Here is a 142,881-nt window from a genome sequence, read left to right as displayed (position 1 = left end):
AGCCATAAGAAAAAGAATGAACATGAAGAGTGGAGGGTTTATTCCACTGTCCCCCTAGCGGGTAGGCAGTGGTCTATTACTACCTCGACTCAAAAAGAAAAGAAAAAAATATATAAAGAGTGGGGTCCGAGAGCAATTCGAAGGTTTAGTCCACTGTCCGCCTAGCGGGTAGGCAGTGGTCTATTCCTACCTCGACTCAAGAAAAGGTGAGCTTAAAGCCACCAAGCACAAAAGTGGGGTCCGAAGGGTAGTCCCCTGCTGGCTTAGAGAGCGGGCAGTGGTCTATACCTACCTCATGTGCTTAAAAATGCTCACAAAAAATGGCTAGTGAGAGAGAGAGAGAGGAGGCGGTGAGTTTCAAGTACCACTGGACGTAAAGTGATAAATATAAGAAATATTTTACGGTAAACCTTGAATTTACAAACTATTGTGGGTTCAGAGTTTATTTTTCAACAGTTTGCTGTTTCCAAGCTGGTAGTAGGGTAAAAACTATCCTATCTGAGATTTGGGCTCAGTTTTATTGACTAAGAAGACAAAGTTAAAACCATGGTTAAAAATTTTCCCAGGGATTATTTTAATGTTCCACAACTATGAAACCCATCCCTGAAGATTTGTTGTCATTTGCTTCATGAATCATTCACTTGTTAAAATGTGACACACATTCAAAATATTGTTACTGATTTATCATTGTTTTGATGGTGTCTTGATATTCAATATCTTCCAGGTATCATCTCCTAGTATTTCATGGAACGGAGGAGTAGTTTGAGTGAATGGGAGGCATGGAGAGATAGGACTAAAATATCTAACTTGTTTTAGCTTTAGTTTGAGATCATCTGATTGATTTTAGTCTATAATTCTTTATGTCTGTTGTTCCTATAGATTTTATCTCAAATGAATCACATTCATAGCTTATTCCAGATCATCTGATTCTAGTGGTATTTACATCCTCGACTACTTTGCAACTAGTAGTTCATTATAGGCCTTAGACGTCACATCCATAGCTCCTTCCACTACTCGTGAATGTACAATCCAATCCTATCCAATGATGCTGTTTATGATGGAATCTGTCAAAGTAGATGTCGATATATTTTCATCCTCAGGTAAATCTTGAAAATCTGGCTGATTTCAATCGAAAGCCAGTAATTATTATCTTATTTCAAAATGTGAATAGCTGTAAGGAATAAGGGATTGATTTGAAAGGATTAGAGACATTGAGATGTCTAAAGGGAAGCACTACTATCACTCATCGTACCTCAACTGTCCTAGCCCCACCCCAACATCTGTGCAGATATCTGAACAATTCTACCAAAATCATCCTCACCTCAACAACACCAAAATACCCTTCCTCACATTACCCACACTTTTCCTCTCCCATCACTCCACCCATGCATTACCCTATCCTTAACCCTGTACACCAGCCCCTACCCTACATAAACCAAACCAGTGTCACTACTGTACCGCCCTCTACCAGTAACCTTTCAATCCGTTATACATCCTCCTGAACATACACACCGTACACTACCACATACATCACTTACCCCAAAACAGTTCTATATTAAACTGATCATCGAATCCAACCACATCAAATAACCCAGCATCATTCAACCTGACCTTACCTCATCACAATGTCCTATCCTCCCCTAACATGTCAACCACACCATATCCTGCCCCATTCCATACCCAAACGCCATAGTACTCATTCCCTCTACGAGTGAATAAGTAGAAATGTTACGATGTTTTAGTTACACCGATGAGAATGATTCTTATTGCTAATGAAGATGAGAGAACAAACATTCTTCAAACTGAGGAGGAATAAGTGAATAAATGACTGCAGTGTTACACAGTCAATGTTACATGTACATCAGTTATATCTCTATTAGACTGAAACAATGAGTGAAACTTCTACAGTTATAACCTGACACAAATCAGACTGTGTCAGAAAACATTTTTACATTAATAGCCAAAAAATATTTTCTAATGCAGCATGAGTGCTGAGTGCAGGATAGAAATCATCTTTAAATCTTGATAAATACATGTATTAGAATTTAAGCAATGTCTGTTTTCACATTTCAGTGGTTGATATTGCCTGAACTAGTCGCTAATCCACAGCCAAGACCAATTAGCTGACTCCAGATCTGGTGAGTATGTATGCAGGGAAATTGGATAAAATCATGAGATTTTCTAGATATTTCAATCGTGGAATTTTACCTTTACAGCCTTCAGCCCAAGGTTAAACTATCCAAGTGCTGCAGAATCTACCCCCAGTGAGACACTGTCTGGTGAACTCAACATCCAAGTGCTACAGAATCTACCCCCAGTGAGACACTGTCTGGTGAACTCAACATCCAAGTGCTACAGAATCTACCCCCAGTGAGACACTGTCTGGTGAACTCAACATCCAAGTGCTGCTGAATCTACCCCCAGTGAGACACTGTCTGGTGAACTCAACATCCAAGTGCTACAGAATCTACCCCCAGTGAGACACTGTCTGGTGAACTCAACATCCAAGTGCTGCAGAATCTACCCCCAGTGAGACACTGTCTGGTGAACTCAACATCCAAGTGCTACAGAATCTACCCCCAGTGAGACACTGTCTGGTGAACTCAACATCCAAGTGCTGCAGAATCTACCTCCAGTGAGACACTGTCTGGTGAACTCAACATCCAAGTGCTGCAGAATCTACCTCCAGTGAGACACTGTCTGGTGAACTCAACATCCAAGTGCTGCAGAATCTACCTCCAGTGAGACACTGTCTGGTGAACTCAACATCCAAGTGCTGCAGAATCTATCCCCAGTGAGACACTGTCTGGTGAACTCAACATCCAAGTGCTGCAGAATCTACCCCCAGTGAGACACTGTCTGGTGAACTCAACATCCAAGTGCTGCAGAATCTACCCCCAGTGAGACACTGTCTGGTGAACTCAACATCCAAGTGCTGCAGAATCTACCCCCAGTGTGACACTGTCTGGTGAACTCAACATCCAAGTGCTACAGAATCTACCCCCAGTGTGACACTGTCTGGTGAACTCAACATCCAAGTGCTACAGAATCTACCCCCAGTGAGACACTGTCTGGTGAACTCAACATCCAAGTGCTACAGAATCTACCCCCAGTGAGACACTGTCTGGTGAACTCAACATCCAAGTGCTACAGAATCTACCCCCAGTGAGACACTGTCTGGTGAACTCAACATCCTAGAATCTACCCCCAGTGTGACACTGTCTGGTGAACTCAACATCCTAGAATCTACCCCCAGTGTGACACTGTCTGGTGAACTCAACATCCAAGTGCTACAGAATCTACCCCCAGTGAGACACTGTCTGGTGAACTCAACATCCTAGAATCTACCCCCAGTGTGACACTGTCTGGTGAACTCAACATCCTAGAATCTACCCCCAGTGAGACGCTGTCTGGTGAACTGATAAATTTAACATCCACGCGCTACAGAAGGTGAGTAATAATTACACCTAAAAATTGCTGATATGAATTTTTTCTGAGGTTTGAATTCTCCTTGATTTTGAAAATCTAAAGATGCTAAAGATATAAGATATGCTGTGTAAAGATAACAATTTGACCAGTTGTCGATGAGAACTTTTGACTGTTTTGAGTGATTTCTGATTAAATACATGATTCAATGTGTGGTTGTCAAATGGCTCAATATTTCTAAACCTTTTTCTTATGTAATTACTGTCAAAATTCAAAATTCATTTGTTCAATCACGAGGTCTAGAATTGGTTTTCATTGGATTCATGAAATCCAGATATTTTATTTGTTGATTTCTAAATTATTTGAAATCGCTGATTTATTTCTAATCTCACTTTGAGAATTTATTCTGAATCAGCGACGGAAGGTGACAAACTGGTCACATTGAAATACGCTGTGCTCGGTGCCTCGGGATCCGAACCCAAACCTGACCACACGTATAAATCCAATTGAATCCATTCGGGTTCTTCCTTTTCCGAGTTAAACTTGTTTCTGTGGTTGCGAGACGGCGGGAAGAAAAATAGTGGTGGCGGTAAGGGGGGTGGTAGCCCTTAAAGTGAATATGCTCGGTGACAGGGATGGCGAAATGCCGCCCGGGGAGGACGATAGCATGAGGGCATCGGACGCTCCTTTACTGAACCGCGGACTCCGAGGCCCGAGAGTCAATTACTCGATTGGGTAGTCATGTGCGTCATGAGATACAGGTATTTCTATCCTAGCCTCAGTTGTCTGCGGGGACGCACCTTAAAACAGTTTGAAAAAATCACCTCGAACATGTTTAAGCATAATTCACGGGCACAAAAAGAGAAAGAAAGAAAGAAAGAAAGAAAGAACGAAAGAAAGAAAGAAAGAGGTGTCAGTCGTTTTTATAAACCACTAGGGGCGAGTTTAGTTTACACGAGGAATTTAGAATCTTAAAAATATATTCGAAATTCTTAGGTTTGAATGGACAAATCAGCTGGTGAAATATTTGAGTATTTTATGTGATTCAATTTTAATTCAATTGCAGCCTCATCATGTAATGTATTTCATGGGAATGAACTCAAAGTGCGCTGGAATGTCACACTTTGAAATACATGTATCATTTGACACAAGAGATTCAGGAACATTGACAATTCCTGATTTGAAGCACATGTTTTTACCACGAGTCAAAGCAGTTAAACCTTACTCTGTCTACTGTATGATTATATTCTAACATGTATTTCTTTTCATTATTTTTCTATCATTCATGCTGAGATCATCTACTCCCAGTGAGATGCTGTCTGGTGAACTCAACATCCAAGTGTTGCAGAATCTACTCCCAGTGAGAAACTGTCTGGTGAACTCAACATCCAAGTGCTGCAGAATCTACCCCCAGTGAGACACTGTCTGGTGAACTCAACATCCTAGAATCTACCCCAAGTGAGACACTGTCTGGTGAACTCAACATCCAAGTGCTGCAGGATCTACCCCAAGTGAGACACTGTCTGGTGAACTCAAGATCCAAGAATCTACCCCCAGTGATACTGTCTGGTGAACTCAACATCCTAGAATCTACCCCCAGTGATACTGTCTGGTGAACTCAACATCCTAGAATCTACCCCCAGTGATACTGTCTGGTGAACTCAACATCCTAGAATCTACTCCCAGTGAGACACTGTCTGGTGAACTCAACATCCAAGAATCTACCCCCAGTGAGATGCTGTCTGGTGAACTCAACATCCTAGAATCTACCCCCAGTGATACTGTCTGGTGAACTCAACGGACTGCAAATGACATTGAAATGAGAATATTCTATTAAACTGTCATTGTGTCAATTTGTTTATGTAATGACTCAACCATCTTGCATTTATCCCCTCTCCCTCTCCCCACCTCAACTCATCCCCCTCCCCACCTCAACTCATCCCCCTCCCCACCTCAACTCATCCCCCTCCCCACCTCAACTCATCCCCCTCCCCACCTCAACTCATCCCCCTCCCCACCTCAACTCATCCCCCTCCCCACCTCAACTCATCCCCCTCCCCACCTCAACTCATCCCCCTCCCCACCTCAACTCATCCCCTTTCCCCCTCAACCCCATCCCCCAATCCAAACTTCTCATGTATTCTTGTCTTTAATCATCCGCCACATGTCTTCAATCCTATCAATTACAGCCACCTTTTGATTTCTTCTAAACCTAACATAAATAAGTACTAATTATCCTTTAACCTAACTAAACCTTAACAGTTAAAAGGTGGTTGTTATAGATAGTTATTTTGGACAATAGACGTAATCAACCCGAACTTCACGGGACCGTGAAAATCTCTTAGTTATAACCGATATAAATGTGAAATTAATCAAATTGTTTTACTTGGGACAAAATTCTATATATTTGTTGAAATCCGATGAATCGTTGTATCTGAGTTTGTATTTATTTGTATAAATGTTATATATGTATTATTTGTAGTAATCTGTGATGCTGCTAAACCTGTTTGAATAATTCCACAAGATGATGAAATTCTTGTATCAATTTGATGTACATCAATAAATATATGTATTATCGTGTTGTTTGTTTATCGCGGGATCCTCGGTGAGTTTCAACCACTGTGATTCCCAGCCGCAGACTCTGATTTCAAACCCGTTCAAACTCTTCCATCGCAAACAAAACCCGTTCAAGTTTTAGTTTTGGACAGTTTTAGAACACGATGAAAAGGGTTTGCACGTGTTTTCTGTAAGTCCCAACCCTCGGTTAATGCTGTCGTTTGTTCCGGTGCCGCGTCTAAACTATCCAATGTCAGATGGATTGGTTCCGGAATATTGGTAGCGAACTGCGGGTTCGGACTACGTAGACAACAGATTCTGTTTCTACTTCACGGTCATCCTCGCTTGCCAGAGTTCCTTACTCGCTTCCGCAAACCCTAAAGCGAGCGCTGATTGGTCGGACACTTAATGTCATTTGTTACAAGTGCTGTGATTGGTACTACCGGATTCAGGTCGGTAACGACTCGCGGTGTCATGGGCAACGCCGGCGCTTGCAAAGTGAGTTCGAATCACCGGTGAATGAAAATGCTTCACGGTTTCGGGCCAGGTGGAAACGGATGTCCGTTAGTCGGACCTATACGTGAAAACTCCTACTATCCAGAATAAAACAGTTAACTATTTTTGTCTTAACGTTCTATCATGGGAACAAAACAATGAGAAAGACACAATATAAAATTGAAAAATATCGAACACGCATCGTGTAGCTTTCGCTATTAGTACAAAGCAGCTACATCGGAGTAATGGAGCTGTACTTATGAGACAAGTAGTCAAATCTACCACTATCCACCGTAAATCAGTTAACTATTTTTGTCTTAACATTCTATCATAGGAATAAAACAATGTTAAAGACACGATGAAAAATTGACAAATATCAAAAACGCACTAAAAACTTCAAACAGTAATTACCGTGTTTATAACAACTGACTGAATCGTATTTATAGGAGAAAACTTCAAACGGTTATTACCGTGTTTATAACAACTGACTGAATTGTATTTAGGAGAAAACTGAACTATTGTCTTTACGTATCATAGAAATAAAACCAACATATATGTCAAACCCTTAATGTAAAACTGAATGTTCGGAGTAATTTAGACTTTTGTTTCCTTGTTTTATTTCGGGTTTGACACGGGACGCATGATCGCGAAGTCATCGAAATATTGGTTTTTATTTAAAAGTTTTATTCATAGTTTGATTTATCAGTTTATATCAATATCCCGGAACAGAAATCAGAGAGATAATTAAGGAAAATTAAACTATCATAAAAAATGCAGTTTTGTTTAGTTCAAAGTTTTGATTATTCATCGTCTTTTAGTTTTATCAGTTTATATCAATATCCCGCAGCACCAGTGTCTGTGTTTCCTTATGGGCAGATAATTATCCTGGTGATTATACTATAAATCAGAGAGATAATTAAGGAAATTAAACTATCATCAAAAATGCAGTTCTTTGATTCAAAGTTTTTATTATTTATCGTATACTAATTTTATCAAATGTACATAAGGAAGATCCTGTTTATGTGGTTTTTGGCTTTATCTATTTGTGTTACACTGAGTGTGATGATGGAGAGACAATTTAATCCTTAATAATTCTCTAAATAGTGATATTTACATGAACATAGAATGGTGATAAATGATGATGATGCTGGCGGAGTGACAACAGCGATTCTTATCGTTTCTAGATTGAAACAAGGAAATAAAATTACTATTTAAAGACCAACTCAGTTTTCTGATTTATAAAGTTGATCATATCGGTCTCTGTGAAAAGGCGCAGTTTTTTGGTAGTAGTTCAAAGTTAGTTGTTTTGTATTTATCGAGGGTATCTGTTTGAATATGGAGTTGATGATGAAGAGTTTGTTTGTGGTCGCTGTAATTTTATTCGTCGAGAATTCTCAAGGTAAGTGAACAATATCACTTAATACTGATTAAATTTGTTGATTAAGAATTTTAGAGTTAAATTATTGAGATCAGTGCCGTCACATAGGTTAGAACTGTTTGATCAGTGCTGCTGTGCAGGTGCCGATCTGGGAAACTCTCTAAACTAATGGTCTCAAACCGTCATTTTATTACCTCACTGAACGGCCAGTATGACGCGTTGTTCCGGGACTCGTTTCAAGGACAGTTGTTTATTTAAAAAAAAGGAATGAATTTTCTCAAAACAGCAACTACCTATTGGTAGAATAGCGCCGGTCAAACTAGACAGTAGGTTTTAAAACCACAATATACATAATTTAAAAGATTAATAACATATTTAATTAATCAAAATCAAATGATATTTCTAACGCGGGAACTTATCATCAGCACTTAGCGGGAGGAGTTTATCCTCAGCCTCGAACCCGGGACCTCCACTGTGGCAGGCGATCACGCTAACCACTAGACCATAAAGTTTGATGTAGTTTGTCCGGTCATGGTCTGACCAATTAGTTGTGGTGACTGATGACTAGTCAGCTGTGGTGACCTGGTGACAAGTCCAGTGACTGGTGACTAGTCAGGTGTGGTGTCCTGGTGATCAATGTGGTGTGGTAACTGATGACCAGTCCTCATTTAAAGACTGGTATTAACTTCGACCCGAAGGCTAACTAAATTCATAATCAGTTGAGTTAGTCCTACTAACTACCGCTTTATAAGTTCATAGATACGGGTATTTTTCTATACAGTTTGGGCAGATAACATCGACTCGAGTTGTAGCGGCGAGTGGCCAGGTAGAAAACAGAACGGAACTTCTGGCGTCATAACCAGTCCTAACTACCCGGGTAACTATGGCGACAATCTGTCTTGTAGATGGTTGATTCGAACACCACAAAACATGGTAAATATAAAACACAGGAAATTGTGAAATATATTCGCGGTTAGAAAAACTAGAAAAATAATCAAAAATGTTTTTGTCAGTAATATTTGGACAAGTGTAGAACGGAACTTGGATCCAGCACCAAATCGGGCGCTGAACTGATTAACTATTACATCACGTTATGCATTATCAATAGGGGTAACCCTTAATCATTACTACCAGTTAGAATGTAGTGAAAATATTTCAGAAATAATAAAACAATCAAATTAATTTTATTTCAGAGTTTGCAGAGTTCAAAGTTGAATTTGATTTGATCCTAAATTCTACGGGAAACCCTTAGATAACCACGTGACTGATTCTATTTTTAGGTGTCAAGAATATCGTTTGATCCTATTTTCGAAGTGGAACGCAATACGACAAGTGGTCATTGCCGTGACAAAGTATCCATATATAACAACTGTAAGAATCGAACAATTTAATCTTAAACTCGATGTGAAATGAATAAATGAAGAAATATCTGCGATTTCTTCAGTTTACAGATTTCAAATCCAGCTAAAAATCTATCATTGATTTGTGTGTTTATTTTTACGGCAGATGTATATTGTGGCAATACAGCGCCACCTACACGCTACTATTCCGGTGTTGTACTCATCCTGTTTACATCAGACAGGTCTTATAACTACAAAGGGTTTAAACTGTTCTGGCGGTTTGTGAAAGGTAGGTCATTAGTGAGAAGTTTCTCTTGGAATCAGTAAATCACATATAAAACAATTCAATTCAATATTTATTTGTAGTTGATTCATGTAGTAAAACACCTATAATACAGAATGGTACATCAGGCGTCATAACCAGCCCTAACCATCCGGGCAACTACTACCGCAGACTGGACTGTAGATGGTTAATCCAAACACCTGAAAATACGGTAAATATTTGGTCAAAACAGTTTTAACTTTAATCCGGGGTTAAGTTCTGAACTGATACGTAACTCCGGGTTCAAGTTTAAACTGATCTATATGAACGGGTCCTATATTTTACGATTGCTCACTTTTTGAATGATATTTAAATTCTAAATTCTTATATTGTTTTTAAGGTGGTTGAAATATCATTCGCCTCGAATTTTAGCATACAGCCCAAAAGTTACGGTCGGTGCTGGGACGTGTTGACGATACAAAGTGAAACCGGTAAAAATTCACAACGTGAATGATTTTTATGATTCATAAAGTTTTATCAGATTTATTTCATCATCAGGAAGTATTGAATATTGCGGTGTGGCTGCTACTGATAGATTTGTGTTTTCAAATCCAGATAGAAAATGTATCATTGATTTGTGTGTTTATTTTTACAGCAGAAAATGATGAATATTGCGGCAATACAGCGCCACCTACACGTAACTATACCGGTCGTGTTATCATCAAGTTTACATCAGACAACTCTATCAGCTACAAAGGGTTTAAACTGTTGTGGTGGTTTGCGAAAGGTAGCTGCTCATAATGAGAAGTTTATCATTGAATCAGTAAATCACATATAAAACAATTCAATTCAATATTTATTTGTAGTTGATTCATGTAGTAAAACACCTATAATACAGAATGGTACATCAGGCGTCATATCCAGCCCTAACCATCCGGGCAACTACTACCGCAGACTGGACTGTAGATGGTTAATCCAAACACCTGAAAACAGGGTAAATATTTGGTCTATAAGAAAAATGATGTCGGGTTTACTGAACTCGTAGGAGCTCAATGGCGGCTGAATTCAGTTTTAACTTTAACCCGAGGTTTAGTTCAATTGATAACTATAGGGTAAAGTTAAAACTGATATACAGGGCGTCTCAAAAATGTGTTACCGTAGCTTAAAAAATGGTTGGAGTTGAACCAATATAAGAAATAAGGATTAATGCATGCATTGTTTGTGTGTATTGTTAAATGATCTGCTGCCATATGACATGATTTGAGACATGACATAAATTAACAAAGACAAATTTCTCCTGAATAAAATTGTTGGTCCTCTTTACAAATTAAGCTGCTCCAGATTTGTTCAATATGGTAACTGTTTTCACACTTGAGATCGACGTTTTATCGTAGAATTTTGACTCATCAGATTCAGTATTTCTCAAAATCTGTTACTTTCCGAAGACTAAAGTTTTCGATTCCTGCTAGATATGTTTTGAATACCTCAGTTTTTACACAGAAGAATACCCACCCAACAAGTGAAATCCAGTGATTTAGTGATCAATATCTCAACAGGCAGAAGCTGGTCATTTAACAATAAACGTACACAATGGAACAATATGCAGTTTTTGGTTTGACTCTAGGGCCAATCGATCCTCTTGCAAACATCCAGGTCTACCAACCTTACCCCCTCCCCTCTCCAAGAAAATAGCTAAAATTACATGTAATAGTTAATGAATTGTGTATCACATTTTCTGAGACACTCTGTATATATCGGGTCCTACATTCTGTAAACAATACATACCCTTCACTGTTAAACTATAATTAAATGCTGAATTCATATATTTTTGCAGATGGTTGAAATATCATTCGACTCGAAATTTCGTGTAGGACTCAGACTGAACAGTGGTTGCTATGACGAGTTGACGATAAAAAGTGGAACCGGTAAAAATCTAAACACTCTTCACAACGTGAATGATTTTTATGATTCATAAAGTTTTATCAGATTTATTTTTTCATCAGGGAAATTTGGTTTTTAAATCCTGCTGGAAAATATTAATTTGTGTGTTTATATTTACAGCAGAAAATGGTGATGTATATTGCGGCTATACAGCGCCACCTACACGTTACTATTCCGGTCGTGTAATCATCCGGTTTACATCAGACAGGTCTTATGGCTACAAAGGTTTTAAACTGTTTTGGCGGTTTTTGAAAGGTAGCTCATAATGAGAAGTTTATCATGGAATCAGTAAATCATAGAGGGCATCCCCCTTCAGGTACAGCTCTTACGGCTCGGGGATGTCCTCCTCAAACAAGTAAAATTTCAATTCATATGCAGCAGTAATCAAACAAAATTATTATCATGGAATCAGTAAATAACATATGATAATAAATTTAATATTTGTAGTTGACTCGACATGTAGCAGGCAGTCTAGAGTACAGAGCGGTAGAACAGGCGTAATAACCAGTCCTAACTACCCGGGTAACTATGGCGACAATCTGCGCTGTAGATGGTTGATTCGAACACCACAAAACATGGTAAATATAAAACACAGGAAATGGTGAAATATATTCGCGGTTAGAAAAACTAGAAATATAATCAAAAATGTTTTTGTCAGTAATATTTGGACTAGTGTAGGACGTAGCTTGGAACCAACACCAAATCGGCTGCTGAACTGTTTAACTATAACATCACATAACGGGTAACCCCTAATGACAGTCAGAATGGTGTGAAAATATTTGATCATTGATAAATTCAATAATTCTTATTTCAAAAAGTTGAATCATGTTTGATCCTAAATTCTACCTGTAGCCCTTAAATAACCGTGTAACAAGTAATAGAGGGTTTGAACGCATTTGAATAATAATGAATCATGATTATTTCTATTCCCAGAAAGTAGAAATATCGTTTGATCCTATCTTCCAAGTGGATTCCAATACGAACAGTGATACTCGTAATTGCAGCCGCGACAAATTATCCATAAACTTCTTCAGTAAGAATCGAATCATTCTATTTCAGACTCGATGTCAAATGAATAAATTAAGGAATATATTTGATTTATTCAGTTAATTGTTTTCAGATCCAGCTAAAAATCTATCATTGATTTGTGTGTTTATTTTTACAGCAGAAAATGGTGATGTATATTGCGGCAATACAGCGCCACCTACACGTAACTATTCCGGTGAGGTAGACATCCAGTTTAGATCAGACAATTCTAGTAGCTATCATAAAGGGTTTGAACTCCATTGGAAATTTGTGAAAGGTAGCTGAGCATAATGAGAAGTTTCTCTTGGAATCAGTAAATCACATATAAAACAATTCAATTCAATATTTATTTGTAGTTGATTCATGTAGTAAAACACCTATAATACAGAATAGTAGATCAGGCGTCATATCCAGCCCTAACCACCCGAACAAGTACTACAACAGACTGGACTGTAGATGGTTAATCCAAACACCTGAAAACACGGTAAATATTTGGTCAAAACAGTTTCAACTTTAATCCGGGGTTAAGTTCTGAACTGATACGTAACTCCGGGTTAAAGTTTAAACTGATCTATATGAACGGGTCCTACACTTTACGATAACTAACTTTTAGAATGATATTTAAATTCTAAATTCTTATATTGTTTTTAAGGTGGTTGAAATATCATTCGCCTCGAATTTTCGCATAGAGGCCAGAACTAGCGGTCGTTGCCTAGACGCGTTGACGATACAAAGTGAAACCGGTAAAACTTCATAACATGAATGATTTTTATGATTCATAAAGTTTTATCAGATTTATTTCATCATCAGGGAGTATTGAATATTGCGGTGTGGCTGCTACTGATAGATTTGTGTTTTCAAATCCAGATAGAAAATGTATCATTGATTTGTGTGTTTATTTTTACATCAGAAAATGGTGATGTATATTGCGGCAATACAGCGCCACCTACACGTAACTATACCGGTCGTGTAATCATCCGGTTTACATCAGGCAGCTATCGTAGCTACAGTGGGTTTAAACTCCATTGGAAATTTGTGAAAGGTAGCTGAGCATAATGAGAAGTTTATCATGGATTCAGTTAATTACATATAAAACAATTCAATTCAATATTTATTTGTAGTTGATTCATGTAGTAAAACACCTATAATACAGAATGGTACATCAGGCGTCATATCCAGCCCTAACTACCCGAACAGCTACTACCGCAGACTGGACTGTAGATGGTTAATCCAAACACCTGAAAATACGGTAAATATTTGGTCTATGAGAAAAATGATGTCGGGTTTACTGAACTAGTTGGAGCTCAATGGCGGCTGAATTCAGTTTTAACTTTAACCCGAGGTTTAGTTTTGAACTGATAACTCTGGATTAAAGTTAAAACTGATCCATACAAACGGGTCCTGCACTCTGCAAACAATACGACGGTTCACTTTGAATTATAATCAACAACTATTAATCTTAATTCTTATATTTTTACAGATTGTTGAAATATCATTCGACTCGTATTTTCGTATAGAATACAGAACTAGCGGTGGTTGCTATGACGCGTTGACGATAAAAAGTGGAACCGGTAAAAATCTAAACACTCTTCACATCGTGAATGATTTTTATGATTCATAAAGTTTTATCAGATTTATTTCATCATCAGGGAGTATTGAATATTGCGGTGTGGCTGCTACTGATAGATTTGTGTTTTCAAATCCAGATAGAAAATGTATCATTAATTTGTGTGTTTATTTTTACAGCAGAAAATGGTGATGTATATTGCGGTAGTACAGCGCCACCTACACGTGTATATTCCGGTGAGGTAGACATCCAGTTTAGATCAGACAATTCTAGTAGCTACCATAAAGGGTTTAAACTCCATTGGAAATTTGTGAAAGGTAGCTGAGCATAATGAGAAGTTTATCATGGATTCAGTAAATTACATATAAAACAATTCAATTCAATATTTATTTGTAGTTGATTCATGTAGTAAAACACCTATAATACAGAATGGTACATCAGGCGTCATATCCAGCCCTAACTACCCGAACGGCTACTACCTCAGACTGGACTGTAGCTGGTTAATCCAAACACCTGAAAACAGGGTAAATATATAAATAATTGTTAGGAAAAAATGAATTCGTCAGATTTTGAGCACGAGGTTCATTGGGATTAGAATCAGTTTTAACTTTATTCCGGGGTTTAGTTCAACTGATAACTCCGGGTTAAAGTTAAAACTGAACTACAGGAACGGGTCCTACATTCTGCAGACAATACAATTTTTGAATTTTTGAAATTCACTTTTGAATTACATTTATATTTTTGCAGATTGTTGAAATATCGTTTGACTTGAAGTTTCATATACAGACAAGTAAAGGTCGTTGCCGGGACGCGTTGACGATAAAAAGTGAAACCGGTAAAAATCTTAACACTCTTCACAACGTGAATGATTCTTATGGTTCGTAAAGTTTTATCAAATTTATTTCCTCATCAGGGAGTAATCAGTGTTGCGGGTCGGCTGCTCCAGATAATCGATCCCACACTGGAAATATTACAATACAGTTTACATCAGACAACTCGGGAAGCGGTGCTGGGTTTAAACTTCTATGGCGGATTAAAGGTAGCTATACGATGAAAATAGTAAAATTTAAATATGTAAACTTAAGTCTGTAATTTGAACCTGTTTGATATAGATGAGTTTCATAATCTGTATTTCAGATACAGATACAGATACAGATACGGATACAGATAGAATCAGTTATTTGACAGTTGTTTTCGGGATCGGTTTTCTGATTCTAGTAATAATGGCTGCTATAGCTATCGCCGTGTTGATCAGACAGCGGAGGAACGTGAGAAACAGAAATACAGGTTTGTTATTTATCATTTTACTTTAAACGGGGTTGAGTGGAAGCGTGTTTGGGGTATTTACGTCAAATTAGAAATGATAACAATGAAACTGAGTCCTCCAGAATATAATCTGACTGTTGATTTCGGGAACAGGAAGTTCTTTGAATAAGAATAAATACATGTAATATTTCATCTAACATTCTATTATTGTTTATAGGTAACAACACGACCGATCCAGGGGCAATGTACTATCAGGTTCGTTAATATAGATACATTAACATTGGTTTTTAAATTTTATTTTATTTGTGAATATTTTGTAAATTGTTTAACCGATTTATTTTCAGCCTTCGTCTTCTGGAGTTGGTGGTAGGATCTACACAACACAGGACGGTATCTACGAAGACATAGATGACGGTGAAATCTACGATGATGTAGATATTGTAGATGTCGTTGTCGCAGGTGTCAGGAACGTTACAGATGATGACGTAGATGTACGGAACGCTACAGATGATGACGTAGATGTACGGAACGCTACAGATGATGACGTAGATGCATGGAACTCTACAGATGATGACGTAGATGTATGGAACTCTACAGATGATGACGTAGATGACAACCTTGTCGCGGGTGTCAGAAACCCTCCAGAAGATGACTACGTTGGCCCAGATGTCATGAACCCTCCAGAAGATACCTACATTGTCGCAGGTGTCAGGAACCCTCCAGAAGATACCTACATTGTCGCAGGTGTCCGGAACCCTCCAGAAGATGACTACGTTGGCCCAGATGTCATGAACCCTCCAGAAGATACCTACATTTTCACAGGTGTCCGGAACCCTCCAGAAGATACCTACATTGTTGCACTTAAGGTTTGTCAATATAAATAATACATTTCTATTGTTTTCAATTTTTTTAATTTGCGAATATATTATTAGGCCTAATTGTTTACCGATTTATTTTCAGCCAACAACTACTTCAGCTGACGACAGGATCTCTCCAGAAGATGACTACGTTGGCCCAGATGTTAGGTACTCTACAGAAGATACCTACGTTGTCGCAGGTGTCAGGAATCCCCCTGAAGATACCTACATTGTTCCAGATGCAAGAAACTCAACAGAAGATGACTACGTCGTTGTCGCAGGTGTCAGGAATCCTCCAGAAGATGACTACGTCGTTGTCGCAGGTGTCAGGAACACTCCTGAAGATACCTACATTGTTCCAGATGCAAGAAACTCTACAGAAGATGACTACGTCGTTGTCGCAGGTGTCAGTAATCCTCCAGAAGATGACTACGTCGTTGTCGCAGGTGTCAGGAACACTCCTGAAGATACCTACATTGTTCCAGATGCAAGAAACTCTTCAGAAGATGATTTCGTCGTTGACGCAGGTGTCAGAAACCCCCCAGAAGATACCTACGTTGTCCCAGATATCAGAAACACTCCAGAAGATACCTACATTGTTCCAGATGTCAGGAACCCTCCAGAAGATACCTACGTTGTTGCAGATGGCATAAGACCACAATTAGGTTAGTAGATGCGTAGGGCACGACACAAAAATAATGTAGTACCAAAAGAGAAAGTGAGGTCCCCCATAAACATCGCCGGTTACATGTATGTAAGCCGTGGGCTCAGAGAGACAGGTTGATGGTGTGGGTCGGACCCAACCTTTCAAAAGTTTTCAGTATAGGGAAAAGTAAGGTTGGGTTTCAGGGGCGGATACTAACCTAGGTTGTCATAAGCAACCTTTCCTGGATTCACGCGCTTATATTATGAACTCAACGCTCGAATTTATTTTTTATCTTTTCTTTATGTTATATAGATGATAATGGAACAATGGACTAAGCTCAGATGTCAGGAATGCTACAAGAAGATGACTACACTGTCACAGAAACTCTATAAGATGACGACTTTGTCACAGATATCAGAAACTCTTCAGATGATAACTACATTGTAGTAGAGGTCAGGAATCTACAGTGGCTGCTGTGTTGTATAAATGTAACTTTACGAAATGTAATGAATTTCAAGAACTCTGATATAAACGAAAATATAGTTTGAATTTTGGAATTCCTCGACTGCCAGAGCACCATATAGTGTGTATATATCTATTTTCACAGTATTTTCAAGTATTTGTATATTGTTATATTGTATAAGCAAAGACTAACAAATGAAAAGAATCATATTTACTTGACCTCAGAATTTGAATATAACAATAACAGTCGTTTTGTTTGATATATATTTGTGTCGTTTTGGAGCCAGTTGTTCAAACATTGTTTTAGAATTAACGGGTCGACAATAATAGTAACAATTCAATTTCAATTGTCACTTAATGAACTGTCCACCGCTAAACTTTGACCATGGACTCCAGAATCCATTGTTCAATCAATGTTTGGGCAATTGGTCACTGGGGCCAGTTTCACAGTCGTGACTTAAGTCCGTGGTTTTAAATCTTTAAGACCGATCTTAAGTTGTTTGATTTTCTACAGAACTAACTTTTGGTCTTTGTCTTAGACTTATATGACCAGTCTAAGACCAACTTAGTTCTATAGCCAATCTAACAACTTAAGACCAGTTTTAAGATTTAAGGGTACGTTTGGAACTGGCCTCTGGTGTTTGATGTACTGGGCACTGGCTAAGGATTTTTTTAAACCCCTTCTTACTGGATACTGGTCAAGTCAATCAATGACAATCCCCATCCCAAGCCCTGGTAAGTGAGTTATCTCTGAAATCTTAAGACTTCAACTTACGTCTTTCGTAGGAGGTCCACGTTAAGGAATAGCCGTCGGATTCATCCCAAATCGAGGAACACATTTCACATTTACAATTCTCTTGATCTTCGCTCGTTTCTGAATCTGTTTCATCTCTCGATATTCTCATCAATGTACGGCACACGTAGTTCTTCAAATCACATTCACTCAACTGAGACTGAAACAAGAACGGATACACAGATCACTCATCGACTAGTTCGCCATCTATCGGATCGATAGTTCAGACAGCTGTCGTGGTTGTTATTGCAACAAAAGAGGAAAATGAAATATTTACAAATAATTAGTTCGTATTCAAATAATTAATTAGTTATTACAAACTTGTCTTTTCTTGAAATGTAGCACTTGTAATCTGACAGAGTAGCGTCTTGTACGTAGTTAAAATATTCCTTTGATCTAAGATAAAATCCCACTATTTACAGATTAAAAGAATTTAAAAACCAGAATTTATTTATTCAATCAAAAATATATAAAAGATACGACGTTTCGATCTCACCCTAGAGATCATCGTCAGGTCCTGAAATTAAATTCTTTTAATCTGTAAATAGTGGGATTTTATCTTATTATCCGTTCACCACGTTTGAGTGTGGTTATAGTTCTATTCCTTTGATTTGCCACCTGTAGAGGGCGATATGATCCGAAAACGTCGAGTGCACCGTTTTTACTAATTAGAAAATTCGGAACCTACTAATTAACCAATTCTACTCATTAGAAAATGTGGTTTGATATCACAAGGGCTCGTATCAGAGGTGCTGTTACTGCAAGCATGATAATCTGTTAAATCCAGGCTGTACCCAGACACGAGCCCCTGTGGTTTATGGATTTTCGGTTACCATGGCAGAGTTCGAATAAACAAATTCAACAATGGTTCTTTTCACTTACATCTTCGTCGGCAATCGGATTCTCGTAGTCACCGGCAACAACGGTCGCGCAACAGACGAGCAAGTACGCCGCAGACGACGTCAACAATAACAACTTCAGCTACGTGACGTAGCTCATTAGTTCGTCGATTATTCGTGAATGTTTGAAATTTATAAAACTAAAAAATGGACTCATTACAGTAAAACACGTGAGATCTTTGACGGTTCTTGGCGACTGCAGCAAAATCGACTTATTCAAATGTAAAGAGTAAAACGGTTCTTTGAGTGAAAGTCGTAGGAATCTGTTTTTACAAATGACGATTTACATTTAGTATTAGAAATATAAATTGGGACTCAAAAATAGAAATGACTTCAGTCATGTGACGACTTTATCCAAATGATGATTTACACTTTAAAATGATATGAATTAGAAATACCGAATACCGAAGACGAAAGAGTTATCTGTTATTTGAAACAGTTTTATATAGATGAGTTTCAAAACAGAAAGAAAGAAAGAAAGAAAGAAAGAAAGAAAGAAAGAAGAGGTGTCAGTCGTCTTTATAAACCACTAGGGGCGAGTTTAGTTTAGACGAGGAATTTGGTATCTTAAAAATATATTCGAAATTCCTAGGTTTTTATGGACAAATCAGGTCTATTCTAATTCAATTACTGGGTTCGTACCCGGGACACCCCTGTACATCCTCTATTCAGCATCAGGACCAGTGTCAGTAATAACGTTATTAAGATATTAACATTTCACCGTACGGTGCTGCCGCTATGCTCATTGTTAGCGTGATTTTCATACACTAACGTTAGTCAACTCTGGCAAGCAAGGGTTACGGAGTATTACTGGAGAGCACGTCGATTGCCAGAGTTGACTTACGTTAGTGTATGAAAAACCCGCTAACGATGAGCATAGCGGCAGCACCGTACGGTCGAGACACCCGTGTACATCCTTTAATCAGCATCATAACCGCTAAGAAACAGTGTCAATAGACCGGGTTCGAACCCCTGTACATGTCCTATTCGGCATCAGGTCCTGATGCTGTATGGAGGATGTACAGGGGTGTCCCGGGCTCGAACCCAGTAATTACTGATACTAATTAAGAGTTTGCTGATGCTGAATAGACGATGTAAAGGCGAGGAGGGTAGTGAGGGAGGTTGAGAGGTTGAGAGGTTGTCTGGATGCTGAGACTAACGCAAGATGGTTTAACTGAAACAATGAATATAACTGTACCGCGCTATACAGGAGTAACACTACAATCGCTCACCCGGTAATCATGTCTAATGCTGTGGCTTTTTGACAATAAGCCGCGACCCCCCGCGACGCCTGCCTGTGACTGTCACCGGCTGCTGTTATTACGGTGTGTGATCGATCGTCCAATTATAAACAGCGATCAATGATGAAATATTAAATCTCTGTTTCCTGTTTTTCACGGTCTGGTTTTCTTCTCACGTGTTTTTATTTCCGGGCGCGGTCCGGTTCGTGATCGGGATCTAGGCCCAATTTCGTTGTTTTTGGACCGAATTTTTCAATTCTGCATCAGATACAGCAGTTTTGGACCAAGGACTGTAGTTTTGGGCACATTTTTACATTTCTGGGTCCAATTTGGCAGTTGTGACCCAGAAACGCAGTTGAACAGTTCTATTCCGGTTAATTTCAAATATTCTTACTTAATTAAAATGCGGGGGCTTTTGTGTCATCCTGATCAAAAGATTTCTAAACTAATGGATATCATCAGTAGATCGTGGCACAAAGACCCCCTCCCCCCTCTCCCCCCTCTCCGACAGGGGGCGGCTAATGACCATTAGCAGACAAACCGTGTATGAATAAGAGACATATTATAAATACATTCATTCAATCGATTTCATTTATAACTTTGATTGTTTCAGCTTGGATGAGATTGGACGTGTGGACGGACGTGTGGACGGACGCGTGGACGGACGTCGGTCAGTCGTGTGACATAGCGGTCAGACTAGCACGTGCAGCACGTGTCTCACAGCACGTGCACGTGCTGTACCACACGGAGACACACGCGCTGACTGAAACAGTGAAACCAGATTTGAGGTCTAGAATCACTTATAATATTTAGGAGAGAGAAGGGGAGAGAGAGAGGAGAGAGAGGAGGGAGAGGGGGAGAGAGGAGGAAGAGGTAGAGAGAGGAGGGAGAGAGGAGGTAGAGGGGAGAGAGAGAGGAGAGAGAGGAGGGAGAGGAGAGAGAGGAGGTAGAGAGAGAGGAGGGAGAGGGGGAGGGGAGAGAGGGGAGAGAGAGGAGGGAGAGGAGAGAGGAGGGAGAGGGGGAGAGAGGAGGGAGAGAGGGAGAGGGGGAGAGAGGAGGGAGAGAGAGGGGGAGAGGAGGGAGAGGGGGAGAGAAAGGAGGGAGGGGAAGAGAGAGAGGAGGGAGAGGGAGAGAGAGGAGGTAGAGAGAGGAGGGAGAGGGGGAGAGTGGAGGGAGAGGTAGAGAGAGGAGAGAGAGGAGGTAGAGAGAGAGGGGGAGAGAGGAGGGAGAGAGAGGGGGAGAGGGAGGGGTAGAGAGAGGAGGGAGAGGTAGAGAGAGGAGGTAGAGAGAGAGGAGGCCAATGTGAGAATCTCACTGCTGTCCGCGCGCTCTCAGTGAAAGTGTTCAATTCACTGCAGCTAATAATTAACGATGTTCACTTGACTGTGGATCGTATTCTAATGACCTGCGGGGTCGGTAGTTAGTTACGCCCCCTGGTGAGCGCTATATGTTTCACAGACGGTTCGGGTCGCAGACGAGATGTTGTGGGTTTCGGGCTTTAACGCACTGTCCATTCCCCACGCATTCTTGGGTTCGATTGGCCTCTTAGAAATACTAGATAAATAACAGGGTTAATCCCTATTTAGAAAACAGCCTCCTAGTGGTATGTAGGTGAACTACATAATCTCAAAAATCATCTAATATCTCGACCCATCAGTGGTCATGATATAGTGATAACGCGTAAACCGGAGGTTCAAAGTGCCCTCTGGTGATCTTTGGGTGAATCACATTAGTTTCTGTGAAATCTTGTAATGTCAGTTATGAGGGATTTCATGAAATTTGATATCTCACTAGTAATATCAGATTTGTAGATTTTCTAGAAATGTGATATCTCACTAATAATATCAGATTTGTAGATTTCATGAAATACTGAACTGTCTATAAGGGATTAGTGTAGTTATCTAATATGGCGCCAGGAAGGTCGATACTGTCACGTGATACTACTATATTAGTGAAAGGCGCCGCGATTCAGGGGAAGGTGAACAATTATATCAAAGTAATCGTTAGATCAGGGGAAGGTGGACAACAATAGCAATTATAGAGCAAACAGCTGTGGAGCTGCCCGCGCACTGGTCATCATTGATATTAATTAATAGCTATACCTCAGTCGGGTCTGATTAATTCCCCTTTGATGAACGCAGTCTAAACCTGTTATTGAATTAACTATAGTCAGTTCATTGCGGTCGAGTTGAGATTTCGATCGCGGTCGAGTTGAGATTTCGATCGCGGTCGAGTTGAGATTTCGATCGCGATTAAGAAAAGAAAGAACAGAAATACCTTGGTCCATAATCAATAATTATATAGACTCCATTTGCCCTTGAAAATGTGACAACGGTTTCTGAAGCCGTCTGCGCAGCTCCCGCCGGTAATTATCGATCCATAATTCAAACACAATGCGCGCACACAGCAGGGAGGTTCATCGAGATTAAGATCTAACCCTTACCCAGTGAGTTGTGTCTCATGTTGCCGGAATTTGGGGCAACTGTGGTGCTATATTGGGTATCGGGTTTAGGGCAGATACCTGGGTTTAGGGCAACTCAGGTGTTATATCAGATACCGGGGCTTAGGGCAGCTCCGGTGTTATATCAGATACCGGGGTTTAGGGCAGCTCCGGTGCTATATCAGATACCGTGGTTTAGGGCAGCTCCAGTGGGACAACTTGTCGCGGATAATAATGAAACGCTTATTAAACTAAATATCATCGATTAACGTCGGGTAAATACAGGATTATCTCACGTAGAAGGATTATCTCTCTCTCTTACGTCACACTGACCGTCGATTAAACTAAACCCATACAATCACTAATCCTGTCTTTAATTTACTACACGACTATTATTAACAATTCATTTTACTCTTCTCAACAATTCGAGGATTACAGACATTGTTTACAGGTAGATTAGTGAACGATACAGTTTGTTTGCGGCGCATTGTAACAATTTACAATGCGTGAGATTCGCGTCAAATCGATATTTTGTGACCGTATTGAAATTCCGCTCAAATATTGATCGTGAACCAATAAACGACGTCTGCGCCGGCGCACCTGCTCGCATCCGGAGGGACTGTATGACGCAATAAACGATTACCTTTCTCCCATCCATAATTTGCGTAAAATTTAGATAAAATAAATTTAGGTAACTTTTTGTTGTCAATTTCTCGTTACTTTCTTCAACGAAACAGCGGGTTCGAACCCGGTTATTACTGACACTATACGCTCCTGATGCTGAACAGAGAATAACATGTGCCCCGGGTTCGAACCCAGTAATTACCGATTCTGATTACTCCTGATGTTGTATAGATGATGAGAGGGATGTCCCGGGTTCGAACCATTTATATTTAACTGGACTGACCCTATCTACATTGTCAGATACAGTGAAAGTTGGGTAGAATTCTTCAAGGATGGACCTAATAATACATCACTCCCTGACTGGATTTTACTCGTCAATGCATCAGCCCTGGGGCTGTCTGGGCCTCACCCATCTCTCTGGGCTATTTTGATTGCGATGCCGCTGACAAACCCATGTTTGAATTCGGTTTAAAATCCGGTCCTCGATAAATATTTACAGCAAACAGATTAGTGCTGGTTTGAATCACGTGCCACGACAGTCAGTTCCATATGCGCGGCTTTTAATCAATTTAGTCTTTTGTTAAAACTCTCTCAACAAATTCTAGTAATTTGAATACAATGATCGGTTTCCTTGGATATGTGATATTCGTTTATTCTATTTTACCTACTTTAAAACCTCAGCGTCAAATCATGAACTTTTACGAGTCCAAAACTCAACACCGTATGGCCACCGAGTCTCGGTATGCCTGACTATTTCTGGACGGACTGGCATCGCGCAAACCCAATAGTATCCAACTATCCCGCTAGGGGGCAGCAGATGTCTCTGTACCGTCTGGCTTATCTCATTTTACGCAAGATTGATAAATGACTGAAGACAGCGCCGGATATCCGGGGGTTGAATCGCCCGGTGGCCTTCTGATGCTCGTGGGCAGAAATCGAGACGGGAAAATGAAACCCTTATCTCTCGTCGTTTCGCCGTCCGATCCGATCGTTAGAGTTAACCGTACCGGAAGGAGACAAAAGCCGATTGACGAAACGTTGAATGCAACAATGCGGTGGTCAGCCGGTGAAAAGACAACATCTTTCTCGCGGACTTTACAAAGCAAACAAGACGCAATCTAGACGACAATAGGATGGGACCTGTGGTTAATGGACATTGCCCTAGGGCAAGTCGGTAATGAATGAGGGTTTGGGCCGCAGGGGTTTGTGCTCGAGGGTTTATGGTCAGTGTGAACAGCTGAATGAAGCCCCGGGGCCCCCAGACCAAATCCACTCTGTATACAAGCCATCATACATAAAAACATATTCATCAGTTTGATCGTCTGCCTGGTAAACAACATCCATTAAAACCTGCGATAATTGGATTTACTTATTAACATTTTCATATTTGAGTCGATAATTTAAACCAGTGACTGATGGGAAATAATTCAACAATAACGACCGGTATTTCATTCAAAATAACGCATCCGTTATTGCTATGGTTTCATGAATCGAATTACCCACTATTAGGAGTTTCGAACTGGACCTGTTAAACAGAAAATCCATTCTGTTGACTTCAGGAGTTGGGTAAATCCAAAGATTTGACAAGACGTCAACGGGTGAAGATTATGGAAACCCTTCGAGCACTGGCCGTTAATTAATCATTCTCTGACGTAATAGTGGACGTCACGCTGTTTAGAACGAACGCAGCGATCAATTGACTTTGATTGTTAAGTGGTTTCTTGGTTACTAATCATCCATTAGGTCCCGTTTAATCGTTACGTAACGATAACGACGACTTACGACCGTTACATTATCAGAAAAACATTTATAGAAACATGTCTCATTGTTGTAGATAGTTTTATAAACTATGTTCCATTGTTGTTGTAAATCGGGTTCAACCCATCACAATGAATCAACAGACTGAAATCATCATGCTAACACTCCCCACCCCTTCCTCAAGAGCAGACGATCAGTTTTCGAATTGTAATGATGATAATACAATGTCCGAAAGCATAAGCTAATGGTGCAAGCTGAGGCGATTACAGAGTTCCAAAGTCGAGCGTTCAGTAGGATGGAACCAGTCCCGGGGGGAGGGGTAAATTGCTCCCTGTAATTCTGACCAATAGTTTGACAATAGGTAGAATGCGAATAGACCTAGAATTGATGATTTATTTTCGTGCTTTTTGATAAATAAAACTGAATCATCGTCGTTTTGTACGGTTCGGTAAATTTGAAAGCGACTATAATCACGAGACTCTATTGAGCGTTAATTTGAAAATTGCGCAGTTCGAAATACGACTTCCGTCTAGTAACGAACAGTTGGAGGAAACGGATTGTTGTTTGTTTGTCGAAGCGACGCTAAATCCGGGAATCAGTTTTTTGACGACTTTCGCAACGCGTTTGACCGGGGGACAATGAACACACGTTAGAAAACCACATATTTCTATAAACGGTTGCGTCTCCAGTCAAAATATGAGAATACACGCGAGCGAGCTTTTGACTTCTTAGGAAAAAATATCACCGTGAATTGTGTTATCTGTGGGCGTTTTTTTCTACCGAGCTCACTCCCGTTGTATCGCCCACGTGAGTAACCCGTGGTATTGTCACTCGTTAAACTATAGGTCATGGGAAATAACAGTTATTACGCGTTAGGAGTCAGAGTTGAGTCAGAGAGTCCTTTGTGAAGAGTCAGAGAGTCCTTTGTGAAGAGTCAGAGAGTCCTTTGTGAAGAGTCAGAGAGTCCTTTGTGAAGTTTGTTTGAGTATCTAATCAGAAATCCTTCATCTCTGATGATGCATCCAGCCCGATCTTACCATAGATACAAAAATACAGAATTCATATTCGAATGTGAAAAGGTGTCACTTAACCTTAGACCCATAAACTCAAGATCCGGTTTTAATTCGTAATTTGTGTAATATGGTCGATTTAAAATGGTTCTAATATATAGGTATTAGTTAAAATCAATGACCTATTTAAATTTGGTTCATTTATCAGAGTCGAGATATCTTAGATTTATCGGTCTTACCTAAAGCCGCCTTAACATAAGACCTAACGGTCTTAGGTTCAGGCAGGGGCTTTTAAGGTTTAGTGACACCCAGTGAATCAGAAATCCTTCCTCAAATTCCAACCTCCACAGAGACGAGCCACTCGAGGTGAGACAGAACCAAAAAGAACCAAGAAAATTCATGGTTTTTTTTTCAATTTTATATATTTTTAATAGAAATTCATGTTGTAAAATAGCTTTATATACAAAAATTTGTTTTTATTTACAAATCTTAAAAAAGGCACAAAAGTGAACTATATTTGTACGTTATATTTGTTTGTTCGTCGTAGAAAAAATAATCGTAGTAAAAAAACACATTCTTCAAGTTCAAGGTCATGTATGATAAATGCAAAATTATACCCCGAACATCAGAGGTGCAAATACGTCCCCTTGAGCAACACCCGATTTATAAACACAACCCCATGTTAGGAAGACCTATCGAAACGTCCGGGGCAGATCGGCTTTAAAGGTTATGATTAAATAACCGGAAGCTTAGTAACTTGACGTGAGTAGCGACAATAGTCGAGTGGGTTCGAATCCCTAATTTTTGACAGTTCATGGAAGCACATTACACACGCACCTGTCTACACACAGTGTGTGCTTTATACCTTATATGGAATTGTCACAGTATTTTTTAAATTATACAAACAAAATGTTTCATTTTAAACACAATATTTGATATAAATGCATTTAATTATATAATGTGTGATATCAGTAATTGCATAGTTGTAAGTGAGTAAGGCACATAGTTATCCGCGCACTGACGGTATGTTAATTTCTGTCATTGAGGTTACAATTATACCGGTAGGTGGCAGCAGCAGCAGCTACTTTCCAACCCTATTCTATTCAGAGTATAATACGATGAAAATAAATTAAAATAAGATTTTCAATAATTTAAGCGTAAAGATTATGTATAGGGAAGTTGAGTTGTTGAAAGGAGAGCGGCAATATCCTCTGCTGCTGGGATTCGAACCCAGGCGATCGGGTTCGAGTCCCAGCGAGAAAAAAATCATAAAATGTCATTAACGTTAAATGACAGGGACCGCAGTTACTTAAAGATTGGTTCAAGATAATCCGACGGATAAATACCATAGTAACAACGAACTTATCTTCAACTATCCAATTGTTAACCTCTGAGCAACTGCAGCGCCCCCTGAACTATTAGAAAATGATTCAAACATAATCAATATTCATGACGGGTTATGTATTCGTGACGTCATACAGCGGAACCTCGTTACAACTAACTTCAGGAGACCTGGAAATCTGTTATCGGTTATGTGAGAATTGTTCACGTTTGGGATGTAATTCTATTTTTGTAATAAGCGATAAATCGCCATTACTGCCGAGTTCATCATAACGAGGCTTCACCGTCACAGGAAATACGTTTCATTCAAGGCGCGGAATTGAGCAATTTCTACCGATTGTTTTTATCCGAGCACATCGAGTATAATAAATAAATAAATGCAGGGTCCACTACGCGCGCGCGCCATCTATCGGCCGAATATTCATATATCTCTTTCTCTCTGTGTATAAAGACTAGTTTCGGTTAGATTTCGGCGACGGAGTCACGTGATAGCTCTCTCAGTTCTAATCACCACCACTACGCGGCGTCGAGTAGACTAGTAACGAAAATGTCCGGCAGGGGGCGCATAAGTCGGTTCGAATCCGTGGCGCTGGAAATATAAATATCGAAATAATATTTTATAGATAAACTGCCTTTTCTTAGCCGGTAATAAAATGAATTTGTATTGAGATCGGTGTTAGTAAGCTAGCTCGGCCCCCCACGGCCGATAAGGTTTTAAACCCCCCTGAGAATGCGGGTGCATGCTAATATTCCCGTAGGGGGAGCCACTATCTGATGAATTAAGCATGCTCGTCATAGACGCGCTGTTTATGCCGAGCGAAGCCGGATATTGCGTATGTACCTGTGGAATTGTGGGTAGTCCTAGACCGGACATCTGCGCACCGGAAGAGGAAACGCTCGGTACTTGTGGAGCTATACTTCCGGTCGTAGGAATTCTCATGTGATTGGTCAGATTTGACGTCATAGTGTCCAGTGGCTGCGTACGCGCTTCAGTGCAGGACATTGACGTCAGAGGAGTTCCGGTATGCGTGGCCATACTAAGCTGGTCGTTCTGCGCGTTGTGTTGGCTGATTATGGAAGTGGTCGAAGGTTGTGTGGAGCCGTACGGTTGTGAATTCAGTCCGATATGAGCAGACGACATGGCGGAATTCCAGGCGGCGGCGGGAGTTTGAATGTTCGTTTTTGTATGATGCATCTCTCGTTGCGTGGAGAAACATTGTAAATGACTCATTAGTCGTAATCGTAACGGATCCTGGATATCGAGGCCTTCGACTGTGACCAGATAGCGAGCGATTTCAGCGGCCGCTTCTCTGAATCCTACACTTCTGTAATCCATCGCTAACGTGTGCGGGTCCGGGTAATAGTTACTGTTCAAACCTGTAATTATAGAACATTATATATACATTTAGTTACATTGATAACATAACCGAGTTCTAGTGGGTACCGAGCCCCAGGTCCAGGGGTCCCGGGCCCCAGGTCCAGGGGTACCGAGCCCCAGGTTCAGGGGTACCGAGCCCCAGGTTCAGGGGTACCGAGCCCCAGGTCCAGGGGTCCCGAGCCCCAGGTCCAGGGGTCCCGAGCCCCAGGTTTAGTAGTGTCCAGCTGATATTGAAGGGTATTTGGCCCGTTGCCTCATGGCAATAGTAAATAGTTTGACTGGTCTGAAACTGGTTCGTTTTGTAGAACAACTAAATGAATACACTTTTTTAAAAATAGTTACACTTTCTGAGTAAATACCTACAGGGCCAGAACCCGCGAGCCCGCCCGGCATAACGCCAATATCGCGCTAACCTCGCCTGCCTATAGTTTGTTTAACGACTGGCAGGTGAGTATATATAGGACAGGTGTCCGCTACTCTATAGAGAGACTACGTGATGATCGGGTCGACTCTCACGAACAAGCGGCGTGGGAACCGCTCTCCAGATAGCGACATGAATAATGGAAGCATAGATAACATCTAACCGCTCTTTCTATACATCAACATCAACAACATAGTCGTCGCTTTTATTTGTTTAATGGCTCGACCTGTTCCCGCCCGCCCGCCCGCCCTACTATATCTTCCATTATAATAAACTCAAGTTTTATTCCATTTCTGATGCGTAATTGAACTGGGCATAGCGATGATCATGTTTATGGTGCCCGAAACACTGGATTCCCCGTATCGACGACTACCGGGGCCCTGTCTGTTCAACAGCTCCACGATAAGATTTCGCAGTGTGGAGTCGAGTGGGACTCGAAAAACGATTCATATTTTTATGCGCAAATAAACATTGATTCGGTCGCGAGGCGCTAAACGACCACAGCAGACGGCGCGAGATCATATTTCACATAGACTGGTCTTAGGTTGTTAGATTGGTTATAGAACCAAAATGAATTTAGACTGGTCTTAAGTTGTTAGATTGGTTATAGAACTAAAATGAGCATAAACTGGTCTTAAGTTGCCTTAAATTGGCTAAAGAACTAAAATGAGTTTAGACTGGTCTTAAGTTGTTAGATTGGTTATAGAACCAAAATGAGTTTAGACTGGTCTTAAGTTGCCTTAAATTGGCTAAAAAACTAAATGAGTTTAGACTGGTCTTAAGTTGATAGATTGATTATAGAACCAAAATGAGTTTATAACTAGTCTTAAGTTGTTAGAAGCCGATGAAAGCCTGTCTCACATCTAAATTTCTCTCTAAACTGAGTGGTTTATTTAGCTGAGGAATATTCCCACGGTCGCTCCCGATCAGCCCTGTCCACTGGCGGCTCGACTAGTGAATTATAATGGTCACCGTTTTTCAAATAAAGATGTATCATTCTGATTGTAAAGGATTTTGTTTAGTACGATCTGCTCTCATGGACACTGTGTGTGATAAATTGGAATCATCTATTGTATGGACTCAGGTTAGTAGCATCACCGCCAGCACCGCGCTGGGAACGACCGTCACACTAATCGATTTCATCAGGTTATGATGCGGGCTTTTTCAATATCGCAAATTGCGGCACCTTTGAGTCGTGACTTCGATTTAGCCAGGCTGAGTACAATTTGGATCCAGTCCTAATTACGACCCCTATTTGAGACAATGGATCTTGGTTCTGGTCCAGGTTTAACAGATCTCAATTAGAATTTTGAAATTTGAGAATCTAGTGGTTTTTAAAGACAACTTGTTTACAGCCAGAACTGTGGAACTGTGGAATCTTCCACACCTGACCCACGCTTTCCTAATGGCATTGCTGTTATCAGTTTTTTTTTCATGAAGAAAAATTATGAAAATTACCTTTTTGATGTAACATTTTCAGGTGATCGACGGTCATCTGAAGTATTTCGGCTTTTTCCAGTTTCGCTGAACCCTAAAAATCCAGAAATAATACATTTTCAAGGTCAGGAACACGCGTCATCTTAATGATTACAAACTGCATATTTTCAGGTTGTAGTTGTTGGTGGAGTAACAGGTGCGCGAACAGGTGCGCGCTGGCAGACGACACCGATGTACACACGGAGCGCATGCGCACGCGCGCACGTGTTGGTACTGATTTTTATCGCTAGTTACAGCGCAGCACATCTGGAGTAACTCAACTCGCTGAGAGTGTGCGTGATTACTGTACCACGCGTGGGAAACTGTGTCTGTTGTGCGCAGTGTTTACTGGCACTGTTGACCTGACGAGAAACGAGCTTTCATCAGCGACCCGCCGGTGCCCGTTTCGTGCCATCGCACTAATTACTAATTAACAGCAGATATGTTAATTACTGAAATCATCATTTAGGATAAGTCGTCACATTGCTCAAGTCATTTTTGAGTCTCAATTTATATTTCTAATTCAATTTACTAAGTGTAAGTCATCATTCGGATAAGCAGTTACATTACTGAAGTCATCTCGATTTTTGAGTCTCAATTCGTATTTCTAAATTCATTTACAATCAAAAGTAACGTATTTTGATATTTGAGATGATAATCAGTCGACTCCTCAATATCCTAGAGGCGGGGAGGGGGTAGGGGTAGGGGGTTAGGGGTGGTCGGGGGGGGGGGGTGTGTAAAGCAGCAAACAATAACATGTACATACCTGTTTTTCGAAGGCAGTTGGTACAAGTCGACGCAGTTCGGACAGACTGTTGTTTATTCGATCTCGACGCCTTTTTTCAATAATCTGCGAAATTTAAAAAATAGAAAAATCAAATAAGAACATTTTCTAAAACCATCACATTCAAATATCTATATCCGGTTCATTTTAAACAAATGAGTTTATTGATGATGATTGTTTAGAATTACGAGAGGATCTATATTGGGGATCTGGGGATTATCAGTCTGCTTATGTTTACACGGATTAGCGGTCGTTAATCCTAAATCCCGAATGAGATTATTTGCGTGTCTATTACCTGTTCCTATTATTATTGATTGATGGTCGCTTTGAGTGACTGGCTGCACCGCGACAGATAACACTACCTCATTTGCATATTAAAGCAATATTTGCATACGCATTGTTGGGGCGCAGAGTCGCGCTCGCATGCCGCAGTTCGTGTTGTCAGGCTGATTGCGGTTTCGAATGTGAAGATTTAGGAAAGGGTTTTATTTATAATCTACGAGTTAATTTCCTGTTTAACAGTATTGTACTAATCACGGGGGGCTTTATCAGAAGACCATGGACACTATCAGACCATATCAGAGGAGCCCACTGAAGTACAGACCAACTGACCAGCGCAGCCCACTGAAGTACTGACCAGAGGAGCTCGCTGAATTTCTGACCAGTAATCTATAGTCTAACCCATTACCTGATTACTGTGCTACCGAAAGATATTTCTGTCAATTATATTGGTCCCATTTTGTGTCCGTGATTTTGAAAAAGGTATGATATGAAACCTCGCAACAGGAATTAGAAAATTAAAAATGTTCCCTAAAGCTAAAACCGGTAACACTTTATTCGACGTTTCGAATAGTCATACTCAGGAATACTAGTGTTATCACCTAGAAAACTGAAGGAAGATGTTTTTATCTAAGTATCTGTGTAGCACAAATAGGCCATTGCTAGAGTTTGTACTGCTATAGTTACATATAGTTATTATAGATTTGTATCCTAGAGTCAGAATGAATATGAGGCGAGGTTTGTTATTTCACAAGCTTGAAGCTTTTCCAGCTTTTCCCCACTGTTTTATTACAACATATTATGCTAAAATATATTATCACTGTTGCATCATTTTATATATTGTCATTATTTTACCAGAAAATGGATAATAACAATAATTATGATAATGATAATGATGATAATGATAATATGATAGTATGACTTACCCCTCGTCGTTTTTTACGGTCCGATACATTACAACTTTGAGATGGTGATCTAAAAAAAAATTTAAAAAAAATCTTAGAATACGTGACAGAAAACATTGACCTATTCATCGAGTTTTCATAAATAAAAGATAATTAGTTTTTACCAAAAAGTTTTTAATAACTGTACTAAAAGAAAGATAAGATAGTGAGATTTGAGAGATTAGCTTTTTAACGAAGTTACTAAACTACAAATTCATAACTCAATTTCAGAAGTGAATAGTGATCTTAGTTTAAATAGTTATCCCCATTGGAAAAAATGAAGTAAACAATATGAGGTATGAGTTTAACTTTTTATGATAAAAACTCGATCTTGATAAAATATAAGACAATTTACCCCCCCCCCCCAAAAAAAAAAAAAATTAACTTGTCAAAACATACCCCGATTTCATGCGTTCGTCAAAGACATCGTCTCCTTCTAGGCTACTTTCAGACAAACTGCGTTTCATTCTAACAACCATCAAAAACACGTCACAGTAGAATTAATCAATTCAAATAAATAACAATACCGGGCGTTAATTCTCTACTGGTGTGTGTCGTAGCAACAGCAACAATCGCAGCCGCGTGACGAGATAATCGTAATAATCCTAAATTTTCAAAAAGAAACACCGATCGATAAAATAACGGTCGTGTCTGTTGTCGTTTGTTGCTTAGTTATTATTCGAATAAATCCAAGTATAAATTCGTGTTTATTTCCGGATAAGACTGCAGCTACTGAGTGTGTGTAAGCCTGACGCCGGCGCGATGTCAACTAATCACACTTCCCACGCTCGGCAACATAAATTCACCTCCAAGCGCTCCGTATCTGTTACACATTGATTGGCAGCCGATTGGTGGTGTGTGTAGGCGCTGATTGGCTGTTGTGCGATGTGAGGTGGGCGTGTCAGGTGCGCGCGTGACGCTTGTGCCGCGCAGACGACTCGATTCTACACGACGTCTGCCGCGACATCCGAGCGCTAAACCGCCGATACCCGGCGTAACAAAGGATCGCGGCGGCGGCTCTTGTGGAAATTACGTTAAAGTGAAGGAACAAGAAATTGAATGTTTGTTCCTTCAAGTTTTACTTCCTTCCTCGAGTAAATCGACCAAGGAACCACTGACATGGCAGACGGCGATACCTCGACTGGTCACATCCCCGACCCCCGGGTGTAGTCACCGGACAACACGAATTTTTTAAAGATGATTATCATGAAATCAAAAAATTCTAGAACAAAATATTTATTTCCAGACCCGAGATCAGTACCTCAGTTATGTACTGTTGGTTAAATTTGAACCTCAAGAATTAAGATCGTTGACATGTATTTGAAGACAGATGTTTTGAATCGCGGCGATACTGTCACGTGTCAGATTGGCCTGATTTAGCCAGTTAGAACTGGTCGGGAACGGCTTCTCACAATATTTATAAACGTCCGTTTAAAAACAGTCGAAATGATTTTTCATACTCAATACGGCAGTAATTGACACTCCCGTGTGGTGATGTGGGGAGTGGGTTGTGGGGGTACGGGGAGTAATGTGGGACACTCCAGTGTGGTGATGAGGGGAGGTGGTTGCGGGGATACGGAGAGTGGAGTGGAACTTTGGGACCCAATTCCAGTCATGACTAGAAAAGACTAATGACCCTTATTGTGCTGTATCTACCACTCTTCCACCAGGGGGCGACCACGAGGACACGGACCTGTGTTACTCGCCGCTAGGGGGCGACCACGAGGACCCGGACCTATGTTACTCGTCGCTAGGGGGCGACCACGAGGACCCGGACCTGTGCTACTCGCCATCAGGGGCGACTACGAGGACCCGGACCTGTGTTACTCGCCGCCGCTAGAGGGCGACCACGAGGACCCGAACCTGTGTTACTCGCCACCAGGGGGCGACCACGAGGACCCGGACCTGTGTTACTCGCCACCAGGGGGCGACCACGAGGACCCGGACCTGTGTTACTCGCCACCAGGGGGCGACCACGAGGACCCGGACCTGTGTTACTCGCCACCAGGGGGCGACCACGAGGACCCGGACCTGTGTTACTCGCCACCAGGGGGCGACCACGAGGACCCGGACCTGTGTTACTCGCCACCAGGGGGCGACCACGAGGACCCGGACCTGTGTTACTCGCCACCAGGGGGCGACCACGAGGACCCGGACCTGTGTTACTCGCCACCAGGGGGCGACCACGAGGACCCGGACCTGTGTTACTCGCCACCAGGGGGCGACCACGAGGACCCGGACCTGTGCTGTTGTTATCTCGTTGTAGTTTTTTTTCTGATCACGGAAGTGAGAACCTGCTGTGGAATGTGAGTGTCGTCTGTTCGCCACATGTAACCACTAATCGTCTGCACCGCGCGTTTGTTTGTTTTCACTTGCAGCAGCAGCAGCAGCAGCGGCCGTGAGAACGCCGTACAGCCAGGCACTGGGAGGTGAGGGTGAAAGACAGGCACTGGGAGGTGAGAGTGAAAGACAGGCACTGGGAGGTGAGGGCGAAAGACAGGCACTGGGAGGTGAGAGTGAAAGACAGGCACTGGGAGGTGAGGGCGAAAGACATGCACTGGGAGGTGAGAGTGAAAGACAGGCACTGGGAGGTGAGGGTGAAAGACGGGCACTGGGAGGTGAGGGTGAAAGACAGGCACTGGGAGGTGAGGGTGAAAGACGGGCACTGGGAGGTGAGGGTGAAAGACAGGCACTGGGAGGTGAGGGTGAAAGACGGGCACTGGGAGGTGAGGGTGAAAGACGGGCACTGGGAGGTGAGGGTGAAAGACAGGCACTGGGAGGTGAGGGTGAAAGACGGGCACTGGGAGGTGAGGGTGAAAGACAGGCACTGGGAGGTGAGGGTGAAAGACGGGCACTGGGAGGTGAGGGTGAAAGACGGGCACTGGGAGGTGAGGGTGAAAGACAGGCACTGGGAGGTGAGGGTGAAGGACAGGCACTGGGAGGTGAGGGTGAAAGACAGGCACTGGGAGGTGAGGGTGAAAGACAGGCACTGGGAGGTGAGGGTGAAAGACGGGCACTGGGAGGTGAGGGTGAAAGACAGGCACTGGGAGGTGAGGGTGAAAGACAGGCACTGGGAGGTGAGGGTGAAAGACGGGCACTGGGAGGTGAGGGTGAAAGACAGGCACTGGGAGGTGAGGGTGAAAGACAGGCACTGGGAGGTGAGGGTGAAAGACAGGCACTGGGAGGTGAGGGTGAAAGACAGGCACTGGGAGGTGAGGGTGAAAGACGGGCACTGGGAGGTGAGGGTGAAAGACGGGCACTGGGAGGTGAGGGTGAAAGACAGGCACTGGGAGGTGAGGGTGAAAGACGGGCACTGGGAGGTGAGGGTGAAAGACAGGCACTGGGAGGTGAGGGTGAAGGACAGGCATTGGGAGGTGAGGGTGAAAGACAGGCACTGGGAGGTGAGGGTGAAAGACGGGCACTGGGAGGTGAGGGTGAAAGACGGGCACTGGGAGGTGAGGGTGAAAGACAGGCACTGGGAGGTGAGGGTGAAAGACGGGCACTGGGAGGTGAGGGTGAAAGACGGGCACTGGGAGGTGAGGGTGAAAGACAGGCACTGGGAGGTGAGGGTGAAAGACAGGCACTGGGAGGTGAGGGTGAAAGACAGGCACTGGGAGGTGAGGGTGAAGGACAGGCACTGGGAGGTGAGGGTGAAAGACAGGCACTGGGAGGTGAGGGTGAAAGACAGGCACTGGGAGGTGAGGGTGAAAGACGGGCACTGGGAGGTGAGGGTGAAAGACGGGCACTGGGAGGTGAGGGTGAAAGACGGGCACTGGGAGGTGAGGGTGAAAGACGGGCACTGGGAGGTGAGGGTGAAAGACGGGCACTGGGAGGTGAGGGTGAAAGACAGGCACTGGGAGGTGAGGGTGAAAGACGGGCACTGGGAGGTGAGGGTGAAAGACGGGCACTGGGAGGTGAGGGTGATAGACAGGCACTGGGAGGTGAGGGTGAAAGACGGGCACTGGGAGCGGGTTCAGCCAAACCCTAAATCTTTATTGTTGCTAAAATATTGGTTTAGAGTCATATTTTCCATCAACGACCTGCACAATCCTTGACCTACTCTTACTATAGATGCAGTCAGCATCCCGTATAGATAAGGGTTCTGATGCACAGCACTGCTGCTGCAGGCCACCATCACCAGACCGTTCACAGCGCTACTGCTGCAGGCCACCATCACCAGAACCATGTTCCACCAAATTCCTGATAGATTTGCGTCGTTTTACGTCATCTATTACGTCATAATGATGCTTCCTTCTCGCGGCTCGGCGTTGATTGATGGAACGCAGTGCACCGCGTGCGCGCTCGTCAGGACTCTGAACGGCTCTGTTGAAAGATACAATCCACCAAGCCGCACTGTGGGACCCAAGCAGAAGAGAAAGATGCCTAGGCTTCGATATATCCACCTGAATGACATTATCAAACTACATGCACAAATCAAATATATAAGTCAATTTGCCAAGCAAGAATTCATTGTTGACATTTAAAAAGTTACGGTTGCATGAAATACCGTTGCTAACCCTCTTGACCCCAAGACTGTCGCTAACCCTCTCTAAAACAAAAACTATACTACGGACTGGATAGGGTAGGGGCCGAATGGGTAAACCTTGTACCGACTGCGATGAAAGATGAATAGTTTAATGGTGACAATGAATAGTTGACGGATTGTGCGTGTTTTACGAGGAGGCTCTGTCCTCGCTTTCTCGGCTGCTGCCGGGCGCATAGCAGCACAAACGGCTCCCATTGTTCAACAATTACCATCACGACACGTATAGACACTCCGCTCCATTCGCAGTGGTAGATCAATCATCAAACATGACTAGAAATATGTTCGTTTATTTCAGTGGGAAGACCAGGACCTAGGACGATATATTTATCTTCTATACACAGTTTGTGCGTTCCATTTGCGGAACTAAAAAGAAATGATAATTTGGTGAATATTGCTCTGTAGCATTGCTGAACTCTGTTGAACTCCCAGCCGCATCGACCTTCAAATTCCCTTCCCAATAAATTTCAAGAAATAACTAAATGTTTTTAAGCTATTTGAGTAACGTAAAATCATAATTGAATTGGATTTTCTGCGGTATGAAATTCAAAAGAGATTCAAATAATTCAACAACGGTCGTGTCTGTTGCGCGTTTGAAAAATCCGTTGCATCAAAGAGCGCGGATCGTGGGGCACGATTTTCAAATTCGTTTCATCTGAACCTTTAAGTGAAATTAGCCTCGAAATCGTTTGGCGTGGAGTAACCTCTTGAGCAACTTAGTAAGAATGTTAAGTATCGCGCTATAGGGAATTGAGTTTTTGAATTTTTGATTTTTCAGCCTATCATAATCAAGAATCCGACGGTATCGTCTGCGTGTTATTGTGTCTAAAGTGTAAACAGTGCGTGCTGGGAGCGTGCGCAGTTCTATACAATAAAAGTGTCAATAACTTTCACTTTCCGCCGTATATAGGGTAGAACATACGTTTAATTGTCATAGTCAAAAACACTTCCGCCGTTCGGACCTAACGCTACCGTTTGACTTGTATATATAGGGACCACACCCCGCACGGTGGCCGTCAAATGCTCGACGGTTGCCGGGCAGAAAAGCTGCCCAGCGCCCCAACAATGCGCGTCGTTATTTGAATTGTTTGCCGGTGCTCAAGGCTGGATCCATTGTTCGCCGGTTTGTGTAGTTTATCCTCGCCCGATACGAAACCGATCTGAGATGAATGCCAGTCGCAGACGACAATTACCAGTTTCCGAGCACTCGGCGACGGCGTTCAATGCGCGTGCGCGACATCCGGCTAGCGTCGGTTGAAAGCGCAAACTGGCCACTCGAAACGTCGGTCGGAAATCTAGCGCGACTCCTAATCCATATCAATGGTGGAATGTTTACATTTTAATCGCTGTCAACAACTGTTGCGCACGCGCGACAAGCCACATACACAAAAAATTATACGTATTCTGAGTGGAACTATAACTCGTGTGGTTCTGGGGCTTCTAAGTTTCATTTATTGTCATAGGCAGCTCACCAGGCTCAACCAGTACACCCTCAACTCCATAACACTCAACCCCCCTCCTCCTCCAAGCGTACAGAACATCCACTCACTCCATATTTAACCTTTCTCCAAACCAGGGTTTGGCTAGGGGTAGATAGCACGGGATACCCTTCCAAACCAGGGTTTGGTTCATCTCTCAGCCCCTCAACACTGACAGCTATGGACCCAGCTGTCAACCCCTAAACACTGACAGCTATGGACCCAACTGTCAACCTCTAAACACTGACAGCTATGGACCCAACTGTCAACCTCTAAACACTGACAGCTATGGACCCAACTGTCAACCCCTAAACACTGACAGCTATGGACCCAACTGTCAACCTCTAAACACTGACAGCTATGGACCCAACTGTCAACCCCTAAACACTGACAGCTATGGACCCAACTGTCAACCTCTAAACACTGACAGCTATGGACCCAACTGTCAACCCCTAAACACTGACAGCTATGGACCCAACTGTCAACCTCTAAACACTGACAGCTATGGACCCAACTGTCAACCTCTAAACACTGACAGCTATGGACCCAACTGTCAACCTCTAAACACTGACAGCTATGGAGGAGGTTAAGGGATAAGTTAGAGATCTCGGGTTGAACCGTACCTGTCCTCGCAGCAGTAGCAGCAGCTGGTTATAAGGAGCCTATTGGTTTTACCGAGTTCTCACACAAAGACTAGAAACCTATAGAGTCAGTGATATAAAAATGAGACAATGAGACTAGGATTTTTTATATGTGTTCCTTTAGAAATTGTCTACTGTCAAAGGAAAATCTGAAAACAATAGCTACGCGCCATAGTCTGTTTAAAGTCCAGTAAGTTATCCAGAGAGGGAGAGATACATCTGCCGTGTGACACGTGACCTGTCAGTCGAATCGGGAGATTCACAAACCATATTGTACGATTCTATAGTAACGACGTAACTATGCGTAATGCGGTAGACAATGGCCAGGTAGAGTTGAACGTTGGTCGTCCACGCGACGGGAACAACAATCGACTCTGATCCGGGACGTGGGTCGCGCGACCACCGCGTATTTTTATCGGTATTGCATAAAATGGACACGTGCTGGTAAAAAAACCCGGTCTTATTCTATAGGTTGTATATAGGGTAACCTTTCACGCAGGTGCGAGTTGTAGAATCTGTAGGCGATAGGGAAATATAGTGGGGAGGGGAGAGGGAGGGGGAGAGGGGAGGGGGAGGAATGGAGAATGCACCAAAGATAGTTTTAAAAAGACTAAATTCAAATAAGTCCTGTTAAGGGCAATAAAAGCCCAGTTTGATGTCCTAAATTCCCTGTAAGAGAGTCACAGGACATTCGCAAATGCTTGCGCCCCTTCAGAAAATCCTAGATCAGCCATTGTAAAGCCGTCCACGGACTCAAAGGGCCGCCATTTTTACCTGTATAGAGATTAAAACCTACGTGCCGTCACAAAGCTGGTAAATTTGTATTTACTTCATGTTTGGTTAAAAAAGACTCAAATTCGAACGTCAGCCTTCAGATATAAGACTGTCACATCGGTTATAAGATGCCACGACAATATACGATATAGAGTTTGGCCATATTAGATATAAGACACACTACCTTGCGACACAAGATATACGACACATTGGCTCCGGGCCTGTAGAGATACCAGGCTCCGGGCCTGTAGAGATACCAGGCTCCTGGCCTGTTGAGATACCAGGCTCCTGGCCTGTAGAGATGCCAGGCCCCGGGCCTGTTGAGATACCAGGCTCCGGGCCTGTAGAGATACCAGGCTCCGGGCCTGTAGAGATACCAGGCTCCTGGCCTGTAGAGATACCAGGCTCCGGGCCTGTAGAGATACCAGGCCCCGGGCTGTAGAGATACCAGGCTCCGGGCCTGTAGAGATACCAGGCCCCGGGCCTGTAGAGATACCAGGCCCCGGGCCTGTAGAGATACCAGGCCCCGGGCCTGTAGAGATACCAGGCTCCGGGCCTGTTGAGATGCCAGGCCCCGGGCTGTAGAGGACTTTGTATGATATCTGGATGGATTTTATTAGGCAGAGCTGGTTCGTGTGACCAGTAGACACTGACCAGGCTCTCGCTGTATAGCCCGAGGATGTAACACAACTGGTCGCAACTGTTTCAAAATTTCATTAAGGTTATTACACAATTAACGATACGTAATAACGTTACGCATGCGTATAATTAGATATAGTGATAGCAGCAGCAGGCAGCAGCAGCAGCAGCAGCAGCAGCAGTAGCGGCGCCTGGACAGCAGACCGACCTGTCTCTACTAGTGGTCATCAATCATTATACTGCGCCGCCGTACACGTGGACTGGTTCACACCGGTTCACCAGCGCGGACTGGTCACCGGTTCACACCTTGCATTAGCGTGGACTGGTCACCAGTTCACACCGGTTCACCAGCGTGGACTGGTCACCGGTTGACACTTTACAGAAGCGGGGACTGGTCGCCGGTTCACACTTTACAGCAGCGGGGACTGGACACCTGGAATTGGCCCCAGGACAAGGGCCTAACCCTCAGTTTGTTTCATGTGTATTAAGATTCTACAGGTTTAGGAGCGGGCACCAGGAAAAAACATTTCATCCAAGATTCCAAGAGTCGTCCAAATGTCATGTGTTAAAGGGTGAGGTGCCCCATTGTGTCCAAAGGGCACGGTCAGGTGCCCTATTGTGTCCACAGGGCGCATCACCAGTTACCAGCTCAAACAGGTGAAACTAAAGATACGGGAATTAGATTTTAACGAGCAACCAATAGCGAGAGGGTATTATAAAAATCGATAATTCTGGAGTAGTTTGCAGACGATACGGTTGTCGCCTGTGGCATGTGTTGGCCGTACGCGAGGCCAATAATCCCAACAATAGTGCGTCGTTGTTACACGGGGTAACAATTATTTAAAAAAAACACCTTTTAAACCGTAATCAAGTTAAACAAAGTTTAGATAGACTAAATGTAGGAAGACTTTGTAGTGAAACTCAAAAATAGAGATGACTTCAGTATTATGACGACTTTTATCCAAATGATGACTTACACTTAGTGAATTGGATTAGAAATACAAATTGAGACTCAAAAATAGAGATGACTTCAGTAATGTGACGACTTATCCAAATGATGACAGTAAACTGAATTAGAAATAGAAATTGAGGCTGGAAGATTTGACTTCAGTTTATTTAGTCAGGTTTTATAAATTGTGTACAATGAATCGATATCGTGACGGATGAATGAACCTAGGACCACGTGACTCATGAACTACTAAAATCGGGTTTTGATATGAAATTATCTCTTTCTCAGAGCGCGATGTATTTATTGAACGTGAAACAATGTCTGTGCTATTGTAAGAGGCAGCGACCCTGGTCTGTTCTGAGAGCACGGTCGCGGCCGGTAACCGTGCGCATGGATTCTTCACAAATGCAAAATACCCCCTCCCCCTCTCTCCCCCTCCCCCCCCTCTCTCTCTCTCTCTCTCTCTCTCTTCTCTCTCTCTCTCTATCTTTCTCTCTCTCTCTCTCTCTCTCTCTCTCTCTCTCTCTCTCTCTCTCTCTCTCCTCTCTCTCTCTCTCTCTCTCTCTCTTCTCTCTCTCTCTCTCTCTCCTCTCTCCCTTTCTCTCTCTCTCTCTCTCTCTCTCTCTCTCCTCTCTCTCTCTCTCTCTCTCTCTCTCTCTCTCTCTCTCTCTCTCTCTCTCTCTCTCCCTCTCTCTCTCTCTCTCTCTCTCTCTCTCTCTTCCCTTCCTCATCAACAATCGTGGTAAAACAATTTTATTGTTACCCAATAAAAAACGCTTCGAATAATGGAAATTATACCCGGGTTTTGTGTGTTAAACCTCGAGTAGAATTACATACATGTTGCACCTGGTGGACAACATTAATCAGTCAGTAATCCTATTAAATAGGCAGATAATATGAGTCGGTAATACCTGAGGTTGACTCCCGCTGGCGGGTGTAAGGGGAGAGGGGTGGAGGGTGAGGGGGGAGTTCTGAGGGAAACTGTGATACTTTCTAAAAAAATCCAGGAATTAAAATAACTTATAATTGATAAACTATTATCGGATATTGATTGTCTTATATCTTATGAAGTTGTTAAGTTAAGACGACAGACACGTGACGCACACGGTGTGCTAACTGACTGCACACCGTATTGAGTCGTCTGTCACGCGTGTCCGCTCCACCGTCCTGTATTATCGAGCACCTGTCTGACCGGTGCGCGCACGCACCAGCCTGGCCGTCAACCACTTAATCTATCGGATTGACATCAAAACGGTTTTGATCGACCCCAAACGGCTTTAGGTTTGTGGTTTTGTGCTTGTGTATCATCTAGACACATGACTCCACAGACATTGGACCCCGCACATCTAAATCCAAGACTCATACACTTAAACACCTGGATTCAGAATCCCAGAGTTGTGAGTTAGAGTTAACTTTGAATTGAAACTTTGATGGGTTAACTTTGACCCTAAATACCCCTAGATCTCAGACCTTGCACCTACAGGCCCCTAGATCTCAGACCTTGCACCTACAGGCCCCTAGATCTCAGACCTTGCACCTACAGGCCCCTAGATCTCAGACCTTGCACCTACAGGCCCCTAGATCTCAGACCTTGCACACAGTATAAGTTTGTGCAATACAAGTGTCGACCTTCTGAACTCGAATTTGTAATAAAACCACAGTCTATTGAACTCGGGTATACAGAGTACCTGAGGGATGAGGAGAGGAGGAGGGTGACGAGGAGAATAAAGACAACGTAACAATCGTGAAAAAATGCGAGACGTCGACGTTGTTTCTATAGTTGCCCGCGGTATCAGGAATAACTCACTCTGTTGTCTCTCAAAATATAATACAAAACGCGGAAATATGTCGAGTTAAACAAGGCGATCTATTAAACCCCTCACAGATTCCTCGTCGAGAGAATAACTATTAAACCCGGGATTAACCGTCGATTCATCGAGTAAATAAAACCGACGAAAGACATTTTCAGCTACAATGGACGCCGTTAGTAAAGTTGCAGCGTCGTTTGCGGATCAGTAAGCCACGTGACCGGGCACGTGTTTTACTGGAACACGTGCCCGCGTGTCCTCAGTCACTTTAACATCGGGACAGAAAGAAGAATTATTCTACAATCGCAGTAGATCTTCACCAAACAGCCGAACAGTTCACCGACTAATTAAGCTCAAGACGCCTCCAACAACGAATTAACATCGCATAAATTTACATCCCGACACGGGTTGCTATGGACCTGACGCACGCGTCACAGAACGCTGATGATATTGTTGTCGCCTGCTGCAGGTGTGAGTCGACTCGAGAGAGATTCTAGATCGAGTACTAGTGACACTCTCCTAATACTTGATCAGTCGAATATTTAAATAAATAGATGTGTGTGTGTGTATAATTATAAATTGACAGTGATTTCCGTTGGTGTTTCTACGCGACAACACGAGAGAGACTATGTTATTGATTTATTTGAAACGAACGCGTGAATTTCTCTATCACTGTCGTCACGCAACGGCAACAATTAACATCGATCAATTTTTCAACAATACATCGATAATTAGTTCGAAACCAAGGAAACAATTACACAAATTAATTCTATCAGCAGGAATTGAAAGTATAATTCGCTAGAAAGAACAGGCTAGGGTTCTACGAGGGAGGATTTGGCTTCTATGAGAGTGGCTCCGGTAGGGTTCTAGGAGAGTGGCTCCGGTAGGGTTCTACGTGGGAGGATCTGGCCCCGGTTGGGTCCTAGGAGAGTCTGGCTCCGGTTGGCTTCTACGTGGGAGGATCTGGCCCCGGTTGGGTCCTAGGAGAGTCTGACTCCGGTTGGATTCTAGGAGAGTATGGCTCCGGTAGGGTTCTAGGAGAGTGGCTCCGGTAGGTTTCTAGGAGAGTATGGCTCCGGTACGGTTAAGAAGGAGGAACTGAACTCCTATTTGCTCCTGTTTCCGAGGAGTCCTGTCGTTACGTCTGTCATTTAATTGAGTGATGATAAAATCACTCGAATTTTTGTCACCGAGTCCGGTGATATTTTAATTAACTTTCATCGCGTTTCGTTTTTTTATTGATACTCGAGAAGCGGTCGCCACGAGGCTGAGAAACGTGACCGCCACGAGTCTGAGTACCGTGCCGAGTAGATTGAAGTGAGCTCTCAATTCACGTTCGTCTCGTAATAGCTGATTACTGAAGTGAGTCCTCGATTCGTAAGATTTCATCTTTGCCCTGAAATTAAATTTCATCGTGAGACCAAAAACGTGGGTGTGAACCAGGTTGGTAGAGTTGGAGGACGATCCTCCCCCTGTGAGGGGTGGGGTGGGGGCGGGTGGGGGTGTGTGGGGGTGGGTGGTGTGGAGGTGAAATGCGTCCAGACCCGTAAGAAAGAACGAAAAAATATTTGTAAAAAAGTAGTAAGAGAAAATTTCGAATCCCGAAAGCAGGATTCGATATGAGAGGGGACAAGTAATTTTAGACCTCTCAGAGAAAAATTGATGCGTTCGTGTAGAACCCATTATGACGTCACGAACTATTGACATACAAAAAATAATAAAATGTTTCTTCAACATCATCGTTTTCTAGCACGTCATCCAACAATCACGGATCTGTAGAGAGTAGATCAACGTTAGATCAACGTTTACATTTCGACAATCACGGCTCAGTAGAGAGTAGTAGATCAACGTTAAGTTGATCAACGTTAACTTTCGAAAATCACGGATCAGAAGAGAGTAGTAGATCAACGTTAGATCAACGTTAACATTTCGGTTTGAAAGAAAACCTAATTTCATAAGAAACCTTTCAAGACAATGGAAACAGAAGAATAAAGTGATGAGAACGACTGATAATAGCTGCGGGACAGGAAGGTCAGATGTCGCTCAATTACTGGCTCGTTATTACCCTAGTAGACTCTGGGAAACCAGTAGCGGTTTTTACCTGCAGCGCGTTCAGAATGAGCTCGGAATAAAATTACCACCATAAGGTGCTGTTCGAGTTCCCCCTGTCCCCCGGCGCCCTCTCTCCCAACGGCGGTTATAATGACGTGTGTTGTCGCGTACGTTCGGTCATGTGACGCGCACGCGCAAGACACCTGTTCGAGATTCTCGCATGACGCAACAATGAAAGCCGTTTTCCACGACGACCGATTCGGAAATTTTTTATTGTGATGTCGCGTTTGTTAGATTGGTGACCACAACAACGAGCCTTTTGAATAATTCACCAGCCGCTCCACCGCGGTGCAGGCCGCCAGCCAGCCAGCCAGTCAGGCCGGCCCGCGGGGCAAGTCTATACTGGGGCCGGTTGCATTGTCATGGCTTAGACTTAAGACCAGTCTAAGACCAACTTAGTTCCATAGCCAATCTGACAACTTAAGACCAGTCTTAAGATTTAAGACCACTCTTTTGGACTTAAGCCATGAGTGAACAATACTGGCCCCAGTAGATTATTTTCATCCTGTCTGTATTACGTCAATTCAGAATATCAGAAAAAAAATCCAACAATCGAAATATTGACGTATCGATCACGAGGTATCCGACCACGTGACGCCGTTGTATCTACCCGAAGTTTCTGCCTTTGTTGAATTGGTTTTAAAATGATTTTAAAATCGAAATGTAATAATGCTCAATGCTCGGAGACTAAGAGTTGTAACGTAAACTGTTGCTTCACGTGAAATATGAAAACTGCTATTATATCGATTGTTTGCTGCAGCTATGGGCGGAGAGTAGATATTATGCTCGTCTTGGCGGGGGCCCTGGGGCGTCCTGGACGGTCTGACTATAGATACACCTGCCCGCGAGATGGACTCAAGCCCATGGACTACGCTCGGATTGGTTTACGACCATCTGATCGGCTATTTCTAACCGCTCCAGGAGTTTCATACCGGACAAACATTATACATATTGCATTTGATAAATGCGATCTCGAAGAGCTATTGTTAAACCGTTTCAAATCGTTCGGGATAATTCTAAACGCTTCGGTGAGCGTTTTGTCGTTAAATTCGAATAGGTTTTAGTTTTAATTGTCGGTGAGATAGAGAGATGATGGGGGGGGGGAGATGGACCTCAGTGCTGGAATGGTCGATCACCCGTGTTACTACAATATGCCTGGAAATTTAAGATTAGAATTTTAATCAAATTTTAATGACATTTAAAATATAAATTTCGTTACGCGAATTTTATAAACGTTTGATTATTGCGTTTTATTATGGATTTTGCTGGAATTTTTCTATACAATTTGATGTACATTTTCTAGTACAGTTTGGGCCAAGTTGCTGTACATTCGGCGGGTCACGTGTACATGCTGTACATTTCGCAGTAGAATTTTATGTTTATTATGCAGCAATTTTGCTGAATATTTTGATGATCCACGGATAAAAAGAAACTCATATGAAATGCGCGAAAAATAATAAAGTCAATGTTATGATGAAATGTTGTAGTCAGACACATTAGACCGCGAGTCAACTCGACTTGAGAGCACATCAGGTGCCCTAACTCAGTCAGTTTTGGTGGTAAATTCCTGGTAGAAGTCTTATTAGGACCAGAAAGGACTGGCAGTGGACATAAAACATTGATTTTTAATCCATTCATCACTTTATTGAAGGATATCCAAAAAGTTCTCAAGTAAAGTTGGAATAGATATTAGTCAGCGCCTAAGTCTCCAGGTCGCAAATCCATTTTGAAAATACTTTTTCCATATCTTTAAGAATTAGATTTTTCTCTGAAATAACAAACTCTAACAATATTGTTTCTTCTGTTATTCACATTATGCCGTTGACCGCGTGTTGTACATAATTTCGAAAATAACGGTTATTTTCCCGTAACTGAGGACTGCGCGTAGTAATTACCAATAATGTCAAACTGCTTGACTCCGGTATCGATTATCTATTGTTTAGTGGCTGACCACTTAATTACCTCAAGCAGCCCAAATACTACCCACTTATACTCCGGCGCAGATACCCATCTAAATCCATTGTCTGGCGTAAATCAACCATATTTAAGTCCACCCAATTTAGGTTTATTAGTTATGTAACATATTTGCCGACGGTTAGGATTTCTAGGCGCTGAGGAACTATCGGACAGATTGGACCGGTTTGGGCATCTAGCAGACGGTCTCTATCTAACCAGGGCGTGAATAGGGGCGCCGACATCAAAGCGAGGTCCGAACTAAACTTTAGGCAATATACTGTTTTAAATGAATATAATCTCGAATTGTGTATAATTGCCAATGTGGTTCCCCTCAGCACTAGTTCTAACCCTCGAAAACCCGACGCGGATTAATTGCTGTAATTTTGTGTGTAGATAATGTTTTAAAGTGGAAATTATATCCTTTCTCATTATTGTTGTTAGAATCTTGAAGAAAAGATAAGACCCAAGTTTCCCCCGTTTGTCCGCGCCCGCGAGAGAGAGAGAGCCAATTTCATAGTCCGGGTGCAGTCAACGGTCAATATAGAATTGTCATTTTTACTCAGTAATTGTCCTTCAGTAAATAAAACTATCGTCTTTCAGTATCACAAAATTTATATATCATATGAATATTGTAACATCACTTTTAGCAATATGGGCTGCAGTTGCTGACAATTGCTGGTTAACAATATCTGACGGATAAATACCATAGTAACAACGTAATTTAAATTGTCACTATGTCAACTATCCACTAAAGTTAACTGTAACTAACTTTTTTCAGCAACTACTGCGCCCCCTGTTTGGATATTCTCTCGTAGTTTGTTTATTTTTAATTCTCCAGAACTCTACATAAAGCCATCATTATTTGAACAGCCCTACTTACAGAATCATCTTCAAAATGATCTGCTTTTTGTAATTAAACAGTTATTTATTTTACGCTAACAGATTAACGCCAATACCGGTTCATCAACTCCCATTACTAATCCTTGGATTCAGTTTTATTTTTAATCCCATATCGATGATAGATTACATAATGTGATAATCCACTGTCGTATTGAAACCACTTCAGCCGAGTAACGCGTCCCGAACATCGACAACAATCATAACGGTTTTAATCACTAAGCGACTCGCAGAGAAGAAATAATGCATAATTTATTACATAATTAAATTTGATTTTAAACGCAGTGAAACTGCTCAACCCCGTCCCCACAATCTGCATAATTATACCTGTATCGGGTAATAATCGTCTGCTACGCCGCACCCGATCGGTCATCGCTTCCACAATGGTCAACAATGCCGAATAGAGTTAATAACGGTAGGCATTGTTGAGTTGCTAGGGCTGTTTCAAATTTCGGCCGACGAAAACGCGTAATGATAATGTTTATTGTTATCAGTATTATTATTATTATTGTCAATGATTCAATGGTGATTTATTGTCGATGCCACCCGAATATTTGAAACCGACCGTAGGAGGGTAGCTAGGAACTTCTTTATTGGATATGGAAATTTAAATTACTAAGAAACAGCCTTTAGTGAAACACTTTGAAACCGACTAAAGAAGGGTAGTAACAAGGTCCGTGTAGTTGTTAAGATGATATACCAACCCTGCTGTAAACTAGGAATGAAAATAATCAGTTCAATGTTTTATTCGACGTTTCGATTTTATCGAAAATAGCCGTTATATTATATTCGGAAATTCTCATAGTCGAAACGTCGAGAAAAATATTGCGCTTAAAGAAAACATTTCGGACTTGTTTATTTTCCTTCTCATTTGATGATTTTATTATCATGATAATTAGAGAGATATCCCGTTTGCTTGAAAATCTCAATTGGAGTTCTCAAACTTGATCGTCTGCGACAGCAACAAGTGCCCGCGCGATCGATAATTAAACATGTTTAACAATCGAGTCCGTTATTTGTATTTATTTGAATTTCGTGTTTATTCGATTGACACGTGATCAGTTAGCCCCCCGGTATCGGCGGCGGTGTCACGTGCCGGCTCGAGCCTGGACCGTCGTCCAGTCGGCCGTTCATACCCCAAACTCTGAATGCCATCTGAAATTACATCCGGGCAATCTAGTACAAGTGGTTGTTCGGTGGTTTTCGGTATTGTTCGGTATTGTTCGGATCCCATTGCAAAGTAAACTGTGAAATAAATAGAATTAGAGACTTGTTGACAATGAACAAATGGAAGGAATATGATTACTATTTGTAGAGTTGTAAAAGTCCATATTGCAGTTTTCTATTATTTGCACTTTGGGGGTCGCGCACGTTACTGGTACCGCTTAAAGTGCACGTTACTGGTACCGCATATAGTTACTGGTAGAACTTCGGGAAAATTTTGCTGTCAGCTGGTGCTGCTGGTGCTGGTGCTGCTGGTGTTGGTGGTGCTGGTGTTGGTGCTGGTGGTGCTGGTGCTGCTGGTGTTGGTACTGGTGTTGGTGCCGCTGGTGCTGGTGCTGGTGGTGCTGGTGTTGGTGCTGGTGGTGCTGGTGCCGCTGGTGGTGCTGGTGTTGGTGCTGGTGGTGCTGGTGCCGCTGGTGTTGGTGCTGGTCCCGCTGGTGCACGATTATTTTGAACGTGTGAAATTTATCAATTTCAAATCAAAATCTCATCAAAATCCACGATGATAATCTCAGTTTTAGTTATAACGAATGATGGCCCTGGTTGACTTCACCTTGACTGGTGACAATGCGAACCTCTTCAGTGGCCGACGGCAAGACTCGGCTCAGCTGGGGGTACATTCAACCGCATTTCAAGGTCGTCACGAATTCAATAATGAAAAAAAGAAGAGAAAATCGTGACCGGGTGTGACTAAAAGAGGACGGCTCCTGTGCGCAGACAACGTGACAATAGACGATTACAAATCGTCTGTCCATTTATCATCTGATATTCGGTTCGTTCAGCAGCACTTGAGGAGAAATTCACCGTCCAATACGTTTTAACTTCAAAAGGCTCCCGTTAGAATTAGAAACAAGAGCGCGAGAGAGATCGTGAAATGGTTCCTGATCAAAGAGCAGACGATATGAGGCCGGTTAATGAGTTACCTTTACATAAACTCATCACAGTTAATGGAGCGTATGAATCAAGAGATATTAAAATTGATTGAAGGTGGTTCGCCCACCTTTATGTATTAACAGAAAATGGCGCTTATTATAAACGGATCCTAATTAAAAATCACTTTTTCAACTCTTGTCACGTGTTCTCAACGCCCCTCGTTTTGACTTTTAACTGATTGAGTTGATTTTCTATAAAAAAAAAACGATGTTTCTAATGATAAAGGACATTGTTACCTGGGCACAGAGTCCTTTCACTCTGTCCAAGGTCACAAACAGCAGCAGCAGACATCTGTGGATATTTGAATAATAAATCTGTAACACGGGGTGATAACTGCCTTAATTGTTTTCAATTTGAATCTGATGTAGAATCTATAACGCGAGGGGTAACGCCGGGTGATAACTGCCCCGATTGTTTTCAATTTGAATCGGGTCGTTGGAACAGAGGCGCCTTGGGCATAGGCGGCGGAATCTTTCGATTTTCACGAAAGATGATTTTAAAACCTTTTATCAGATTCTGAATCTGAGTGTGAAAATTCGGGTCGTTCAGTTTCTCCGATCAGGCGCAAGTTGAAGGATCGAGTACAACTTTGAAATCGAGGAGTCTAATTTGTCATCGATGCTGCCGCCTCGTGACCTTGAATCATATGGACGACGTTCGGTGATGACGGAACATCTGGACGGAGAAAATATTCACAATTAGATTAAAATCAAAAACAACTTTCAAAATATTGACTAAAAACACGTCTCATTATTTGATAGTAATTGGACTTGAAATGAAATTCGTACATAGAGATTAAATAGTTCAATAAGTTCAATAAAAAATAAAATATGACACGACATTTCGATCTCACACTAGAGATCATCGTCACATGACAACCACACTTGGTCATTTAGATTATTGATTGATTTTAAATTGATTTTAAAACCTTTAAATCTGTAAACATTTATCTGATGATGTAGCGGGATTCATTATTCCGTATTACTCTGTTAACAAAGGATGAATAATTCTAATCCTGTTCAAAAGCCCCCCACACTCCCCACCCCCTCCTTGCAACCCCTCCCAGTGTCTGAAGTCTAAAATCTATTCGACATCTCAGATCAAGTCGTTTATGGTTCCGTAAAGATCATCATTTGTTTAAAAGAAAAAAAAACAGGTTCCGCCCACGAGACGGATTTTTTAAGTAAAGGTAAATTATTTAACTCGGTGATGCGGTAAATCTGTTTGGACATGGGCCTCAATTCCATCGAGTCGTCTGCCCTTACTCGGGGCCCTAAGTCACCCCCGTAAACCGGACCCTTATAATCTATAATCTATAACAATAAACCAACACAACTTTCAATTAGTCCGATCCTTTTTTCAAAGCTCGTCATTTCGCAGCTCAAGTTTTCAATTTAGATCTACTTATCGTATCGCGTTTCGGTTAGAAGTTTGACTGTTGTGTCCGAATCGAGTGTAAATCAGCAGCAGACGACAGCGCGTCCGTCTGCACCGACCACAGTAAAGGTGTGGATCACAATACCTTGCATCCAACACGGTCATTCAATCCCATTTTCACATCGTTTTAAGTCGTATTAACTTTCATTTTGCACAATCTGTTCGCCTATTTTGACAATTGAATATTTTGCGATTGATCTCAACACACAGTCCTTCAACGCGTTCGAGAATTGCTCGTCACAGAATGGATTTTATAATATTCTTCTCGACGGGGTCGCTCCGGCGGGTGGGGCTGCTCCCCAGGGGGTTTGTCTTGATGATTATCATTCTCAATCGGATCTGTTCAAAAAATATATTCATAGTTTTTGGTGAAGCAATGACAGCGCCCCCTGCTTAGTTGGAAATCAAATCCATGTGCATGGAACTTATTATTATACTCCACTGAAACGTGTAACTAGAACTGTGGAACTAAATCCAGTGGCACTGGATCCAGAACTACGATACTAGGAGGTCCTGAACTGCGGAATTGGATCTGCTGGTGGAACTGTGTCCTATGATGAATCCATACTCGCTGATCAATAAAGCTATATCTATTTCACGCAAATCAAATTCAACCTCCTTTATTGACGTTGTCGAAAATGATTTGATAGAATTTTCAAGGATAATGTTGTATTTTTGCTGCCGGGAACGCGCTGTTTGATTTCCTCGATTCATTCTCCGTCGCTAAACAAAATATTATTTGTTTTTAAGGTCCTCGCATGCCACAGGCGGTGATTCTACACGCTCCGGGATACACTTACCCCGAGTAGTGACATTGAACCCTCACCGACACGGGGTCGCGCGTTATGAGTCTATGAATTAAAACGCGGCTGATGATGCTTTTCAAATTTCTAAAGTCTGTTACGAATTTTAGCGGCGAATATTTACGCGGGTCAAGGTGAATCAGTTTCATTAGCATTTTCATGATTATTCGAATAAGAATATGAATAAATTATGGTAACTTATGTTTAGAGGCGCTTTTTAAAATATAAATTCAAGCCGTATGAATCTCGTGGAGCATATAGCACGGCTGTAGACTAGTGGGGCGGGGAGGGGGGAGGGGGGGGGGGCTGAGGTAACACGGGGGTCGTTATCTAATTTCTATCCTTACAACGAGAAGAGAGAAAAGACATTTCATGTGTAAGGTTGAAATATTTCTCAAGAGTCTCAGGGACGTGTGAGTTTAAATTCAGAGAAATTCGCAAAAAATCTTATTTTGAATATAACGATATACGGGTAAGCGGGGTTTGAACCAACAAACCCTGGATTGACGAGACCAGTCCGGCGACTTAAATCACTCGGCCACTGCGCCTCTCCACGTGTGACACAATACGTCACTCTTAGTGACTAGTACAGAGAGCAAGGATCAACCTGCCTGCCTTCAACCCCAGGCAGAGTGTCACCCTTCATCCCACAGGGAGTCACCCGTCACCCCCAGGGGTCGACATTTCGAGGACGCTCGACCGGTGAGTGGTACTCCGCTCTGCTCGCGAGAACTTCAAAAAGAAAATAAAAAACTTCAAAAAATTTAAAATATCGTTTTAATGTCGCAATTAGAATTTGTCGAGTACCAGTTCAGCGCATTCACGCCGAGACTCGTAGAGTTCAAAATGCATTTCATAATTTTCAAAGGAAGCTTTTAAGAAAATAGCTTTTAATCGTGATTGAGAACGCGATGATGGCCTTTGAATCGGTGCTTCATTGCTTCACAGGTCCGCGATCAAAATAAAATATTAATTATCTAGTCACTGTAGGGCACGGTTACAATTAGAGCCTATTGCCAGTGATTGTTTTCACTGGCTGAAACAGTCACCTTGAACTTGACCATATGATGCCGATTTTTAAATTGATATTCGAGACTTTGTGGTGCTATTACCTGGCAATGCTTGCTAGAAACATTCAAATGCAGTTCTTTATTTCTAAAAGAACAATGATTTTCACAAGATGGACGTTTCATAATTAAATCGGCAATATGAATAACCTAAACCTTAGCAGCCCGATAACCCGAAGCCTAGCTCTGTGGAAGGTGTTGAATGGATTTTATAGGATGGGTTAGAAAACACAGAGGGGGAGGGGAGGGAGGGAGGGAGGGAGGATAGGTTCAAGCGTTTATTGAGTTTCCATTCAACTCCAAACGATCGCGCATTAATACAAAATGCATCTATATATCTATATAAACCTATACAATTATAATGTGATTTTTTCGAGTGGTTGTTTTTGTGTGTTTGGTTTCTTTCATCTCTCTGATCCGTTATCAGATTTAATCGATATTTTGTCACGCGCTCGCCGTCTGCTGCTGTCGTACGGTGTGTGAACACGTGACGACATACCAAACCGGAAATGGGAGTGACTCCTACGAACTTGAGTTGTCCATTGATAAGATATTGAAAATAAAATTTAAAAAAATTCCATTATTTTGATACCTATGAAATTGACGCTACATTCGCCATTACGACCCAAAGGTCACAACAAAATCGACGTTACATCACGAATGTTACTCCAGGGGTTTAGTTCCATAGTCCAGGCGTAAATCTAAAAGCGGTTTTAAAAATGTTAGCTTTAGAACTAAAATGGTTTAGACTGATCTTCAATTAGAAGACCTGACTATGGACCCGGCTTGTGCAGTTGGTCTTATTTCGTATCAATTTGAAAAAAAACTTATAACAACAAATAAATTAAAAAACGATCTATAACAACCTTTATTTTCTAATAAAAACCGACGGATAACCGCGCCATCTGGCGATGAACGAGCTAACTACAGGCAGGTGGTTGTGACCCGAGAAACTAAAGGTTAATATCCGGGGTATATGGGCAGGTGCTTGTGAAACTACTATACAACTGGTTGTGGTTCTTTCTCTAACGGAGCTATTGTTCATCAGACGTGACCTGACATTGCGCCGGTCTGCCTTTGTGTTGTCGCACAACTATAGGCGCGCTCCTTTTTTTTTCGAAATTACGAAAAATGCTCAGATAAAAGCGGGCAGCGTGAAAGAGGTAGCGGCGTGACAGCGACGGGATTGACTGCGCAGGCCACGTGGGTAGTAGTTAGAGTGACTGAGTGTATTAGATATTGATCTAATTGATAACACAAAACGTGTGTCACACAGACTAACTACAATCACAATCGAATATCATTATATTCTATATACAAAAAAAACATACGTTGTCCCCTGATCGACCCCTGATTAACACCCCTCCCCTTCCCTAGAACCATAGGGCCTTACAAGATTTCTTGAATGTGTAGTTTTGAGGTTTTTTGTAACTCAGTAATTATGCAGTCTGATTTCTGACAGTTTTAGATAGAATTGACATATTTCGAATGACCTTGGGTTTGTAATATCAAAAGCTTTAAGCTTTTTCTAGCCGTTTCCTGCTGTATATCATTACAATACTCAACACTAATATATTGTTACTGTTGTATCTACGTTTCACTATAACTATATATGTTACAACTTTTTTTGTAATTCTATCAGAGAATATATAATAATAATAATAATAATAATGATATTGATAATAATATTAATAATAATAATCGTATCAAATGATAATTTCCGTGATTTCCATCGCATTTTTAACCAAAGCCACGTGAATTCCTCGTAGACCCCGGTACTGAGACCCGGCACGGCGCGGAACGGGCTGGAGGTCGGACCTGAAGGAGACCCGGCACGGCGCGGAACGGGCTAGAGGTCGGACCTGAAGGAGACCCGGCACGGCGCGGAACGGGCTAGAGGTCGGACCTGAAGGAGACCCGGCACGGCGCGGAACGGGCTGGAGGTCGGACCAGTGCGTTTAGGGCACACTCACCGCGGGATACAAAACCGCAGGCGATGGAATAACACGATAAGCTATTATTTCTTTTAAGATGAATATCTTCATAATATTCTTTCATTGCGGAGACAATACGCAAAGGGTCCCCGCGCCGTTCAGTGTCATAACATATTGAATATATGTTTCATTCACAGGCAGCATTTATACTCATATCTGTCTGGTTTCACGGTTCAGCGCTTCGCCTTTTTTTAAATACCCCAGCCGCTAATTGGGGTCTCTGAAGATTCGTGCGACTAAACGCGTACAATAACATCAAGGGCTATGGGCGGTTTTTACGGCTTTCAACAAAACCGGAGCGATCCTTTTCGGCAACCGCACCCACACGTGTCAGTCACGTGGCAGGTTTGGTATTTCTATTGATCCAGAGGAATGCAGGGAAGTAATGTTTGATGATTATATTGTTGTAATTTATAAGATTTTTTTTTCTGTTGTGAAGATGAAATAACAAATATCTAGAAAAACGATGCGATCAACAATGGCCTCGTTCACCAGGTAAAATACCTTCAAATCCACACACGCACCTGCTGCAGCGGGAGACATGGAAACCACAGCATCCAGTTTACAACAGTGTTGACGGTTCAGATTTGAATTCTAAAACGTTGACGCTAAAATGAAATGATTTTAACTGTTTATATTTAATAGCGAAAGTAAGAATGAGTCCTGGGGCTTCAGGGACAGCCGCCATTTGAGAATAAAATAGTCCTATATGTGATTTAAAATTGGTCTGAATTTTTTTTATCGGACATTAAATAAGAATGGTGGTGTACTGGTTTTGCAGCCTGACCCTCTGGGGGCCCGGAACCTCAACAGCAACAATCTCAGCAGTGCACGTGAGTGGCGACGCATGCGCACGCGTCACACCCACCCCCTAATCAAAACAGTTTAGTCGTTTAATCTGGGGTTTGAACGCAGTTCGGGCGTTTGTCGAGACAAGTGCTACAGAATGGTTGAACATGATCGGACGTGGGTCGCAACCGCGCCGTGACAAGTTTAGACGTCGGCCCGACCATGTGCCGGAATGTCGACAGAGCAGACAGGCCGACGTACAGACCGACACACTCATATTGTCTAAACGTGTAAATTAACAAGTAGCAATGAATTCGGCTGCTGAGGAGGTGTCGTCGTTTTGACAACCGACCTTCCTCGTGTAACAGTATCCATTGTTGTCTTTTCAAATAAAGTGTAAACGAGGCCGACGTTTCTTTTTGACCTTTACAAAATAAAGTCACATGTCAGGCACTTAAGAAATGCCCTTAAAGACTGGTGTCGAGCCCCAAATATCGCCCCATCCGGACACAGGGACCTCACTACGTTCTACTCACTATTGGGATGGATCCCCGCCGCCACTGGGCCAGACTTTCACAAATTAACTTTTGTTTTTGTTGAGTGCATTGAAAATAAGAAAGTTTCAACATTTAGTCGACAATGGTAACTTCTTAACTTCATTGATCGGCACCGTGAAATAAACTCAGAATTATTATTTGGATGAAATGTTGAACTTAATCAGTGAGGGCTAACAAGGCCCATACGAGGGCTATATTATCCAAGGGCTATAGCCGATGGCAAGGGAAGATTTCTCGTCACAGTATCGTCAACCTGCGCGACCGTGTGATATTTCAAAAGTTCTCTCCAGAGAGAAAGCGTTAATTATTGAAGTGATGCGTTATGAACGTTTAATTCGGTAATTAGTGTGGATTTTACTGGGCGACAGAATTTAGAATCAGTACAGTCGCGACGGTCGAGGTCTGGCGCGGTCTGTACGCAGAGAGAGAGAGAGAGAGAGAGAGAGAGAGAGAGAGAGAGAGAGAGAGAGAGAGAGAGAGAGAGAGAGAGAGAGAGAGAGAGAGAGAGAGAGAGAGAGAGAGAGAGAGAGAGAGAGGAATGTCGGTGATGTGAGAACGCCTGCTCTAAACGGCTCCCACGCTGTATGCCAACTGGCAGGCAATTACCATGACAATAACCGTCCAATGATCCAACCTCGATGTATAGAACCATCTCTAAACGTTTTCAATACGATGCGCGCACATGAAAGGAATTCAAAGAAATGCGGGTTTTTCTTATGGTTACAATTTTGCGGGCGTGTTTATGAGGGGAATTATAATCAAAGGACGATCTATCGAAAATATGAAAACCACAATAGTTTCTAAACTCCTCGTCGGAAAAAAATGTGATCATTTTTTGCGATCGTATTTTTAGATTGAAACGACAAGCGATGTTTTAGAGGGATTACGACTCAGTGATTAATGCTCGATGGAGATTGTGGCAGTTAGATTTATTTCGGAACCAGGACCCAGTTAAAAGTCACAATTACTGTGGAACTGGATCCTGAGTTCACAGTTAACTCTAACTCACAACTGTGGAACTGAATCCCGAGAGTTCAGAGTTAACTCTAACTTACAACTGTGGAACTGTATCCTGAGTTCAGAGTTGACTCTAACTCACAACTGTGGAACTGGATCCTGAGTTCACAGTTAACTCTAACTCACAACTGTAGAACTGGGTTTGCAGAGTAACTCTGTGGAACTGGATCATAAGTTCCAATTCTAACTCACAAAAAATCTATGCCAACTGGGGGTTATGAATTTAAAGATTAACTTTGATTCCGGAAGTTCACTATAACCCAGGAACTCGGGTCCATACTGAAAGCAGGTCTAATGATCCCAAACTTGCGTAAAAATATGCGCTCCATTTCCACCTAGTATCTGGCTATAGTTCCCACGATCTATACAAACTCTGCTACCTCGCTTTAAACCACGGTAAAAAACCCGTCCCTCCCGCTACAAATTCGATAAATTTCATTCATTCGTGATGCATTTTATGCGCGTCGCGGTTTCGCCGTTTCGTGTTCAATGTATGAAAGAGTCTCGGTTTTATTTCAATAATGATCGCCGTTGATATTTTTGTACTTTGTTGCCTATGTGTTCTAATCGTGTTGCTAGGCGGATGTAGTCGCGTATTGTCCGTTCGCGCGTGTCTCCCTCCTTTCAAAATAATGACACCGAGGTTTTGCGAATAAAACTACCCTCTCTACCCTCTCTTCGGCCTCTCTACCCTCTCTTCGGCCTCTCTACCCTCTCTTCGGCCTCTCTACCCTCTCTTCGGCCTCTCTACCCTCTCTTCGGCCTCTCTACCCTCTCTTCGGCCTCTCTACCCTCTCTTCGGCCTCTCTACCCTCTCTTCGGCCTCTCTACCCTCTCCTAGTCGGTGCCCTCCTGCTAGTCTGACCTTCCTGCTAGTCGGTACCTTCCTGCTAGTTTGTACCTTCCTGCTAGCTCCTCATTCTCTCCTCTTTCCTGCTAGCTCCTCTTTCCTGCTAGCTCTTCCCTCCACTTTCCTGCTAGCTCCTCTTTCCTGCTAGCTCCTCTTTCCTGCTAGCTCTTCCCTCCTCTGTCCTGCTAGCTCCTCTCTCCTCTCCGGCTAGCTCCTCTCTCCTGCTAGCTCCTTAGTCTCTCCTCTTTCCTGCTAGCTCCTCAGTATCTCCTCTTTCCTGCTAGCTTCTCCTCTCTCCTCAGTCGCTCCTCTATTCGGAATGCGATGACAGGTTACAAAAAATTCTCGCTGCTCTTGAAAATTCCAATCAAGCTAAAATAACACGACATCAGCTGAGGAGAGCATGTTTTAATGGAGAACATTAATCTAACAAATTTGGCCAATTTCTGGGCCAGGTGGGGCCGGTCAATTAGGCGAGGCCATTGTCCGTGTGGTCGCGTCTTGCGCGTGTGACTGACCAAACACAGGCCTCTCTCGTCTGCGGTAACATAAAACCGCGGGAAAGTGTCATAATAGATCATCACAGGGCTGAATACTCTCGAGTTATTATCAGCGGTGCAGGAACGGGGGTCGTGGGGCGGTGCAGGAACGGGGGTCGTGGGGCGAGTGTCACCGCACTGCTGGCTGCTTGACGCCCTCAAATACTGGTCCTGTTTGCCATTTTACACTTAAGAATTTGTGACTTTATTAAAATAAACACTAGACGATAAAATGTTGTGCTCTGATTTTCCGATCAAATACAGCAACAGTTTGTGGAATAATTGATTCTGGTGCAGACGATTTCTCGAGTACGCGTGGAGAGTACTTACGTGGTCAATAGGTGCCAGAACGGAACAATTCATCTCCCGTAGCGACCGAGCTAACGGTCGTCTATTGTTGCTCACTCGCAAAATAACGCAATGTTAAAACGAGGAATGTTTTGAGTAGCGGTTCGAGTGAGGTTTGACCGGTCCGGGTGACCTTATTATAAAAACATGCGCGTGAACAGATCCTAAGAAACGGGAGAGTCTTGTGGGTGCAATCGGGCGGATGAGATGGATGGGGCTCTGCGGTGTCATCAGTGGCCGCCGAAACCTGAAAACAAGGCGACAAACAATGGACACCCGACCACGGCGCACGTGGACCAAAAAATACCCGACCAATCTGAGCAAACACGACAAAAAATGCAATGATGGCAAAATGATAGAGTTATTAATAAAGATATTAAGTGTCCCCGTGGTTTAACAGGCGGGTAACAATAGGTCCACTTGACCGTTCGGACAATGGCCGCTGCGGACACAAATTACCGCTCGTTGACAGGCTCCAGATAGCGCGAATAGTTTCATCACCCGAGCAACAAAAAAATCAACTCACAACAGTTTCGATTGTTACTAAATTTAAACTAACTCTTCTCGCACCTGTTTCACAACACGGACTGAAAAAGAGTTTATTTAACAAATTCAGTAATAATTGATGAATTGATGAAAGTTGATTGTGGGTAATATTTGTTTCCCAGGTGTATCGTCTGTCGCACTATTGAAATTACCTGAGAGAATTTATACATCATATAAAATGTATGAAAGCCTGACGTTCGCGCGCCGCGGTGAACTGTTATTTAATGTATGCAGATTTCACCAAAACGTTCGAAACGCAATCAGCAAAAATGCTAGATTGTCATCAGAAGCTATATAACCTTCTAGACTTGGACCCTCAATATAAACCTAGCTTGTCCGTAACCCTAACCCTAGCAGGACTCGAACCCGACACCTCGGGCATACCAGCAGAGCACGCTAACCACTGGACCATAGACCAGTAGTGATTTTCATGGTTTGTCGGTTTGTCTGGTCAGTGTGGCGACTGGTGCAAGTCAGGCGTGGTGACTGGTGACCGGTCAGGTGTGGTGACTGGTGACCGGTCAGGTGTGGTGACTGGTGACCGGTCAGGTGTGGTGACTGGTGACCGGTCAGGTGTGGTGACCGGTCTAAGACGGTGGTTTCTACCCCGTAGTTACACAAATATCTCAAAGTGCAAAGTGCTTTTGTAATGTTTTGTAAAAGTTATGTAGAAAATGATAATTCTTGCTTCTGTGAAATCGAGTGCTAATAGAGTTCGGGGATATTTCGGGGCGATCGCTACACATCGATACGTAGAGATCACAGTTTGGGTTCGAATCTTTCCGGTACGACAAGTCATGATTGTCGTCTGTCGCTGGAACACTTTATCGTGGGAATCGCTTCCGTTTGAAAATTACACGATTTTGATATCTTTTGTTCTTTGGAAGACGCGCTATTTAAATTCAGGCCTCCTCGCTTCGAGTGCGTGCTGCTGCTGCTGCTGCTGCTGCTGCTGCTGCTGCTGCTGCTGCTGCTGCTGCTGCTGCTGCTGCTGCTGCTGCTGCTGCTGCTGCTGCTGCTGCTGCTGCTGCTGCTGCTGCTGCTGCTGCTGCTGCTGCTGGAAATATTTCAGTAAAAACATCTCCAATTATAATTGAAGTGAAAAAAAATTCCTCTGATTTTTTCCTCCGAAGGCTTTTTCCCGATTGCGACATTTTGTGTAATTTAACTCATCTGTTGGTGCTGCTGCTGCTGCTGCTGCTACTGCTGCTGCTGCTGCTGGTGGTGTAGAGTGTCCCAAGGGTGTTCAAATAATTGCTTTAAAATCAACGTTTTGAATAAATTTCTACACGCTACGATGTCATCGATGGAGCGCCCCCGAGGTCAGGTCAATGTGTGTCTGTGGCTGTTTATACTCCTGTGTGAACCGCTAACAATCGCGTGAGTACGTTAAACTCTGTACCGCACAATATTCACCGGATTGTTGCAACAATTAGAATTCATTAAAACTGCTGCAACAATACGCGCAATAATGGTTTTAATAAATCAATCGTTTTCATAACAACATGTAAATTTTCTACTAAATTGACTTATATATGGTACAATTTCTATCCTTAAAAAGTGTAATAACTATTTTTGCCGGGATTGAAGATATTTGCTTTGGTTTTATTGATACTTCTGTTGGCCCAGTTTCACATAAGGGATTAAGGCCTAAATCGATTTAAGATAGATTGAATTAACGGATATACTAAACCGATTTAAGAGTGAAACCTTTTTTTGATTCTGGGCTCTGGTACTTGCTTTTACCTTAGATTCAGTGGTTTTCAGTTCATGGACATGTCGTATTTACCTTGTAACTGAATAGGACCAGGTCCTCTGAACATGTCGAAATAACCGGCGAAGATACAACACCGAGTAAACGTCTGATGTCCCCCTCGGCAGATGAAACTAAGACTGAGATATCAAATCTACACTTTCACTGCTGTCTATAAAACCGCCACTGGCAAGCATGTCACGGATAAAATCGGAAGATTTAATCATTTCTCGGGGGCAGTTGATCGTTTTTTTGGTTCTCCCTTCACTAGTTTTATGATTAAAAACATCTTGTAACAATGTCCATCTCACGTGGTTGTCATCGTAACGTCTGTTGCGGTCAACGTGTTACATTGTTAGTTAGTGGTGTTATAATAGTGGCTTTAGACACCAGATTGTAGAATCCCACAGCCCACAGCCCACTGCCCACAGCTAGGGTATCCCACAACCTGACTGCCCATAACTAGGGTATCCCACGGACTCACTGCCCACAGCTAGGGTAGGTGTCCCACAGACATTTTTGGACTTACGTCGTAACTATGGAGCCAGCCTCTGGTGACAATAAAAAATGTCCTACATAAAAATCTAGGCAAAGGAATTTGTCTTTTCTTGTAAACATGATGATAATTAATGGAACAGATTTTAACGATATTTTCTACATTTTTCATCAAAAGTTCTCAACATCGTCTATTTCAAAGGATACACACGCGATACACGTGACCCTAGTGGCATTGACACGCGATACGCGTGCGCAGTATCTGATGACTTTAACCACGCGACCGTTAAAAGTCTCCTTAACGATGAACCGCGCTTAGAGATAGTATTTATATGAAATTTGAACTTATGAATTATCTGGTACTCGAATCCTTTCAGGCGAGGCTTTTATCAAATTCGACTCGACCGCACACAAAAAATATGCTAATTATTTTGCGTCAGGGAATTCAAAACTAAAATCAGCCGCGTCCGGACTGCGACCAACAGCAGACGGACCACTAACACTCTGTCATTATAGAGTATCCGCTTTTTAAATTCTACCCTAAACAATGAATGCGGTAGCGATACTTATAAAGCCATTAGAATCGCTTCGAGGAGGTTATCAGCGTTAAAATGCGCACCAGACGGTTCTGTGCGGCTCGGAATATTTCAAATAATTAACGCGCGGAACGGTTTTGATTGTTGGACGATGTAGTCATGGTCCCGAGGAGGTCATTATCGTTTGTGGTCAATAATTTATCCTCATTAACTATTCAAGTTTATACATACATATATTTGAATCGCGTCGGGCAAAAAAATTGATGGTTTTGAGCGCGGTTTTTGTATACATGAAAATCATACGTATCGATCGCCCGGAGATGAGGCGAGCGAGCGCGGACAATGGCGCCTCTTGTCACGGGTGTCAGTTCGTAATTCTGGTCAGCGCGATACCGAATCGATTCTGAGATGATTGGTCTTTGGGTTGTTTTTTGTAACGTGGCCACCTGTCCACATATAAACACATACTTACCGTAATATATGCGCCTATCTTAACAATCGATATTTCTGTCGCCCGTTAAAGCCAGCCTACTGTGTATATGTATGCTATAATGGCTGAACTTATGTCGGTTGAAAACTGTTTATAAAACAGAATAAAAGATGTTTAATGCGCGGGTGGTTTGTGCTGGAGGGTGAGGTGCCGGTTATTGCCGATTCTGTCAACACGGCTTCACAAAAGAAGGATTTATCTCTAAACTATAAAACCGTGGCGCAGATATGTACGCGGTTATCAATGAGATCCAAATGGCGAGTAATTCCCGTCACCACGTCGAGATTAAGCGAACACGCGTTAAGCCAGTAATAAAATATAATCCGGGTTTAATGTTTTATTAAGTCAATCCGATAAAATTGAATACTCGGTTCATTTTTTTTTCGATAGACCACGATTAGTTAGGCGAGTTTAGGCGAGTTTAGGCGAGGTGGCTGGAATCATGGTTTAGTGAATAGATATCCACTGTGTTTTTCATGACATCGGCTTTCAATAATTGGAACTTGAGTTTGTTTTTTTTCAATCGGATATTGGTCCAATTATAACACCACAACAACAGCCAATCCGCTATAAATTGTATCGATTACAGATAAACGCGTCTAACTGCGATGACATTTAGAAACTAGATTGCTTTCAGATCAATTGATTCATTTCAAATGTATTAAAATTGAAAAAAGTTAAATATTTTAAAATCCTTACCTAAGAGTTTATAGAGATCCCAATCGAATAGGCTCGCGAACGAGGTATATTCGGTTGGTAATTGAGGTAAGTCTGGCCCGTGTTGTTACCACCGATGTGGGTGATCCAGGCCGTATGTGGCCCCGGGGCCAGATCCACGCCTCACGTCAGACAGACTAAGTCTAGTCTGGTCTGGATTCTAGTTTTAAAACATTTCAATGCTATTAATACAAACTTTTCAGAAAAAACAATGGATCCAGTTACACTGTCGTGACTTCACTCCAAATGTGGTCTTAAATCTTATAACTGTGGTCTTAGCTGTATTAGATTGGCTTGAGAACGCAGACGGCCTTAGTAGACTAGTCTTAAGTCTAAGCCATGGTTATAGATCTGACCTCTGGGAACGGTTGCTTAAAAGTTGGTAAGATTTGACTGGTAGCTGACTGGTATTTGAACCAGTAGCTGACATGTGACCAGTTTAACAGTCATGGCTTAAAGATCAGTCTTAGCGACGAACTTCATTCTTTAGAAAACTAACAACTTGAGATGTCTCAGGAGTGAAAATCTCACGACTGCTCTCCTGGGGCCGGTTCCTCAGTTCAGACTTAAGTCCAAAAATGGTCTTGAATTTTAAGACTGGTCTTAAGTTGTTAGATTGGTTATAGAACTAAGTTGGTCTTAAATTGGTCTCAAGCCTAAGCTATGACTATGGAACTGGGCCCTGAGGTCAGTTGCAAAGTCGCGGTTTAGACCAGTCTAAGACCAACTTGGTTCTATCGCGTCAAACTAACAAAACTTAAAAACCAGTCTTAAGATTTGAGACCACATCGAGATATAAGCAGGGAGGTGGGGTTCACTCCCACCTCCCTGATATAAGTCACGACTGTTCCTGGGGCCAGTTCTTTACGTTAGTCAACCTGACAACTTAAGACCAGTCCTAAAAGATTGATGACCACTTATTTCTTGCCTACAGAACTGTCTCCTGAAAGGTTATAACCGTTTAGAGATATCGATTTTGCTCGGCGCTAGTTCAGCGATCGGTATCAACGAAAACGTTTTTATATCCCAGTGATACGTGTGCCGGAAGTCGTGTCTCGTGTACGCCCCTTCCGGTATAGGTGGATTTTTGAATTTTAGTTTTTTAATCAGATCGCACTGCGATTTCCGTCGCCTGCTCAGTTTGCCTTTACAGCTCACCTTCAGCGCGGTTGACGAATAGTCGTAATTAGGTACGAAATAGTCGTATTTAGGCAGATAGACTGAATCGCAAATCGGGACGATTTGATGACGATATTTCGTCTGGTAAGTTGCCAGTACTCGATCGATCATCATCGGCCCTGTCGAATCTAGAACTTCCGGAATATGAGCCGTTTTGGGTAGACGCTCGATGATATCCTTCAGAATCCGATGACCGGGTACTGACATCATCAACGCGTTCAGCGGAATGCGACCGGTGTCGAATAGTATTACCGTGTGCATGTCGTTATCTTGAGGTATCAGGAATTTATGAATTTCGGCCAATTCGTCGAAAGGACGCAAAGCGATCATGTCCATATCGGCGTAGATACCTCCGAACTCATGTAGGATAAAATACCTCATAGCATCAGCACGGAAAATACCCGCTCTATATTTACGATACATTTGTAAATATTTCGGAAATCGTTTTCTGATTAAATCGTCTGCTAGCTTATCGGTCCAGAACCAGTATTCCCAATCCGGATGATGATTTACCCACGATTCGATGCTGACGTTAAACGCGTCCGGTACGTGTCCGCCGACCCACGTCTGGTGGATCCGTCGCGGAACTTTACCGCAAGATTCGTTACCGATATTTCCCAGACGATTCCGGTAGAAATATTCGAGCAGTTCCGCCGCGTCACTTCCGTACACGGCCGGAAGCGGAAACGCGTCGCGGCGACCTCGAACTCGAATTGACGATGAAATGATTTTCGAAATGTTGAACTCGCGATTCAGAATAAACAGATGCATGATGAATGTGGACGCAATAGAAACTGTCAAACACATCAGCGTCAATCTCAGGCTGTACGATACCTTAAATATAAAAACAAAAACGAGATCTTATAACAAGAAAGTAGTTTTTTTATGTTCAGAATTCAGAAACACGACTCGACACTGAGTTTGAGGCCCGAAGGTTGGGTAAAAGTAATTTAGTTTGTCAGTTGTGCTGATAGATAGGTCTAAGCTATAGGGCCTTCATCTTTGATCAATAATTGCGTCGTATTTAGTTTTATTAGGCGGAACATTGCGTTGAGGTGTTTCGATGGTCTGTTCTCATGATTCTACCAGGGAAGTGCAATCTGAGGTGCCATGAGCCAGGGGCTGTTTGCATAGTCATGGCTTAGACTTATGACCATTCTATAAGACCAACTCAGTTCTATAGCCAATCTAACAACTTAAGACCAGTCTTAAGATTTAAGACCACTTTTGGACTTAAGTCACGACTGTGCAACTGGCCCCAGATGATAAAACAGAGACTTTCCTCGTCGGTTTATTTTTATCTGTATCAGTTCAATGATTATATTTTGAGCCGCGTGGTGCGCTGGTCACAATCTGCAACTCGCTCGAGTTTGACCCGGGCCGTATCCGATAAATCGATCCCAGTGCAAATGAGTTTATAAAATGAAGAAACCATCGAATAAAGAATGAATTCAGCAGACTACACCGGGTTCAATCTGTTGAACCACGGACTGACGTCTATTTCAACTTCGAGTAACTGAACTTTTTTGTGATCACTTAGCAGGGCAGTAATAGTGCTGTAAAATAGATTAAAATAAATGTTTAACAGCCCAGGCTGTTCTCGTCATATTTCTCTAGACTATCAGGTACTACTAAAATCAAAGTGTCTGATGACAATGAGATCGATGGAGATCACTGTGGTGTGGTCGGTCAGGTCAGATAAAATCCGCTCTTTCTTGTCTTCCGCTGCACGACTCTGTGAAACCTAACTCTACTAGGCGCCACCACCCGAGGTCCTCTCAAGCAAAGTTGAAATAAACATTATAGAAATGAAAGCCTTAAACTCAAAAGTAATATTGAAATTGCTATACTCACCATTTTAAACCCAGTAGCACTCAGCTGGTGATGAATTCAGCTCTTCGAAACAGGCACGTGCGGCGGCCGGCACAGTTCAGGCTTTGTATACAATAATTGATTTATGTCATGGTTACATTTTTTGCTGCACAGCAGTCACTGGCCCTGCGACCGACCGACCGACCCGCGGGTTGGTGTGGGTCGGCTCCATTCCGACCGCCGGTGGGGTGATGTGGGTCGGCTCCATTCCGACCGACCCGCGGGTTGATGTGGGTCGGCTCCATTCCGACCGACCCGCGGGTTGATGTGGGTCGGCTCCATTCCGACCGACCGGTGGGGTGAAGTGGGTCGGCTCCATTCACAAAAACAACATACGTACACTCATTAATACCAACTGTGTATTGATCGTAGATGTTGTGGTATTTTTGAATAAACAAACAGCTGGTCCCGAGTCGGATCCCGATATCACCAGGTGGCTGGCTGGTGGCACGGTAAATACATATCTATTGATTAATATCACTTTTAAAATATGACCCCCAGTTTAGTTTAGAAGTTTAGGGTCCAATATTTAGTTCTTAATACATTTCTATGGAGATTTATTAAGCCTGGCAAATGTTATGTTTTTATTTGTAGGAATTGTGCTTTAGTCTAAAAAAGAAGAAATTATTTTTATAGTTCCGTAATGGCATCTTCCTGGCGCAGCGTCACCAACATCCTATCGAAGCTGCCCTCATCATCCTTAAGCCGGGCATAGGTCGGCCTTGCGACGGCTTGCGTCTCACTGCGACGCGACTCACTGCGACCGCCAGCGACGATCGCGTCGCAACGACTCACCGACCTACGCTACCTTGCGACTGCCAGCGACGGGTTGCGACTGCCAGCGACGCCAGTCGCGATGAGTCGCACATGTTCTACTTTCTGCGACGAGACGCGACCGTCGCAACCGAGCTACGTGCTGTTGCGACTGGGAGCAACTAGTCGCACACAGTCGCTGACAATCGCGTCGCAACCGACTTACGCCCCCGCTTGTGACGCAACGCGTCGCTAGGTCGACCTACGCCCGGCTTTATGTCGAACCATGCTCCACACAGCAGTTAGTAATGTATGACGACAAACCGGCAGGATTTCAATATCAATCTCTGAGAAGTCTATGTGAGCTGCCATTCAAGTTTCGGTACTAGGCCTATATATGATGATATGATGATTTGACTTTAAATCCGTTTGAGCAGAGACAATACCGAATTTGAAGATCAGTCTCAGTTTTCGGTTGCATAGTCATGGCTTAGACTTACGACCAGTCTAAAACCAACTTAGTTCTATAGACAATCTAACAACTTAAGACCAGTCTCAAGATTTAAGACCACTTTAAAATTGGACTTAAGTGACGACTGTGCAACTGGCCCCAGCAGACTATAAGCTATGACCAGTAGGCGTACACGCACTGAGATACCAACCTAGGCTTCACGGGTTCAAAAACTTTAAAGTCTTCAGATCATATTTCAGCAATAATTTAATTTATCCATTTGAGCATGATATCCGGGATTTATTTGAAATGAGGGTCGGGTGAACTCGGGATGAGCTCGGGATGAGCTCGGGGCTGTTCGGGGCTGCTCGGGGCTGCTCGGGGTTGGATGTCTGTTTGATCGAGTATTCGGTTTCACCTGAGCCGCGCGATGCCTTTCAATTAAAGTCTTTAAAAACGGATTAAAAAGTTAAAAACAGGTCACCTGCCGATATAATTAACTTCCCACAGGTATAAACGAGTTTGAAAATTTGAAATTCAAACAATACGATCCGTTAGAACAATACGATCCGTTAGCTATTTGCAATCTGTCCATAGATTGCTACCTGAAGCACACACAATATAAACTGCCGCCCTCAAATTTTCTGTTTAATGTTTACTGATTGAAAAATAACGCTTTGAACTCGGTTTTTGTAAAAATCATTCACGCAGCCTCTACTCCAGTTGGGGGAGGGGTAGGGGCGTATGGACTATAAGGGATGATCGATCGTCTGGAGGGTTCATATACACAGGAGCTTCAGCTACACAACTTTGAGGGGGGGGCTCACGTGCAGGTTCCATATAGCACAACAAACTATAGGCTGTGAATTCTGAGTGGAATCAGTATCAAAGTTCCAGGCTGTGGATTGTGAGCCCGAGGGGACTGGGTCCAGATTGAAGGATTAAATGGTCCACCATACAGATGAATACATATATTATAGGGCACACAAAAATATATCACCACAAAAACAGATAAAATAAACAAACAAAGAAATTAATCGGCGCCGGATGAAGATAAATCGTCATCACTGAATTAATGGAATTAACAGATCACGTGTCACGTGTCGTGTTAATCAAGTGTGCGCGGTTTCCTCAACTAATTGGATCCCTGAAGTACACCGGACGGCTAGGTGAGCAGGCAGTGGCACGTGGTGTGCGTCCACCTGATACACCGCGGCGTCGCGCACACCACCGGGCGCACACGTATCCACTCAGAGTTCTTAGATTTCTAGTAATATCGAGGGAGTTGCTTTCAGCTCATAGCATTCACCGCCGCTGCGTTAAATGAAATCACATTAAAATCTCGCTACTTATCGCTAGGTCGCGATAGCACGTGTACCCGGCGACCCGAGCGCCACCTGGGACCGGTACTAGACTCTAAATAATGACGGTTGATGATTAAACAACAGATTAAAGTTTTTTGATAATTTGCTCATATCGCTGATTCGCGCCGCGGGTTACATCCTCTTAGTCGCTCCCGACGTTTCGTCGATTTGTTTTCGGTTTCATGGCAGTCGTCTGGCCGGAGTTTCTCGCGCACGTGCGAATCAGCCGCCACGTGACTGCGGCATCTGTGCCGACATTTTTGTCGAAACAATACAATTCCATCCTCGACAGAATCCAACTAAAACACCCTCATGTTACCCTTGAAATACCACTACGTATGCCCATCCTCAGTGCAAGTTGCTGCCACAACCTTTTATTGTGATGGATTTGTAAAATCTCTGGCATCCGAGGATCGTCAAAGCGAAAGATCTTTCCAAATGGTTGTTCTGAGAAATTGGGACGAGAAGATCCACAATATCCGAGTATGATCGGAATAACGACAGAGAGAGAGAGGGAGAGAGAGGAGAGAGGGAGACAGAGGCGTTTGTTGCTGAATTAATTGCGGGATTTCTCTCGTTGTTAAGTTAGTAGTTGTCTGCTGTTGGTTTCCATCAATGACGCACTGTGGCTGTAGTTAACGTTTCCACTCAATTCATTGAGCAACTTTCAAAAACAGTTTCTGAAAATGTCTTATGGCAGGATTGATTCTAAAAGTTTTCAATCACGATTTTCAATGATGATAAAATTACTGCATTCACAGTTAAATGACGAATTGTCAGGTTCTTGGAGGTGGTCATAAAACAGTAATTGTCTCACAGACGGCGCGGTTGATTTGCTTAATCCCCTTAATCCGTCCTAATCCACGCACTAATCCTCCATCTTAACTATTTTCAATGATTCCCTCAAAAACGTCTTTAGAAATAAGACCGCATTAGTCAAGTGGCCACAACCGCATTGGTCAAGTGGCCATTATTGCATTGGTCAAGTGGCCGAGTGGTCAGTTGGTGAAAATGGAAGTAGAAAGATCTAATGGTTGGAAAAGTGATGACCAAATGGTCAACAAGACATTTCTTCCAAACTTTTGCACCTAGAAATGAGACAGAACAAGTGAAGCCACGAGTTGTGATGCCTCCAGACTTCAAACAATGGTCAAGTAGTCAGTCAGCATTAAATGACGCACAGTCAGTCGCGTGTTGTAGTGTCAGTCAGATCTTTACCGTCACGTGCTGCCCCTATATTAACCATAAGCGGCTTAAGTGTGAACTAGCATACTACTCGCATGCCACAGTAGTGGTATAGATTTCAACCGTCACGTGCTGTCCCATTATTAACTATAAGCGGCTAAAATATGAACTAACATAATGCTCGCATGCCGCAGTAGAAGTATAAATCTTGATCGTCATGTGCTGCTACTAAAAAATGAGCGGCTAATGCGTAAACTAGCATGATAACAAATTAGGAGTCCAAAATGTTTCCTTGAGCTAGTGTAGTTTATTCGACTTTTCGACTGGTTATATACAGGTTTTCCTCACTACAACCAGAATCAGTGTTGTTATAAACTGAAGGTATCCCTACTTATAAAAACCCACTCGAAGAATAGATTCAAAGAGGACGAAATCTTTTCGTGAACTAAATATCTTTTTCTCGTTTGATGAACGGTCGAAACGATGACAAGGAAACATTTTTTTTTATTATACAGTCAGAATCGTAAACACCGCTGACGCGAGGACTGAAAACAAGATGCGAGTGAGACCGCACCCCCTCCCCTACCACCTCCCTCCCGCCCCTCCTCGTGAGAGACCTTGTGAAGGATAACCGTTAAGTGTAATCAGTGGCCTGCGGTTAGGAACGGACGGATTACCACAGCAATTGTACAATAGGCTACGATAGCAGAACAACGGGATCACTCCGATACAACGGGATCACTCCGATACAACGGGATCATTCCGATGTTTTTATCAATTGTCGACAGTGAAGGTGTTTTAAACCCGGTATGCCGGTATTTTTAGAAGCTGCTCGACCCGCAGGCGCGGCTGCTTGTAGCGGAACCAATCAGAGCTCGAAACCATCGTCTGGTGCAGATATAACAGAATCATCAAAAATAGAATTTTATTTCCACCACCAGATTATTGTATATTGTATATTACAATCAGACGCGGCCAAATATTTATTTGAGAACTCGATATCTTGTATTTCAAATATTAAGTGTAAGTTATCATTTGGATAAGTCGTCACATTACTGAAGTCATCTCTATTTGTTCAGTGTCAATCTGTATTTCTAATTCAATTCACTAAGTGTAAGTCATCATTTGGATAAGTCGTCACATTACTGAAGTCATCTCTATTTGTTCAGTGTCAATCTGTATTTCTAATTCAATTTACTAAGTGTAAGTCATCATTTGGATAAGTCGTCACATTACTGAAGTCATCTCTATTTGTTCAGTGTCAATCTGTATTTCTAATTCAATTCACTAAGTGTAAGTCATCATTTGGATAAGTCGTCACATTACTGAAGTCATCTCTATTTGTTCAGTGTCAATCTGTATTTCTAATTCAATTTACTAAGTGTAAGTCATCATTTGGATAAAAGTCGTCACATTACTGAAGTCATCTCTATTTTTGAGTCTCAATTTATATTTCCAATTTAATTTACTAAGTGTAAGTCATCATTTGGATAAGTCGTCACATTACTGAAGTCATCTGTATTTTTGAGTCCCAATTTCTATTTCTAATTCTATTTACTAAGTGTAAGTCATCATTTGGATAAAAGTCGTCACATTACTGAAGTCATCTCTATTTTTGAGTCTCAATTTATATTTCTAATTCAATTTACTAAGTGTAAGTCATCATTTGTATAAGTCGTCACATTACTGAAGTCATCTCTATTTTTGAGTCTCAATTTATATTTCTAATTTAATTTACTAAGTGTAAGTTATCATTTGGATAAGTCGTCACATTACTGAAGTCATCTGTATTTTTGAGTCTCAATTTGTATTTCTAATTCAATTTACTAAGTGTAAGTCATCATTTGTATAAGTCGTCACATTACTGAAGTCATCTCTATTTTTGAGTCTCAATTTATATTTCTCATCCAATTTACTAAGTGTAAGTCATCATTTGGATAAAAGTCGTCACATTACTGAAGTCATCTCTATTTTTGAGTCTCAATTTATATTTCCAATTTAATTTACTAAGTGTAAGTCATCATTTGGATAAGTCGTCACATTACTGAAGTCATCTGTATTTTTGAGTCTCAATTTGTATTTCTAATTCAATTTACTAAGTGTAAGTCATCATTTGGATAAAAGTCGTCACATTACTGAAGTCATCTCTATTTTTGAGTCTCAATTTATATTTCTCATCCAATTTACTAAGTGTAAGTCATCATTTGGATAAGTCGTCACATTACTGAAGTCATCTCTATTTTTGAGTCTCAATTTATATTTCTAATTTAATTTATTAAGTGTAAGTCATCATTTGGATAAGTCGTTACATTACTGAAGTCATCTCTATTTTTGAGTCTCAATTTGTATTTCTAATTTAATTTACTAAGTGTAAGTCATCATTTGGATAAAAGTCGTCACATTACTGAAGTCATCTCTATTTGTTCAGTGTCAATCTGTATTTCTAATTCAATTCCGGTCACGTGGACACGCACAGACACAACTCAAACACAAGACATGTTTGATAAGTTGAACTAACGGTTGAGTGACTACAGTAAATCTAAATCACTCATTATGAATTAACTGCCTGGACATGCCGCCCACGAGCCCTGTCGTCATTGCCTGGACATGCCGCCCACGAGCCCTGTCGTCATATGTAATAACTAAATTCTAAAGGGGATTAAAGTACTTCTAAAAATAAGAAAGGGTTATAAACCATTATAACTTATATAGAATTCCGGTGAAGCTTGAAACAATTTCGAATCAAGTTTTAATGGTTCCGAGGTCGCGTGGAGACGGGCTCAAACAAGTTTTGTCGCAGGTTAAAAGAGTAGAGATTATTGTCACTGCTAACATAAACTGTTCGTAGATCGACGGAGCAGGCTCGCGGAGTGGAACTTCAACAGCAGCTAATATGAAGGTAGGGCGGGCCACATGTTTATAATTCAAACATTTCCAAATCTTATTTTTCTAAATGATTTTTCTTAGCTAGAATTAGTTGCTTTCAACGAAACCATTTTCGATTATTTCTATTTTCATCCGTGATATTTCTTAACGCGCCCGAAATATCATTCCAATACAGGGGGCGCTGCAGTTGCTCAAACGGGTTTTTAGGGCATAGTGACAGTAAACAGTTCATTGTTACTATGGTATTCATCCATCGGTTACTTATAACTAGCTTTTCAGCGACTGCAGCACCCCTGGACTCTATTTCCGTAACTACGAACGGCTGATTTTACCGGAAGTAGTTTATCCGCTATTCAGATCATGATATGTAGTAGCTAAACAATGAAAGCCGGTAAATCTGGCTCAGTTTAATCCAGGTATTATCTACAATACATTTCTACGTAAAGTATTGAAACGTTATTCGAGTTCCACGTATATTTGAATCATGACGTTCAATTCTAATTTCTCATTAACTTAATGCGAATCTGATTGATTCAAAGTTATCTACATTAAACTGAACCCGAATAAAGCCATTTAAGTATTTCAATTAGCAATTTGAAATTCGACCGTATTTTTAGGTTTGCCGACTCGTAGTGTTGGCTTTGCTAGGATGCCTCGTCCTGGCTGTGAACGCCAGGAAGGAGAATAACAATAAAATGGCGCCGAAACGTCCGAAAAGCGAAGAACCAAAACATACTGAAATGGAAGAACCAAAACATGCAGATAGTGAAGAACCAAAAAATACTGAAATGGAAAAACCAAAACATCCTGATACTGAAAAACCAAAGCGCCCGCTCAAAAATGGTTTGAGACTACGTTTTCTAATCCGTCAGGTAGCGAAGAAACTGCGTTTACTACTCAGCAACGGTCTGCCGGAAAAGGAAGTGAAACAAAACGAAGGTTCGAATAAATTTTCTATCAAAATAAAAATATGTTGAATTCGAAGTCCAGAGGGCGCTGCAGTTGTTCAAAAGCTAGTTTTGATAGATAGTTGTTGTAGCACATTATTACTATAGTATTTATCAACCGGATTTCTTTAACGAAGACTGATGCTGCTGATTACAACGGGCAGTTGCAGCGTAGATATCTGTTATAGTAGATTTATTTTTTCGATGCAAGTAATTATTGTAGCTACCGGTAGATGTCGTTAATGTACGTACCCACCCAATTTTACCTCATGTTCTACCATTATACCTGTTATTTTCATCTAGGTACCTGTGTACATCCCTCGCTCACCTCAAATACGTCACCTACCTACAGTGGCGATACTGTCGCCCCCTACCTACAGTGGCGCTGCTGTCGTCACCTACCTACAGTGGCGATACTGTCGCCCCCTACCTACAGTGGCTCTGCTGCCACCCCGTACCTACAGTGGCGCTGCTGTCGCCAAACGAACTGTTGAGATACACAAAGATAGGAGTTTAATGAAGGCATTAATTTTGATTTTATTTTTAGATAAAAAGAAAACCGAACAACCAAAAAACAAAATATTCCAAATGGCGCGAATTCTGGCTTTGGTTAAAAAAGTGCGCGCGCAGAAAGCTCGAGAAAACGCAGGTAACTTCAAAACACAATATCGCATGCCTATGCATATATGTGTGTGACCATGCGGGTGTGCGTGTATGCGCATTTTTGCGTGCGGGTGTGCGTGGTGGTGATTGTTGGATTTTAATTCTTTGTTTTTTTTTTCCATTTTCATTTAATTCATGTAGAAATTGAGAAACTCAAGGAGAAGATAGCGAAACGACCAGAGAGAGAAGAGCACAAATTCCCACCGGCTTCATTCTTCTTGAAAAAGGGCCGAGAAGAAGAGAAAGAAGAAGAGAAAGAAGAAGAGAAAGAAAAGGATGAAGAATACAATCATCCACCAGCTTCATTCTTCTTGAAGTCGAAACCCGACGGAAAAGATGAAGAGGATGAAGCAGGTGCGTGTTAATTAATATGCAAATTATATGTAAATTAATGCGAGTTTTGATATTGATTTTACGGTTTGTTTTGTTTATATAAAGAACAAGATCGACTCAGACAAGCGAGATTAGACATGTTCTTCAACAGTCAACAACCTAAAACAGGAGAGAAGAAGGAGAAGTACGAGCATCCCCCAGCATCGTTCTTTTTGGGGCAGAATTCAGGACGGGCAGGTGCGTGTTCATTAATATGCAAATTATATGTTAATTTATGCGAGTTATTGATTTTACGGTTTGTTTTGTTTATATAGAACAACAGCGACTCCAAAAAGCGAAAGTAAAAATGCTCTTGAACAGACAACCTGAGCACCCCCCAGCATCCTTCTTTTTGAAACAGAATGAAAAGGATGAAGCAGGTGCGTGTTCATTAATATGCAAATTATATGTAAATTAATGCAAGTTTTGATATTGATTTTACGGTTTGTTTTGTTTATATAAGAACAAGATCGACTCAGACAAGCGAGATTAGACATGTTCTTCAACAGTCAACAACCTAAAACAGGAGAGAAGAAGGAGAAGTACGAGCATCCCCCAGCATCCTTTTTTTTGGGGCAGAATTCAGGACGGGCAGGTGCGTGTTCATTAATATGCAAATTATATGTTAATTTATGCGAGTTATTGATTTTACGGTTTGTTTTGTTTATATAGAACAACAGCGACTCCAAAAAGCGAAAGTAAAAATGCTCTTGAACAGACAACCTGAGCACCCCCCAGCATCCTTCTTTTTGAAACAGAATGAAAAGGATGAAGCAGGTGCGTGTTCATTAATATGCAAATTATATGTAAATTAATGCAAGTTTTGATATTGATTTTACGGTTTGTTTTGTTTATATAAAGAACAAGATCGACTCAGACAAGCGAGATTAGACATGTTCTTCAACAGTCAACAACCTAAAACAGGAGAGAAGAAGAAGAAGTACGAGCATCCCCCAGCATCCTTCTTTTTGGGGCAGAATTCAGGACGGGCAGGTGCGTGTTCATTAATATGCAAATTATATGTTAATCTATGCGAGTTATTGATTTTACGGTTTGTTTTGTTTATATAGAACAACAGCGACTCCAAAAAGCGAAAGTAAAAATGCTCTTGAACAGACAACCTGAAACAGGAGAGAAGGAGCACCCGCCGGCATCGTTCTTTTTGAAGCAGAATTCAGGACAGACAGGTGAGAAGGAGAAGAAGGAGAACAAAGAAGAGGAGAAAGAGAAGGAATTAGAGAAACTGGCGCATTTGAGACAAACAAAAATTACCTCATTTTTCAAACCGAAACTAGAAAACAAAAAACAAGAAACAGAAGAGAAACAAGAAGAACATAAAGAAGAAGAAAAGGAGAAAGAAGAAGAGAAAGAGGATGAAAAAGAAAAGGAAGAGGAAGAGAAAGAAGAAGAGAAAGAAAAGGAGAAAGAAGAGAAAGAAGAAGAAAAAGAAAAGGAAGAAGAAGAGAAAGAAAAGGAGAAAGAAGAAGAGAAAGAAAAGGAAGAAGAAGAGAAAGAAGAAGAGAAAGAAAAGGAAGAAGAAGAGAAAGAAAAGGAGAAAGAAGAAGAGAAAGAAAAGGAAGAAGAAGAGAAAGAAAAAGAGAAAGAAGAAGAGAAAGAAAAGGAAGAAGAAGAGAAAGAGGAAGAGAAAGGAAAGGAAGAAAACGTATACCATAGGTTCTAACTCACAGTAAACTCTAACTCACTGAGTTAAATCTAACTCACTGAGTTAACTCTAACTCACAGTTAAGAGTTAACTCTAGAATTATTCATAATTGTTAAACTAAATTTTGAGTAGATGATTGAAATATTTAAATATAGTTTATTCATATTCATTGAAGAGTTTTTGTAATAAATCAATGAATGATAGAAATTTAAATGTCATTGTCTGATTATATCGTGTTTATAGTAGCGTGTGGACTTGGAGCACTACCCCCTCACCCCCTCACCCTCTCACCCCTTCACCCCTCCCCTCCCCCAAACTACCCATCCTGTGTAGACCCCTGTATAGATAGCCGGATGATGCAGAATCAGTCTGCACTCAGTAGAAAAAGAGATTTCTCAGGGTAGTTGTGAGGAGAGGATTGCTCCGGATAGGTGTGAGGCGAGGATTGCTCCAGGTTGCCGTGTGAAGAGGATTGCTCCGGAAAGGCGTGAGGATGGGAAACTCCGGGTGGTCATGGGGAGAGGATTGCTCCATGTTGCCGTGTGAAGAGGATTGCTCCAGGGAGTTCGAACCCGGGTCCTCTAACTTAGACGAAATAATGAAATATATAGTCTAAATAAACTTAACCTTTACAATCCATACTTCCTGTTATATTATTCTTGAAAAAGGTGGGATGGAGGAGTAATCCCTGGATGGAGGAGTAATCCCTGGATGGAGGAGTAATCCCTGGATGGAGGAGTAATCCCTGGATGGAGGAGTAATCCCTGGATGGAGGAGTAATCCCTGGATGGAGGAGTAATCCCTGGATGGAGGAGTAATCCCTGGATGGAGGAGTAATCCCTGGATGGAGGAGTAATCCCGGGATGGAGGAGTAATCCCTGGATGGAGGAGTAATCCCTGGATGGAGGAATAAACGCTAAATCGGCGATGGATTTTAGTGTTTTTGTCTTGTTGTGGGGCTATAAAATCTGTTAAAACTAAAATTTGAGAGAAGCATGTCCAGAGACTTTTTTTAAGGGCCAGCCCTATTTCAAAAAAGGGAACTTTCTCACTGCGAAGAGTGGAACTTTCCTGAGAAACGACACATTTTGAATATGGAGTGATCGGATACCTGAATGAATCATTTCAGAATATGGATTACCAAATAACAATAAATCTTGACTCAATTTGTTAACGCTGACTATTTAAAGGGTAAAAGATTTACGGGAGTTCGTTTGCCCGCCTTAAACCCCTCCTCCCCGCCTACACCACCTCTGCAGATATCCACGCCAGTGACCTGTAACGAAGGCAACCAATCTGCTCTAAAACTAGACCAGTACTATTCATAGACGATGTTTAGTAAACTTTGTAACGATCTATTATCGTGTTGTTGAATGCGTGTCTGACTGTATTCAGGTGGTCAGTACAGAGATTATACCAAGCTTGAAAAATGTTTTGTTCGTGTCTCTTGTCGAGACTCATAAACTTTGAGACGGGTGCCCGGACAGGTTAACTCTTGCACGGACGGAACTTAAAAGCTTTATAATTAATCACATTCGCGGTTTGTTGATTTTCCATTATATTCGGACCTTTCCTCGAGAACAACAACGTTTCTCTATTAGTACGTTATACCTTAATACGTTACGAAAATGTTGAAATTTACATTTGAAACATATTTAACGAATCAAAATCCAAAATTATAAGTTGTGACGTTTAACCACCGTCTCAATAGACAACCGTCTGCGGAGACAGATAGTGTGGCCCCCGGGGCGCCAACCCCCCCCCCCTTCACTTCACCCCTTCTCTGCCGAGTTACCGCCGACTATTCTCCTAAATAAAACAGATACAACGATGAGATTCATTTCTGATTTCAACTTGAACCTGAAAGTGTTCAAAATTCACCCCAAGGAATCCAATTTTTCGAAATTTTCTGGGAATGGACCCGCAGAAGCCCGTCCCCCACGTCACTGTCATTACGGACCACAAACACGCATTATTATCAACAACATCTATCATATTAAAAAGGTCATTCCAATTCGACTGAAAATATAGAGCAAGTCTAAAAAAGTAGGTTTTAAGATTTGGTTTTAGACGATTAAGAGGGTCCTAGCTCCAGCCAGATTCGGTTCATTTACAGGGCCCCAGCCAACCAGATTCGGTTCATTTACAGGGCCCTAGCCAACTAGATTCGGTTCATTTACAGGGCCCTAGCTCCAGCCAGTTTCGGTTCATTTACAGGGCCCTAGTCAACCAGATTCGGTTCATTTACAGGGCCCTAGCCAACCAGATTCGGTTCATTTACAGGGCCCTAGCCAACCAGATTCGGTTCATTTACAGGGCCCTAGCTCCAGCCAGATTCGGTTCATTTACAGGGCCCTAGCTCCAGCCAGATTCGGTTCATTTACAGGGCCCTAGCCAATCAGATTTGGTACAAGTTAAGATTAAGCTTATAGATTATCAAAAGATTAGGTCTCCATTATTTCATATTTTTGACGGAAAATTTTCTGACCTCAATGACTTTGAATAACCACACGACCGCGCGATGTCTTTCACTTACAAATTTAGACCCGTTTTTATATGAAATGTATTCATAAGTTTTCTTAATAAGGTGTTTTTATTGGAAAGCCGGCCAGGCGTACGACCCATTGTGTCGCCAATAGCGACAGACAAACATACTTTACCAGTATATAAACCCGACCGGGACCGACTTCTAATCATTTACTGTTGGTAAATACCTGATTAGAGTCAACTCACTCATTCATACAAAATGAAGGTAAGTTATTTTTATTTAATGCTGATAAATTGGAATCGTAATAATTGAGACTCTATGCACACATAGTAATAAGTTGTGAATTCATTTTTCATTGTTTCAATGAGTTTATTCTAATCCGAGTGAAATCTTTAAACTCACATTGGAGATCTAGGGTTTTACTGGAAAAGCAATGATATTTTCAAATATAATTCTATCATATGTTTCATAAATCATTTCCATAAATTATTTTCATAAATCATTTCCATAAATCATTTTCATAAATCATTTCCATAAATTATTTTCATAAATCAGTTGAATAAATCATTTTCATAAATCATTTCCATAAATTATTTTCATAAATCATTTGAATAAATCATTTTCATAAATCATTTCCATAAATCATTTTCATAAATCATTTCCATAAATTATTTTCATAAATCATTCGAATAAATCATTTTCATAAATTATTTCCATAAATTAGTTCCATAGATTATTTCAATAAACAATTTTCATGAATTATTTTCATAAATTCATGTTCTTTAATTATGTTCATTAATTATGTTAACAAATTATGTTAATGAATTATGTTTATAGATCTTGCTCATACATTATGTTCATTAATTATGTTAATACAGTATGTTAATGTATGAATTGCTTAAGTCCGGTATTATTCATAACGAAATTTTTTTTCTTAACAGGTTTATTTAGTAGTACTGTTAGCCATAATTGGCTGCGTTCTGTTAGCTTCGGTCGAAGCCGGCAAGAGAAAACGCGCAAGGATGGAAGAATCTGGTCGCGCTGAAGAAGAGTTGGCTGAAGATCACGAACTCAACGTGGAAGAACTCCAATATTTCGTGAAGTTCGGTAAAATGATCGAAAATAAATTAAAGGCGGCCGAAAAGCAGGAAGAAAAGACGAAAGAAATAGAAGAAAAATTAGGCGAAGAAGTTAAGAAAGAAGAAGAAGGCCCCGAAGGTGCGAAACGCAAGGAGTTGATGAAGAAAGTTTTCGCGTTGGTTGTGAAAATTTTGAAGCTCGAATCGTTGAAAGAAAAGGAACACGATTTGGAAGCCGAAATCAAGGAGCTCAAAGAAGTGGATAAAGAAAATGCGAAGAAAGAAAAAATTACAAAACACGAAGATAAGAAAATGGATGAGGAAGGAAAAGAAGACAAAAGCGTTGAAGGAGGTAAGCGATACATCTGGCAATCAGCCAAATTTATCTAGCTCCGAAACAAATACATCTGGCAATCAGCCAAATTATCTAACTCTAGCTAAATTATCTCCATTTTTCTGATCAAGTCATCTCGAATAATTTAGTTTCTGGTATAAAGAAAAACCAGTGAAAAAAAGAGGTCTTTATTTTGATTTTGTCATCGTTTCACAAACAGTATGAATATTTTCAATTCTGTATTTTAGAGTGTGTTCCATTGTTTGGAACGTGTGAAAAGAAAGACCACTGCTGTTCAGAAAGCTGTATCGATAATACGTGTGCCTAAACTCCGTGTGCGTTCTGCTCGTGTGCCCTAAACCCCGACTCATCATTAAACTCATTTTCAGTGAGATCTGAACTCAAGTCGTCGGACCGGGTTCTAAAATTAATCAGGCCGTCAATTCCAAATCAAATTCCAATTTTAATTCGAAAATTCAAAACTCTTATAAATTTTATCAATAAATAATCAATTCTAATTTCGTTCAGGCAGATTATATGTGTTTGTGTTCATGTATCTAGAGGTCAGACAGAGGTTAATAGTAGAGGTCGCTGACGACAAAAAACAGAGGTAGCAGCAAACAATATGGAGGTGACGTCATGAGGGATGGCTGAGAAGGATAAGGGCCTATTACTCAGCAACCAGGTGTCGCTAGTGTACTGGTGACATATACCCACACGGTGAATACTAGAAATCCAGTGAGATGAGTCACAGGTGCGAGTCCCGTTAGCACTGGTGATAGGACCAAATAAACATTTAGCCTTAGTCCTAGTCCTGTCAAAAATTTGTTCAGTTATAGGACCAAACCTGAGAGGGGTCCCTCGCGCTCTAGGGTCCCAAAAAATAAGAATTGTTGAATGAGGCAAGATTTTTCAATGTTCAATATTTTATTTTATATTTTGTTCTACATTTTACAAATACACAAGAAACGCATCATTGTACGGACTACGACTCGCTGTACGGACTAAGGCTCGCTGTACGGACGACGGCTCGCTGTACGGACGACGGCTCGCTGTACGGACTACGGCTCGCTGTACGGACTACGGCTCGCTGTACGGACGACGGCTCGCTGTACGGACTACGGCTCACTGTACGGACGACGGCTCGCTGTACGGACTACGGCATTCTACCTAAGCCCAGACGACGCTACATGAGACCTTTATCTAATTCTATGAGTTTCGTGTCTGTATATTTACTATTTATCAGTTTATAAAATTGATTATCGTACATCAGTTTTTTAAGACAAGGTGTTCATCACATATATAACAACAATTGACGCTACTTAAGGGGGTGCTTAGCAACACCGGAGCATTCCAGCGTAATGTCAGTCGCCTAAATCAACTTTTACTTCCCGGAAGTACTCGTCGATCGAATGATCTACGTCGATCACTTTTTCGATCGCGCACGGGATCACGCAGACGATTCCTAGTAACAGTTTCCGTTCCATCGGTAAAACTTTCCCGACCCAGTTGCTATGTTTAGTATTACTGATATCGGCGCGGTCGCGTAGCAACGCTCTAACGTCCGCCAGAGCCTGTTTGATTGATTGCTTCAAATCTCGTTGATTCTCGCTCTCGCAACCGGCGTGAATTTGCGAGAACGGATGTACGATATTGGCGGTCAAGTCGTCGCACGATTTCAGCACGTTTTTTACTGTATTCAAGTATTGATCGAGGACACGTATGTCAACAGTGGCGCGCGTTTCCTTAGCGACGCGTTTTATACTATTGACGTCGAGGACGGATTTGTAAACAATGGTTCCCGGCGGTTGGTAGGTTTTCGCTAGTTGAATAAATTCGCCTAATTTCGCGTCGAATTGATGTTTATCGTCTCGTAGTTTGTACAGAGATTTCGTGTTGTCCTTTTGGAATTTACGAATCGCTCTCAGCATCTTTACATCTTGTTCTGCAAAAATAAACGGAATATCGTATCAATAATCGATGCACCCATGCGCCATCTATCGCTTACCGCAGATAATTTACTAGATCTTTCTTTTTACAATTTCGTCGAAACGATACATGATTTTAATAGAATATTTCTACTGAAATAATCTTTAGATCATCGTGCACCCATGCGCCATCTATCGCTTACCGCATGTAATTGACTAGATCTTTCTTTTAACAATTTCGTAGAAACGATACATTATTTTAATAGAATATTTCTACTGAAATTTTCTTTAGATCATCGTGCACCCATGCGCCATCTATCGCTTACCGTAGTTAGCCAGATTTTTAACGATTACTCCGTGTTTTTGTAATTCGCTTTTACATTGCTTGTATTCATCTTCGAACAGTCGAATACGCAGGTCCAGTGACGTCACTTTTATCGCCTGTTTAATCGATTTCGTCTCCAGTTGGGTTTTCAGACGTGCCGCTAGGGGGCCTTTATTATAGGCGTCCCACAGTTCGTCCAGATCACGTGACGTATTACAGGAAACCGTTAGAATAATACCTGAACAAAAATAAAATTTGCATATTCAAATTACCAGGATAAAAAATCGATAAATGTATTGACACTCCCTATAAATAGCTGCTTTCCAAACATCATTACGACGTCATTGAATCATCAATGGAGGCGGCCATATTTAATTGGAAAGGTCAACAAAATATAACGTCGGGTTTCTTCATTTACCTGGTATGTATTTTTCGAGTACAACGCCCTCTAGTAGCCCGTGTCGAACTAGGTCAGCTTTCAGATCGAGCAAGGGAACGTTTTGAAAGTTTTCTAACAGTTTTTCGGTGAGAGATATAAACATGAATCGTTCACTGCCGTACTCCTGTCGATCGATAGGTTGAACATCCTGTATATCTATATACACTCCTATCTGACCTATACATTAATTATAAGAATTAGTGGCATCAATATAAAATATTGGAATAGACACTTTGAACGAATGGCGAGAAGTTGAAATAAACTTCATTGATCTCAAGTCGACCACACAATAAATAGAAATCTAATAAATAAAACACGGAATTAGGTAAAATACCAAGCTTGAATAAAGAATTAAAAGTCTGAAATGTTTCTTTGAGCTCTACGACATTTCGACTAGATCCTAAATAGACGTCTACAGAAATAACTGAATCTAATCTAATCTAACCAATCTATTCCTGCCTGAAGATGTTCCTTTCAGGATAAAGTCGAAACGTTGAATAAACTACACTAGCTCAAGGAATGCAGTATTCCTGAAGATGACTATTAGGATAAAGTCGAAACGTTGAATAAACTACACTAGCTCAAGGAATACAGTATTCTTAAAGATGACTATTAAGATAAAGTCGAAACGTTGAATAAACTACACTAGCTCAAGGAATACAGTATTCCTGAAGATGACTATTAGGATATAGTCGAAACGTTGAATAAACTACACTAGCTCAAGGAATACAGTATTCCTGAAGATGACTATTAGGATAAAGTCGAAATGTTGAATAAACTACACTAGCTCAAGGAATACAGTATTCCTGAAGATGACTATTAGGATATAGTCGAAACGTTGAATAAACTACACTAGCTCAAGGAATACAGTATTCCTGAAGATGACTATTAGGATCAAGTTGAAACGTTGAATAAACTACACTAGCTCAAGGAATACAGTATTCCTGAAGATGACTATTAGGATAAAGTCGAAACGTTGAATAAACTACACTAGCTCAAGGAATACAGTATTCCTGAAGATGACTATTAGGATATAGTCGAAACGTTGAATAAACTACACTAGCTCAAGGAATACAGTATTCCTGAAGATGACTATTAGGATATAGTCGAAACGTTGAATAAACTACACTAGCTCAAGGAATACAGTATTCCTGAAGATGACTATTAGGATAAAGTCGAAACGTTGAATAAACTACACTAGCTCAAGGAATACAGTATTCCTGAAGATGACTATTAGGATCAAGTTGAAACGTTGAATAAACTACACTAGCTCAAGGAATACAGTATTCCTGAAGATGACTATTAGGATAAAGTCGAAACGTTGAATAAACTACACTAGCTCAAGGAATACAGTATTCCTGAAGATGACTATTAGGATATAGTCGAAACGTTGAATAAACTACACTAGCTCAAGGAATACAGTATTCCTGAAGATGACTATTAGGATATAGTCGAAACGTTGAATAAACTACACTAGCTCAAGGAATACAGTATTCCTGAAGATGACTATTAGGATAAAGTCGAAACGTTGAATAAACTACACTAGCTCCAGAAAATATATTGGACTCTTTATATTTTCATTTACATTAGACGCGTAGTCGATATAGCCGAATATAATTAGATAATTTACCTTTTTCCCTATTGAAAGGAGGTCGACTCAGATCTGTAGTCGCTTTGCTGTCACCCATTTTATATTCGGGAATCCTGAAAAAAATAATATATAGAAAGCTTTAATATATCAACCTGGAACCATCAAATCACTAACAATTCAGCAACCGACAACCGATTACCGAAATTGATTTGAGTTTTATTTGTTCATTTTCAAATAAAGTTGACGTCATAGCGTGAGATACCACAACTGCGGAACTGGACTACAATTGCGGAACTCACTGGACCTGCGGAACTGGACCTGCGGAACTGGGTACATTGTTTAGGGCACCTTCACTTTGTTACAAAAACTTACTGCATAAACTCAATATCCAAACAGGATAACTTCCTTCGAGTCATAGTCATAGTCATGGCGGTTTCTAACTAAATCTGAACAATTTCACTCTACGCGTTTTCCCCTCAAAATCCTAGAAGTGTCGGAACCTAGTTCCAGTGTCACGCGAGCTAGTGTCTGAGAGTGTCCGAGTAGTCTAAAGTCAGCGAGTGTTTGCGGGGTTCTGAGATTCATTGCCTAATACAGAAATTCTCAATATCGAATCGCGTTTAAAGGTCATTAAATACTCGCTCTTTTCTTTTATCAGATTTTCCCAGAACGTGTCTAAAAGTAAATCTGTTTTATATAACTACAATAGACAATAGACACGTCACTGTTAATTGCGTGAGTGGCTCATCACATGGGGTTAATAAGGGCACTCTAGTACCCGTCTGTACACACGGGTCCACGTACTGTTACTACCAGTACCCGTTCATGCTCGGGCAGATATCACCTCCAGGACTCGCGTTCGGGTTCGCTCTTTTCACCGAAATATCTATAATCCGATTATTTAGAGCATGGATCATAGACAAATAATGAAAAACTTTACAAATCTCACTTTACAAAATAAACATCTTTCAAAATAACAGAATCCGTTCTTAGATATTTGATTGAAAATAATGTAAAAGAGACTGAAATGGTTCCTTGAGCTAGTGTAGTTTATTCAACGTTTCAACAATATCCGAATAGTCATAATACTGTATTCCTTGAGCTAGTAGTTTAGCCTGAAGATGACTATACCCTAATAGTCAACTTTAGATTTTGATATCGAGTTTGATTAAAGCCTAGATTTAATAAGGACAGAGTTTTTTTTTCTAAAGTTATTATGCTTGTGCGAAAATTTTGATACTGATAAAAATATAAGACTAGGCTAAAGAGTTAAATAGCATCAGTAACTGGTCCAGGGGCACGTGGATCCGCCCCTGCTGTACCGTGTTACCCGGCAAGATATCATCAAAATACGACTTCAATCGTTTACTTACTTGGAATGAATTAAGATTTCTCAAAGAACTCTGTTTTGGATCAGCATGGATCAAATAGGTTCCTGAATCTCGTTGTAAGAGATCTTGCTATGTTTCAACCCTCTCTCGTGCGCAGAGGTCTACGGTCAATATAGTATACTGCTAATAATTCGAGCTGTTATCGTCGCTTTATTGATAACTCGTCAAATCGTGACATATTTTAGCGAATAAACAAGGTTTTTCGCGCTACTCGCTGTCAGGATATCGTCCACATACACTGGACAGGTGGACAGTGTGGACAGACGACAGCTAATCAGTAAATATAACGACGATTTTACATTCTTTTATCGGTGACTTCTAATAAAGGACATGCGAGTGGTCGGCACGTTTGTTTACAATACGATGTGTGTAAATATATTTATCAACCGCCGGTGGATTTTAGAGTCTTTATTTACGGCCAGTAACGACAGACGATACTGCTGTACATACTGATTAAACAGAAATCATTGAGATTTATAATAAACAAGCAAGCAGATTAACTTGGAATTGACTCTGCCCAGAACTATCACTACCTGTCCAATACTGAATGTCCAGTTTTACCTGTCCAATTCTACCTGTGCAGGATAGAACGATATCCTGTACACTCAAACGTGGTGAACGGATAATAAGATAAAAAACCACTATCTACGCATTATAAGAATTTAAAAACAAGAATTTATTCATTCAATTTAAAATATATAGAATACACGACGTTTCGATCTCACCCTAGAGATCATCGTCAGGTGTCAAGTTTTAACGGCAATTAACGGTTTATCTAAAAGAGGGACGTGTTGGCAATGGCAACGGTACTGAACGCTGGACCTGACGTCGTTATGCGTAACCCTAACCCTAACATCGGCTGTAACCCTAACCCTAACATCGGCTGTAACCCTAACCCTAGCTTATGGATACCCTAACCCTAGCAAGACTCGAACCTGAGACCTCCAGTATGCCAGCCGAGCACACTAACCACTAGACCATAGACCAATGGTGACTTCTAGACATTGTCAGTTTGTCTAATCGATTCGTTGACTGGTCACCAATCAAGTGTAGCGAATGGTGACCAGTCAGATGTAGTGACTGGTCACCAGTCAGGTGTGGTGATTGTTCGATAGGCTTCTATCAGCTATCACTCTCTCTGTTACTAGAGGGAGGGGAGGGTTACGTGTACAGCTGTAACGCCACTGCTGTTACCGGAACGTGTCCATAACGACCCAATAAAATACAATTCCGCGCAAATGTAGAATTATCGCCGCGCGGCCGCAAACAAACGCGGAATGCTTTTAGCTTTTAACGGACTGAAGAATGATTATATTCGATATCGGAGAGATTCTATTCCGATAACAATGAATTTATTGCAGGGTTTTGTTGTTTGAAAGGATTTTCAGGTAAAAACCGGTAAAAACTGCCCCGCGGTGTTGGAACCAGTCCAACAACGCTGGAACCAGTCCCACAGCGCACACCAGGTACACACTGACCCAGTTAACATGTATTTAAATACATACACACCCAATCAATAAATATCATATTCTTGCTAATATTTAGGAAGTTTTTTGTCTTGATAAATTGACTCGGTTTATGGGGTACAGGTAATCAAAGAACTTTCTGTGAGGAGACCACAGTTCAGTTCAGTTCAGTTCAGTTCAAATACTTTCACATAGATTTCAGAATTACAAAAAAAATCGGCTGATTCTGATTAACTTCTGAGTAACCCCTTAAAACCCGCATTCAATTCAAATATTAGAAATAAACAATAAAAGCAAATTAAGTTAAATAAAGCTAATAAACTTATAAATAGTTATATCTGCTTAATAAAGTTTCATTGAGCTATAAATGGTTATTGTTCGAATCTTTTGCAAAATATAGGTAAATCTAACATTTTCATTCCATTTCATGCAAACAGACGTATTACGTATATCCGCGGTACTTACTTTTAGATGAGCTTTATAAAAACGACTAATTAATCCAAACCACACGACTTTTGAAGATAAAGTTTGTAGAAGACCACCACGAACTACACGCGCGTCCCCAGGAGAGGGTACAGTACCAGAGTATTAAAACTCCCCAGTACTGAGCGCTAACTTGTGATAGTCAGCTGAGCTGCCGCGCCGGTCCCGGAATAGAAAAAATTATAGTTAGTATTTTAGTCCCTATGGTGTGCAATTTTCGTTATTTCCACAGAGAACGTGTTTTGCTGAAACGGCCACCGCTGCGGGTGCCGAGTCTTTCTTAATGATAATAATATTGCCGGTAGTTGACACAATACCCGTCGCATGGAATGCACCACAACTAGGCGTAAATCGAACAGACTATATCGATGATGAAAATGTAAAAAGCGAATTGATAAATGATATTGAGTTCTATAAATTATAAACAGTTGTTGCTTGTGGCAACGCGAACGTAACGCACAACAGACGCACCGGTTTAAAAACACCGGCGATTACCACCAGAAATCCATAATCATCCTACAATAGCGAAGATTGTTAAAATTTTATTGTATGGACAATATTAATTGACAGTTTGAGCGTCGGGGAATCGTAAAAGAGCTTAATCACACGAATACAGGATTTTAGGAATTTGGTAAAACAAATACATTGCACCATAACTATAAAAGTGATGTCCATTGACCAGTTGACCACATAGCTTACAGCACATTCAATATAGTCCGCATGTTTATCTGAATCCAAGCGTCCATTTTTATCGGAATTCAGTACTATAAAAATGATGGCCAACCTTCCACTTAAGCCATGAGAAAAATTCGCTGAATTCCAAAATATATTCATATGACCACGAGTTGGATATAGGAAGGCCTCGAGTGAAGCTCATTTTGGTTCTATAGCCAATCTTACAACTTAAGACCAGTCTAAACTCATTTTAGTTCTATAACCAATCTAACAACTTAAAACCAGTCTAAACTCATTTTAGTTCTATAACCAATCTAACAACTTAAGACCAGTCTAAGCTCATTTTGGTTCTATAACCAATCTAACAACTTAAAACCAGTCTAAACTCATTTTAGTTCTATAACCAATCTAACAACTTAAGACCAGTCTAAGCTCATTTTGGTTCTATAACCAATCTAACAACTTAAAACCAGTCTAAACTCATTTTGGTTCTATAACCAATCTAACAACTTAAAACCAGTCTAAACTCATTTTAGTTCTATAACCAATCTAACAACTTAAGACCAGTCTAAACTCATTTTGGTTCTATAACCAATCTAACAACTTAAAACCAGTCTAAACTCATTTTAGTTATATAACCAATCTAACAACTTGGAAAAGAATAAAGTAAGATATACCTGTCAGTAATCTGTCCCTTGCTGTCAGTAATCTGTCCCTTGCTGTCAGAGATCTGTCCGTTGCTGTCAGAGATCTGTCTCCTGCTGTCAGAGATCTGTCTGTTGCTATCAGTGATCTGTCCCGTCATTCGAACGCACGCGTATATTTCTTTTTTTGCCGGTACAGCTTCAAACAGTGATAGATCTAATGTCGCTGCGGCAGTCGCTGCGTTTATGACAATGATAAACTATATAATCGAATCGCAATATTGCGAGATGTATGAAATCAGTCAACAGCCACGTGACAGCCACACGTCCTGAACTTAATTGGTTATTTCAGAATAATCGGCTGCTGCTGCTGCTGTTACAGGCACTGCTGGCTAATTAAGATTAACGGTTGATTGATTATGAAAGGCAGACGGATTTTGGTTCACTGAATAAATCATTTGACGACTGTTAAAGCGGTAGCTGTATGTGGTTTTTATGGATAATCTAACTAAACTACTGGACTGTCGCCTCAGTAACGGGGAGACCGACGAGTCACTGCATCCATCACATCTTGACAGTTATATGAATTGAATGATATTGGCCGTCAATTTGGCCGTCAAATTGGCCGTCGTGACCGTTTGAATTAAGATTACCACTAACCCGTTTGTGGGTTTAGAAGCTGAAAGGGTGTAACACTCACCGATTTATCGATTGACGAAAGTCCCAAATTCCGCGGGTGTTCGGGGCGGCAGTTCCAGCGCGGGTGTTTGGGGCGGCAGTTCCAGCGCGGGTGTTTGGGGCGGGAGTTCCAGCGCGGGCTCAAACTCTCTCACTCGACAACAGACGAATATAATTTCTCAGTTGGAGACGACTTGAATTCCGCACATATGTGTCGGAATTTGATATTGCGAAAGTCATTTAGGTGAAACTACCGGTAAATACTCAGAGAGACTATACTTCAAATAGCTGAACACATGAACACCTCACAAACAGGTTGATATTATTTATGGTAAAAGGCAATAAAAACGTCGGCAATAAAATTCCCTCTGAAGCGATTTCGACATTTAAAAACAGACTCTAACGATCTGAGGAATTAATCAGGTTGTAATAGTGTTAATTTTCCCACAAGGCATGTGGTAAAAATAGGGTCGCGACATACCCGTCGGTGAATGAGAATACCAGCCCCCTTCCCCTTCCTCTCCCTCTCCCTCCCCTCCACCTGCGGTCACGTGTCGATAAAAATACATGTAGATAAATTTGAGTTAAAAGGAAATGAAGAAAATGCGATAGATGTAATTCAAAATAGAATTTGTATTTAAAAGAAAACCTGAGTGAGGAGAACTAGGTTTGTGAGGAAGTCGAATTGATTTTTTCTTGTTGACTACGGTTTCGCTGTTTATTCAATTCAGTCATCCATTCGATCACCAGGGGGTGCTGAAATCGATCTGCGGAACGGAAAGGAGAGGAACTATTACTGAATCTTGAAATTTTAGTTCGAAGATTTTTCGTGTAAATTTTTGGTCCAGATTTTGATTAGAATTGAACTGACAATCAAAAGGGTTTAAACACTTCCGAGTACCTTGCGTAGAATCGAAGAATTCTTGTAGAAAGCGCCCCCTATCGGGTTCAGCTGTCTCGTAATTATGCGCTTGTAAAACCATATCAAAACGATCGATATCATGAACGACCTTGGCCTCTGGCGTCGTCTGTTCTTCGTATTCCTGAAATCGATAAAATAAGTTTCCGTTGATTTTGAAATTCAAAAACCGTTAGAGCGTAGTATCTATAGTTACAGAACAACGTACCTGCCATAACGACAGAAATTCGTTTCCCAAATCGTTGCCGGCCAGCTTGGCTATATCCTCCATAGCTTGCTTGAATCAAGAATTAAAATGCAAAAATAACAAATTACCTTTTAGAAATATTGATTTTATCTCAAATCGGATCATTCATTGCTTTGTGTAACAATATACGGGAATATTTGTTGAAAACTTCCTTGATATTAAAACCTAACAAACCTACCCCTCCCCCACCCCAAATGGTTTCGCCTTATACAGATTATTAATGCCCTATTAATGCCCCCCTTCAGTTTGGTTCCGTGGGATGTACCTTTTCTCGACGATGTTTTTCCTGTTTGCTGACACCGTCGTGAGGTGTGATGTCTCCCACGATACTTTCAGCCATATCGTGAACTAGAGCCAGTTTCATACATCTGCAACACAACTCACATCTGAGTTTACTCCGATCAAAATTATATATCAGAAATAACTGAATTATAATTTGGGGATTTCATGAAATTAATGCTTAATTCAATTAATAAAGGGCCTAATTAAATTGTCTTTAGTTTCATCATCAAATAGTTTTTACGAGTTGGTATCGATAAGCCCACTTGATTATTAGGAGGGGTTCTCATACGAACGACGAGATTTAAACTCCACGTGCCACACTCAGATGCCAGGGGCGGCGTCAGAGTCACGTGTGTACCTGTCCCGATTTAGGGTCGAATCGTTGCCGAGAAAGAAAGTCATAATCGCCATACGATACATGTGAGACGCGACCGTCTCCGGTTCGGGGACGTTTTTCCTGATCCAACCCGTTCGTTTCAGGCCCTGAAATAAATACAATAAAATCGATGGTTACGATACGCCGGTCGTTTAGCCCGCCCGCAAAAAAACGCGACCGGCTAGTGCTGCCATCTCGTCCCCTAGAACGTGTTTATCACATTACAATAGTTTTTGGGTGATTTCAACGAGTAAATCACAATAAATTCACTACTAAAAACTCTATAAATGCGTTACTTAATTTAAACCGTGAATTCTCAGTTTAGTTTACCTTCAGTTTTCCAATTAGTGAGAGGAAATCCAAAACTTTCGGGACACCACCGGACGCCATGATGAATATCTATTTCGTGCGCTAATTAGTACGATTTCAAGATGGCGGCGCCCATGAAAATTATTAAAAATTTAGGAATTTTTCGAAATATCTCCCTCCGGGGAACGAGCCGGGTTTATTTCAATAGTCGTCTGCTATCGAATTCATCCAGCGGGGAAAATGAGCCTCGTAAAGTGGGTGGATTCGCTGAGGCTGTCGAGAAATTCGAGCAATTTACAGACACTGGACGCCACTCACTCCTCGACCGGCAGGATCCCGATTTCGAGACTCTGTTAAAAAATTCACAATTATTCAAACTAGGCGATGTAGAAGGACGGATCGTGATTGGTCAGATTAAAGAGATCGTCAACGACGATTTGTACATCGATTTCGGCGGAAAATTTCATTGCGTTTGTAAACGGCCGAAACAACGATCCAGGTAACACTAAACGCCGGACCCTCGTCGTCGTCCTCAATCATACTTATGTCTATTTCAACTTGACTTGAGAGCATTCCGGGTGGCCTAACTCACTCAGTTTTGGTAGTAACTACCTGATAAAGGTCTTATTAGGACCAGAATGCATTGGCAGTCGACCTAAATCATCATTTTTAATCCATTTGAAACTGTATTGAAGGATATCCAAAAAGTCTTCACTGAAAGGGGTTAAATGAAGAGAAGTGACTCCATGATTTGAAAGTTTAACAATATGTCTCCATGCCTACCAACTGAAGTTTGGTATGTAGGCATGGAAACATATTGTTAAACTTTCAAATCATGGAGTCTCTTTTCTCTCATGAACCCCTTTCAATGAAGACTTTTTGGATATCCTTCAATACAGATTAAAGTGGATTAAAAAACGATGATTTAGGTCGACTGCCCGTCCTTTCTGGTCCCATTAAGACCTTAATCAGGTATGTACTACGAAAACTGAGCGAGCTAGGCCACCTGGAATGCTCTCAAGTCAGGTTGAAATAGACATTACTCTACCAGCCATTATTATTATTGATTTAATTTCAGCGAGTTTCACAGAGGTGCTCAAGTCCGATTGAAACTTCACGATTTAGAATTGACGAAGAAATTCCTCGGTTCTGAGAAACACATCACATTGTTAGAAGCAGATGCTACGTTACTCGGTCTTTATAAAAAACCTTCAACAACAACAACCACCGGGAGTTGAGACAATCATACAACTGTTTGTAATTTGTGAATCGTCAATATTAAATTTGTTTTCATCATAAGATTTATGTTTTGAAATTGTCATTTTACAAGTCGTTAAGTCAAGAGGGTAAATTCATTCAAAAATTGATTCCATGTTCAAGTTAACCACCCAGCCGACTGCATGTTCATGTTAACCACCCAGCCGACTGCATGTTCAAGTTAACCTCCCAGCCGACTGCATGTTCATGTTAACCACCCAGCCGACTGCATGTTCAAGTTAACCACCCAGCCGACTGCATGTTCAAGTTAACCACCCAGCCTATGAACCTTGTGAGCCAAATAGGAGTAGCTCAAATCTCCTTTCTCTGATAAAGCTGGAAATTAGTGTTTAATCGGGATTTGGATTAACAAATTAACTGAAGTTGACCCTATTAGAGGTTCCTCTTATAATAATCCAGATTTGGATTTACAGATTACTGTAGTTGACCCTTTCGGAAGTTCCCTTTAATCCAGATTTGGATTAACCGATTACCGAGATGATCCTTTCAGATATAAATGAAACACTAACAAATTTATACAGTTACAAATTAAATACAAGTACATTTATTATCAATATTTGAATTAGACACGAGAGGACTCCACGTCGTGGAGCGCCATCTATATACACAATGATGAAACAGACGGGATTTATTTAAACACTACAGTATGTAACATGGCTCCTAAACACTGTACAATGTTATTAGTCATTAACGAATCGACGTGCTCCTCCAGGTGGCGCTTCGGATCCTGAAATACAGAAAATATGACGTTATTTCAGTGCGGCTATTTATTTACAAACTCCCTGATTTTATAACACAAAATTCCCTGAAAGAATCTGAGAGATTTCTGTGTTAAAGATTTTTCATCATGTACCGGGTACTGATAAAGAGACACTCGGTATATAGAATTCCCCAAGTTTTTGGTCAAATTTGTCAAATTCCCTCCCTGAGTTTTCCAGATCAATGGAAGGAGAGGGGAGAGAGAGGAAAGGGGGCCAACAAGAGGGAGGGGTTGTCAGACAGGGGAGAGGGGGCCAGAAAGAGGGAGGAAGTTGTCAGACAGGAATTAAGGTAGTCACTTCTTTTTGAAATAATGCCGAAAAGCAGTGGAACCAAGTGATTGATGTTATGTAGTGCACAAACAGTGCCCCCTATATCCACACGTAGCTATTACTTACTAGTTTTCCGACGTTTTTAATCGCGAGTTGCTCGGCGGTCATCGTCTCTTCCTCTTCTAGAGCTTTGTTGTAATTTTTTGCTAATTCCAGCATATCTTTAACGACTTTCTCGTTCGTGTTACAATGAGAATTATAATCCTGTAACATCAGACCGTCCATCCAGGTTTTCTTGTGCAGATTCAACAACATCTGAAATTTAGTTAATTTCAAATTGTAGGGAAGTGTCTGGTGGTCTAATGGGCTGTAATAGGCCGATGCATAATCACAGGGTTGCAATCACATATTGAGTTGAGAAAAAATTTACAGAGACAATGTTCAGAGTTTAAGGGGGATTTGAGGGGAAGCTTAGAATTTTAAGGTATTTAACCCCTTAAATTTGGATTTCCTGAATTTTAGGGTATTTTAGAACCCATAGGAACCCTGTTAACAATTCGGTCCACTTCACTCTTAATGCTATATTTTAAATTTTATATCCTGGTACATTATGACTGCTTTAACCAAACAGGGCAGCAACTTTTATTTGACGTGCTTTTCTGCAAACTATTTCCTGTTTTCCATGACTCAATTGCTTAAGACTCGGAGAAGCTTTTCAAAATCTAAGTAACATCAGAATGCTTGAATGAGCCCCTATAGTCTATCTGGCGGTTGGAGAATGCTGGAATGAGCCCCCATAATCTATCTGAATGCTGGAATGAGCCCCCATAGCAGATGATTAACAAGAATGCTGGAATGAGCCCCCATAGTCTATCTGATGATTAACAAGAATGCTGGAATGAGCCACCATAGTCTATCTGGCGATGAGAAAATGCTGGAATGAGCCACCGTAGTCTATCTGATGACAAGAGAGAATGCTCGAATGAGCCAATGTAGTCTATTTGAAGAAAAGGGAGAATGCTCAAATGAGCCACCATAGTAAGTCTCTTACCTTCTGCTCGAGTTCATTTTTCCTGTAGTTTATAGCTATGGAATAATAATGTCTGTTGAGACCGTGAATTAAAGCTTGTATCGATGGTTTATTCAGATGACCCAGATTCGATGTCGTCTGCCTCGGTTCCTGACCTAGAACCATCATATTCGGGTTGATCAATCTGAACGCGTCAATGACAACTTTTCCTTTAACGCTCTGTATCGGGTCGACTACCACGGCGACGGCGCGCTCGGAGAGTGCTTCGAAACTCTGCTGCGTGTTTATATCGACGCCCGACAACCAACAGCCGAAACCGGGATGAGAATGATACCACCCGACAACCATCTCCGGCCTGTAAATACAAACACATCACTACAGTAGTTTAATCACACGGTTCTTACAGATCTGAGAATGGATTCCCAGATATTTTTCGAGACCCTCAACTAAAAATTCCCTTTCGATTGAATTATAAAATATCCTCAGTGAGGTTCCTTGTGTCACTCGTCACCAGCAGGAACAACAAGACACCAAAAATTCAAATTCTCTGATTATTTCCTGACCCTGTGGGGCCTATTGTCATTAACTGTCATTAGCAAGAACAACAAGAACAACCAAAAATTCAAATTCCCTGATTAAATTATAAGATATCCTCAGTGAGGGCTGTTTCTTTTCAAGAGGTTCCTTGTGTCACTCGTCACCATCAAGAACAACAAGACACCAAAACATTCAAATTCCCTGATTTTCCTGATCTGTTAGAAACCTGTATCTATCGTGAAAGGTGATATTTAACTTACCGTCCGGTTTGTTTCAACATGTCTAACATTTTAGCTTGAAAAACAGGATCAACTGCCTCAACACTGACACCCTGAAAAACACAATATCACCATCAGTAAACACCCTCTCACCTGCCCCCTGGTGCCGAACGGCAGTACTTACAGTTCCTGATTGTGGCATAGCGAACACATCTATCACTCTAACTGTATAATCATCGACAAACTCTCCTAACATCAAACCCATAACTTCCATAGGTACTCCAGCTCTGCCGTGCTTTAACATCTAAACAGAGAAAATATAATAAAAACATCTCAGCAGCAGCAGCAGCAGCACCACCAGCAGCAGCAGCAGCAGCAGCGGCGGCACCACCAGCAGCAGCACCACCACCAGCAGCAGCAGCAGCGGCAGCACCACCAGCAGCAGTAGTAGCAGCAGCAGCAGTAGCACCACCACCACCACCAGCAGCAGCAGCACCACCACCACCAGCAGCAGCCGCAGCAGCAGCAGCAGCAGCACCACCACCACCACCAGCAGCAGCAGCAGCAGCAGCAGCACTAGCAGCGGGAGCCGCATCAGCAACAGCAACAGCACCACCACCACCACCACCACCACCACCAGCGGCAGTAGCAGCAGCACCAGCAGCAGCGGCAGCACCACCACCACCACCAGCAGCGGCAGCAGCACCACCACCACCAGCAGCAGCAGCAGCACTAGCAGCGGGAGCCGCATCAGCAACAGCACCACCACCACCACCACCACCAGCACCACCACCGGCAGCAGCACCAGCACCAGCAGCAGCAGCAGCATCGTTAGGGTCTGTGATTACTACTTACCTTCAGTAATGCTAATGAAGAGATATAAACTTGTTCAGCAGTGTCAACTACAGGTCCATCTCCAGCTGGGGCGCCCTACAATTATACATCAGTTCCTCCATAAACAACAACAGCAGCCGCCCACAGGACAAAATCAGAACCAAACAAGGCTAGATGGGCTGTGGTAAATAGACCCTCTCTGTCTAGGGGCCGGGGGCCTATGTATTTGAAGTTTGGAGGTAAAACTACCTAAACATAGATAATCCAGTATCCTAATTAAAAAAAAATAGAATTTCTTATAAAGTTATTATATATATTTATAGAACTTTTTATATTGGAAAATCCCAAAAATTTCAAATACATACAGGTGAGCCCAGCCCGTGCGTGAGTGACTGACTGACACCGTCACGACACGACGTCACAGGGTTAGAAGAGGTGATTGAATCGTCACTTACCTGACCCATTCCTGGTAAACCACCACTTCCAAGTCTTAACAAACGCTCCATTTCTGAAAGTAAAATACCACAAATCAAAACCACAATCGCCAAGAAATGACATGAAATCACAATCGCCAAGAAATGACATGAAGAATAAAATTGTATTGAATTTGTATTGAGTACTGTTTATCTGTTTTTTATTCAAATTTTGAAGTAAATTTGGAATTCAAAATATTAACACATTAAACAATCTACCATTTTAAACGCGTGAAACAGTTTTTACTCACTGATTTATCTGCGAAAAGCGTTGATTTAGTAAAAATACGACGATGACCAAGCAAAAGCCGCTGAATGCAGATCGGGAATGCTGGACCGGACTTCGATACAATCGAATTCAATTTTGCACTTTATTGATAAAAACTAGAAACGGTATTTGATTGAGAAAAAGAAGTTATATTCTAGACCTGATTAAATGATAGTCTTAATCCCAATCTTCATAAGGTACAGTCAACGATCAGCTACTAAATAGTAGCACTAGCAGCTGAAAGTGCAGGTGCACTCTAGAAGTTTTACTGTTCATCGGAAAGATTATCCCAATTTGTTCGCATTTAACCTCGCAAAAACGGGATAACAACCTAATCTTGAATCAAGCCGGGGTAATGTGTGAACTCGGTCAGTCAGGACCCTGGCTATTACACAAACTGATCTAACAGCAAACGCCTGCCTGGCTTGTGTGGGAATTACAGTCAGACTGATGAGGTTTTCACAAAAAAGAACAACAATATTTCGAGTCACCACCAAACTTTTATTTTACACAACAGCGTACTGGTCCGCTCGAATGAAAATATATAACATTTCTTAAAACATCATTAATAATATTAATCAATTAAATCACTCCCCTCCACACAGCCCCTCCCCTCCCCCTATCTCCACTCCCCCTCCACACAGCCCCTCACCCCTATCTCCACTCCCCCTCCACACAGCCCCTCACCGCTATCTCCACTCCCCCTCCACACAGCCCCTCCCCCTCCCCTATCTCCACACAGCCCCTCACCCCTATCTCCCCTCCCCTCATCTCCCCCTCCCCTCCCACAGGCAAAACAGAACAACCAATTCTCCATACAAACTAATAAAAATCATTATTAATCAACAAAATCTTAGAGAATCTCATAAAAAAACACGACGCCCCGGCAACTACTCCTGGAATTATTAACACGAGGATTTATAATTATTACTGGTTTAGTTAATCTATCGTCTACGAGCAGGAAGTGTGGTCCGAAATAATTAGTCATCAGCGCCACTCACTGTCCCCAGCTACGACAACCGTCACGGTTGTCGTAGCTAGTCTATGTAGACTAGTCTATTCTACAGATCTATGTATTCTACAGTCTGCGTAGACTATTCTACAGTCTCTAATCTCCACTCTACGTAGACTATACTCTACAGTCTACGTAGACTATCTATTCTTCCTTTCGGCGAACAGATTTTTCAGCATCTCGTAAGCGGCGTTTATAATACCCCACGAGACGAGCGACCGTGAATAATTGACGTGAACCCCGTAGAACATTCGACGCCAGCTGCAGTGTCGCTCGTGGAATATAATCGCGAAAACTCGACGCGTCGTTAGGAACTCCGACCCGACGACCGATTGCATACGCGTTTTAATCACGTTTATCGGGAAGAATACTGTACTGATAATGGCTCCTAGAACGGCACCGCTTACGAAATCAGCGATCAGGTGACCTCCGAATGTACGCGGCGCCGGCAACGCTTGTTTCAACGGTCCGCGCAGCGTGAAGAACATTACGTTACTACCGGCGTTACGCACACAGATCGGAACCATCCCGCGATAATACTCTCCGTATCCGTGGTAACGTAGAACGCGTAACGCGTGGAACGTATTGTGAAAACGTTTTTGATGTTTTCGATCTTGAAGTAAAGTTTGAACGCGTTCGAACGGAGTTAAAACGGCCTCGGTACAACCGGCCATCGCGCTCGCTAATCCCTGATTGGCTAATATCGGTAAATCAGGCGCGTGATTCGTCAGAAATTTACCGTATTGATTATACATTCCGAACATGATCGCTAACGACGACGTTTTTTGCAACAATGGAGGAAGAAATCCTCGGTAAAGATTACGCGTTCCCTCGTGTTGTAACTGAGCAACCGCCGATTTAAAACGGATTCCGTGAAGTTGTTGGCGGAACATCGCTTTATTTATCGGGAACGTTATCGTAATGTTGATCACCGCGGCGCCCCAACCGCATATAAACTCCTCTAACACGTCACCAGGGGGCGCTGCGGTGAAATCGTGTGGGGTAGTCTGTTGTAGGTCGTCTCGATCGAGTGCAGCGTCGAGCGGAGACACCGGCGCCATTGTTGTAACAATACCTGAAATAATTACAAAAATTAAAACATCAAGTGGCTACCTGGGACCACCGTGGAAATGCGAAAAATTATTTCTTCAAACTGGCTCCAGTAACGAGGGAAACAGCACTAGATCTACGCATGCGTGAAAGAATAGGGTTAGGGTTAGGTGATGCTTTATGTAAATGAACTTTCATTAACCAGGGGCCAGTTGCACAGTCGAGACTAAGTCCAAAAGTGGGCTTAAGTCTTAAGATTGGTCTTAAGTTGTTAGATTGGCTATATAACTAAGTTGGTCTTAGACTTGTCTTAAGTCTAAGCCTTGACTATGCAACCAGGCCCTGTAGCTGTGTTCTGTGGCTCAGTGGGTAAAACACTGATCTAACATGAGATATTTTTCTTTTGGTTTCGAATCCGAATATTGCAAGTCAGAATTCTACTCTATATTGTGCATCACTTACAGCTAACCTGTGGAGATCATCGTACAGTCATGTACTGGTAGCAACAAATCTATCGGGAGCTGCTCCCTTCCCTGACACACACCTCCAACTGTCTAATCCGGCTGCTCATTTCCCTGACACACACCTCCAACTGTCTAATCTGGCAACCAATGCCGGGCCTGGCAGCAAATTTTCACCAATGACAAGTTTTCATTGCATTTCTATTCTAGATTAGATGATGTTTAGGTTATGAACAGAGCCTCAAATCGGTATGATCCCCGGTGTTATCCCAGAGAGAAGTGAAGTAACAGGGAGGCAGAAGAGAAATAGAGTAGAGCACTAGACAGACAGGACTCAAGAGATTGGATCGAGGTGGACGGGCCTGGAAGGAGTTGTCACAGATTTTATTGCATTGAAATGGAACTTGGAACGGAAGGAGTGGCCAATTGCACCTGGTCATAATATCTACATACCTCAATTTACATCAACTAACTGCATTCTTACCGAATTACATCTTACATCAATCAATCAATCTCAATCTTCTTATCGGAGTCACCCACTTTCTATAGACTGCGCGGAACGCCCACCGGACATTCGTGCGCTTTATTTCAGTTATCGAGAATGCGCGGGTTAGTGCGCGAGAAGTTTGTGCCCCGAAAAGCACCGGACTCCAAAACAAAAATCGCCGTAAAAATTTCCAGATTTTTAGAATCATTTTTATTTGAACAGAGCTATAGATGAGAGAAAAAACAACTTTCCTGCAGCATCAACAAAATGAAGCTGAATTTGACACAAAATCAGAGAAAGAAACGAAACTAAAACATCTTTTATTTAAATAATTTAAGTCCTTTAAAATATTGTTGTACATCTGTTTTAAGATACGGTTTTGTCACTAAACAAGTGGCAATATTTTCTGGCTGTTCAATCCACAGTTTATGATCTATTTTTCCTTCTGTTAAATTTTTGGCAACATTTTTCAACTTTTCTTCATCCGGCACCTGCGAAGGGAAAAGATATTTCAAGAAACTTTTATTGTACTTGAACCAGTGAATTAAATAAAGCAAATAGAAAAAATTTTATTCTAATGATAAAATGTAGGTTTGATTGTCTTCATTCAAAACAAAAAGCCAACCTCCAGAACCGATATTTGCTTTATTGCTTTAAAAAACCGATCATAATGTTTTATATTGCAAATCTGCGGGCGGATGAGCGCTTATGAGATTTGAATAAAACTGAATTTATACGCGTTGCCGACTGTGGCAGGTGAGTGTGTATGATTACCTGTAAGATCACTTTATGCATTCTATCCAGATCGTTGAGATATTCCTGAGTTTTCGGGTCGTCGTGAAACAGATGGATAACAGCCGAACATGCGTGACAAGCCTGCGCAATGACAGCACCGGTAGGCCACTTTAAAACCGATATTAAATCGCTTCTTACTATGACGTACTGGACGATCGTGGGCGCGGCCATCTTGGTTTCACCGAATATGACCTTTTTAACCCAACCTTAGATTTAGACGATACAAACTAAATAGACATATACAAGAAAATTACTTACTTACTTTTATTATACTATCAATACAAATGTTTTAAAGATATATTTTCAAACAATAAATATGGATTTGAATTGATTATCTATTCTCGAGTATGTGCAAATACGTAAGGGATATTCAACGCCGTATCGGAAAGTTTCTTGCGCGTACGAAGGGTCACCTCGTCGAGATCAAGCGCCATAATTGAAACGACGATGATTGAAACGACGATGATTTAAATCTTCATTTATATCAGAAATATACTCTTCAAAACCTGGTAGTAAGTATAATTATTAAGTCCTATTTGTATTTTGTGAATCAAAAATGAGGTTATTGTGAATACACGTATGTACTATACTGTGTCGGCAAAGTACATCAGTGATGGGTCTGCGCAATAATACCTCGCGTGCCATAGACGGAATTAAATATTTTTGGTCTCGAACCCCAATATATACTAGTCATTAACAACGGTGTTGTGAAATCGACAGCAACTGAGCCAGTGCTTCATACGTTTCCCTTAGAGAATAGTTAAGCTCATTAGGGCTTTACTTACACGATTGGCAACGCCATACTTAGCCAGCGCCCAGGTCCGGGGGGCTGACCATGACTTGGGCCGGTGAGCAGTTGGACCACTCTGCATCGCTCAGTACTCAGAGTAGCGGTAGAAATAACGGCGATATTCATTTATCTTGCAATAACCGCGAGTTCGGAATCAGCTCAGCGCGTTTTCCATTCGGCAGATACGACACTGTTACTGATTGCAGGTATATGTGCAATAACGCGCGCTCGGGGCCAATGTCCACTTCACATTAAGTGATTGTAATTACCTCTTCAGGTGAAATCCGCGGCATAGTACGTTAAAGTACAGCACTGTGAACAGCAGTACAGTACTAGTACAGTACTAGTATCGACCGCGGCAATTTACAGCAGAACCAATTAGGAGTCCACATGTCCAGCATAGTGAGTCTATAAGAGACGACACGCCGGAGACAGAAGACTAGGCGCGCAGTGGAGTGTCTGAGATATTGAATTTGGGTCCGTGTCGGACAGGTAACACTGTGAACTACTGATCTAATTGTATCATCTTTCTCTAATTCAACAGAAACATAGAAATTCTTTGTTTTTGTATCCTAGTTACAGCGGGATTGTGATTATTGTACGCAGTTCAGTGGTTTCTACGTTTGGACCCGCGCGGGAATGTTTGTTAGCCATCTGTCATCATCATGCCGGATCCTGACGCAAATAGCAATACGAAGTAAGTACGACCTTTTTCCCGCACCGCTACATTGACGAGTTCTGATATGGAGTCATCCAGTTCCAACTGTTGTTATATCAGATTAATTCAACCTTAGAATGAGTTATCTCCCGGATATTTAGCGGATGCGGCTGTGTCGCGCCGCATGCAGCACGTGCCGTTGATAGTCGCTCAGCTTCAAGTGCCGCCCTTGAGACTTTCTACAAGTTGCCGTGTGCAACGAAAATGCATTCGAGAATTTCATATTCTTCCAGGAAAGCATCCCTGACCCCCGCCCCAGTAATCGCGGGTCGCTAGATTAGGTGGCTCTTTTTTATCCTAAAATAGGGAATTGACCCTGTTATTTATAGTTGGTAGATTTCGTTTGATTTTTTGATTTGGTGTCCCCTTACAAACGCACCACGCCAGCCGGGAGCGAAACAGGGGGTTTGATTTTAAAATCGGATATCGAAGTAAATCCAGTGAGTTTGGGTGCGATCAGCGGTCAAAATTACAGACTCTTTTTTTGTCCTTTTTAAACCCGAGACCCGACGGAACACTGAGTCCTCGGTAACTCGGCTTGTTATCGTACCGCTATTGTCCGCAGCTCGACTCAACTACTGTGGACATTGTCTACCTCCATTCAGAAACTATCGTTCTATTTTTTGAACTGGTTTTTCAATCGCGCCAGAAGAGAACAGAGTATATTCTATATTAACATGTAGGCTTCAATGTGTGACGACAACAGCATTCGTTTTACTGCTGTTAAACATAGCCTTACACACACATGACTAGTGCTATAGGGGTAGCACTTAGATACTAGATACAGACAACATCTATTTCTAATTGGAATTATATAGATCTACAGTGAAAACCAGCATCGCTATGACTACCAGGTAGGTAACTCTGTACCACTGTCACATTGGAGTAAAATCCGGCTCCAAGCTGTAACGCTCGACAACGTCGAAATGATGAGCCGGCAGGTACAAGCAATTACAATCGACTCCACCCTATCTACCGATACCCGGTCGATCGCGATGATGATGATCGCATTTTTATAATTCTGTCTCTAGAATATGTTTAATATAAGGATGTTTGAATATCTATTTCCACTAAGAGGTATTAGTGCCTGGACCCAGGTTGTACTCTTTCAATGTCACTCCTTAAAAACCGGCCAGGGTTCTGGTGGCGTCGCAATTTGTTTAGCGATTGACTGTAGGTTGCAGGCTGTAGCTGGCAGGCTGTAGCTGGCTGTGGGCTGCAGGCTGTATAATGTTGTCTGTATAGGCTGCAGGCTGTAGCCGGATGGCTGTAGGCTGCAGACTGTAGCCGGCTGGCTGTAGGCTGCAGACTGTAGCTGGCTGGCTATAGGCTGCAGGCTGTAGCTGGCTGGCTGTAGGCTGCAGGCTGCAGCTGGCTGGCTGTACTACTGTAAACTGCTACTAATCTGTCCTAATTTATGACGTGTATCAGCTGATAATTTATCATTGAATGATGATTCAGATTTTATGTAAATACATTGTTAGTATTACACCGATATTGCGACACGTTTTGGGAACTCGATGCTCGCGTTCAAAGAACAGCACCCAACCTGCGAGACACTGGAGAGTTCGCCGCTATTTACAAGGCGCTGGGATACTAATTGATATTCGCTTGATGTTCTGACCTTTAAGACCTTGACATCTTACGGCAAAATTCTATATCTCAAAGTTTAAAAAATTTATTCGCTCCCATATTTCACAAAAACAGTGAATAGTTAATCATACAATACATTTTATGGGTTGGTCGAAATGATGGCCGAAACAAGAAAAAAAGAAATAATGATATTATTGATATTATTGGTATTATTGATATTATTGATATTATTGATGTTATTGATGTAGATACGATACAGTCAGTCGTGTACATCACCTTATCAAATAGAAAATACCAATCCTTGACAAATAACACTCGCATTCAAAATAACAACAATTTAGATTTAAGGCTAAAAAAATTGATACTTTGTTTCTTATTTCTGCTGAGTTTAAATATTGACCCGGCCGGCCGCCTATCTACCCTATAGATTACTTTTCTTAAAAATCGTGATCAATTTTACAATAACAGACCCGGCCGCTATAGAAATGAACTGTTTACAAATTTTATCATATTTTACAAAAATGACCCGGCCGCTGCGGAGAAACAAGGTATCATTTTTGTTTAGCCTAAAGTTTCTGTTTTTTTGTGGTTAGATTGCGGGTAAATAGTGTTCCTACAATACACGATATCGATTTGTTTCTGGCGCAACACGAAGAGCGCGAACGTGAACGCAGAGATTTCGCTGTACCCGAGGAGAATGAAAATATCATTATCGATGACGACATTCCGTCTGTAACGATCGCTTCACGGCGCAGCAGACGGTTTAGTGTGTCCGAAAAAGGTAAAATGATCAGTAAAATTTTAAGATCAAGTTCAGATGAAGTTGATTTTCCACCAAAATGTCTTGGACTCATCTAGGGATTGAATTAGCCCTAAGCACCTGCTCTCTGAGCCATAACCCTAACCCTAGCTCGGCCGTAACCCTAACCCTAGCAGGACTCGAACCCGACACCTCAGGCATGCGAGCCGCGCGTGCTAACCACTAGACCATAGACCAGCAGTGACGGTTGGAGTTTGTAAGTTTGTCTGGTCAGTGTGGTGAGTGGTGACCAGTCAGGTGTGGTAGTGGTGACCAGTCAGGTGATGTGTATATTCACTAACCAGCTATTATTCTGCGCTCTGATTATAACAGTTTCTAATCAATCGAATTAGTTTTAAAACATCGAGTCCGAGTTGTCCGCGGAAGAACAACCGAAACCACGTGTTATTCTAATTTCGTTGTTGAATACAATATTTAAAAGTTTCGATTTTGTATTGATTTTGATCGCTGTTTATTTACAGGAAGCACTTTCGGTTTGACGAGACAACAAAAAATACTCATTATCAACATGGCGTTCGCTAATTTATGCAATTCTGTTTGTTTTTCACTTTTGGCGCCATTTTTCCCTTCAGAGGTAAGAAATTGAGACTAAAAGATAGAAATGACTTCAATAATGTGACGACTGATCCAAATTGAAGTAGAAATACAAATTCAGACTCAACTTCTAAGCAAGTTTGACTGTAATGATTTTTCGTAAAGTTCCGTATCTGTAACGAAAAAGAATTATATACTATGTTCCTCAAAAGTTGGTTTAAGATAACCGGCAGATAAATACCAGGGGTCAGTTGCTCAAAAGTTGGTTAAAGATAACCAGTGGATTGATACCATAGTAACTGATGAACTTTTAATTGTCACTATGTCAACTATCCACTGGTTAACTCTAACCAACTTTTCAGCAACTGGCCCTGTGACAATTCAATTGTCAACTATCAACTGGTTAACTCTAACTTTTGAGCAACTGCAGCGCCCCCTGTAAGTTAGATAATAATAAAAAAAACAACAATCAACATCTTCATTCTTAAGATAAGAATTACTCGATTATTATGTATTGAATTGTAGGCAGCCCGTAAAGGTGCAAACGGTCTTACTGTGGGGTTTATATTCGGTATATACGAACTGGTAATCTTCATCACGTCACCGATATTCGGCAGTTACGTAAGCGAAATTTGAAATATAATATTTTTATCATCGAATCTAATTTCATCATTTTCAACTGAAATTTTTGAACGTCATGTTTTTTGTAGGTCGGGAAAATAGGATGCAACTTCATGTTCTGCGCAGGCGCGTTCGTGTGCGGAGTTTGCAGTATTCTATTTGGGTAAGACACGGAGTAAAAGATGGCGCTTAATTAGGAAATTCAAAACTAAAATTAGGGCCTATTATCGATGATGAATAATCCCCTCCCCGCTCGGACTCCCGGAGAATAAGTCCCAGTCCGAGACGGAAAATGAAAACCGATGTTTTCGGACTGCCGGAGAATTGGTCCCAGTCAGAGACGGGAAATGAAAACCGATGTTTGGAAGTTTGAAGTTGTTTTTATTTCTCGAATCATGCGAGCGAAGTTAACTGTAGTGATTTGATTTGAATGTCTAGATTTATTTTCTAGATTTCTGGATGAAAGCCCGGAGGGTGTGGTTTATATTGCACTGTGTTTTCTATGTCGGATATTAGAAGCGGTCGGTGGATCGATGTTCACTACGGCCAGTTTTATAATTACGTCATACTGTTTCCCAGGACGTGTGGCCACTATGTTCGTAAGTATCGAATTCACAATCTCAGGACGAACTGAGATCTTAGTTCTAGTTCTACAGTTGTGAGTTCAGAATTAACTCTGGATCCAGTTCCACAGTTGTGAGTTCAGAGTTAACTCTGGATCCAGTTCCACAGAACTGTGGCTTCGGAGTTAACTCTGGTGGTTCCAGTTCCACAGTTGTGAGTTCGGAGTTAACTCTGGATCCAGTTCTACAGTTGTGAGTTCAGAGTTAACTCTGGATCCAGTTCCACAGAACTGTGGCTTCGGAGTTAACTCTGGTGGTTCCAGTTCCACAGTTGTGAGTTCGGAGTTAACTCTGGATCCAGTTCTACAGTTGTGAGTTCAGAGTTAACTCTGGATCCAGTTCCACAGAACTGTGGCTTCGGAGTTAACTCTGGTGGTTCCAGTTCCACAGTTGTGAGTTCGGAGTTAACTCTGGATCCAGTTCTACAGTTGTGAGTTCAGAATTAACTCTGGATCCAGTTCTACAGTTGTGAGTTCAGAATTAACTCTGGATCCAGTTCTACAGTTGTGAGTTCAGAATTAACTCTGGATCCAGTTCTACAGTTGTGAGTTCAAAATTAACTCTTGTGGTTCCAGTTCCACAGTTGTGAGTTCAGAATTAATCAGGGGTTAAAATCTAGGAGTAAAATTAAATTGTACGCTTGAGTTAAAACAAAGAACATGATATAATCTTGACTCTGAGCTGGATTTTTGTGCTGGTAAATTTTCCTATTTGGTTTTGTTTACAGGGTGTCCTCGAAACATTTAGCGGAATCGGAATGATGGCCGGACCTGCGTTAGGCGGTTTACTTTATCAGGTATTCACTGTTTATATCAATTTGTTAAAATAACTGAAATAATTCACCTTCCATCATAGGTGCACGTGATAGTAGAGTCCCAGTAGAGTCCCGGTAGAGTCCCTGTAGAGTCCCTGTACTGTGCCAGTAGTGTCCCGGTACTGTCCCAGTAGAGTCCCTGTAGAGTGCCTGTAGAATCCCGGTAGAGTCCCGGTAGAGTCCATGTAGTGTCCCACCCGGGACTGTCCCGTTAGAGTCCCGGTAGAGTCCCGGTTGAGTCCCTGTAGAGTCCCTAGAGTCCCGGTAGAGAGTCCCTGTATAGTCCCTGTAGAGTCCCGGTAGAGTCCCGGTAGAGTCCCTGTAGAGTCCCAGTAGAGTCCCTGTAGAGTCCCGGTAGAGTGCCTGTAGAGTCCCTGTAGAGTCCTGGTAGAGTCCCAGTTGAGTCCCGGTAGAGTCGCGGTAAAGTCCCTGTTATGTTGTAATGCTGTATTATTTCTCTATTTCAGGTCGGTGGTTTTAAGTTGCCGTTTATAATTATGGGAACATTAATGTGTATATGTGGTTTAATCTCCATCTTCACCTTACCGCAGATGCCTGGTATAAATTCAAATAAAATCACACACTTTCAATTTAACCTCAACAATATTTTAAAACGATTGATTATTTTATTTTATGAATTATTTCTAGATAATAATGAGAAGCGAGAGAACAGCGTGTTTGCCTTACTGAAACATATGTCTGTTATACTGATATGTGGTATTATTATAATCGACGCGATAGCGCTAGGATTCCTCGAACCGACGTTAGAGATACATCTAGAACCGGTAAGTATCCCCTACCCCCGTCCTCCGACCCCCTACCCCCGTCCCCCTACCCCCGTCCTCCTACCCCCTACCCCTTCCTCCGTTCCCTTATAGCTCTAGGATTCCTCAGCGCGACGTTAGAGATACATTCTCTTATTCGATCAAACTCTCTGGTAGTACGTCGAATTACTGAAGTTACTGATTTTTTCAGTTTCAATTTGTATTTCTAATTCAATTTACTGTCATCATTTGGATAAGTCGTCACATTACTGAAGTCATCTCTATTTTTGAGTCTCAATTTGTATTTCTAATTCAGTTTACTAAGTGTAAGTCATCATTTGGACAAGTCGTCACATTACTGAAGTCATCTCTATTTTTTGAGTCTCAATTTGTATTTCTAATTCAATTCACTAAGTGTAAGTCATCATTTGGATAAGTCGTCACATTACTGAAGTCATCTCTATTTTTGAGTCTCAATTTGTATTTCTAATTCAATTCACTAAGTGTAAGTCATCATTTGGTTAAGTCTTCAACAGTAGTGAAGCGGTCACTAATTTCTGTAATCATCTTCTCGTTACGATTTTTTCATAGACAAGTTCAATTTCGCAGTATAAGATTTAAAAACAGTTGAATTTCCACTTTCTGAACTCAGTGAAGGTGTAAATATTTTAATTGTTTTATTCTCTCTCTCTTTTGTTACAGTTTAATTTACCTCACTCGCTGGTTGGCCTGTGTTTCCTGGTGGCTCCCGGTATCTACGCGTTCACGGCTCCTGTCTGGGGATTTCTAGGCGACAAATGGGTGCGTATAAATTAAAAACACGGACAGACGTTGATAACATCCCGGATCCAGTCCGTTCACAGTTCCGCGGATCCTGAATTGTTGTAATAAAAAATATCAAATTCTTTCTAATTTCAGAAATTGAATATACATTTAATGCTACTCGGAAATGTAGCTATAAGCATTTCGTACCTTCTGTTAGGACCCTCTAATTATCTACCATTTTTACCGACGTAAGTAAATTATAATAATTATTATTATTGTTATGATTATCATCGTTAGTAGATGTTCATGTCTGACAGTCGTTGCTAGGGGGACCCGTCGATTAGAAATTCATTCAGAGAAATCTTTTATTAATCAAAGTTTTTGAAATTACAAATGATTAATAATAATAATAATAATAATAATAATAATAATAATAATAATAATATTTATAATTATAATAATAATAATAATAATAATAATAATAATAATAATAATAATAATAATAATAATAATAATAATATTTATAATTATAATAATAATAATAATAATAATAATAATAATAATAATAATAATAATAATATTTATAATTATAATAATAATAATAATAATAATAATAATAATAATAATAATAATAATAATAATACTAATGATTTATATTTGTTTGTTTATATTGCTATAGAATAATCACAGCGCTTTATATAAATCAGGTTACAATAACCATAATATAATAATAGTCGAACACCATTTAAATACCATTTCAATTTTCATATTTCAATTTACAATGTCAGTGTCCAAGCGACCCAGTTGAAGCTGAAAGCTAAATGTTAAAATGTGACGTTTATTCTATTTACAGTGAGAAGTTGTGGTTGTATTTGTTTTCTCTGGGTATATTAGGCATGTTTGTAGGAGCTGCCCTAGTGCCCACACTCGCCGAATTATTGATCTCTGCCTGGTAAGTTCAAAATCATCGCCCTGTTGTAAGTAAGGCTTTTAACTGTTCCTTAATTATCGCAGCTGAAACTGTTTATGAAATTTATTTATTTTTGTTTCGCTTTTTTCAGGACTTTGGCAAAATTCCCCGATAATTTCGAAACGTACGGTTTAACGAGTGGACTATTTAATTCCTGTTTTTCGTTAGGGTAAGTAGTTCCCCGCGGAGCATCGATGTTACCGAGGTTCTCATGGTGTCCACGTCTTCGTGATACAGTAATGTCCCGGTGGCGGCGCTTGTGGCGCTAGCCCGGGGGTAGCGATCAAACAAACCACGGACTGTCGTGAGGGCAATGTCCTGGGCAGGCTGGTGGATTGGGGCAATATCCTGGGTGTGAGATCCCGTTTACCAGAATATTCTATAAGTTGGTCCTATATGTGTGTTATCCCTGGCCCAGCCCGCCCCGATTCGTCCTGACTTGTTTCAGCGAGACGCGCGGTAACCTACACGCCCAGTACAGGTTAGTTAGTCATACCGCTGTAAATACTGTCCCGTTCTGCGCTGCTATTGTTCCTGGTAATTTTACAATCTAACTCAACGCTGCTGCTCAGTGACGCGTTCACATTTTAATTGTTATTATTTGTGAATGATTATTGTTGGTGTGTTGACGGGTAATAGTGAGTGATACACGTCCAGTTCAGCTGTTAACATCGACTTTATCGTGTGCAATAATCAGTTATCTGTCCGTGTCTGGTTGTTGGATATAAACTTCAATAGTTTTGTGTATTTAGGGTAAGATTTTAATTTCGCTGCTGCTGTTGTGTTTGACATGTTTGAGAATTAGACTAACCCCCCCCCCTCGTAGTTTCAAAGTCGCGTATATTATGACACAATTGAAGAATAGAAGATACTCTTCAGTTGTTGTCGCTGCAGCAGCTGCTGCTGCTGCTGCTGCTAGTGCTGTTAGTGAAAGTTTAATTGACTCTGGTTTCGAGTTTCATGGGTTGGCTCTTCTTACAGCGAGCTCTCGTCAAAATTTGGTCGAACGTGTATGTTTATATCTATCAACTCCTGTATCGCGATCCTTTACAGTTTTATGTCTAACGGTTCGATATTCCACATGAAAGTGTGTTTATTGATATTGTGTATCTACTTAAGGAGCTAATTTCATATACACGAAAGTGTAACGCGACCTAGATCAATAGATTTCAAGGCGTATTCTTTGTGATTATTTGAAACCCGTTTGAATAACGTTCACAAAAGTATTTAGAAAAATGAAATTTTGACAAACAAGCGCTTGTACATTATAAAACGATAACCACACTCAAACGTGATGAACGGATAATAAGATAAAAACCCACACACCTGACGATGATCTCTAGGGTGAGATCGAAACGTCGTGTATTCTATATATATTTTAGATTGAATAAATAAATTCTTGGTTTTGAATTCTTTTAATCTGTAGATAGTGGGTTTTTATCTTATAACTGTAGTAACGCAGAGAAGAATAACGTGTTTAATGAGAAGCTTTCACGAACAAATAGATTTTTGGATTTAGTTTCATAAACATGGATTGAATGACTAGATTTAATCGGACTAGGGTTGTGTATGATCGGACTATAGTAATCCAGAGTACTGGGTCAGGGTGTGAGAAGGCACCATATCCGGGGGGGGGATGAATAACGGGGATTTGATTGTCGTGAGGGTCTTAAAATTCTAGGACAATGTGATAATCCTATGTATAAAAAAATATCGCTATTTGTACCGCGCCGCGTCGTCTTGTTTCTGAAGTGGGTATTGTTTTTGTTTTGTAGTTCGTTTCTAGGACCGGTAGGTGGCGGTTATCTCGCTGATGAACTTGGATTCCCGAAAGCCTCGTCAGTACTAGCGTTCGCAATGTTGGCTTGGGTAAATATATCTAAACTAGATTATACAAACAAACAAAAAACAGTCTGAAATGTTTCCTTGAGCTAATGATTAATCAATTCGACGTTTCGACTTTATCCAAGGAGTTATCGCCTTCAGGACAAAACTAATGATCTACCGAGAAACTTTGATACAAATTGTGATACTAACTAGGGGTAAAATACAACATAAAAACAGTTAAAAAACTGAACAGTTTAAAATCAGCGGGAACTGCAGGGTAATTATATGATACAATAGTGAATAAACTACACGCTCAAAGAAACATTTCGGACTGATATTTCTTAAGTATTTTGGAATTCGGGTGTCTCCGGCTGTTTCACGGACTGCGGGTGTCTCCGGGTGTTTCATCAATGGTTAATATCGTAGTATAAATACGAATCGCTTCTTAATTGAATTTAAAGATCATTAATGCTATTGTGATTATAGAAGATAGATAAATAGTGTGTGTAATGAGATCGGTTTTAGAAATGTTTAGGTGGCAGAATATTGTACCGACCGAATCCACGCAGGTCGGGGCAACCATTGTCATAATTGACATCAATACTTATACGGGCAGTATTGTGTAACCCGTAGCAGCATAATCCAGTTAATCCGTGTGATTAACTATATTAATCCGTTATCCTAATCCTTTTACTCCTCATCGGCCCTGATATACAATATGTATTAATATGCTCCACTTCCCAAGGTTATAGTAGCCCGTCCCCGCATTAGGATTTACCAAATCAATTTTAAGAACTTTTAATTCCAGCAATTACTGAAATATCTTGTGTTTATTTCTGAACATTGTTGAAATTCCAGAAACTATTTGAGTAAAGTAAAACTTTACACATTTTATAATTTAACCTTGACCTTCGTTTGATGTATATATCGCAGACGGTAATGTCGTTTATATTCTACGTGTACTGGGGCGTGAAATCCAAACGGCACTCGAAGAACTCGCAACTCGATGACGTACTGCACACGGATGAAACCGACAGCGCATTTCCGGTATTATCCAACACAGAACGATCGCCACTCGTCAAAAAGTGATGACGTAACGGATTTTGTGATACCGAATCTAGTACTTACCCACCCGGGGAATTATCGCCGCGAATCGATACGTAGGTTGCTAAACGCCTGTGTTCAAAATGTGATGACAAAAAATAATAGTTTTTGAAGGCATTTTTGGATTAATTGTGTTTTAAGTAAAATAACTCACACAATGGTCACGAATCCCGTTAAATAAGCATAACCGGAAGTGGATTCTTTCTCCATTACAATGGACTCGTATTGCTGTTTAGTTAACTGGTTTTCACGGCTGTATTTAAGTCTATACCTTCCTTGTGTAATAATGTATGTTTATTTTTACCAGTGACGCCTCTAGATTCAGCGGGGAACTGAATTACTGTCACACACACATCAGTATAAGTTGTATATATAATCTTTGTGTATAAAAAAACTGTCCGAATATAGCGAATAAATTTACATAAATTCTTATGATAACAACAAAACGTTTCTTATTGTTGCTTATATTTTTAAACGCCGGTCGTCTCTGGCAAGCGAGGAATAATAGTACTCGTCCCATCAGAAAAGGATGTTCATCTACTCTGCTGAAAGACCGCGTGCATCGAGAGAACTCCGAATTTGAAACGGACAATAATCGTGTTTTAACTATAAATAAGATTCGTATATTCTACCACACAGTCACGTGACATCGATATTGATTAACCGTTTTCATTGTGATTAAAATGATTGGAATGTGTAAAGAGCGCCCTCTCGCGGAGGAGGCGCCCTCCGGCGGCTAGTTCCGAAACTATACGTATACATGTATATGTATATAATTCATTGCCCGAACGCTAGGTGGCGGTTGAGTCTAATCTAATTACGAAACATACATTTAGAAAAATAGATTATGAAGAATCATATTTTGAATTAATGATCGCATAAGAATAAGGCATAAAACAATTAAATCAGCACATAGCTCGCAATGTGAATACGTAATTAATTATGCACATCTCATTACTAGATAACCGCCCGTTGATTGGTAGGTAGGCATTGAATCCTCACACGTGATTGGTCCTGGCATTTTGACGCTGAATCCGATTCGTCCGTCGACGAGCACCTGCCCGGCTGGGTAAACGACCTTGACATCACCGGGATTCTGAAAAGATGCAATTACAGAAGAGTCAAGAAACAACCCTGATCGGAAGGAGGCAATAGACCTATGCCGAGGGGAATAGCCCTGAATAACCCGCAAAACCATTAACACTAAATCTGGGGCAGGGACTGCAATTGCTCAAAAGTTGGTTAAAGATAACCGGTGGATAAATACCATAGTAACAATGCAATTTTAATTGTCACTTTGCCAACTATCCACTGGTTAACTTTAACTTAAGCGCCCCCTGGTTGTTTAGTTGGTTAACTTTAAGCATTCATTAAGTCACTGTAAACCATTCTTTAAACACTCAACTTAACGTCTGTCTTAATACAGCTAAACTACGCTTCAGTGACCAGCAGCGCCCTCTGTCCTACTGAGTAGTAGAACGTATGCGAAACTACAGCGATGAGCTTTCTCGATCGAGTCTCAGCTGTAGCGGCAGGGCCGTTAATTTTCTGATTTAACAACCGAAATGTCTCAAACTCTCTGTCTCAATCACTCTCGTCTGCGGCGGCGGCGGTTGTTGCTAATCGAATAAATCGAGTTTAATGCTTTTGTTCTTTTTTTTCAATGCAGCGAAAACGCGACATTTTAAGGTTTCCGGTTTTGTTCGATGAATGCCAAACAGTTGTAGCTTTCCCGACACGCATAATCAAATCATCTTCCCGAGAAGATAGGAGCGTTTTACGATAGTAAGAATTTGAATTTCTAACCGAAACAACCGTCTACTGTGTTACATTCAACCGTGTTGCCATGGGGGCCTTGTAGCGCCCCTAGTGAATCCTCGATTGCCAGAGTAGGAATCATCGATCGAGTGTAAAAAATATAGATTTTTGTCTCTATAAAAGGGCACAGAATCATTGCGGGTCTTCAAGACGTTGGGAATCGTTCACCCTGAGCTCTGAATACAGAAGAGTCCAATTTCTCTTTCAACGAACTCCGGGAAATGAAAATTATTATCATTTGTATAAATTTCCTGTTTTGAAAGCTTTTAGTGAATTTGACCTCGATGGTGGAGATTTCACTTCAATCATCGAAGATCTTTTCATCAGCGGAATTACATCACCTTTAGGTCGATGTAATCTTTCAAAAACACACCCTCGAGGCTTGGTGGTGTTAAACATCCGGGACTTCAATCCACCCGACCGACCGACTTTTATACAGTTTCCCCTTAGCCACATTATACACCTCGATTTCAAAGAAGTCAATTTGAAAATTAAAGAGTGGGGATAAAAAAACCCCAGCGCGTCCTGAAGACTTTCAAAAGCAACGATTAGATTAAATCGGGATCCGAACCGACATTTGGAAATTGCTGCTAGACTCTCAGAATACGAATATTAATCACATTCCAACTATTTCCATGGAGGAAAACAGAGTCCTTAAACCGAAAATAAAAGCTTAAAAACAGAACTAACTATATTCGCAACATACTATTTACAATATTCTACTGCAGTTGTTATCTATATACATCTAGACCGGTTCAGTTTAATTTAGCCAGTTTTAAAGTTGGAAAGAGCCTAAACTAATCGGCCCAATTTCGTGAGACCATTTAGCCAGTTTTAAAGTTGGAAAGAGCCTAAACTAATCGGCCCAATTTCGTGAGACCATTTAGCCAGTTTTAAAGTTGGAAAGAGCCTAAACTAATCGGCCCAATTTCGTGAGACCATTTAGCCAGTTTTAAAGTTGGATAGAGCCTAAACTAATCGGCTCAATCTCGTGGTGTACAAGTCTGCTGGATCCGTATTAGCTGAATTCGCAGACGATAACAAACTACCAGAATGCAGCAGTAGTATGGTCTAATTAACCCAATAATTTAAATCCACTTATCGACTGCCCTGAAACGTTTGGCGTAGATCAAACCATCATTCGGTTTTTATATCGAATATTCTGTAGGTTCTTGAAGAAATGTAAATATGAGTAGAATTTCGATAATGTGTCTTTCACTGGTAAACGTCGTTCTGTTGAAGAGACTCTCGACCGATCGATAATACTGCCAGTAAACATTCAAGGTTTTCTCTTCAATTTTGACATACGAGAAATTATTTGAATACCGAGAACCGCATTTTCCGGAAACCCAACCGGAAATTGGTTTAGCTCGAAAGATTTCTTAATACGCCGTACATCCCTCCGGACTTCCGCTTGGCTGATCGCACGCCGGACGGGTACGTACACCGGTCCATCAATTCAGGTTAACCACAGGCTTGATCGGCAACATTGACCAACAGTAACGAGGCGCCCCCTAGGGACGGTTACGCAAAAAAAGTTAAGAAACTTCCTTACACTTACCGAATCGAAATTACACATGCATCGCGCTATTTTAGCGCAGTAATCTATGGTATAGATACCTACATCTGCTGTGTCAAATTACTACTATTACTCCGCGACGTAAAATAACACTTTACGGACAGTCGCACGTGACCACTGGTTACCAACGCGATAAGTAACGGGTATCATTGTTACTGTAATTATACAGCAGCACTATTTTACCGGAAATGTATAACCCTGCCAGTAAAACGTAATTTGATTGGTTCGATGCTTTTATCCGCGGTTAACAGTGTTACGCGTGTTATTGAATTATTTTTTCCATTTGCGCAGGCGCATTCCACGTCTTAAACTAATCAGTCGAGTTAGAAGGAAACATTAAGGAAGAATGTACGTAGTTAGCTGCCCCCCTCCCCCTCCCCTCCCTCCCCTCCCCTCCTACTGACTCCCCTCGACCCCAGGCTCTAATCTTAGTTCAATGTTATACACGGCGCAATTCACTCATAAAACACTCTGAACACAGAGAGACCTCACACAATAACTGGGAATTAACGATCAGTTTGGCGACCGAATCATTTCCATCCGGATAGCTGTCTCGGTTTTAACTCGTTACTGCGCACTAATGACGTCATTGGGGGAGACTACACTGCGTAGGCAGACACCTTTTCAGGACTGATCTACCAGATGAACCTGTTTACAGCTAGTACACGAGTAGAGACTGTTTATACACTTTATCTTAAAACTCAATTACTTAATTGACTGAACTTTGTGGTGACCACATATCATCAGCGATAAGCTTCTCTCCTTTACTTCACCTGAGATATTATAGTGTGAAACCTGACCGAGTTCGAGTAGCTGCTGCTGCTGCTGCTGCTGTAGCTGCTGCTGCTGCTGAGTGGTGATTAGTCTAAAAGGTAGCAGCAGTAGCGGAGTAGGTGTGGTGCAAACAATCTCATCTCACTGTGGCTTTTATTATCAAACATCAGCATTAAATTCTCAAAACATTATTGCTTCGACTCTGAGAGTGAATTGAGATATCTGAGACTGAATTGAGATATCTGCGACCGAGTGGAGATACCCGATAGTAAATTGAGATATCTAAGAAGTTAATTGAGATATCTCAGAGTGAATTGAGATATATCATTTGTGCATTAAGGTATCTGAGAGTGAATTGAGATATCAGAGGTGAACCGGGTATGATGATATAGATATGAGATATCAGTTCGGTGGAGAGATGGACATGAACGGATCAGCGACGATTTTCTCACGTTTCTGATAATTGGCTCTTCATATAAAAACGACAAGTAGACGAAACGTTGACAAGATTATTATCAGCTTAGGGACAAATGGGGAAACCCCCAGGGATCAGCGAGAATGACAAATGGGGAAACCCCCAGGAAACAGTGATCTCTTCTCAAGATAATTTGACAGGTGTAAAAAATTCGATTGTCGCACCTTAAAATATGACGCCAGAATTACAACCTAAAGGGCCCCAGACACAGCAATGAGTCTCAGATCGTGCCCTAGACAGAGTAACAGGAAACGAGCCTCAGATGTGGAAACGAGCCTCAAAGGTGGAGCAATCCATACTTAAAGCATGGGACAACATCGTAACATCGATCAATGCCGTAATACCTCGTATATTTTGATGATGGGGCATTTAATCTCCTAGGAATAAAACTGCATTCTTGTCAACGTTTCATCGTAAAATTCTCGCTAACAGAACTGAGCCTCGGTCGTCGCCAGTAACAATAACGTGACCCATTGTCGTACATGCCAGAAACTGGTTTGTACCAGAACAACCCAAAACTGACCTATTTTGTGAATAGATTACATTAAATGATCGTGCTTGGATTATTTGAGCCCAGCGAATTCATTACATCTTAATCTTTACGATGTGTTGCGGCGATCTCAGCCTTCGGTGACCTTGTCACTTACCACACATCCTAGTTCAAATAGTTGGCGTTGCTCATCAATTCGTACAGCGGCCACGTGACGTTCCGGGTTGCAACATTTCAGAACCGGACAATTCATTTCCTTGACGACCCCGGATATAGATAAAGTGCGTACAGCGCCCTCTGGGCAACATTCCTGCAAAATAGTGGAAATATAATCAATAAAACTGTTATCCAGGGATTTTAAACAGTCTGGGGCCAGTTGCTCAGAGGTTGGTTTGAGTTAACTAGAGGATAGTTGACAAAGTGACAATTAACAATTCATTGTCACTATGGTATCCATCCACTGGTTATCTTCAACCAACTTTTGAGCAACTGACCACTGGGCCCAGTTCCATAGTCATGACTTAGACTTCAGACCAATCTGAGACCATCTTAGTTCTATAGCCAATCTAACAACTTAAGACCAGTCTTGAAATTTAAGACCATTTTTGGACTTAAGTCTCAACTGAGGAACCAGCCCCTGATCTTATAGTTCGACAGTAAACCCTATGTCTACATTTGCATTTTTTCAGATTTTTTCTTTTGTTGATTTTTCTGTTAGTCTATCTGTTGAACGCAATAAATCTGAATTAAGTCGTTATGCGCGCGACCAGTGAAACTGCGCAGTCTAAATAAATAAACCATCGATTTTATATCCATTTCATCTCTCCTCATTTCAACATGAGCAAATGAAGACTTTCTAGCAATGAATAAAATATGAAATGGATATAAAAACGATGATTTTTTGAGACCGCACAATTTCCCTTTTCAGTTGAGTTACTATAGGTCTCTGGATAAAGTTCTTATTCCAGAATATATTCAATAATGTGAATAACATAAAATCATTTTCTACCAGAACCTGATCAAACAGGTCCAGAATGCCTTTAAATACAAGGAAAATGAGTCATTGTTCAATTTTTTTTTTTTGGGGGGGACGAACCCTAAACCCCCCTTTCATGAGCTTTGCCACCGACATCATAGAGAAATAATTTACAGGAATCTGGTCTAATTCACTGGCTGGACCCGCGCCTGTACCTCGGGCTCAAAAAATAGAAAATGAACCTAAATGCTAACTCAGATTTTACTCTGTTAGTACGCACCTCGCAAAGTAGTGTCAATTTCCGAAAAAATGGATTGAACTTTACTTTCGGTTCGGTTATATCCGGGTCACAACACGTCGAGGCGTCGCGACACGTCTGCCCTAATGCGCAACAGTTACCGATCCCTCCACCGTGTGGCGCTGCCTGTCTCCTAAACGAAAAACCATCCTAAAAAACAACAGCAATAGATTAGTAGATCGCAATTAGCCACATGAATAAGATTATGTTAGTTTATTTTGGGCTACATTGAACCGGAAGTTCATTTGTTTGAAAAAAAAACATGGCGGCGGTGGCCAGGTTGAGCATTTTTGTTTAAAATCGGCTTGTAGGAAAATCGTCTTTGTTCAAACTGGTTTTGATTAAACCGGCTTTTATTTGTAGGCGTAAACCTAAAGGTTTGCTTAAACCGAATAAAATGCTTTGTCGAGCGGTTTTGAACCAACATCGAACCAAATTTTCCAATATGGCGTAAATATCCGCCGGTCAGCTGACTCCGAACACACCTGATGTTTTCGTCTACAATGGCCACGCCAGAGGGCGCTATATTACGTGTCGGCGGTGCTGTTAAATCAGGCTCTGATGATTGGGGGGTAATTTGATAACTTTTTCTCCTTCAACGCACGCAATATTGTAACATCAATTTCTGAATCGTCAGTGAAGGGCTTTTGACAGCGAGCTATTGATACTAGAGCTACTAGAGTTTAAATAGGCTATCATCAGCAGAGAGAGAGGGAGAGAGAGAGGGGGAGGGAGATAGAGAGAGAGAGAGGGGGGAGGGAGATAGAGAGAGAGAGAGAGAGAGAGAGAGAGGGGGAGTGTCGGAGAGAGAGAGGGGGAGGGAGATAGAGCTATCTTTGTATCAATTTCGCCCTTGCAGCAGTTGTGCATAAAACACTTCATTAAATATTCAGAAACAATTTTATTGTTATTGTCGCCACTGATGTCTATTCTATACACCTCAATAATTCAGGTTGTTTGCGCCCTCCCTCCTTGCTCCCCTTACCCCTTTCCCCTGACTCCGATCTCTTTCCTATCCCCCTCTCTTCCCTCTCCCCTCTCCTCCCTACTCTCCCCTCTCCTCCCTACTCTCCCCTCTCCTCTCTCCTCTCCCCTCTCCTCTCTCCTCTCCCCTCTCCTCCCTCCTTTCCCCTCTCCTCCCTGCTCACCCCTCTCTTCTCTCCTCTCCCCTCTCCTCCCTACTCTCCCCTCTCCTCCCTGCTCTATGTTATTCCCACTATGCCACCGCGTTGCTCCGTTGTTTCCGGTCTAACGTGTTGCCCAGCGATGACTGCCGTTAACACGACTTCATAAGAATCATGTCTAGTTCACAATTGAGAACCCATTTCAGCCACAATGAAATGTTACATTTCAGTAACACGCCGAGTCGCTTCCTCTGCTGCTACGCTTTTGCTGGCGGAAATGCGCCGGAAAATGGGGAACTCCGATTCGACAGTTTTCAATAAGACCAAGTTTATTGATAACACTAGTTTGTGATGAGACCAAATAAATGCTACTTTCTTACTTTGCTTATGCGGAATAAGATCAATGTGCATGTACATAACATGCTTAATTCAATGTGCATGTACATAACATGCTTTAATTCAATGTGCATGTACATAACATGCTTAATTCAATGTGCATGTACATAACATGCTTTAATTCAATGTGCATGTACATAACATGCTTTAATTCGATGTACATGTACATAACATGCTTTGATTAAGTATGTAGTTCAAATTGACGTAGTCACAATTTAAAGTTCATTGTCACTATATGGTATCTATCCACTGGTTATCTTTAACCAACTTTCGGGAAACAGCAGCCCTGTATCGTTTCTTCATCGTGAGGATATATTTTTAGAAGAACATGTCTAAGATTTAGAGGATAAATGAGCCTTAGAGGTCTGTTGTTCGCTAAGTCGCGCGTCGCGTATCTGCCTGAATGTAGATAACCCACACTTGGGACTAAATGCATCCCAGCACAGTCACACGATGATCCACGCACGCGCGCGCATATATAGATCGCCATCATCATCAACATCATCTCGTTATGTCTCGCGAGATTTCTAATCTATGACACGTGACGCAAAGACTCGTTTATCGCAGACCGATAGATAATCTGATACATTGTTGCCGTTATTATTGTCGCTTAGCAACCGATAAATCCTATTGATAAGTGCCGTTAAGTGTATAAACTCGCCACGTGACCCTAACACCCCCATTAACTGTATTATAATGATCATGGGTTTGAAATGCTGTTGTAATTAGTAGAGTACCACAGGCAGGTCACCACACCTGACTGGTCGCCAGTCACCACACCTGACTGGTCGCTAGTCACCACACCTGACTGGTCGCTAGTCGCCACACCTGACTGGTCGCCAGTCACCACACCTGACTGGTCGCCAGCCACCACACCTGACTGGTCGCTAGTCGCCACACCTGACTGGTCGCCAGTCACCACACCTGACTGGTCGCCAGTCACCACACCTGACTGGTCGCCAGCCACCACACCTGACTGGTCGCTAGTCGCCACACCTGACTGGTCCCTAGTCGCCACACCTGACTGGTCGCTAGTCGCCACTCGGCTGATCACAAGTCACTACACTGACGAGACAAACTTACAAACTCCGTCAATCACTACTGGTCTATGGTCTAGTGGTTAGCATGCTCGGCTGGCAAGCCTGAGGTGTGGGCTTCGAGTCCTGCTAGGGTTAGGGTTACAGCCGAGCTAGGGTTAAGGTTACTGGCTATCATAGTTAGGGCAATAATTTTTTGTTCCAGCCTTTGTCTGATGGAGTGGGGGAATAATTGTCGTTTTGGGAATAAAAACAAATTTAAAAGGTCACGAGCGGGATTCGAACCTAATCGCGTGTTGTGTCACAAAAGTGGTGGAAGTTCAGACAACAAATTTGCATATTCTAGACGCGATGAGGTTCGAATCCCAGCGAAGGGATAGGATGACACCGCGATTCTAGTTTCTTCATTAACCTTCCATTAAACCTTATCGGTTGTGTGAATGTGATGAATATTTGATAAACTTCATTTCGTCACCAGACGACATATCCCCGTATCTATCCGTTAACTCGTGCGGGCAGACGGCTCATCAGTTCTTTCTTTCATCAAGACTTAATCCGTCCAACGGTTTTGTCGGTTGAATTTGAATTTCAAATCAAAATCGATGAATTTCATTCGCGCACTGACCCGTTAGTGAACTACGTTCGAGGGAATTAATTGGGGTTGCTATGATACGTTGTATATATTGTTGAGCGAAATTCTCAACAATACGGGTGCAAAAAATGTCGTATCACAGCAACGTCCATTTCCTTTATGGGATCGAATTGGGAAATGTGGAGCTCAATTTTCAGAAGAGTTGATTAGAGTTATGTGAAACGGCAACTTGTGACTAAATAAAACATTTCTGTTATTTCGACGGCTAAGAAGCTTTACGCATTTCTCATTTAAAGTATTTCTTCTCGCGATCTCGTCGCCGAGCGCGCCAGACGGTGGGAGGAATTTTTCAATTTCGTCTGCTCTCGACACGGCGCACTGCAGTGTCGTGGTGTTAATACGAACCGATGACACATGTGCCGTCTGCCTTTCGTGATTGAAAAATAAAAACATCATAATTCCCCACATCAAAGTCACATACAAAATTCACCATCCGCTATTTTGTTTTATCTATATATATTCATCACGTTTTGTGGGGCAGCTGGAAAAAATGTTTTCATGGCAATAAATCATATATATGACTGGGGATCCTCTAATGACGTCATTGTGATTTTACTCAACTGATTTCTTATAAAATTGATGATGTCATAGTGGGATTTATGGAGGCATCCATTTATCATGAAATCACTGCACCGTCCGACCCCTGTCTCTGATGGCCGTTGGATGCTCCTATTAGTTCCGGAAGTCAAAACCGGAAGTATAACCCGCCGATTTATATGACGGCCACATCCGGTTCGTGTACGATCGATAAATCTCTGGGCGATAGTGTGACAGACGACTCGTCGGCGGTAAAACGGTTTATCAACAGACTATAAACCTCGCGATCATCTTCTACCGCTAATTACGACGGTTATTTGTTAACGAGGAGGCGCTTTTAAGCAAGCCTCAACTCGAGCTGCGTCGATATCCGATTCTTGTGTGCCGTTAACCACCGCCAGGGGTCAGTACAGTTCCGGCCTTTCAATTATCGGAAATGGGCCCCGCTGGGCCACCAGATGGCGTGACTAGTAGTAGGAGTAGGAGTTAATGTATATACATTTTGTTACGTTTTCATTCTCTAAATCTTTATCACTTCGATGTTGTTTTGTAAATATTTGTATATACATGTGAAATAGTTTTCCTCCATATACCGTGGAAATGGTTGGAGTGTAAATAAAATCGTAATCGTAATCGTAATCGAGCCGTCGGCTTCCCCGCCAGATGTCGTTGGGCAAACAGGGGTTACTCTTAAACCTCGATACATCAGTCCTGATTGTATTGTTTACTCTGTCGCTGAATTTGACCGCGCTAAGTCGACATTAGTTACAGAGTTGTTCACCTCTGGCAAGCGAGTGACAATGATTGTAATATAACACGATCTGCAACAGCAGTAATACAGATGAGACTAACAGCTCTTACTAATGTCTCTTTCAACCTGACTTGAGAGCATTCCGGGTGGCCTAGCTCAGTCAGTTTTGGTAGTACATACCTGATAAAGGTCTTACTAGGGCCAGAATGCATTGGCTGCTGACCTAAAATATCGTTTTTTAATCCACTTTAAACTGTATTGAAGAATATCCAAAAAATCTTCACTGAAAGGGGTTAAATGAAGAGAAGTGACTCCATGATTTGAAAGTTTAGCAATATGTTTCCATGCCTACCAACTGAAGTTTGGTATGTAGGCATGGAAACATATTGTTAAACTTTCAAATCATGGAGTCACTTCTCTTCATTTAACCCCTTTCAGTGAAGACTTTTTGGATATCCTTCAATACAGTTTCAAATGGATTAAAAAATGATGATTTAGGTCGACTGCCTGTCCTTTCTGGTCCTACCAAGACCTTTATCAGGTATGTACTACCAAAAATGAGTAAGCTAGGCCACCCGGAATGCTCTCAGGTCAAGTTGAAATAGACATTAGTACTGATTGTATCCAGTGTAACCGATATACACACAATAAAAGTGATAATACTTCTAGAAAGAGTGCTAATAGCCTGTAAGAGATGCGAGAGTGTGGAACCCCCTTCCCTCCCTTCCCCAGTAGTAGAACCACCCCAACTACTGCCCAGTTGTAAAGCCACCCACCCATACCCACTATCGATAACTCACTATCCAGTTGTGAAGCCATCCATCCACCCCTTTCAATAATTCATTTGTGGTTTATTTGTTTTTCGATATATCTGATATTCTATATTTGATATTCGTTTGTCACGCTATTTCATGCAGTACCAATATCACACATAGTGTTTGATATAGTTTATAAATTCTGATGACATTCTGTAGCTGTCTGGGTGGAGGCACACAATACGGCATACGGCGTGTGACGTCACCACTACTTGAGTATATCACGTGACCTGCAGAAGCACCCGGCAAAATGTTTGCAAATTTCCAATTTTATAGAATCCAATATATGTATAAATATGTATATACATATAAACTGATACGCATGATTGTTTATAGCCTTCTGTCTGTGAAATTGTTTTTTTCTCCAGACGAAATTTCATAGCTTTCCCAGAAAATATATTCCGCTACTTATGACTTTTTTGGAGGGCCCAGTTTTATGGACCGGAATCAAACAATTAATCCGGAGTTATAACCCCCGGATTAAAGTCTGAAACTAATTTTTTTTTTACGATTACGATTACGATTTATTTACACTCCAACCATTTCCATGGTATACTAATCTATGTTTATGATACCGCCCCCCTGGTGTCTGATCAGTTAAACTTGACGAGGAACTAACAATACATTTAACGTGTCACGATATTTCGGTAAGTGTTCGGTATATATTCTACCCGTGGCCGCTTTATTCTTTTTTTACTATTAATAGAAGTTTTATTTCGTAAAGATAGATTTGACAGGAATACATAACACAATACTGAGGTCCTAGGATGACATTTTGAGTTTGGATTATAATTACATCGATATATAGTGAAAACCGATATTCTATTTATGAGAAAACTCCTTTTTTATATAGAAATAATCATATTGTAGCTTTATTCTTTATTCGCGACTTATTTCAAGTTCTAACCTCTTCGCGAACACATTATCTTTAATGTTGTTTGCAATCTAATAGTTTATCTTCTTTAGTTTATTAGGACAGAAAGTAAGGCAAAAAATATATGTAATACATTTAGTAATGCATATAATATCGAAACGTTTCATTGACAAAGAAAAAACGCTTACCGCAAACGTAAGAAAAGCCGCCGCACAAATCAACGCTGAATAATAACGTAATTCCATCATTGATAACTGCATCTTCAGAAATTGAAATAAACCTGAGTGATCTTCAAATAATTCGCTATATTCTAGAAAGTGTCCTGATGATCTCCGTCTCGGTTTTCTCTGCGTATTGCGGTAATTACTAAAACTCGGCAGTTGTGAGATGAGGTCGCGTGGAAGCTGTGTTACTCGGTAACACTCCCTCCCCGCAGATGCTGCTGCTGCTGCTGCGACTCCCATGCTGTGTTTTGATTGGTTCCCGTCTCGGTACCAGCGTGTTTCGATGTGACACACCTAAATTTCTCTGTGATAAGTTGATAATTAATAGACTTATTCCTTCCTTCGCTGTCCCGATTCCTGTTCACAGCTAGCTGTCTCTATCGGGAGCTAATTAAGATTTCAAACTGAAAGTTCGTTGTTTCTAAATATAAATCTGAACGGATTCTATGACGCGTGGGCCCGTGGGTGCGTGGGCCCGTAGGTGCGTGGGTGGATGACGACTTCCACAAGAGAAGATTCAGAAGATTACTCTATCCTGAAACAAGGCTGAGATTAAATAAGGTCATCAGACTGCTGTCCTGATAACAGCAGTCTGTGATACGCTAAAATCTGGAGTCAGGGTTATATTTCTGTCCTGGTAACACGGCTGAAATGGGAGTCAGAGTTATCTCTGTCCTGGTAACACAGCTGAAATGGAAGTCAGATTCAATGATTTATTCCACCAAATCGTCTGCTTGCGGTGTATTCACTACTTCCTGTTTGAGAAGGTTATTGCAAAATTCCGCATAATACACGAAGAAATCGAGTCTTTTGTTGCTACTGCGCGCGATTAGTTTGTTTACCTAGTGATGAGAGCAGACAACAGGACGGAAATGGATGGATATTGAATAAATTTGTAAAGGAAGATCTGTTAATCGAGGAGAGAGAGGAAGAGATAGTTTATATTCTATCGGGAATGGGGAGAGAGCTGAAAAGGGACACAGAACAGATCACCGAGACTAAACAGAACTAGGCATCATTGACACTGATGGATATTGAATAAATTTGTAAAAGATCAGGGATAAAAACCTTGGCCTAGTTTTATAGACTGGATTTTAGCTTAAAACCCGGAGCTATAAACTCAATCATATTCCCGCGTTTATATGTAATGAAGTAATACCGATAGATTAAAACGCTGTATCAATATGAAACGTTCTGCTCCGGTGTAGACTGGTTGCCTGTCCCATGAAGATAGAGACCGGTAATCAGTCTACCCGACCGGTGCCGGCGCTCCATTGGAATAAACACCGGACCTCACCAGTTACATCCTCGCTTGCCAGGGGTCCGGTATCGCTCCACGAACTCGCTTCCACCAGCAGCTCTAGCGCTGTAAGTTCGAATCTCTTGATGGGTGGAAAAATTAAAACTAAAGCCGAATCGAGTTCGGGGAGCGAGATATCGCACCCCTGGCAAGCGAGGATGCTGCACTGGCGGCGGCGGCGGTTAAGTCAAACTCGACCTTTGCGATGAATCTAATCAAGGACGATGTTCTTTCTGATCAGCTGATTGGTCGAGGTAGGAATGCGTGCTAAACCTGTTGGCCTCCCGATATATTCCGTTAACGCATCGATAGGTTCTATTAAGAGCATTTTGCGCCGGGTCATTGTGACGCACTGGTGTCTGAACCACCACCGAGCGCTATCTGTATACCGACTGTACTACTGACACTCCTCCGGCCGCTGAATTCAGCCAGACAAGAACATCCGTTTCTAACCTTTTAATGGTGAGAATTTCATTTCAAAATTAAGTTAATGGTTTATGTCCCATGTAGTGATATTCCATCGAGTTGTAGGGTGTATATTTTGCAAATAGTTTCATAGAATCATTTTCATAAATTGTCATTTTTCGTGTTGTATTAATTCATGTTTTGTTTGTTTCATGTTTATCGTTTTCATTCCAAGAAACTTATCACAATTTTCTTATATTTCCAGCTGCAGAAAGTAAGAAATGTTTTTCATGGAGACCGTCGAAATTATCCATCGGATGCAAGACAAACTGAGCAGTCGACACAATGTGACCTGGAACTCTAGAAGATGAACTACTGACACTATCCTCAACCGGATGATGGTCGCAATACAAAAAGCTAAGTTTGATTTATCATCCTGTATTTGGGGGGTAAGAGAGAGAGAGAGTGTGGAGTGCTGAGAGTCCGCAAAACCAAAAAACGTGTAGAAATACACATAAATGAGGCGTCGAAAAGCTTTTTTAAAAGCTCATCTCAAAACTTTCTAACGCTTTATAACTTTTAACTGAAAGTGAAAAAAAGAATATCCAAATGACACAAAATCGTTAAACGATGTTCTGTGTCTGCACCGCACTAGTTTACAATAGTTACTTAGGATAAGATTACTTAAGATAAGATAACTTGGGATAAGATCTTAAAATGACTTTTCTCTTGTTAGTAGATTAGCTTCATAACAAAAACCTTCGGCCAAAATCTTGCTAACAAAATACCCTCAAACCTTGGTCTCTGTTAGCTCTGTGCTGGAATTTCTTTTCACTCAATATAGCGTGTTAGAATATCTTTACTCGATATAGCACTAAGTGTTGAATCAGTTGTATTTAAAACAGTTGTGTAAAAAGTTGTTTTGAATTTAATATCTATTTAATATAGGATAATCATGTTAGTTAATATATTACTGTTAGAAAGTGAATATTTTATCCTAGTTGATTAGTTCACTAGGTTTGATAGTTAACACGCTTTTCTCATCTGAATATAGACTGTAAATTGTGTTTTAGTTATAATATTAGCAGATTCAAACTGATATAGGTAACTATTACTATTATAAGCTATCTAGTCACTAGTCCGAGTGGGCGCTAGTTCACTCAATGACGTGCACTAACTAATCGCTGTCTCCGTAGCCCCCAAATTCTTGAAACTCACTCAATGTAGGATATTCTACTTTACAATGTTAGCAAAACATTAAGTCATCAATAGTTTATAACAAAAACCTGCGCCAAATCCTGTTAACAAAGTTCAAATAGTCTCCGTTCGCTCTGTTTAAGGTGTATCATCGTTACTAGTTCTATACAGAATTAGCTCGTGATATTTTGTGTTTTTAGAAAAATCCTGCGCTGTTTAACCACTGACCAATTAGACTAAAGTTCTACTGGTCCAGTGTTAAACACGCTGTCTCGTGACTGTACATAAATAGATCATCTCTGCAAACTCTGTGTTTTAATCCTTTAATCAAAGTTCTATCATGATTCCTTTAAAAAGACGGCTTTATAAAATACATATGAATCTGTCTTTATATTTGAAATCTCAATCTCAAAAATATCGATAATATTTCAAATTTGTTATTGAAATCTCAATTTTGAAAAGAATTCGCGAACAATCAAATATCAAGTTACTGGTGATATCTCGATATTTCAATATTTTATTAAAGTACTTTTAGAAGTGAAGTTTATAAAATTTGAATTGAATCAATTGAAGTTCCTCACTTTGTTCACGTAAATCCGGTGCCTGAAAATTACAATATTTCAAATGGATTCTTACTGAAATCTTGAGAACGTTTGTTTATGAAATCTCAATTTTGAAAGGGATTCTCAATCAATCGAATTTCTTCATTTTGTTCATCGGTTGCGAGTATTCCGATGTCTAATAATAGAATACTGTTTGTCAATTGAAGAATCAAACAGAATACTTAACGTACGAACTGATAAATATCATAAATCAATTCTATTTGATTTACAATAGATATCTATATTGATGTGTGATAATAATTGAAGTAATGTATTTGTACATTGTATGAGCAACTTACAACAGGTTTCAGTGTGAAATAAACAACGTCCGGTCATTTCAAATATTCTAATTGATTAAATTTGCACCAAACAATCAAAAATAGAAATTACTGAAAATAAAAGTGATTACGAGTAAAAGCTTTGACGCTTTGAAACTTTACTTCAAATAATATAAGTTTATCAGTGATACCGGTGTCTATAGAAAGATTAGGAATCAATTAGAAAACTAAGTGCCGTTTTGGAAATAAATGCAGGACTTCTCCGAGTACAATTCTAATGATTTATCAGTTTCAATCAGGTCTGATTTAATGACCACTTGTGTGAACTCATTTATGTAGTAACTTTGTTTTGTATAAATGGTTTGCTTTTATTCAATTTTACTTTGTTCAGATATTAAACATATTCTGTTCATTTGTTTGTTTGTTTGTTTGTACTCGTATTAGACTGAAGTCCTTAAATACATTCAGTGGCACTATTTCTAAATATAGTTACAATTTTAAGGTATATTTCAGAATTCATCGATATAATTAATTTGATGTTGTGTATAGTTTTATTACTGACACCGGTTTAGAGTGAGAAATAATGAGTGGTGAGGTGTCGTTTTGGGACTTCTCCGAGTACAAATTTGCAATTTCTTTATTTCTAAACGTCAGTTTTAACCGGTCAAATTTCAATGACCACCGCAGACTCATTCATGTCTTATACATAATGGTTTGCCTCATTCAATTTAACACATGTTTCTATTTTCAGCGTGCTCGTATTAGATGAAAGTCCCGATTCATTTGTGGCACTCTCTCCACTCTCATTTGCATAATCATTGTAATTGTTGTGAATTTCAATCTTTTTCTATGAAGATCAATTATTTCTTTCAAAATGATAATAACATTTTGATGTCATCAGTTCAAATCTGAAAGTATTTCTCAATTTTATTAGCAATTTCTATAAATGTTTGTTTGGTGCTGCTGCTGCTGCTGCTGCTGCTGCTCTTTAAGTTTGAATTCTGAAAACCAGACAACGATGAAACCTGCTGTAATAATGCTTTGTCTGCAATTTCATCTGAAACTTGAGATAAATTGTGTTTTCCTTTTTGATGGAAAATCTCTGTAGTTTATCATAAATTTCAAAGCTGATGATATTTTCCGTGATAATGAACTTTGAGAGAAACTTCAGATGTGAATTTCTAAATGTTTGTTGCTAATTTCTGTGTCACTTCTATCAGTGTTTTGATATTGATATTGATATTGAGATATCAGATGTAGTCAATCAATCTATGTTCGTAGAATCTCAATTTCAAAACAGTCAGTTCAATATCTCTTTCAATTTGGATGTTAAGTCGACTGGTTTAAAAGTTGTGGCCTCTTATAAAAGTTGTCACATTAAATGCATCTATTAGAAGATGAGATTGTAGACACTGATAACAATTTAGTCGTGTATGATTTGATACTCAGTGGAATCCACGCATTCAGCCTGAGCAATAGGTGGCGCTACCAGCGTCTCAAACTCTCCTACTATGTAAAAAAAGAGCTTCGGGTAAGTGCGCGGAGATGGTGTCCGAGCAATAGGTGGCGCTACCAGCCTTCCTATAGATCTCAAAAACTCCCCTAAAAATACATTAAACCTTGATCAGAGTTTCGGGTAAGTGGGCGGAGACGATGGTGCCTGAGTGATAATAGGTGGCGCTACCAGCCTTCCTATAGCTCCCAATTCTTAACAAACCCCAAATATCCCTCATCTAATCATCTCCGGGGCAACAGGTAAAGTTGCGGAGACGGCGAAGAGTAATAGGTGGCGCTACCAGTCACCTAGAACTCGCAAATCAAACACATCCATCTTTAAAAAAACTATCCATTCCTAATCAGAGCGCAGAGACGATAGTGACAGAGCAATAGGTGGCGCTACCAGCCTCGCTAGAGCTCCTAACTATCAAAAACCTTACGTGTCCTTTTCCCAAACATCCTCTAGAAATAACAGCCTCAAAAAGCTGTATATCTGCACGAAAAAATCCAAACTCCTCGAATGACGAGGTCGGGTAGGTTCAGTAGGTTCAGTAGGTTCTCAGATCCGTCTTTTTAAAGACTCTGTGGACTCTATGTGTCAAATCAACGTTAACTGATCTTGTATCAGAAAAATCTACGTTAATGATCACTGTGTTAAATAGTGATTAACTAACGCCACTAATACTAATCAATCGGGGGTTTATTGACAATCACTGATCAAATAATACAATTATTACAATTGTAAACGACCGAGACTGATTTTAATATTTAACATGTAAAATTGTAAGATGTTCGAACAGATTGTACGCCTCAAAAATATCATTTACTTCCAGTTGAATATTTCCAAATGTAGCTGATCGGACGAATAGATGAGAAGCAATTCACAGTCGCGAGAACGACAGATAATCCTGCAGCAACGTAGATCTCACGTTCATGGAAACAGCCAGCAGAATCCAGCTGAAGTGAATCCATCAGTTGAACCAAGATCTTCCACCGGATGATGGTCGCAATACAAAAAAGCTAAGTTTGATTTATCATCCTATATTTGGGGGGTAAGAGAGAGAGAGAGAGTGTGGAGTGCCGAGAGTCCGCAAAACCAAATACGTGTAGAAATACACATAAATGAGGCGTCGAAAAGCTTTTTTAAAAGCTCATCTCAAAACTTTCTAACGCTTTATAACTTTTAACTGAAAGTAAAAAAAAATATATATCCGAACGACACAAAATCGTTAAACGATGTTCTGTGTCTGCACCGCACTAGTTTAGAAAAGTTACTTAGGATAAGATAACTAAAGATAAGATAACTTGGGATAAGATCTTAAAATGACTTTTCTCTTGTTAGTAGATTAGCTTCATAACAAAAACCTGGGGCCAAAATCTTGCTAACAAAATACCCTCAAACCTTGGTCTCTGTTAGCTCTGTGCTGGAATTTCTTTTCACTCGATATAGCGTGTTAGAATATCTTTACTCGATATAGCGTATTAGAATATCTTTACTCGATATAGCACTAAGTGTTGAATCAGTTGTATTTAAAACAGTTGTGTAAAAAGTTGTTTTGAATTTAATATCTATTTAATATAGGATAATCATGTTAGTTAATATATTACTGTTAGAAAGTGAATATTTTATCCTAGTTGATTAGTTCATTAGGTTTAATAGTTAACAAGCTTTTCTCATCTGAAAATAGACTGTAAATTGTGCTTTAGTTACAATATTAGCAGAGTCAAACTGATATAGGTAACTATTACTATTATAAGCTATCTAGTCACTAGTCTGAGTGGACACTAGTTCACTTGGACTAGCACTAACTAATCGCTGTCTCCGTGGCCCCAAAATTCTTGAAACTCACTCAATGTAGGATATCCTACTTTACAATGTTAGGAAAATATTAAGTCATCAATAGTTAATAACAAAAACTGCGCCAAATCCTGTTAACAAAGTTCAAATAGTCTCCGTTCGCTCTGTGAAAGGTGTATCATCGTTACTAGTTCTATACAGGATTAGCTCGTGATATTTTGTATTTTTAGAAAAATCTCACGCTGTTTAACCACTGGTCAATTAGACTAAAGTTCTATTGGTCCAGTGGTGAGCACGCTTGTCTTGTGTCTTAAAATATAATAAGATAATCTCCGCAAGCTCTGCTTAATGTGTATAATTAATGCTAGTTACTGCTCAATATAGGATGAATAAAAGCTGGTCATATTTTGTATCAGCAAATCCTGCACTGTTTAACCACTGACCAATTAGACTTAAGTTCTATTGGTCAGTGGTAAGCATGCTGTCTTGTGACTGTACATAAATAGATCATCTCCGCAAACTCTGTTTTAATCATGTGATCATAGTTCTATCATGATTCCTTTAAAAAGACGTCTCTATAAAGAAATACGTATCAATCTCGGGCTGTTCTGTCTTTATATTTGAAATCTCAAAAATATCGATAATATTTCAAATTTGTTATTGAAATCTCAATTTTGAAAAGGATTCGCGATCGATCAAATACCATCTTACTGATGATATCTCGATATTTCAATATTTTGTTAGAATACTTTTAGAAGTGAAGTTTATAAAATTTGAATTGAATCTATTGAAGTTCCTCACTTTGTTCACGTAAATCAGGTGCCTGAAAATTACGATATTTCAAATGGATTCTTACTGAAATCTCGAGAATGTTTGTTTATGAAATCTCAATTTTGAAAGGGATTCTCAATCAATCGAAATTTTTCATTTTGTTCATCGGTTGCGAGTATTCCGATGTCTAATAATAGAATACTGTTTGTCAATTGAAGAATCAAACAGAATACTTAACGTACGAACTGATAAATATCATAAATCAATTCTATTTGATTTACAATAGATATCTATATTTATGTGTGATAATAATTGAAGTAATGTATTTGTACATTGTATGAGCAACTTACAACAGGTTTCAGTGTGAAATAAACAACGTCCGGTCATTTCAAATATTCTAATTGATTAAATTTGCACCAAACAATCAAAAATAGAAATTACTGAAAATAAAAGTGATTGCGAGTAAAAGCTTTGACGCTTTTAAACTTTACTTCAAATTTAGCCTAATATAAGTTTATCAGTGATGCCGGTGTCTATAGAAAGATTAGGAACTAGAAAACTGCAGTGTCGTTTTGGAAATAAATACAGGACTTCTCCGAGTACAATTCTAATGATTTATCATTTCAATCAGGTCTAATTCAAGGCTACTACTGTGAACTAATTTATGTGGTAATTATTTTATGTCATGTAACGTAATTCTGTGCATAAATGGTTTACTTTTATTCCAATTAAACACATATTCTGTTCATTTGTTTGTTTGTACTCGTAATAGACACAAGTCCTTCATACATTCAGTGGCACTTATTTCAAGTTCATATTTTAAATTCATGTTTATGTTTTTGTGTAGAGTTTTATTACTGACACCGGTTAAGAGTGAGAAATAATGAGTGGTGAGGTGTCGTTTTGGGACTTCTCCGAGTACAAATTTACAATTTCTTTATTTCTAAACGTCAGTTTTATCCGGTCATATTTCAATGACCACCGCAGACTCATTCATGTCTTATACATAATGGTTTGCCTCATTCAATTTAACACATGTTTCTATTTTCAGCGTGCTCGTATTAGATGAAAGTCCCGATTCATTTGTGGCACTCTCTCCACTCTCATTTGCATAATCATTGTAATTGTTGTGAATTTCAATCTTTTTCTATGAAGATCAATTATATCTTCAAAAATGATGATAACATTTTGATGTCATCAGTTCAAATCTGAAAGTATTTCTCAATTTTATTAGCAATTTCTATAAATGTTTGTTTGGTGCTGCTGCTGCTGCTCTTTAAGTTTGAATTCTGAAAACCAGACAATGATGAAACCTGCTGTAATAATGCTTGTCTGCAATTTCATCTGAAACTTGAGATAAATTGTGTTTTTCTTTTTGGTGGAAAAACTTAAAATTTTGGTTTTCTTTTTGATGGAAAAACTTAAAATTTTGGTTTTCTTTTTGATGGAAAAACTGAAAATTATGTTTTCCATTTTGGCGAAAAATCACTGTAGTATATCATAAATTTCAAAGCTGATGATATTTTCCGTGATAATGAACTTTGAGAGAAACTTCAGATGTGAATTTCTAAATGTTTGTTGCTTATTTCTGTGTCACTTCTATCAGTGTTTTGATATTGATATTGATATTGAGATATCAGATGTAGTCAATCAATCTATGTTCGTAGAATCTCAATTTCAAAACAGTCAGTTCAACATCTCTTTCAATTTGGATGTTAAGTCGACTGGTTTAAAAGTTGTGGCCTCTTATAAAAGTTGTGTCACATTAAATGCATCTATTAGAAGATGAGATTGTAAACACTGATTACAATTTAGTCGTGTATGATTTGATACTCAGTGGAATCCACGCATTCAGCCTGAGCAATAGGTGGCGCTACCAGCGTCTCAAACTCTCCTACTATGTAAAAACAGAGCTTCGGGTAAGTGCGCGGAGATGGTGTCCGAGCAATAGGTGGCGCTACCAGCCTTCCTATAGATCTCAAAAACTCCCTTAAAAATACATTAAACCTTGATCAGAGTTTCGGGTAAGTGCGCGGAGACGATGGTGCCTGAGCGATAATAGGTGGCGCTACCAGCCTTCCTATTGCTCCCAACTCTTAACAAACCCCAAATATCCCTCATCTAATCTCCGGGGCAACAGGTAAAGTTGCGGAGACGGTGAAGAGTAATAGGTGGCGCTACCAGTCGCCTAGAACTCGCAAATCAAACACATCCATCTTTAAAAAAACTATCCATTCCTAATCAGAGCGCAGAGACGATAGTGACAGAGCAATAGGTGGCGCTACCAGCCTCGCTAGAGCTCCTAACTATCAAAAACCTCACGTGTCCTTTTCCCAAACATCCTCTAGAAATAACAGCCTCAAAAAGCTGTATATCTGCACGAAAAAATCCAAACTCCTCGAATGACGAGGTCGGGTAGGTTCAGTAGGTTCAGTAGGTTCTCAGATCCGTCTTTTTAAAGACTCTGTGGACTCTATGTGTCAAATCAACGTTAACTGATCTTGTATCAGAGAAATCTACGTTAATGATCACTGTGTTAAATAGTGATTAACTAACCCTACTAATACTAATCAATCGGGGGTTTATTGACAATCACTGATCAAATAATACAATTATTGCAATTGTAAACGACAAGGACGGATTTAAACCTTTAACATGTAAATTTATAAGATGCTCGAACAGATTTTACGCCTCAAAAATATTTCTTTTCTTTCCAGTTGAATAATTCCAAATGTAGCTGATCAGACGAACAGATGAGAACCAATTCACAGTCGCGAGAACGACAGATAATCCTGCAGCAACGTAGATCTCATGTTCATGGAAACAGCCAGCAGAATCCAGCTGAAGTGGATCCATCAGTTGAACCAAGATCTTCCACCGGATGATGGTCGCAATACAAAAAAGCTAAGTTTGATTTATCATTCTATATTTGGGGGGTAAGAGAGAGAGAGAGAGAGTGTGGAGTGCCGAGAGTCCGCAAAACCAAATACGTGTAGAAATACACATAAATGAGGCGTCGAAAAGCTTTTTTAAAAGCTCATCTCAAAACTTTCTAACGCTTTATAACTTTTAACTGAAAGTAAAAAAAAAATATATATCCGAACGACACAAAATCGTTAAACGATGTTCTGTGTCTGCACCGCACTAGTTTAGAATCATTACTTAGGATAAGATAACTTGGGATAAGATCTTAAAATGACTTTTCTCTTGTTAGTAGATTAGCCTCATAACAAAAACCTTCGGCCAAAATCTTGCTAACAAAATACCCTCAAACCTTGGTCTCTGTTAGCTCTGTGCTGGAATTTCTTTTCACTCGATATAGTTTATTAGAATATCTTATCTTTACTCATTATAAATAATTGTAAATATATGTTATTAATGTAAATACGTAATTACTATTTTATCATTATATCTTAGTCAGTTATTAATTGTTTATAATCATTAGCTTTAGTTTTATTTTATGTAAATACAATTTTGTAAATAAGTTGCATTTTAGATTTAGTATCTATTCTATATAAGGATAATTATGTTAGTTATAGATGGCGCTGTAAGTTATATTTTACTGTATATTAGTTAAAATATTATATTAGCAGATTCAAACTGATATAGGTAACTATTACTATAATAAGCTATCTAGTCACTAGTCCGAGTGGACGCTAGTTCACTCGATGACGTGCACTAACTAATCGCTGTCTCCGTGGCCCCATTTTTTATCTAATATCAAATTCCCAGTAAAGATCGTCTTTGTGAAAGCTCTGCAGTAGAATAACTGATTCAATATATGATATATTCTACTTTTTAATGATGGAAAATATTAAGAAGTCATCAATAGTTTATAACAAAAACTGCGCCAAATCCTGTTAACAAAGTTCAAATAGTCTCCGTTCGCTCTGTGAAAGGTGTATCATCGTTGCTAGTTCTATACAGGATTAGCTCGTGATATTTTGTATTTTTAGAAAAATCCTGCGCTGTTTAATCGCTGGTCAATTAGACTAAAGTTCTATTGGTCCAGTGGTTAGCACGCTTGTCTTGTCTCTTTAAATATAATAAGATCATCTCCGTTAAGCTCTGTTAAAGGTGTATAATTAATGCTAGTTACTGCTCAATATAGGATGAATAAAAGAAATTTAATAAAATCTTGCGCTGTTTAACCACTGGTCAATTAGACTAAAGTTCTACTGGTCCAGTGGTGAGCACGCTTGTCTTTTACCATTACATATATAGATCATCTCCGCAAGCTCTGTTTTAATCATGTGATCAAAGTTACTATATCATAGTTCCTTTAGGAAATTGTCTCTGAAAAAATATCAATATCAATATTAGGGTGTTATGGCTTTTTATTTAAAATCGCAATCTCCGAAGGAATTGCAATTATTAAATATGTTTTCTTACTGGAATCTTGGATGTTCGTTAGTGAAATCTCAATTGTAAAAAAGATTTGCGATTATTTCTAATGTTTTCTTAGTGGAATCTCAATTTCAAAAAGACTCATTTCAAGATGTCTTACTGACATTTAGTTTTGAAAGTTTTTGATTTTTAGTTGATGTTGGTCGCCACAATTATATCAAATTCTCATTGAAATCCTCTGAAGAAAAAGATAGTTCCATCTTTGTTGCTGAATCTCAATTTGCAATTAATCAAATATCACCTTCCCGAAATCTCAATATTTCAATATCGATTTTATTAAAATACTTTTAGAAGTGAAGTTTATAAAAGTAGAATTGAATCAATTGAAGTTCCTCACTTTGTTCATGTAATTTCAATCCGAATATGGAATCTTCATTCAATCTTTGTAAATGAAATCTCAACTTTGAAAGGGATTCAAAATCAATCAAATTTTTTCACTTTATTTCAGTTATTCTTATTTCGATGTCTAATAATAGAATACTGTTTGTTGATTGAAGAATCAAACAGACTTCTTGTAAATAAACTGATTGTTTTTGAAATGAAATATCGTAAATCAATTCAGTTTGATTTACAATAGAAAAGTACATTTATATTTATGTCTAATGATAATTGGCATTAATAGAAATGCAGTAGTTTATTCTTGGTGTTTGCGCAACATTCAGGTTTTATCCAAAACGTCTGGTGTCATTTCAAATATTCCAATTGATAAATTTGCACCAAACAATCAAAAATAGAAATTACTGAAAATAAAAGTGATTGCGAGTAAAAGCTTTGACGCTTTGAAACTTTACTTCAAATTTAGCCTAATATAAATTTAGCCTAATATAAGTTTATCAATGATACCGGTGTCTATAGAAAGATTAGGAATCAATTAGAAAACTGAAGTGCCGTTTTGGAAATAAATGCAGGACTTCTCCGAGTACAATTCTAATGATTTATCAGTTTCAATCAGGTCTGATTTAATGACCACTTGTGTGAACTCATTTATGTAGTAACTTTGTTTTGCATAAATGGTTTGCTTTTATTCAATTTTACTTTGTTCAGATATTAAACATATTCTGTTCATTTGTTTATTTGTTTGTTTGTACTCGTATTAGACTGAAGTCCTTAAATACATTCAGTGGCACTATTTCTAAATATAGTTACAATTTTGAGGTATATTTTAAAATTCATCGATATAATTAATTTTATGTTGTGTATAGTTTTATTACTGACACCGGTTTAGAGTGAGAAATAATGAGTGGTGAGGTGTCGTTTTGGGACTTCTCCGAGTACAAATTTACAAGTCAAAATTTCTCCATTCTTTATTTCTAAACGTCAGTTTAACCGGTCAAAAAGGACCACCGCGAACTCATTCATGTCTTATACATAATGGTTTGCCTCATTCAATTTAACACATGTTTCTATTTTCAGCGTCCTCGTATTAGATGAAAGTCCCGATTCATTTGTGGCACTTTCTCCACTCTCATTTGCATAATCATTGTAATCAGCCATAGCAAATGACATGTAGTAATCTTTAAAAATGAAGATGAATTATTTTTTCTCAAGATGATATTGACGTCGTGATGTCATCTGTTTATATCTGACAAGTATTTCTCAATTTTATTGGCAATTTCTATAAATGTTTGTTTGGTGCTGCTTTTAAATTTGAAAATTCTTAAAACCAGACAATGATGAAATTTGAAAAGAAACAAGCTTGAATACTGGTTGTTGGCAATTTCATGTGCAACTCAAGATACAGAAACTTAAGATAGCGTTTTTCCTTTTGACGGGAAAAAATGTTTTCATTTTTGATGGAAAGACTTAAATTGTATCTTTCCTTTTGACGGAACGGAATAAAATCGTTTTTCTTTTTGATGGAAAAACTTTAAATCGTGTTTTCCATTTTGGCGGAAAATCACTGTAGTATATCATAAATTTCAAAGCTGATGATATTTTCCGTGATAATGAACTTTGAGAGAAACTTCAGATGTGAATTTCTAAATGTTTGTTGCTAATTTCTGTGTCACTTCTATCGGTTTTTTAATATAATATTGAGATATTGATTGTAGTCAGTGAATCTTTGTTACTAGAATATCAATTGCAAATACTATTTGCAATATTTCAAATATTTTCTTACTGAAATCTCTATCTTTGTTAATGAAATCTCAATCTGAAACGAGTCATTTCATGATCTCATTTAATCCGGCATCTCATTTTATGACAAGTTCATATTTTCTTATGATTTACTGACATTTAGTCAATTGGTTTAAAAATTCAGTAAAAGTTTTCTGTCATATTAAAGTCTTTGGTGACATCGATGAGACATTAGTCACTTATTGTAATAGTCATGCATGACTGTTTAATTTATCAGAGGCAGAGAGTACTATTCCTGAGCAATAGGTGGCACTACCAGCCACATTTTTAACTCCCCTGAATTACTTAAACTGTATGAAATATAATCAGAGCTTCAGGTAGGTGAGCGGAGATGGTGTTTGAGCAATAGGTGGCGCTACCAGCCTCCATATAGCTCTTAGATCTCAAAAACTCCCCTAAAAATACATTAAACCTTGATCAGAGTTTCGGGTAGGTGGGCGGAGACGATGGTGCCTGAGCGATAATAGGTGGCGCTACCAGCCTTCCTATTGCTCCCAACTGTAAAAAATTCCCTTGAAATCACTTAATCGTGCAAATTCAATTATGTAAATCAGAGCTTCTGGTAAGTTGCAAAGACGATAGTGCCTGAGAAATAGGTGGCGCTACCAGCCTCGCTATAGCTCCCAACTCTTAACAAACCCCAAATATCCCTCATCTAATCATCTCTCCTGGGGCAACAGGTAAAGTCGCGGAGACAATCAAGAGCACTAGGGTTAGATTTATTGTAATAGGTCTAGATATTTATTGTAAATATGATGCAAA

General features: G+C 40.7%; 11 protein-coding genes across 16 annotated transcripts; 4 read left to right on the top strand and 7 right to left on the bottom strand.

The window, feature by feature from the left end:
• Positions 1–7,733: 7,733 nt before the first annotated feature.
• LOC141909882 (cubilin-like) lies at positions 7,734–17,442 on the top strand. 2 transcript variants are annotated; one of them, XM_074800558.1, is made up of 27 exons: positions 7,734–7,876; positions 8,637–8,788; positions 9,136–9,226; positions 9,362–9,484; positions 9,562–9,689; positions 9,858–9,948; positions 10,113–10,244; positions 10,324–10,451; positions 11,292–11,382; positions 11,522–11,653; positions 11,846–11,976; positions 12,332–12,431; positions 12,564–12,701; positions 12,781–12,908; positions 13,077–13,167; positions 13,335–13,466; positions 13,546–13,673; positions 13,905–13,995; positions 14,171–14,308; positions 14,388–14,515; positions 14,739–14,826; positions 14,905–15,030; positions 15,129–15,278; positions 15,475–15,512; positions 15,602–16,123; positions 16,218–16,779; positions 17,073–17,442. In XM_074800558.1, exons 1-27 carry the CDS (start codon positions 7,813–7,815, stop codon positions 17,093–17,095), a joined length of 3,846 nt encoding a protein of 1,281 aa, XP_074656659.1. In that variant the 5' UTR covers positions 7,734–7,812; the 3' UTR covers positions 17,096–17,442. The 2 variants fall into 2 exon arrangements, with proteins under 2 accessions (XP_074656659.1, XP_074656658.1); XM_074800557.1 differs by having other exon boundaries at positions 11,519–11,653.
• An 8,990-nt stretch (positions 17,443–26,432) lies between these two features.
• LOC141909893 (hairy/enhancer-of-split related with YRPW motif protein 1-like) lies at positions 26,433–33,089 on the bottom strand. Of its 2 annotated transcripts, XM_074800577.1 has the most exons (6): positions 33,010–33,077; positions 32,593–32,641; positions 31,370–31,453; positions 30,586–30,658; positions 28,170–28,705; positions 26,433–27,917 (listed from the first exon to the last, which is right to left on the bottom strand). In XM_074800577.1, exons 1-6 carry the CDS (start codon positions 33,075–33,077, stop codon positions 27,864–27,866), a joined length of 864 nt encoding a protein of 287 aa, XP_074656678.1. In that variant the 3' UTR covers positions 26,433–27,863. The 2 variants fall into 2 exon arrangements, with proteins under 2 accessions (XP_074656678.1, XP_074656677.1); XM_074800576.1 differs by lacking the exon at positions 26,433–27,917 and having other exon boundaries at positions 28,005–28,705; positions 33,010–33,089.
• Positions 33,090–80,550: 47,461 nt separating this feature from the next.
• Positions 80,551–82,221, top strand: LOC141909895 (uncharacterized). Its single transcript, XM_074800579.1, has 3 exons — positions 80,551–80,589; positions 81,267–81,756; positions 81,987–82,221. Exons 1-3 carry the CDS (start codon positions 80,584–80,586, stop codon positions 82,064–82,066), a joined length of 576 nt encoding a protein of 191 aa, XP_074656680.1. The 5' UTR covers positions 80,551–80,583; the 3' UTR covers positions 82,067–82,221.
• Positions 82,222–82,717: 496 nt separating this feature from the next.
• Positions 82,718–90,749, bottom strand: LOC141909846 (uncharacterized). The gene is made up of 5 exons (XM_074800494.1): positions 90,714–90,749; positions 86,061–86,134; positions 84,410–84,607; positions 83,993–84,229; positions 82,718–83,683 (listed from the first exon to the last, which is right to left on the bottom strand). Exons 2-5 carry the CDS (start codon positions 86,116–86,118, stop codon positions 83,103–83,105), a joined length of 1,074 nt encoding a protein of 357 aa, XP_074656595.1. The 5' UTR covers positions 86,119–86,134; positions 90,714–90,749; the 3' UTR covers positions 82,718–83,102.
• Positions 90,750–92,005: 1,256 nt separating this feature from the next.
• LOC141909555 (5'-deoxynucleotidase HDDC2-like) lies at positions 92,006–93,621 on the bottom strand. The gene is made up of 6 exons (XM_074800002.1): positions 93,513–93,621; positions 93,165–93,289; positions 92,790–92,892; positions 92,486–92,554; positions 92,260–92,401; positions 92,006–92,125 (listed from the first exon to the last, which is right to left on the bottom strand). Exons 1-6 carry the CDS (start codon positions 93,570–93,572, stop codon positions 92,022–92,024), a joined length of 603 nt encoding a protein of 200 aa, XP_074656103.1. The 5' UTR covers positions 93,573–93,621; the 3' UTR covers positions 92,006–92,021.
• Positions 93,583–94,779, top strand: LOC141909556 (small ribosomal subunit protein bS1m-like). The gene is made up of 2 exons (XM_074800003.1): positions 93,583–93,990; positions 94,570–94,779. The coding sequence occupies exons 1-2, from the start codon at positions 93,614–93,616 to the stop codon at positions 94,727–94,729; spliced, it is 537 nt and encodes a 178-aa protein (XP_074656104.1). The 5' UTR covers positions 93,583–93,613; the 3' UTR covers positions 94,730–94,779.
• A 513-nt stretch (positions 94,780–95,292) lies between these two features.
• On the bottom strand, positions 95,293–99,225 carry LOC141909554 (26S proteasome non-ATPase regulatory subunit 14). The gene is made up of 8 exons (XM_074800001.1): positions 99,144–99,225; positions 98,875–98,927; positions 98,441–98,515; positions 97,770–97,889; positions 97,628–97,698; positions 96,852–97,185; positions 95,927–96,115; positions 95,293–95,496 (listed from the first exon to the last, which is right to left on the bottom strand). Exons 2-8 carry the CDS (start codon positions 98,923–98,925, stop codon positions 95,398–95,400), a joined length of 939 nt encoding a protein of 312 aa, XP_074656102.1. The 5' UTR covers positions 98,926–98,927; positions 99,144–99,225; the 3' UTR covers positions 95,293–95,397.
• A 722-nt stretch (positions 99,226–99,947) lies between these two features.
• LOC141909666 (mitochondrial nicotinamide adenine dinucleotide transporter SLC25A51-like) lies at positions 99,948–102,250 on the bottom strand. 3 transcript variants are annotated; one of them, XM_074800225.1, is made up of 3 exons: positions 102,137–102,250; positions 101,685–101,889; positions 99,948–101,247 (listed from the first exon to the last, which is right to left on the bottom strand). In XM_074800225.1, the coding sequence occupies exon 3, from the start codon at positions 101,231–101,233 to the stop codon at positions 100,313–100,315; it is 921 nt and encodes a 306-aa protein (XP_074656326.1). In that variant the 5' UTR covers positions 101,234–101,247; positions 101,685–101,889; positions 102,137–102,250; the 3' UTR covers positions 99,948–100,312. The 3 variants fall into 3 exon arrangements, with proteins under 3 accessions (XP_074656326.1, XP_074656325.1, XP_074656328.1); XM_074800224.1 differs by lacking the exon at positions 101,685–101,889; XM_074800227.1 differs by lacking the exon at positions 101,685–101,889 and having other exon boundaries at positions 102,168–102,218.
• A 240-nt stretch (positions 102,251–102,490) lies between these two features.
• Positions 102,491–103,787, bottom strand: LOC141909667 (putative peptidyl-tRNA hydrolase PTRHD1). Its single transcript, XM_074800228.1, has 3 exons — positions 103,751–103,787; positions 102,945–103,192; positions 102,491–102,661 (listed from the first exon to the last, which is right to left on the bottom strand). The coding sequence occupies exons 2-3, from the start codon at positions 103,134–103,136 to the stop codon at positions 102,491–102,493; spliced, it is 363 nt and encodes a 120-aa protein (XP_074656329.1). The 5' UTR covers positions 103,137–103,192; positions 103,751–103,787.
• Positions 103,788–104,043: 256 nt separating this feature from the next.
• LOC141909679 (MFS-type transporter SLC18B1-like) lies at positions 104,044–115,339 on the top strand. Of its 2 annotated transcripts, XM_074800243.1 has the most exons (16): positions 104,044–104,247; positions 104,332–104,452; positions 106,660–106,847; positions 107,348–107,460; positions 107,946–108,041; positions 108,131–108,204; positions 108,493–108,640; positions 109,392–109,460; positions 109,946–110,036; positions 110,127–110,263; positions 110,945–111,043; positions 111,161–111,255; positions 111,861–111,959; positions 112,069–112,146; positions 113,753–113,846; positions 114,738–115,339. In XM_074800243.1, exons 2-16 carry the CDS (start codon positions 104,421–104,423, stop codon positions 114,891–114,893), a joined length of 1,569 nt encoding a protein of 522 aa, XP_074656344.1. In that variant the 5' UTR covers positions 104,044–104,247; positions 104,332–104,420; the 3' UTR covers positions 114,894–115,339. The 2 variants fall into 2 exon arrangements, with proteins under 2 accessions (XP_074656344.1, XP_074656345.1); XM_074800244.1 differs by lacking the exons at positions 104,044–104,247; positions 104,332–104,452 and adding an exon at positions 105,214–105,327.
• Positions 115,340–115,565: 226 nt separating this feature from the next.
• Positions 115,566–127,850, bottom strand: LOC141910197 (uncharacterized). Its single transcript, XM_074800910.1, has 4 exons — positions 127,693–127,850; positions 121,301–121,468; positions 120,202–120,354; positions 115,566–116,004 (listed from the first exon to the last, which is right to left on the bottom strand). Exons 1-4 carry the CDS (start codon positions 127,762–127,764, stop codon positions 115,849–115,851), a joined length of 549 nt encoding a protein of 182 aa, XP_074657011.1. The 5' UTR covers positions 127,765–127,850; the 3' UTR covers positions 115,566–115,848.
• Between the last annotated feature and the right edge of the window lie 15,031 nt (positions 127,851–142,881).

The sequence above is a fragment of the Tubulanus polymorphus genome, chromosome 8 (assembly GCF_964204645.1).
Source record: "Tubulanus polymorphus chromosome 8, tnTubPoly1.2, whole genome shotgun sequence".
In the NCBI taxonomy this organism is placed as follows: Eukaryota; Metazoa; Nemertea; class Palaeonemertea; order Tubulaniformes; family Tubulanidae; genus Tubulanus; species Tubulanus polymorphus.
This window is presented reverse-complemented; position numbering and strand designations above follow the sequence as displayed.

Bases quoted from the DNA above. Each gene is read 5' to 3' on its own strand.
- LOC141909556 (XM_074800003.1), top strand. From the start codon at position 93,614: ATGGCGGCGCCCATGAAAATTATTAAAAATTTAGGAATTTTTCGAAAT. The intron at 93,991-94,569 runs GTAACACTAAAC...ATTTAATTTCAG, and splicing joins CGGCCGAAACAACGATCCAG to CGAGTTTCACAGAGGTGCTC.
- LOC141909666 (XM_074800225.1), bottom strand. From the start codon at position 101,233: ATGGCGCCGGTGTCTCCGCTCGACGCTGCACTCGATCGAGACGACCTA.
- LOC141909895 (XM_074800579.1), top strand. The intron at 81,757-81,986 runs GTAAGCGATACA...TCTGTATTTTAG, and splicing joins AGACAAAAGCGTTGAAGGAG to AGTGTGTTCCATTGTTTGGA.
- LOC141909667 (XM_074800228.1), bottom strand. From the start codon at position 103,136: ATGGCCGCGCCCACGATCGTCCAGTACGTCATAGTAAGAAGCGATTTA. The intron at 102,662-102,944 runs GTAATCATACAC...TTCCCTTCGCAG, and splicing joins TGCATAAAGTGATCTTACAG to GTGCCGGATGAAGAAAAGTT.
- LOC141909893 (XM_074800576.1), bottom strand. From the start codon at position 33,089: ATGGTTGTTAGAATGAAACGCAGTTTGTCTGAAAGTAGCCTAGAAGGA. The intron at 31,454-32,592 runs GTAAGTCATACT...TAAATTTCGCAG, and splicing joins ACCGTAAAAAACGACGAGGG to ATTATTGAAAAAAGGCGTCG. The intron at 30,659-31,369 runs GTATGTACATGT...CTGGATTTTTAG, and splicing joins CAACTGCCTTCGAAAAACAG to GGTTCAGCGAAACTGGAAAA.
- LOC141910197 (XM_074800910.1), bottom strand. From the start codon at position 127,764: ATGCAGTTATCAATGATGGAATTACGTTATTATTCAGCGTTGATTTGT. The intron at 121,469-127,692 runs GTAAGCGTTTTT...GTTGTTTTTTAG, and splicing joins CGGCTTTTCTTACGTTTGCG to GATGGTTTTTCGTTTAGGAG. The intron at 120,355-121,300 runs GTGCGTACTAAC...ACTATTTTGCAG, and splicing joins AATTGACACTACTTTGCGAG to GAATGTTGCCCAGAGGGCGC.
- LOC141909554 (XM_074800001.1), bottom strand. From the start codon at position 98,925: ATGGAGCGTTTGTTAAGACTTGGAAGTGGTGGTTTACCAGGAATGGGT. The intron at 97,186-97,627 runs GTAAGTTAAATA...TTGTATTTACAG, and splicing joins ATGTTGAAACAAACCGGACG to GCCGGAGATGGTTGTCGGGT. The intron at 95,497-95,926 runs GTAAGTAATAGC...TCTGTATTTCAG, and splicing joins TTAAAAACGTCGGAAAACTA to GATCCGAAGCGCCACCTGGA.
- LOC141909882 (XM_074800557.1), top strand. From the start codon at position 7,813: ATGGAGTTGATGATGAAGAGTTTGTTTGTGGTCGCTGTAATTTTATTC. The intron at 12,432-12,563 runs GTAAGAATCGAA...TTATTTTTACAG, and splicing joins ATTATCCATAAACTTCTTCA to CAGAAAATGGTGATGTATAT. The intron at 15,279-15,474 runs GTTTGTTATTTA...TATTGTTTATAG, and splicing joins CGTGAGAAACAGAAATACAG to GTAACAACACGACCGATCCA.
- LOC141909846 (XM_074800494.1), bottom strand. From the start codon at position 86,118: ATGGGTGACAGCAAAGCGACTACAGATCTGAGTCGACCTCCTTTCAAT. The intron at 84,608-86,060 runs GTAAATTATCTA...ATTAATGTATAG, and splicing joins TCCTTTCAATAGGGAAAAAG to GTCAGATAGGAGTGTATATA. The intron at 84,230-84,409 runs GTAAATGAAGAA...ATTTTTGTTCAG, and splicing joins ACTCGAAAAATACATACCAG to GTATTATTCTAACGGTTTCC.
- LOC141909679 (XM_074800243.1), top strand. From the start codon at position 104,421: ATGCCGGATCCTGACGCAAATAGCAATACGAA. The intron at 106,848-107,347 runs GTAAAATGATCA...GTTTATTTACAG, and splicing joins GTTTAGTGTGTCCGAAAAAG to GAAGCACTTTCGGTTTGACG. The intron at 108,641-109,391 runs GTAAGTATCGAA...TTTTGTTTACAG, and splicing joins GACGTGTGGCCACTATGTTC to GGTGTCCTCGAAACATTTAG.
- LOC141909555 (XM_074800002.1), bottom strand. From the start codon at position 93,572: ATGGCGTCCGGTGGTGTCCCGAAAGTTTTGGATTTCCTCTCACTAATT. The intron at 92,893-93,164 runs GTACACACGTGA...GTTGTGTTGCAG, and splicing joins TCGACCCTAAATCGGGACAG to ATGTATGAAACTGGCTCTAG. The intron at 92,126-92,259 runs GTACTCGGAAGT...TCCGTTCCGCAG, and splicing joins ATTCTTCGATTCTACGCAAG to ATCGATTTCAGCACCCCCTG.